The sequence below is a fragment of the Curcuma longa genome, chromosome 7, assembly GCF_044706935.1.
Source record: "Curcuma longa cultivar G26 ecotype Majalengka, Jawa Barat chromosome 7, ITB_CL_G26_1.1, whole genome shotgun sequence".
Lineage (NCBI taxonomy): Eukaryota > Viridiplantae > Streptophyta > Magnoliopsida > Zingiberales > Zingiberaceae > Curcuma > Curcuma longa.
Genome location: NC_133867.1, coordinates 9385247 through 9523306, shown reverse-complemented (window position 1 = coordinate 9523306; position 138060 = coordinate 9385247). Strand labels below are relative to the sequence as shown.

The following is a 138060-nucleotide window of genomic DNA, read 5'->3' as shown; positions in this document are numbered from 1 at the left end:
TAAACCCTCATTTCAATTATTGCATTAGCATCATGCTAATGAAGAAATGAACATAATTAGATCCAATTTGGACTTTTCCTTTTGTTGGTAACATGATAAGTTTATAAAACAGGAAAATTTTACCTCTCAACTACTTACAGAAATTGGTTTACTTGTATTTTGCTCAAACATTTGTAAGTATCTTGGTTTTAGATGATATTAATATATGACAAAATGATGTAAATAAAGAAATGAAGCATGTGAATCCTTTAATAAAATGGAAAAAAAATTGCTTACTTGGGACTGGATTTATTATTTCCTTCTTCTTTGCTGTTTGAGATCTGCACACTCGTTTTCCCGCTGCCATCGTTGTGTTTTACCGAATTGTTGGCTGAACCCTTGAAGTTTTCTCTGTTTCCCCTAAAATTCTCCTTGCCTTTGCTAGTAGAAGGGCAAGATGTTGGTGTCATGATTGGTTGGGAAGAACTATTTGAACAAATTCCGGATTTCTTCTCTGAACTTTTGCTGCCCGGAAATCTAGCAGGCGCATCAGATATGCTGGCAAGAGCACAACATTCATTCGCTGTTAAATTGTCGACCGACATACTCTTAGATTCTTCCATTTTGTATTCATGTTCATCATTATGATCAACTTTGACCTCTGCCAGTTCCCGAAACCTCTCGTCTTCATGCTTTGAGCATTCATCTTCGAGAGCATCACGATCTAGCATTCCGGAACTGAGTTCTCGATCATCCTTTTCAGATGAGGAATCATGAAACTGGCCACCAGTACATAATTTGGCATCAGGATTAGCAATCAAATTGTTCATTTCAGACAAAAGACAACTACTTTGAGCAAGATCGGGTGAATCATAAACTAACTTCTCCTTAGTGAGTCCATAACCCTGAGACAAATTGGTCCAAATCGATTCCACAGAACTGACTCGATGTCGCTTCACATAATGCCTGAGCTCATTTCGGAGTTTATAGAATGGCTAGAAAGGAAAAAAAAAAAAGAGATTTTTTTTAGATAAAAAGTTCAAATTTTCTAGGCTTTCAAGTGAAGATCATGAAAAATTCGACAAACCTGGGCATGGCATTCTAGTGCAAGGTTGAAGAAGGCCGCAGCCACGAAATGCTTTCCTGTGGATTCAGCCAATCTTATCTGCCGGAGCCAGTATGTTGAAGACTCGAGCTCGTCGAGCCTGCACTTGCTGCAGTTCTGAGCGGTAAGGTAAGGCGTGCCCGACGCAGCAGCAGGCTTGATCGATGCCGTCGGGGTGCGGACCATCTCTTCGGGCTCATCGTCTTCGCCTCCTTCAGCTACTGCCTTCTTCGGTTCTCGTAAAGCGACTTGGGGTTTCTTCTTACCAACAACTGCCGCTGCATTTGTCGTCGTCGCCGCCGCAGGATCTGGATTCGAAGTCTTCTTCGCTGCAGCTGGAACTTTCCGCGTCTTGGAAATCAAGAGAGGTTTTTCGACCGGAACGTTCGTGCTTCTGGGGACGCCAAAAGCACGCTTCGGCCTGAGAGGAAAAAAAATGTATAACATCGAAGAATTGCGAGATTACCATCACATCACGATCAAGATGATCTTTTTCCTACTTGATTTGAGGTTGAGCGGCAGTGACGCTCTGCCATGGGGGTTTATTTGTCGGCATGGCGCCCTCGCCATTTTTCCCCGAGGACTTCGTCCCCGTCCTGCGTTTGCCTGCCAAATTAGCGGCATCGCAAAATGAATGCGAAACCGATAGCCATTAACTCGATCAGTGTGAGTCGAATAGCGACAGGATCTGGCGAGAGAGAAGGCGAGATTACCTGCGAAGCGGGTGGGAAGAGCATCCATGGCGAAGGAGACAGCGAATTAGGGTTTCGAATTTGGGGGAAGGTACGGTAACGGGCGGAATATTTGAAATCGGTTTGAACGAGAGAGAAAGAAGTCTCTGCGAAAATTTTATTTACAACCCCCCCCCAAGTTTTATACATTATTTCAAAACGTCCTTAATGTATTGAAATTGTCAAAATGCAGCTCATAATATAAAGTTTAGATAACATTAAAACGGTGCCTCTTATTTTCGTTATCAACTTATTAAAAAAATATTAAAAGGATATTTATCCTATTTTTATTTCAAAAGTATTCTTATTGCAGTAGTATCATAATAATTTTAATTGAAATTACAATAATATAAAATACAAATTATTACGAGAATTGTTATATCAAAATATTTTATTCCAACATAGCAAACAGAGATCAAAATTACATCACCACTATTATCAAGGGTGTCAATTCGAATGAATTTAAAATTTTAAGATCAAATTAAAATAAAATATTATTAAAAAATTTCAATTCAAATTCAAATTCAATCTTAAATTCTACATTCGAACCTGTATAACTCATCAATCCCAAAAACTCCAAAAATCTAAGAATTTATTATTATTATTATTATTACTATTATTATTTATATAATTCTTTATTTTTATTTTAATATTTTAATATTATCATATTAATATTGCATGAAATATTTTAATTTTTAAAATAAGATTTAATTTAATCTAAAAAAATCTCTTAAAATTTAAATTTGACTCAATCTGGATAATCCAAACTTGACTCATATCCAATCTAAATTTAATCCAATCTAAAATCTTCAATCCAACCTTGAAAACTCTCAAACCCAATCTATTTTTTCAAATTGGATCGGATTAATGAGTTTGATCCATTTTTGACACCCCTAACTATTATAGAGATTGTGATTAAAATTATTATAAAATATGAGTTTTGATTAAAAATATTACACGTCATAGTAAATAGGTCGAGAAACCCTTTTAACAATTTTTTAAAACATAAGATACCCTTTGAATGAGAAGGAAAATAAGGAACTTATTTTTTTTTTGCCTTAAAAGTGAAGTTAAATGATAAAAAAATTTAATTATGAGGATCATTTTGATGATTTTAAAACTCTAAGAACATTTTAAAACATTATGTAAATCTTGAGGGGTGAATTGAATTATTTTCCAAAGTCTTTTGAAAGCAAAGTTAGTTAAAAAAAACATGTTTACTAGAGGGGAGGGGAGGAGGCATGGAGAGTTGATTCAATTCCAAATTAATCCACCAAGTCCATCAATTAAAAAACATGGATACTTCCTCAAATATTATAAATAAAATATGATACGGGATAAGAGATCAATTTTCGATGGCCGCATGCCCTTGAAGAAAAAAATCTCTCATTCCTTAACTATTTGATAGTCGACTATAAACTAACCTCGTGATTTATCTTCCTTCACATAATCTAAAGGCGACCTGTGACGGACGTCTAAAATGCACTACACTCGTAGGGATTAGACAGGTTTACTTATTCTCTTCTTTGAAGTGGGTAGAATTCATTCTCGCAAACATTAGTCCCCTCCTCGCGGGCAAAACCCCTCTTGCCTAGCCTAACCCATGGACCCGATTGAACTGAGCTCGATACTAAATAATTTATTTTTTCGCGGGTTGCATCGGGCACAATCTAAATCAAGCCAGATCTTGGGCAGCCACAATCTAGATTTACATTTCTACTGAAAGGGGAAGAACCTAAAAAGAAGAAAGGTGTGCCCTTTTGTTTGTTTGTTCCAAAAGAACTATATACACATACATTGGTCACCAACCACACTGCCCTCAATTGTGCCTTTAAGTGTCTCTAAGCTACTTAAGATGCAAAGTAATCCTCTGTTTCGAGTGGCAACAATATCGTTAAATCGTTCGATATAATAGTCAGAGGTGTCAAAACAAGTCGATAACAACGATACCGATAATAACAACATCCTTCGAGTAGACAATCCTAATCAACCTACACCAAAAAAACTCATACACAAGTATCAAAGAATAAGGTTCCATCTCAATGGCTTCTTCTTCATCACTACAAAGCCGGAGGATGAGGATCGAAGGAGCATCGGTAAGATTGCTCCGGTTAAATTGGGGGTTGAGTGTGAGCTAGAATGGAGTTAAACTAGGAGAATGCTAGAATAGGGCATCAAGAGAGTTAAACACTGAGACTGCTCCGAGCCACCGATATGGAAGACCGAGAGGCTTTTGTTGTCATCACAAAACATCTTCACACACTAACATGGCAAGTAGACAACAACTAAGACAAAAGGACCACTTTGACTCAAGAACAAAAGAATAAGGTTCCATCTCAATGGCTTCTTCTTCATCACTACAAAGCCAGAGGATGAGGATCGAAGGAGCATCGGTAAGATTGTTCCGGTTAAATTGGGGTTTGAGTGTGAGCTAGAAGGGAGAGTTAAACTAGGAGAATGCTAGAATAGGGCATCAAGAGCCCCCTCCCATGCCATTTGAAACACTGAGACTGCTCCGAGCCACCGATATGGAAGACCGAGAGGCTTTCGTGTTGTCGTCACAAAACATCTTCACACACTAACATGACAAGTAGACAACAACTAAGACAAAAGGACCACTTTGGCTCAAGAACAAAAGAACTAACTAATAAAACAGAGGGAATTCACAAGAACACCACATAGCTCTCACCTCCTACACACCTATCACTATCCTCAGTCACTATATACCTAATTACTCATCATTCATGAATCAAAAACATATTTTAATTTGATTGTCACTATCAGAACATGAAAGTTAAGCTCATTCTATGATCATAATTGTTATGGAGATGCCTAAACTCATGTGTTAATGGAAACAATTGATTCAGAACAAATAGGTTATTGCATGTGTAATATATACTGAAATTGGTGAATTATGTAGAGATTTCGTACCCATTTATCAGAGCCTAAGGCTCGTTGCCGGTGCCGGTGCCGGTGCCGCCACCGCCGCCTCTCAGTGTGCTCCTCAAAGAGGAGGAAGAAGATGATGAGTACATGGATAGGTTCAGCCCCATGGCGTTGTAGTCGGAGACGCTGTCCTGGAGACTGAGAAGCAACTGTTGATTGGTGCTGAAGCTCATTGATGGCTTCGACGCCGGCACGAAGGGGGGATCGGCCTCGCCGTTGAGCATTTGCACCACATTCCTCATGGCGGGCCTCGTCATGGAGTCCGGGTTCGAGCAGGCTAAGCCGACGAGTAGCAGTCTCCTCATCTCCCCCTCGTCGAATTCGCCTTCCAGTCGGGGATCCACTGCTTCCAGTATCCTCCCGTCGCCGTGCAAACCCCACACCCATTCCACCAGATTGCTGCACCTCCTGATGCTGCTGCCGGCGCCGCCTATTATGGGTGTTGTTGTCGCCGTCGATGGGGCGACGGCCGCAGGCCACTTCGAGGACAACGGCGCCGAAGCTGAAGACGTCGGTCTTCTCGGTTGCACAGCCTGTGAGGAGGTACTCCGGTGCGAGGTAGCCCATCGTTCCGGCCGTCACGGTGGCGTCGGGCGACTTGTCGTGCTCGACTTGGCGGGCAAGGCCGAAGTCGCCGAGCCGAGCGTGGTAGCCCTCGTCGAGCATCACGTTGCTGGACTTGACGTCGCGGTGGATCACCTGACGGTCGCACTCGCGGTGGAGGTAGGCGAGCGCGGAGGCCACGCCGGTTAGTATCTTTCTGCCGGTGCCGCCACCCCAGAGGGGCCGCCTTTGGATCGAACAAAGCCTTGTCGAGACTCCCATGGATCATGTAGTCGTAGACCAGGAGGATTTCGCCCTTCTCGTGGCACCAACCTTGAAGGCGGACCAAATTCCGGTGCCGGAGGTCGGCGATGATGGAAAGCTCCGAGAGGAATTCTTCTCTCGCCTGCTGGTCGCTAGTGCTGCTGCCGTTTTGGATGCATCTTTTGACGGCCACCATTGCGCCAGTCTCTGCGATTATCCCTTTGTAGACGGTGCCGAAGGCCCCGTGGCCGATGATGCGATCTGGATCGAAGTTCCGAGTTGCAGCGAGGAGCATTCTGTAGCTGAACTCCCTCGGATTGTTCACGATTTCGGAAGTCCCAGCCAAGCTCTCCCATCTCTTAGGGGACTTGGACCTCCGGGTGAATACCCAGAATCCAACGCCGGCGACAGCCGCTGCGACGACGAACACGCCGGCCGTAGCCACGCCGGCGACAGCAGCGGGGCCCTGACGACACAATCCGTTGTTCTGGCACGGCGAGCTTGACGATGGCCGCACTGTGCCAATGCTCGGTCCGTGGGCAACGATAGGCACAGGGGCGGAAGCTGCCAGGGAGGGCGGCGGCGGGGAAACCGAGAAGGGAAATATGGGTGCGGCAGGCGGCGGCAGCGGCAGAGAGGGCGGCGTTGAAGGCGGAGCAGCATCGATCGAGGGCGAGGAGAAGCTCCACCACTCGACACTGTGGATCTCAGTGCTCCCTTGAGTGGATCCGGAGAAGCCGACGAAAGCAAATTCGTTCACATACTTTCCGAGATCCACCTCGAAGGAGAGTACGGGAACGACGGGGCGAGGCGTAGAGTAGGAGACGAAGACCTCGAGCAGCCCTCCCGCGGAGGCGCCGCCGTACTCGATCCACGCGTTGATGAGGTCTCCACTCTTGAGGTCAATCGAGGTCGAGTCCAGGTCTGCGGCCCGCGCCGACACCAAACTTCCGAGGTCCACCCCGACGTGGTTCGCATTGATGTCCTCGAACTCAACGTCCATGTTGGTGTCGAACTCGACCGCGAAGACGGAGGCCGGGGAGCCGCCGGGAGTCGCGTTGAAGAGGCCAAGGAACCCGCCGGCGTCGCCGACGGAGTCGTCGTCGGGGGCGAGGAGGAACGCGAGGCCGCCTCCGTCGGAGGAGGGGTTGAGATCCACCACGGAGAAAGAGAAAAACGTGGAGAACGGGAGCGCCAGTCGAGTGGCGGGGTGGCGGACGCGCACGGGCTCGGCGTAGAGGGCGCGGCCGGCGCCGGAGTTGGGGACGGGGAGGTCACGGGAGAGGCGGATGCTGTTGTTCTTCAGGTGCGCGTCGCCGATCAGCTTGAGGCTCCCCAATGTGAGCGACCGGAAGTTGAACTCCACCGCCTCGCCGCATCTAACCGTCCACGCCGCCACCAGAAGCACGACGACCGGCAGCAAAGCGACCAGCCTCGGGAGCAGCATTGTCGGCGGCTACTCGTCGGCGCGTAGCTTCATCGGAAGACGAGAGAAGCAGAAGAAGAAGCTCGCAGAAAGGGAAAGCCTTGCGGGAAAGGTAAAGTGGTGGAAGCGGAGAGATAACACAGGAAAAAAAGTAGAGAGCGTGGCAGGCAGGGGACACGGTACAAGTTGGCGCAAGTGCCGACAAGTGTCCCACGAGCAACGGTAAAGGCGGCTGATGCTTAGGGCATCCACAGTGCATCGGGATATTTCATCCAAATATTTGTGGTCCCCATGTCCACATCATCAATCAAATATCCCCTTCCTCAAATATCTCAACTTTCACAATCAAATATCACACAAACTAAATATTTATGGGTCCCACCTATTACCATTATCTATTTTCTCAATAATAAATACTATCCCAACCACCCACCTAATACCTTTCTTTTATTTAATTTAAACTATTAAAATTATTTATTTTATTAATTTTTATTTAAAAAAAAAGGGGAAATCACCGGGCAAAGAGTTTTGCCCGGTGATTTCAAATCACCCCCCTCCAATAGGGGATATTTGGTGCATGGGGGTATTTCTCCAAATATCCCCTCCAAATATCGGCGGTGGATGCCCTTAATGACTATAGACTCATTAAAAAAAAACGTGACGTAGGACGTGTGGGGGCCATTGATTGCGACCTTGGAAATTGCGACACGGAAATGGAGACGTTCGGTTCGAACTCCGATGGCGACCGGTTCGAGTTCGACCCGTGACCATCAAATTCCGGCCGCGGTTTTACTCGATCGACCGTTGTCTGGCTTCCGCTCACATCGATGTCAATTATTGAACACACGTAGTACAGGTGTCATAAATATCGTCATGTTAAAATATAAAAAACTTAAAATTTCAATTTATATCCTCACGTATAAATAAACAAAATATACATTTTACTTTAGTGTGTGATTGTGTATGTAGTTTCAAGAATATAATTGTGTTGATTATGATAGAATAAAATTATTAAAGTATATAAGGGTCAAATTTTAATAAAGTTGAGGTAATATTCTTCTTTGTCGTAATTAACTATAGTTTCTTAATTTATCTCTTCACATATCGTTGTAGAATCGATCGTGTGAAATTGTTGGAGTGACAAATTTCATCTTATACTAAAGAGAAACTAAGCAAGTTTGATGACTTTTGTGTGTGAATATTTTGTTGGACAATCTTTACTGGAGAGATTAATTCTTTGCTTAATTAAATTACAAGACAATTCAACTTATCTTGTAGAGATGACTTGAACTGATAATTTTAAGTTGTCAGCAGAGGCTGGTGTTTTCTCGATCAACGGTGCTGAGTCAATCGAATGGTCAAGTCATCGATTATCGAGAGGGGCGAGTGGTTGAGACGTCTTGTGTCGACTAAATGAATTGCATTTATGATTTTGTCCTGACCGATCCGATATTTGACATGCACAGGTTGCACTTGCACACGAGTCGCTCTTGATTCAGTACAATCCAGGCCCTGAATTTGCACCCACGTGCACCCATGCGTGAGAGAGTCTCTCCCTATGCATTTGTTCATAATATCAATGTCTGTGACACAATATAAACCAACAACTATGCCTTGAAACTTCCAATGTAAAACTATATTCTCATTCACAAAGGAACTTCCTTCTTCTACCACCTTTTATTTCCATTTAAATTTCTAACATATTTTTTATCTGAAAAACTCATTGTCTCACATCTTAAGATTTGATATTATATCATCGTAGTTGTGAAAAATAATTATTCAAGTCTGATTTAATTTTTTTTTCCAAATTTAATTTAAGTTTAATTTGTTTAAATATTATCAAATTTTTATATTTTTGAATTTGTTCGATTAGTTAATGGTTTGACAATACATATTTTGAGAATTTATTTATCTATTTATAAATTTAATAAGAATTTTAGTCTCCGTCACCGTTACCGTGACCGTCGCTTCTCCTTCCTCGTATAAAATAGCAATCCATCCCCTATCCGTTCCCTCGCTCTCCCGGATCTATCCCTTTTTCCCTCCTCGATTTCATCCGCCACTTCGCTTCCTTCCTCTCCGTCCCAGATCCGATCGAATCATCAGCTCTTCCTTCCCCGGTACGGATCTCGTCGGCCGCCGATCGACAACGAACTCGCCAATCCGAGAGCCCACTTGGATCCGGAGCCTTGAGCCCTCTCCTCGCATGCCAGCGTAGATCCGGATGAGGAGAAGCAGCAGCGGCGGCGGGGAAGACGACCCGGAGGCCGCCAAGATGAGCGCGAGGGCGGTGTCGGTGCCGCCCTCGCCGGCCAACGGAAGGTTCTTCACCCTCGGGCTCGTCACCGCCTGGTACGCCTCCAACATCGGGGTGCTCCTCCTCAACAAGTACCTGCTCAGCAACTACGGGTTCAAGTACCCGATCTTCCTCACCTTGTGCCACATGATGGCATGCTCCCTTCTCAGCTACGTCGCCATTGCCTGGCTCAAGATCGTGCCGATGCAGTCCATACGGTCGCGCATCCAGTTCCTCAAGATCAGCGCTCTCAGCCTCGTCTTCTGTGGCTCGGTGGTCAGCGGCAATATCTCCCTCCGCTACCTTCCTGTCTCTTTCAACCAGGCCGTTGGTGCCACTACTCCCTTCTTCACGGCTGTGTTTGCTTACCTCATGACGCTCCGGAAAGAATCGTGGCTCACGTACATTACCCTCGTGCCCGTCGTTGCCGGTGTTATTATCGCTAGTGGGGTGAGTGCTCTGCTTTGCTGTTTATTTGGTTGCATTAGCTTTTGCTCGAAATTTAACTACACTCTACAGTTGCTGTAATTCGTTCTATCTATACTCTCTAAGCATGTAAATTTAGAAGAAGAAAAAAGTGTTTTTGACAAGGCCCATTCATATATGCGGTTCATCTGAGAGATGCCCCCGGTTCCCAAGAATGCTCGGGTCATCTATATATTATATTATTTATCTACCAGCAGATACATGGATGACGCAAATCAACGAGGAGAAAAAAAACGAAGTCAGTTGCGTGATTTTGATCTTCGAATCTGATGGAGAATCCACCTCCTTGTTATTGTGATAAGTTTCTAGTGCAAAGTAGCTGAATACGCTTGTATTGATGATCAGTCATCTCCTCGCATCTCCTTTTGGTTCCTCTTAAAACAATTGCTTACGAAGAGGTTTTCTGAATGGTTATCAATTGGTTTCTAGCTTGGAGATTCCTTGGCATACCCAGCTGAATTCCCAGCCATTCCACTTTGCCTGCTTTTCGCTGTTCCTAATTGTCATTCTTTCTATTTGTGCACGTCTCACAGATTCAGCAAATTGTATAACTGCTTCTGTTGTTTGCATTTACCCGTGTTTGGAAATAACATGAAACAAATAGATTAGCCTTAGTTGAGATGGAAGGAAGTTAGCAGCATAATTGAGTCAAGTAGCCATGGGTTTGTTAGGCTCTGATTCTCTGTTGGTGCTCTGTTCTAATTTGATAGTATTCTGTTCACCATTCATGTATTTTATGTTCAAGCAAATGGTTTCCTAAACATATGGACTCCATATTCTCTGCAGTCTTCTTTTGAAAGAAAAATTAGTATACAAGATGTGAATATTTACAGTTTGGTCTGTTCAACTTTATAGGGGGAGCCAAGCTTTCATTTGTTTGGTTTTATTATGTGCATTGGTGCCACTGCTGCTAGGGCACTTAAGTCAGTGTTGCAAGGAATATTGATGTCCTCTGAAGGGTGAGTTATAGTCACTTGTAAATTTATTAAAAATGATATTCTATCTTCTTATCAGCTCTTAATGTTCAGGGAGAAGTTGAACTCTATGAATCTGCTTTTATATATGGCTCCAATAGCAGTTGTTTTTCTACTTCCCGCAACTATTATAATGGAGGAAAATGTGGTTGGCATTACATTGGCACTTGCTAGAAAAGACTTCAATATTATATGGTATCTGCTGATCAATTCTTCATTGGCCTATTTTGTGAACTTGACCAATTTCCTGGTCACCAAGCATACCAGTGCTTTGACACTCCAGGTATACTTTGTTGAAAGTTGAAACATTGCTCGCGCTGCTTTATTTCTTACTTATTTCATGGAAGTGCATATTATTTTTTTGAAAGATGCATAACTTTTAAGCTGTTATAGATTTCTTACAGTTAGTTATTGAAATAAGTTTTTAAAATTTTATTTTCAAAGACATTGGAAATTTTGAATGTCTACTAATCTGCTCAATTGAGCAAACTCCCTTGCCAACTGTCAACCAATTCAGCAACTAGGGAATAAGCTCTACCAGAGGAACCAAGGTTCAATTGTAACAATCTGACTAACCAGATTGGCATGTAAGACAGTTTTTCAAAAGCAAATTTTAACTGAACTTTTAATTTCCTAGGAAAAAAAAATCAGTTCATGTTTACTCCAGTAGTTGCTTCTTGATATGTTATGCTTTCTTGATATGAATCTAATCCTGTGAATGCAAAAATCAAGTTCACAGACTTAAGTATGCACACAAAATTCTTCCATCCTTATTTCTCGATTTTTATCAAGCCTTGATGACATGCTCCATGAGTTACGTAACATTCCTGGCTCATGGTTTCCTTGTAGGTTCTAGGAAATGCAAAAGGAGCTGTGGCAGTAGTCATCTCAATCTTAATATTCAAGAACCCAGTCTCCTTTACAGGAATGGCAGGCTACACACTTACGGTCATTGGAGTAATCCTCTACAGTGAATCCAAGAAGCGCAACAAGGGAAGTTAGTTCAAGGAGCCAGTAAGCTCTTCTTCTCGTCTAATCATTATTTCTTCATCAAAAAACCCAATAATTTTACAGAATCACATAGATGCACTCCCTCTCTTTCATTTGTATGCTGAATAGTTCTGTAGATGGAGCTATCTCTTGTACCGTGTATTAATTTCATTAGTTAGCATTCGTTCTGGGCCTTACTCATGTCACTGGTTGTAGACAAATAGGTTCAGTAGAGAATTCATTCTTTGGAAATCTTTATTCCATTTGTAACGTCCGACAGTGAACATTTTGTTGATACAAATGAACATTTCCTTTTATTTGATCGAGTTGTTTCATAATAGATACAGTTCATGATTGTTATGCAAAGTTCATGCTTTTGCTTTAGACAATAGTTACCAATGATTATTATTATGGAAGATTTACAATAATGATAGAAGTGTATCAATCTCTACGTATCAATCTCTACGAGTTCGATTGAGTTGCACTTTAGCTTAAAAACATAGATGTTTTTACAAGTTTTCTATAAGTGCCTTTAAACAGTAGAAAGATAGATATGTGAGAAAAAATAATTATCAAAATACCTTTAAAATAAAAAAAATACAAGTTTTCGAGAAATACCTCCTCAAATTTCATATTTGTTACAAAACATCCAAATTATGCATATTAGGTTCGTAAGCAAAAACTGGTTGCCCAATTTTGATAAATTGATAAATTTATTATTAATTACCACATTTAATTCATTAAATAAATTGATAAATTAATTATTAATTACTAGTTATCTACAATTCATAATTATCGCTCGAGCCCACGCTGCCCTCCTCCACCGTCAGATCCACGGCAGGTCCATCCCTACCGTCAACGCATCTTCTTCCTCCCTTTCCCTTCCCCCTCCCTCACCTCTCCCGGTACTATAAATACATGCGGAGGGTGAATCGAATCCAATCGAAATCGAAAAGGGTTTCCCTCAGTTTCTTCTTCTTCTTCTTCCGAATCGGAGATGGATGGAGCTCCCACGAACGATTTCCCAATCTCAGCGGCTCACGATGGACGACACTTGTAGTATAACATCTTCAGCAACGTGTTCGAGGTCACGATGAAGTACCAGCCTCCGATCATACCCATCGGCAGGAGCGCCCACGGGATCGAGTGGTAGTCAGTCGATCAAGTACCAAATTGATCGATGCTGAGTTTTGGGGATGATTCGGGGCTCCCGCTTCGTCCTCCTCCGTCTCATCCATCAATGTCTGTTTCTTTAACTCAAATGATCTGTTTTCTTTGTTTTTGGTATTTCTTTTTGTATCAAATGATCAAATCCTTCGGGGATTGAAGTATATACAGTCGGCCAATGTGATCCACAGAGATCGATCTGAAACCAAGCAAACTGCTGCTGAACGTGATTTGAGATCTCAAAGATCTGCGATTGAGGTGGTACCGGCCGGGCGTCAGAGCTGCTGCTGAAACTCAAAGGATTACGCTGCAGCCATCGATTTATGGTTGGTAGGGTGCATTTTTATGGAGTTGATGAACAGGCAGCCGCTCTCCCCAGGGAGGGGCCATATGCACCAGATGCGTCTAATAACAGAGGTAATGATCAAGATAAGGGATTTTGTACAATTTTTATGCAACCCAACTTTTATATGGTAACAAGTTTCACTTTGTTATCAACAACACATAGTTTTGACAACCTAGAACTTGTTAAGATGGAAGTAGAAACTAAGGCTGCTATTTGAGTAGTGTTGTGAAGCCATTGATCTATCTGTTTTCAGCTTATTGGCACTCCCACAGAAGCTGAGCTTGGCTTCCTCTGCCTGAAGAAGCACCTGCCTCAGTTTCCTCCCAAGTCATTTGCTAGTATGTATCCACATATCAATCCGGTCGCCATAGATCTCATTGAGAAGCAACAAGAGGATTGCAGGTATCTGTTCTTTCAAGATTCTGCATTGTTGAATTTCAAATAGGATGAATATTCTAAAAGAAAAAAAAATACACAAGTATTTTTCAACTCAAAATAATTATTACTATGTATGAGCAAATAATGAAAGAAAGATCAAAAACTATAGAAATGTTTTGAAAATAACTAACATATTATATAATTAGGCAAATTGATCTTAATAAATTGAAGATATAAGGTTTGAGAAAAAATAATTTTTTAATCTAATTTATATGTATAATTTTTCATAGCTATTTCTATGTTAGTTTACAGGAACGCAAATGTCTTGGTCCTTTGATTGATTTGCATTTAAATAGGAGACTGGGGCTTCTTCTTCTTCTTCATCATTGGATTGAATAATGATGCCCCTTTCCACTCTCCATGAATTGAATTAGGAGGTTAAAGTCTGCTCATTGGATCCTTGATTTTTACAGGTATTGAATCTCCTTTTTTCTTGTTCCAATCTGTTTTTTTTTCTTTTTTGTTTTTTTTTCGCGCGAAAAGTTTCATAATCATCCATTCATTCAATCCTTTCCAGTTTTTCTAGAAAAAAAAAAAGAAATTTTTTGCAAGAAAAATGATATATTCCTCTGTTCTTGTTCAAAATTGATTGGGGATGTGGATGATTTAAGGGAGAGGATCCAGAGCGGCACAATTCCACCCTCCATCTGTTTCGATTCTTTTCTCGGCGTTGTAAAGCATTCAATCAGGGGCATCAAAATCCATGATCGTTACGCAAAAATTCGGTGAAGAAATCACGAGGCGACAACATGGAACCGCCGGTCCGGCAGCCGAGCTTTCGCCGGAAAAAGATGACGAAGCAGCTCACCGGAAAGAGGGACGACACCCCCCTGCACACCGCCGCCAGGTCCGGAAATTTGCCGGCGGTGAAGGAGCTCATTTCCAACGCGAAGGACGAAGAATTACAGGCTTTGTTAGGCAAGCAGAACCAAGCAGGGGAGACTGCTCTGTTCGTCGCGGCCGAGTACGGCTACGTCGACGTGGTGAAGGAGATGATCGAACATCATGACGTCACCATGGCCGGCGTCAAGGCCAAGAATGGCTTCGACGCCCTCCACATCGCCGCCAAGCAAGGGGACGTAGGTATCGCGTTCTAACCCGATGGATCGCAGATTTCCACAAAAGATCCCTTTTTTTATCGTCATCCTGTACAATTCGATCGAGCAGAGGTGGTGAAGGTGCTGCTGGACGCGTTGCCGGAACTCTCCTTGACGGTGGACTTGACGAACACCACCGCGCTCCACACGGCGGCGGCGCAGGGCCACATCGAGGTGGTGAACCTTCTGCTGACGGCCGACAACAGCCTCGCGCTGATCGCGAGGAGCAACGGGAAGACGGCGCTGCACTCGGCGTCGAGGAACGGGCACTTGGAGGTGGCGAAGGCTCTGCTGAGGAAAACGCCTGCGATCGCGACGAGGACGGATAACAAAGGGCAGACCGCGCTCCACATGGCCGCCAAGGGGACGAGCCCAGAGATGGTGGAGGCGCTCCTCGCCGCCGAGCCGGCTCTGCTTAATACCGTCGACAAGAAGTGGGACACGCCGTTGCATATCGCGGCCAGGAAATGCCGAGCTCCGGTGAGTTAATTAAAGTAGTTTGTCGCGAACGATGCTGAAGGAATATTAAGTGATCTTTGTGTTGCAGATAATAAAGATATTGATGGAGGCGGTGGCGGAGGCGGTGGAGAAGAAGGCGATCAACAAGACAGGGGAGACGGCGCTGGACGTGGCAGAGAAAATCGGGGATGAAAAGATCACCGGAATGCTGGTGGCTGGCGGGGTGCCGACGGCGCTGGCGGTTCGACCGCCGCCTGCAGCCGCGGGGAACCAAGCGAGGGAACTGAAGCAGACGGTGAGCGACATAAAGCACGAGGTGCAGTCGCAGATGGAGCACACGCGGCAGACGCGGCGGCGGGTGCAGGGGATCGCGCGGCGGCTTGACAAGCTGCACGAGGAGGGGCTGAACAACGCGATCAACTCGACGACGGTGGTGGCGGTGCTGATCGCGTCGGTGACGTTCGCGGCGATCTTCACGGTGCCGGGGGAGTACGTGGACTCCGAGGGTATGGCGCCGGGGCTGACGCTGGGGGAGGCCAACGTAGCGCACCAGCTGCCGTTCATGGTCTTCTTCGTGTTCGACGCGGTGGCGCTTTTCATCTCGCTGGCGGTGGTGGTGGTGCAGACGTCGGTGGTGGTCATCGAGCGGGGTGCCAAGCGGAGGATGATGGCGGTGATCAACAAACTGATGTGGGCCGCCTGCGTGCTGCTGAGCGTGTCGTTCCTGGCGCTGTGCTTCATCGTAGTGGGGGCGGAGGGACGGTCGCTAGCGGTGGCGGTGACGGTGATGGGCACGGTGATCATGGCGGCGACTCTGGGGACCATGCTCTACTGGGTGATCGCGCACCGGATGGAGGAGAGGAAGCTGAGGAGCATACGGCGGTCGTCCATCAGTAGGTCGCGCTCGTGGTCGGCGTCCGGCGACGCCTCCGACGCCGACCTGTACGATAGGGAGTACAAGATGTACGCAATTTAACGGAAAAAACTTTTCATATCACCCCGTAACTTTATAATATTTACTTTTTTCCAAAATGCCACTGAGAGTGGGAACATTATTTAATTAATAATATTAAGGCTAAAATGATAATTTTAAAAGTTGTCAAAATGATAAATTTAATACTTTAGGCACCGAGGAGCATAAATAAATAAATTAACGCCGTTAAGGACTAACGGAGTTGATTGAACCATTTGAGCCGTTTGATTTTCCGTGGTCGTCACGTTGACTTCCGTAAACGACACGATAGACAGCGGAGCGTCCGATAAGCCTGCTTTCCTCCTCTCCTCCTTCGTCATCCTCCAGCCCGATCTGCCGATCTCGATCCGGTCGGCGACTTCTCCGCCCGTCCCCTTTCCACGCCGTCGCCTGTTCTCCATCAGCACCATGTTCGGCCGCCTCGCTCCCTTTCTGCTCATCCCGCTCCTCTTCTCCCTCTTCTCCCCTTCCGGCGCCGAGATCAAAACCCTAAAGATCACCTCCGACTCCCGCGCCATCATCCTCTTCGAGGAGTTCGGCTTCACCGTCTCCGGAGAAGTCTCCGTCACCGTCTCCAATGTCTCCTTCCCCTCCTCTTCGTCCGATGAACTCTTCGGCTTCTTCCTCGTCTCCGACGCCAGGATGCTCCAGTTGGTCCACGACTCAGAGCAGCCTAACCAGAGCCCCGCTCCCCTTCCCAGCTGCGCCCTCCAGAGCACTTACGTCGAACAGCTCTTCACCTTCCACGAGGTCGTCGCCACCCCCTCCCACAACTTCACCAAACTCTTCGCGGTCGGCCGTGACGGCCATCCGGCCCATCCCGACGAGTACGGTCTCTACTTTGCCAACTGCGCTCCCGACGCCTTCGTATCCATGACGGTCCGAACCGAGATGTACAACGTCCGGCCGGACGGCACCCGCGACTACCTCTCCGTCGGCCAGTCCGCCGTTCCCTCCATCTACGCCTTCTTCTCCGTTGCTTACTTTGCTGGCCTCATCACCTGGGCCTATATCTGCTTCCGTAACCGGCTCGATGCTCACAGGATTCACCTCCTTATGGCTGCCCTCTTGCTTGCTAAAGCCCTCGATCTCCTCTTCGCTGCTGAGGACCTTCACTACACCCGCTCTACGGGCACGCCCCATGGTTGGGACATCCTCTTCTACGTTTTCAAGTTCGTGAAAGGTGTCCTCTTGTTCACTGTCATCGTCCTCATCGGCACCGGGTGGTCTTTCCTCAAGCCCTTCCTCCAGGAGCGCGAGAAGAAGGTGCTCGCGATCGTAATTCCACTTCAGGTCATTGCAAACATTGCGTCGGCGGTGATCGGCGAGACTGGACCCTTCTTAAAGGGTTGGGTGAAATGGAAACAGATCTTCCTTCTCATCGACGTTGCGTGCTGCTGTGCCGTCTTGTTCCCGATCATTTGGTCAATAAGAACTCTGAAGGAGACTTCGAAAACGGATGGGAAGGCAGCTCGGACTCTCGCAAAGCTCACTCTTTTCCGGAAGTTTTACATTGCTGTCATTGGGTACTTGTACTTCACCAGGATCGTGGTGTATGCATTGAAAACAATTACATCCTACAAGTACCGATGGGCAAGTGTGATGGCTGAGGAGACTGTGACTTTTGCCTTTTACGTCTTCATGTTTTATATGTTCAGGCCAAAGGAGAGGAATGAGTACTTTGTGCTCGATGATGATGAAGAGGAGGCAGCCGAAGCTGCACTAAGGGAGGAGGAGTTTGAGCTTTAAATCTGGTAATGCTTTCTTTACAAGCTTGAAAACCTGGTTTACGAGGACCTTGTTAATGTTCCTCTATTGCCCTGTTCTCATTATTGTATCTTGATTTTCTCCTATTTGTGTTTCTTGTATGTCAGTGACTTCTCACTTATTTCTCTTTGTCAAAGTAAACATTTTGTTTCTATATGAAATACTAGTTAGGCCCAATGTTATTAGCAATACTGATTATAGATCTGGTGAGTTTTCATCTTTAATTGCTCTTAGTTATATTATTATTTTTGATATTATGCTAGCATGAGGGAATTTCACATAATATTGCATCCACATCTCACTATGTTGTGATGACCTGTGAATTGATTAACTTATTAAACTAATAATCTTAGTTAGGAGTTTCCAATCTATGAGAATTATGGGGAAAAAAAGCTTCTTTATTTTAGAAACTCATGTGCTCTTCTTCTAGCTAGAAAAACTAAGCTAGTTCATGGACCTTAGCCACTTATACTCTAGCCTACTGTCTCTTGTAAAAGCAAGTTGATGAACAACATGTCTGCTAATGTAATTACTAGTGTTACCATGATTTTGCTGTTAAATGATATTCTTAAATGGATGGACAGGTAGTTCTTGAAAGTGAGAACTTTTAGATGTATCCAGTTTATTATTCAACTATAAGGAGATATTGGTGAATAGCATAAAGAACTTGGTGAGGGAAATTGCACATTTTCACCCACTTGGCCTATGATTGCTGTAAAAGGTTTTTTGGATTGATGACAAATGGCCTTTTTCTACCAAATCCCAAGTGTTTCTACCTTCATAAGCAAAGACTTCATGCAAGTGACCTCCTCTTGTGTTCCTTGATCTTATGTTTAGTAATATGATTATAACATAGGCATATTTATTTGGCTACATGAAGAGCTTGGTAAATGTAGGTACTTTAAATTAGCATGCACGCAAACTAACACAATTAGGATTTTAAATCTTATTTAAATTATTGTTGGAAAATTAAACTTGTCTAAGTTGCCAAAATTTGAGAGTTTGTTGTATTTGTTAGGAAGTAGTGGAAGAATTTTTTAAAGGTTATTTAGTTGTTAGTTTTTATTAGGATAAATTGAGTCTTCATTTTATGAATAGTAAGTTTTATTATCAATATATAAAACATGGCAAAATCGGTCCCAAGTCCGATTGAAAAAGGGTGAGTGTTGTGTATTAGGTTGTCAGTCAGCATGGACTTACATGTAAATATTCAATGAATGGATCTATTAAATTATTGTGCTAATGCTAGAATGTTCCTTGTAAGGAATGCGTTATTGGATTCGACTGTCATATTTTGACAAGGACCACTACATCTCCATGAGAACTCAGGTGTAGTATTAAATATACAAGAGTTTTCACATCATAAGTTGGGTAAAAATAAATATTATAGAAAATCTAATTGTTTAAGATTTGAAATATGAAATCTAGGAACACTCACTGATAAAACAATGGAAGTAGTAGATACAATGATTATGAGAAGAATTAATATTTTATGTGTATAATAGACAAAATGGGTAGGAGAGAAAACAAATATGATAAAAAATTCATGTTTTAAGTTAGGATAAGTAGGTATTGTTGTTGATAATTCGCTAAAGGATAAAATAGTAGTTAGAAAGGGGATCTATATTTTATGATGTATTAACATAGATGAGGTATTACAAAATATTTCGTTAATCGAAATGATTTTAATAGAAGGAAAGGAACACGCATGAGTGAAAAATGAGAAATATAATAGAAGGGGATTATGAGTTTGAAATAAGAAATGAAGAAGGAAAAGTTATATCAAACTTTGCGATAGCATATGACAATATATTTTTTAAGGAAAGAATAACACGTGGTCACATTCAAAAGTGGAAATATTAAATTGCAAATTAATTTTCTTATAGTTGGGAAGAAAGATAGAAAAATTTATAAAGATTGCAAGATCATTCCTGAAATACAATATTAATAGAGAAAAATATGCACAACTCTTAGAATTAAGTGGTGAAGGTTAAACGATGAAAACCAAACATATTTAAGGAGAGAATAGGGGTATAAGTATTAGGAAAAATATGCGACAATTCGAATACGACATTGGATAAAATAATATCAAATTTGAAAATAATAGGCAAGAGTGTATTCGGTGAGTTAAAGAGACGTGCACCACTAAGTAAAAAATTTTGGTGATAGAATAAGAAGTAAAAAAAAAGTGAAAGAAAAACAAAGAATCTATAAAATATTATATACTTGTAAGAACGAGAAATTTATATATATATATATCAAGAAAATAGTGAATGAAGTTAACAATAAAATTTTTAGACATTTATATCAAAAATTTAATACAAAATAAGCGAAAAAAGACGTTTACAAAATAACTAAAATGATAGAGAGCAAGATAAGAAATTTTATTCAAATAAAATGTATTAAAGATGAATGCAATAAAATATTAGTAAATGATGATGAAATAAAAGAACAATGGAACAGATATTTTTATCAACTTTTTAATGAATGTTTAGTTGATCGACTTAATTTAGATAATTTAAGTAGGCCCAATAAATATAGAAATTAAAATTTTTATTGTAGCATTTAAATTTTAGAAATAGAACAAGTTTTAAATGAGATACAAAATGAAAAAAAAATTGGACTAGATGATGTTTCAATAGAGGTATGGAAGTGTTTAGGGAAATAATGAATGATTTATAAAATTGTTCAATCTGATTTTAAAACTAAAATAATGTCTGATCAGTGGAGGGTAAGCATTTTAATTCCTTATATAAGAACAAAGGAGATATACAAAATTGTGCAAACTATATGAGCATTAAACTAATAAGTCATACCATGAAATTTTGAAAAAAAAATAATAGAAAAAAGATTAAGAAAGAAGATCACGATGATCAAAAATTAATTTAGATTTATGTTTGGAACGTCGACAATAGAAGTTATACGAGAACAGAAATAAGACTTACATATGGTATTCGTCGATATAGAAAAATGTTTATGATAAAATCTCAAGAAAAATTATATGGAGAATTCTAAAAAAGAGATGTGTTAACCTAATATATATTAAATTAATTAAGAATATGCATGAGAATGTAATGACAAGAGTGAGGATTTTAGACGAATTAATCTAACGTTCCTCATAAAGATAGAGTTACATCAAAGATCGATTCTAAGTCTTTATCTTTTTATACTAATCAAGGACAAACTCACTAGACAGATTCAAGATATGGTATCATAATACATGTCATTTACAAATCATATTATTTTGATAGATGAGACACATGAAAGAGTAAATGTTGAATTCAAATCTTGACGGGAAACACTAAAAGTGAAAGATTTTAGAATTAGTAGAATAAAAACATAATATATGGATTTAAATTTAGTAATATTAGATGTAATGAGATAATTGTTAAAATATAAAATGATGAGTTATTTATAACTGAAAGTTTTAAATATTTATGATCATTTTTTAAAAAGATAAAGGGATTGACAAAGATGTCTTATATAAATAGAAGAGATTGAAATGAAGGAGAGCATCAGGTATTCTTTGTGATCATAAAATACTTTTAAGATTTAAAGGAACAATTTACAAAATGTTAGTTAGATCTGTTATGTTATATGAAGTTGAATGTGAACTATGATTCGAATACATGAAAAGTTAAAAGATGAGAATGTTAAGATAGATGTGAAAATATACAAGGATGATTAAGATAAAAAATAAAAATATTAAAAAGAAAATCAGAATTATACCTATTAAAGAAAAACTCAAAGAGACACATCTAAAATGGTATGGATATATATATATAGACGACTAATAAATGTTCCAGTTAGACAATTTAAAATTATGACAATTGTGTATGTCAAACGAGAAAGAAAGAGATAAAAAAAAGACTTAATTAATAGTAATAAAGTAAAATAAAATTTAAGCTAATAGAGGATAAAATCCAATAAAAAAATTCATATAGTTGATCTCATCTAATGGGATAATGATTGATCATTCTTATTGTTATTATCAATATATGAAAAAGGTTTAAGATCTCATGCATTAGAGACATTAGACAATCTTTTGAATTGATATAATTTTCTTTTGATTCTTTTGGTGATAGTTTCTTTTCGGTGAGGGAGTTTTTTTCTCTGGGTAAGCTTTTACTTTCTCTAAGATATTTATCCTTTCAGCTTCATCAATTTTGTCAAGTTCCTAGGTGGTTTGAGGGGTTAATTTGTGTTGCGTTACAATCGCCCATATCTGCTAGAAAATATATTTTTTAGTCATTTTGCTGATTAAATTCTTCAGTTGAGCTTCTTATTTTGTTGTAAGTAAACATTCTTTTGTTATCATAAATTAGGTTGTGTTTTCCCCAAAAATTAAATTGATTTGTATATTCATACTGTTGTTAGTCCTGCATAGATTGTAACGGAGGAAAGAAATCAAATATAGCCAACCCAAATAGTTGGGATTTTTACAGCTTATACATGCATGCTGATCAGGCTGTGCCTAGTATTATAGCTTCAGTAGATGTTTAAATTAGAGAAAATGGGTTAACTTAACAGATAGGTTATACACTGTTAACAAAGCTCAATTAGGAGACTGGAGAAAATTGTGTACATAAGGTTATTAAAAGATCAAGATACTACCAACTTCATACAAAATCTTTGCATGAGTTCAGAAACAACAGGATAAAATTTATCTGAATAGTTCATCCTCGTGATGTTACAATTCTTAGTGATTGTTGTTATTTTTTTTTAAAAGATAAGTATCTTTTCTGAGTAAACCCCATTCATGAATAGTTCTTCTTCTCTTGTTGACTCTAAAATATCGAGATTGCTATGTTGCGCGACAAATCTCGTGCACGACTCCCTGATCCACCGCCACTGTTGTTGTCCTGTCCAACTATCGCCGGCCGCCACCTCGATCGCGATCGACACACCACTCTCCGGCACTCCTTCCGGCAGCAGATGTGGTCGGAATCTGATGAATTTGACCGAAACAGCTGTCCTTCACTGCACAGCCATTATCAATGGCGATCAGGTCAGATTTCGATCGAAGCGCAGCCAGAAACCGGTCGAGGAAGGACCGGCCAAAATCCAGCCATGATTTGGCCGGAAACAGCACTGCCACTGCCGACCCTATTTCCGGTTGAATTTTGGCCACTATCCGGGCGGCAGTCGGCAGTGGTCGGACAGCACGGTGCAGTGGCAGCGGTGGTGGGTCGGCACAGTGTCGTGCAACGGTGAGTCACAAGTGTCGCGCACAGGTTGCATAGCGGAGCATTTCTTCTAAAATATATATGCACTCTAGACGAGTAGAGAGATTCCAGACACAATGTTAATCGTTGCAATTCCCAATTTTGAAACTTTTGTCGTGATTGCGGGACTGATTTCTAAATGGCAGAGAAGCCTAACCGCCGAAACCATAGAGAGTCCTGCCCTGCCTCTTCAGAGCGTAGACGACGTCCATGGCGGTGACGGTCTTCCTCTGGGCGTGGTGCTCGGTGTAGGTGACGGCGTCATGGATGACGTTCTCGAGGAAGATCTTGAGGACGCCGCGGGTCACTGGTGCGCTTTACGCCGCCCCGCCTTGCCAGGCGGCGTATCGTCGGCTTAGTGATGTCCTGGATGTTGTCGCGGAGGACCTTGCGGTGCCGCTTCGCCCCCGCCTGCCCTTGCCGACCTTCCCTGTTCCGGACACGGCCACGCCGAATTCCGAAGCAATTCGAGGCGAAATCAGATCATTCGACTGAGAATTTCTTCGATAACTCAGAGAAAGAGGGATCGGGTCAAGAAATTAGGGATGGATTCCTCACCTCAGACAGCAAGAATTTGCGAAGCCGGCGCGCGATGGAAAATTTGTAAGGATGAGGGGTGGGAAATCTCGGAGGACCCGTTAGGAATATATCTACCGTTGATATTTCTCAAATGAACGGATGAGATGCGTAAAATCGATTTGCCATGGATCGCTGAGGTGGCAGGTAAATTGGGTGGCAGGTAAAGGACAGGCAAATCTTTGGGCCCACTGAACTAGGATATGGGCTCCACAAGATGAATTGTATAAATTAAAGTCATCGTTTTCGTCCATTGGAACCAAGTCTCAAAACTTATTTCTTAAGATATCAAATAATAGTCCTGCTCACGAAATGTTTAATTCATTTTGACAACTTATTTATTTCTATTTTGTTGATTTTTTAGACATATTTATTATTTTATTTTATTTTTTAAAATGGGCTTGGGTCCAATCGACCATGGTTGAATCAAAGTTAATCCCTAGTTGACCGGGGTAAGGTTGAACCAGGGCGAGGCCTAGCTTGATTAGCCTGGGCACGACTAAATGGCAAATAATGAAATTACTCGAGAAACACTCTCATTCCTTTTGCAAAAAGTGGAATATGTCACCCTCGGGGCTCCATAATTATCTATGAAAAGGTAAATCAAGAATCTGCACGACCACGACGAAGGAGAATATTGTCTCAACGAAATGGTTCTATGACTATCTATAAGGAAGTAAATCAAGAAGTTGCAGTTGACCACGATGAAAGAGGGTATTGTCTCGATTTTGTCCAGATTCAAATCTTTGTCCTTTCTGTAAATCTGTTCCATCATAACCAACTCAATTATGTCGAGACACTCTCATCCCAGTTCTATCTTTGTTCATTCATTAACAATGTAATTTCTTGAACCAAACAAAAAGAAGATACAAAAGAATGCGTCAAATACTGATTTAATTTGTTACTTTACCATCGGAACGAAGTCCCAAAACTTCGCCACAACACTTGAACACTATGCTTCTATCTCCTTTAATTTAATTACAAGTGACTAAAAATCAAAAGTAAGTTTATGTATGGCCTTCTTTAGTTCTTCCATTAAAAAGAAGAATACAAAAGAAAAGGAAAAAAAAAAAAATCAAAGTTCTAGACCGAGTTCATCTTCAATGTCATCGTCCTCTTCGAAGAGCTTCAGAAAGCGTGCCTGCTCCTGCTCCCTCTTTCTCTTTCTCCACCATCTGTACACCATCACCGCAGCAGCACCCGTTACGGCAGAAGCCAATGTGCATGCCACTACGATCATGGTTATTTTCCTTCTCGTTTGGCCGGAAGCCTCATTCTTCGACTCGGTGACATCGCTGGTACCTGTGGACACCCACCCAAATACGCCCTTGTTAATGGGAATGACTAAAATGTGCCCTAGTATTCACTTTCTTCCCAAAAATTGCAGATGTTGTAGGAAAAAAAGTTCCAAGGAATTGTTTTACTGCCTGCAAACCATCTTCTGTAATAATATTCACTATAAACCAACCATAATGCTTGAGTTATTTAATGTTCAGGTCACTTACCATCAGATGAAGTAGTGCACTCAGGGCATATGAATGATGCGTTGAATTGACCGTCTTTGGAGTGCAAATATTTTCCATCGACGAAATTTCCAGCACACAGCTCCCACTCATCGTATACATCATCAGATTTAAATGTGTCCTCTTCGTAAACGCCACACCTTTTACATTTCTTCTCTGGAAGTTCTGTAAGGGGCTGCCAAAGAACACACGATGGATGATGACAAGTTGGTTTGGATAAGCAAAGTAAGTTTCAGATGTCCTATAAAAATCAACTGCAGTAGAAGTGTGAATAATAGAAATGATCAAATGATGTGAGACAGTATTAACGTGAAGATGAAAACAATTATACGAGAGAAGTTACAAATTTTATAAGAGGGAAGACTTTCCAGTCTTAATCCAAAAGGTAGGAGACAAGTAGGGCTAGCAAAATTTGGCACACTAAGATTACCCGATACAAATGCCTCACAAGAAGGTGTTCTGCCCCACAAGAAGGTGTTCATAGACATGAGCAAGCATGACGTATTTATGATATATGACACATTGAAATCCAAGTCACATTACACTGGGTGTTGAGCAGCATGACTAGGTAATTACATCCATAGTAATTAAGCTTGTGATGTAAATATCCTTATCATATCACATTGTCAACTCTATTCTTTTCTTTCTTTTATTGTAGTTATGAGTACTATCTGTTAGTCATCAACTTCGTACTGTGTCGATCATCTTCTATTTTTGTTACATAATTGCATTAAGTGGATTGATGAACATGATCCCCTATGAAATAGGAATAGTTGCATTCTGAGTTTCTTTGTTTGTACAATTATCACTTTGCTTTTAAGTAATCATGTCATTATCTTATTTTATCTGTGTCAATGAAAGTGTTAAGCAAGAAAATCATGCCTTGTTACTTGTTCATAAACAGATCCATTATGTAGGTCATGTTCTGTTTAGAAAGAGACACTGATTCATGCACACAAATTTTAGGACATAAATGCAAAGAAAAATAACAGTTTCCATTTGTTTTTATCGAATTTCAGTTCTACATCAATGTAACGAAGTACATGAAACCAAAAGGACATGTAGAGAAAGCCAGATAGTTGAGACTAACACGGTTTGTCATATTCAAATTAAATGAATGATGGCATAGATTCTTAAGGAAGATATAGATGGGAATATTTGGATAATGCGTATAGCAATAACTAACTAAAGCAATCAAATATACCTATCATATCTCTTCAATATGAAGACATTAAGAAGGTCTTGTAAACAAGGAAAGGGCAGCAAAACATATTTAATATATGAAACACAATCAAAGGGTTTATTTCCCAAATGATGGGCAAATCTAAGAAGGAATTTATGTATCTAGATCTGGCTATAGTTAAGTATAGACCAAATTCATATGTTAAAAGGACAATATAGTGGTACTGCAAGCTAATATAGATTAAGTACACAGGTATACATAGACAAACAAGCATAAAAGATGCACATATGACACTGACACAATTTTTTGGAGAAAATTATTTGATCTACTTCAACCTCTACTACCATTATAAACTGAAACCAAAACATAAGATACTGCAGATGAAATTTGAAATACTGACCAAATATACGCAAGAAACAAAAATAGAACATAAATGAAAACAATCTCATTTTACCACAAACCTGCCAAGATTCATCCCCATTGAAAGTGTACAAAATGTCATTTTTCTTTACATCAGGCAAGTAGGTCTTATTTTCTCCTTGACAGCGAAAGTAGACAATTGGTTTGGTAGGAAACCACTCATGAGTAGTGAATATCTCAATCGAACTTAAGCTCACAATCCTTGACGAAAAAATTCCTGGAAAAATGAGAGCAAAGTCCAATCAAACAATTTTACAAGCAAGATTTTAGAAACTTCATGGTTCTATGTCTCCTTGTGGAACCACTCGAGTTCAACAAGGATGATAAAGTGTTTTATTACTCAACCTAAGAATCCCAAGTTGCAGAAGCACATTACAAGAACATTGGATTAAACATTTAACACCGGAAAATATAAGAACAACTATTTTTAATGTCCTAACCAAACACGTTCCTAATCGTCCCTTCCCAATAACTCCCCACCTTCTCCGCCAAAAACAATTAACATGAACAGAAGGTAACGAATCTGATTCCGTGGTTTAACGTCAAATACTACCAAACAACAACGAGTTGTTTATTTAATATAAAATCATAATAAACAGAATTGAAGTCCACAGGCCAACTGCGAAGAAGGAAGAAAATTGATAAATAATCAAATTAAAACAAAAAAAAGAAAGAAATATCAAAGCGGAAATAGAGAGAACAAGGAGAAGAGCGGCCGGCGACTTGTTACCGGGAATTGAGCAAACCAAGACGTGCAAGACAAGGAAAAGGCGAGCAACTGAGATCGACGAGCTCGGAGGCCGTCGAGTTCTCCGCATAACGATCGGAGCTTAACAGATCGCGAGAGATCGAGAGAAAGACGATCGATCGAGCGAAGGTAGAGGAAGACTTGATCGAGATGTAAACGATGATGGTTTTTGCTTGCTGGGCCCACCCCATCGGCCCATGGGTCCCATCCATATAACATTACCCTGTCACGTGCGGCGGGTTCAGAGAGAGCAAAGAACTCTAGCCACACGTGCCGGCCCAGACCGGACCTGAACTAGCTTAACACCAATGGATCAACAAATAAGATGATTAGTTTGTAGTTTTTCTCAATGATTTTCAAATATATTGTTTGAAAAAATAAAAAAAAAATCACGTCTAATTTATAAAATTATCAAATGTGAATGCCTATTATACATGTATATATAAATTATTAATTTAAAAAATATGTGAAACTATTTTTCTTTTTCCGAATTGCCTAATAAAGTCCCGTACTAATTGGGGCGCTCGGATGTATCGATTAATCCAATCGGATATTTGCTTCAAGTCCGGGGACCGCTTCTGCAAACTAGGAGCTCAACGATCACTACCGTCCATATTGTCTTACCAAGAACAAAATCCGACGTTCCATAACTTGAACACCTCATCCATCCGAACCGAACTGGAGTCTACCAATCACCGCCATCTACTCTCGTCTTTATAAACCGCCCCAACCCAACACCTTTTTCCCCATCTCGATCAAGTCGTCAGCTTGCCCAATCTTTCTTCTTCGGATCCCTCGATCGCGATCTCTCCATGGCGCCCAAGGCCGAGAAGAAGCCCGCGGAGAAGAAGCCCGCCTCCTCCGATAAACCGGCGGAGGAGAAGGAGAAGAAGGCTGCCGCCGAGAAGGCCCCCGCAGAGAAAAAGCCAAAGGCCGGGAAGCGCCTGCCTTCCAAGGACGGTGCGGCCGCCGGCGGCGATAAGAAAAAAAAGAAGGTGAAGAAGGGCACTGAGACCTATAAGATCTACATATTCAAGGTGCTTAAGCAGGTCCATCCGGACATTGGGATCTCCAGCAAGGCCATGTCCATCATGAACTCCTTCATCAACGACATCTTCGAGAAGCTCGCCCAGGAGTCCTCTCGTCTTGCCCGCTACAACAAAAAGCCCACCATCACGTCTCGCGAGATCCAGACTTCGGTGCGCCTGGTCCTGCCCGGTGAGCTCGCGAAGCATGCCGTCTCCGAGGGCACGAAGGCTGTTACCAAATTCACAAGCTCTTGAAGCAATGGTGCTTGTTAGGGTTTCAAAAGCCTTTGAATCTTTGAGGCGTGTTGGATTCAAGGGCTTCTCTAGTCAATGTTTTCTTTACGTACTTTTATTGCCGTTCCCAGGTGGATCGATGCTCATGTAATATAGTATTTGCCGATGTCAAAGCCGTGGAAGCTTGATCTCTTTTAACAGATGAGCGGCTTTGCCGGTCGTACTTGATACGCAGTCTTACATTCTAAGCCATGGTATTGGGAAAGCATCATTATTCCAGAATCTAAAAATAGATCATTACGTCAATAAGTTGTGAATGGTTATACAACAAACCAAGATCTAACAGATAAGGGAACACAGGATTACTATTCCCTGATAATAGTACAATCTTACGACTCACAGGCTCAGCAACGAGAAAAAGCACTGCCATGCGTGAGCATTTCCTATCTCTCAGGTGCTTTTGGGTTTTCTGAAACTCTCCCAACTGGAAGCGAGGACTCCTATGAAGTAGTATACAACCGTCTTGATGCATGTCATGATAAAATTCCAACAAGAGAAAGGCCAGTACCAAGGATACAGCAATCGAAAGAAGAGGCTTATGACATGACGAGGATATCGCCCCACCTGAAACAACCAGAATGATTGAGATGTTGGCAAATGCACATTTCGCATAGCAGTCACTTAACATAAATAGATACAAATAATCCTTAAATGGTCTCTATGTTTGTGATCAAGGATAAAGTCTCATGTAACATGAATTTTCTCCATTTGAGACTGCAAAAACAGAGCAAACAAATGAGCATTACGTTCATCTAAATCTATGTTGATGTCCATTTTTTTGAAGATTGAATGCTCCTTGGCTTGTGGATGTTCTCTGCAGTTTCTTAGAAGATTTGATTCAGTTAAAAAAAATAATAGAGCGAGAGATTACTAACTGGAAAGAGAAGATCCAATGTATCCCAGGCCGCGTGTCGTGCAACTCTCGTCGGATACATAGGCCCTCCAGGAGAAGTGAAGCTGTAGAGACACGCCTTTAGTCTTGTACTTGTCGTCATTCTCAGCTCTAGACCTATAAAGTTCTCCATGATATTAAAGATTGAATTTACCAAGAAGATAATTGCTTTCGGTTGGAAGTTTGGAACATTGTACAAGAAAATTGAACTGCCTGGACACAAGTCAAACCTCGAATAGCAGTCATACGGGCCAGATAATGTACAAGAACAGGTTCCACCTTTAACTTTTGAAGCTGAAAGTAATTGCAGCAGTATGTTTGTGATGCCTAGTATTGTCTATTTGTAAGCAAATGAAGGCTGGTAAAAGAATGACAAACCTGATCAGTAAGTTCGATCACAAATATATCTGCGGGGCCTCCAATCAAGAAAGCATTTGGGAAAGTGGGAAAATTTTTCAGAAAAATTTCAAGAGAGTCATCTGATAGTAGCAAAGTTAAGAAATCAAATGAGAGAACATAATAAGGTTGGAAGTGGTGTTAGAAGTAGAGAAAAAACACACCAGCATCGTAGAAGAATAAGAACCTGGAAAGGAGAAGGTAGAGATCACGACGGGCCTAGAAAAGAAAATCAATGCCAACAAGATTGCAGAAATTAAAACTTTGATACTTAGGGGTCAGGATCCATGGTTTGCTAGGTTGAACAAAACAAAATTGTCATGTACAGTTGAGAAATTAGAAAGCAAAACCTGCAGAGATATCTTAACGCTTCGCTCCGGTACAAGAGCAACCTCCTTTAGAAGATACTGAAAAGAAAATAAGATAAAATATTGTTGACATTTGAGCTAAAACACTAATTGGATTGTTTGAAAGGAACCAGAAGGCTTGACCTACAGTGAACAGTGATAAAAATCTCCTCCTATTCGTTTGGATGTCAATCCTGAAAAAGCAAAAAAACAAAAACAAAAACAAAACAAGGGCTGTCAGAAATATATTGAAACCCAAAAATGAGACAAACATAACTTATACTCTGATTTATTTCACAAAGTTCTCATGGTACACAAGCCAAGTAATCTTTTTTTTTAATTTCAGCAAATATGTTTCAGAAAATAATTCAGACGAATCAATATCCAAGATATACTAAACTCTTAACGAACTTGAAAGCTAGATTTACCAATATCATAAATTAAGGGTAGAGTGAGAGATTCAATAATATGTAGAGGAGCTGTATTTGCATAACTCGAGTAATTCTTAATTAAACTCGCCAATATTATACTAAAGGACCAACCAATCAACACCATGGATATCTATCTATCCAATATAAGACCAGGAAATGCAGGTAGACTAAAGTGTAACTGACAATAAGGATACGAAACTGATCCTATTGTACTATAGTAACAGGGGCTAGGATATTACTTCTTACAAGATAGCCTGTTCATACTTTTTTTTTTTGCACCATATAATTTCTTTAATTTTCTAAATAAATTGATAAGTAGGCAGCTTTCTGATTAGCTTTGCAGGAATCCAACACAAAAGCAACTAGGATATTCATGAATATGTAAAGACATTGATGTCAGCAAGTTATTACATACAACGAGGGAACTAAAATAAGGTATTTGCTATTTTTCATTCATATATATATAACATCTTACCAGAAAACATTGCCTGCACCTTGAACAAGGGCGGATCCATAACGTAGCAGTGCTTCAGTATTTTCAACAGAAACTTCAAATAACTGAAATTTCAGAACAAGTAGCCAGACGATCATGAGATATGAGGTGAAAAAAAAGGAATGAAGTTGACATTAAAAATCACGTTTATCTTCTCTAGTGTAAACATAAATCTAAGTTTTTGCTACAATATCTATTGAATTGAGCATGTTAATGGTACAGTGATGGGATATGTTTTGTTTTAAGATGATTTATTCACATTTCGGGAAATAATACATTAATTGAATAGCAAAAGATGAATTTTTATGCTATTTTTCTATAGTAAAGTTCCAATATCAGTAAAGACCATAATGTAATTTTGGCACCCAGGTTATTAATCATACGAACTATCCATGTTGTATAAGATATAACATGGTTGGACAATGACAATGCCACTAATTAACTTCACTTTATATATGGAATCTTTTGGGTGCCATCTAGTTTGTTACACAATTAAGAAATAAAGATAAACATACTAGTGTTGATAAACATTGTATTAGGGGGTGGCAAAAGATGGCACAAGTCATTTACAAGACATGAATTGACCCAGAAATTTGTGGCTACAGGTCAGTTAAACGAGCTGGGTCATAAACATGATGTGTTAAGGTTTAATGACTTGACTCACTTTGACCCATTTAAACGTGATTCATTTTGACCTGCTAAAATAAGATCCATAACTCGTTTCAACATCTATTCACTATCTAAAAATCATGTTTCGAAATTTTGAGGCTACCTAACATTTTTTTCCCAAACCAGTCTACAGGTGTCAATGAACGATTATATTGTGCTAGTGATATTGCATTGCATAGAGCTTGAAGAGAGCTTCATGAATGGATTAAATTCACGTAGCTGGTCTCAAATAATTGAGACAAACATAGCTTGATGATCATGATGAAGATGATGATGTTGAATGTCAGTGCAAGTTTATCACATGCATTTGATATTTTTGGAGGTACTTGTGTCAACTTTTGACCAATTCTATGGAGGTTTATTTTTCTTAATACTTAGAAATCTAGCTTCCAGGTATGAAAAACAAGTAATTCCAATAAAAGAACTAGTGAGAATTTCGCAATCTACACAAAGAACTTGTGAGAATTCTGCAATCTACACAATCTATCAGAAAGTTCAAGAAATGCATCTTGAACAACTGATACAGGAAAAAAAACACAAGCCTATTTTATGTGATATGAAGTAATTATCAATAAACTCAATCAGAAGGGCAAAGTTAAAAGCATGAATAAGTACTTATTGAATGGGGAAAAAACATACCCATTCGTGAAAAAGGAGGGCAAATATATGTGACACAAAAGATTGGCTCCATAACTGGACAATTAAATCAAGTACGCACTTTCCTTTTTCAGGTGCTTCAACATAATAATCAGCGAGTACATCATAGAAACAAAGGCTAGTATCAATTCCATAATTTGCAGTGGCAATTTGATCTTCATCCTTGCTAAAAATTATATCTGCAGGGGTATCATAGGAAATTAGTCCTCATTTTATACTTTATTTTCATCACAAAACAATATTATTACAATTTTTTTTAACAAAGAAAAACAAACACGCTACCAATTCCTAGTGTATAATAAGCGTGCAGATAAAAGATGTAGATAGTATGCGAAAAGTAACAATATATGCTGTCTAATTAGTAGAATCAATAGCTTACGGGATTCATTTTAAGTCTCAGGTAGTCTGTTAATGACTTGAGAGTAGAAGTATAATGAGACAAACTGCTCTTTGCTAATGAATTGCAAGCGAAGCTAAACGAAGTATAAACTGTGTTTAGCTACAATTACATGTTTATTTCTCTCATTCTTTTTCAGTTGAGAAGCATACATATTTATTTCTTATTTTGAATTTTCAGTAAATATATATCACAATCTTGACAGTCGGTTCTTAGACCTCATATTTCATACTATAACCGTTCTGTATTTGAAATTCAAAGACCTTTAAAGTTTATTTACAATACCATCAAATTTGACAAAAGGTTCTTAAATCTCACATCACCTATGACCGACAATACATTTTTGAAGACCTACAAATCAAAGTATTGTAGTTTCTATTATCAACGTGAAAAAACATATCATTTTATTCGTAGTTTTAAATTCCTGAGATTACATTAAAAAACACCAGGGAATACAACATTACCAAAAGCTCGGTCATCGATTCCCAAAGCTACATCAGCAAACAACTGCTGAAGCAAATCAGGTCTCTTCCCTGGCGAGCTCAAAGCCTGCAGGAAAACAAGATCACCAACAAAATAATGAGCATCGATTCAACATCCCTAAAGATGAGTACAGAACGCAGTCGAAGAAACGTTACTCGATCCGACCCCCAAGTAAAAAAAAAAACAGAACTAATCAAGAACAAACAACCCCAATCCTACCCAAGGACCAGAACCCTCACCTTCCGGAGCTTCCTCTCGATCTCCAGAGTGAGCGCGTCCAGGTAAGTCGATCTCCGATCCGACGAGGCAGGCTGCATCGTCCCGGCCACCCAAAACGCAAAAGCATTTGAAGATAAACGCGGTAGAACCCTAACCCTCCTTCAGCCTCAAGACCACCGCACCCTAACCCTCCTGCAACCGCGATCCGATCGAAATCCCACAAGAATTCGTCAATTGAGGGCTCCAACAACGCAATAACTCGAACCCCTAGCAAAAGCCAACAAAAAAAAAAAAAAAAAAAAAAAAAAATCGGCGAACGATGCGAGGGCCAGCAACCGTTCTCCTCGCACGAAGTCAAAACACGACCAGACCCACCTTCGCCGTTTGACTCTCTCTGAATCCCTTACCTCGCCGTTTACCCGGCCTTATATAGCAAGGGACGCGGATGATGACGTGTCTGCTCTTATCGAAGAGGTGTCAGGAAGCGCGGTCCAGAACCATTCGAAAAAAGTAAAAAAGCTTCAATGAAAACACCTGATTTTCGTCTTTTTGTTACTTTTTTTGTACAGCCCGTATTCGATAAATTTTGGGTGATTATCAATTATAAAAAAACATATCCACATATTAACCAATGCAAAATCGACTAATTTTACAGCACACATAAAATAAATATTGATACAAAATTAACATAATCAATTTAGCAAAGATAAGCCAATAATTATATTAATGTACAATGGCTGAGGATATTTGCTGTACAATTGACTATTTACATAGGGGTGGTAAAGAAAATCTGAAACATGAAAGCTTCACTACATTAGTTAGGTTACTGCTTACCAGCCCATTAAAGTTCTTCTCACCCTGTCAACAATATGATTCCTAGCATGTGGACTTGACAAAGGCAATTCCTTGCTATCAACCAAGAGGAACCTGTAGACCTCCCATTCCCTATCAAATGATGAGTGTCTGCCAATTTCAGCCTGCAAATGATATATATATCGAGGTTGAATACTCGCAGTATTGGTACCAAAAGGTGTTTAGAGATTGTAGCTTACTTACAGAGAAAATGCAAATCCCTAGCAATTTAAGAGCAAGAGTGGAATCATAAAAGACACGAGGCCTTCCTTTTCCGGACAGCTCAACGGGATTGGCAACGAGGAGCTCGGTCTCTGGCCCACGATTAACGATCATAACTCTCAATGGATGAAGCATTTCTGATCTCAAACAAGAGAATAGGAATTCCTGCTTTTCTGGATCCGTAATCTTCTTTCCATCTGTTTGCTGGATGAATAGATCAATCTCTCGGGAGCCTTTCGTATGTGACATGAATCGCCCGTAAACTATCTGAATCATGGGGAACAACATCATTATCAGTCATTATGCATCTTCAATGTGCATTTGCAATGACCTGGCAAACTGGGATTATGAGTACAGTCGAATCTTTGTAAAGGTAACAAGAGCTACAGAGCTAGATATAATATGCTAGCAGTTTGTATATATTTATATTGGATAATAAATAAAGATGAGATTTTAATCCTGATGACTGGAGGATGTTGTTAGATCTAGTTTTGTGAAGATGTGAAAAATTCAGCTTCTTCATGAAATAGGAACTCATGTCAGGGATAGATGTTGTTAATCATCACTTTGCTGCGGTTCTCTTCTTTCCTAGTGTGAGAGACAGGATTACACAAGAATCAATAACCAATAATCAACTAACTAATATGCTAAATAATTCATTTTTAACAGCTACAAGTGATATCTTGCTTAAGTTAAATAGAAAAAGTCAGAGGAGAAAGGGAACCTGAATATTGCAATCCTTCAATGTCCTCAAAATGTCATAGAGGAGTCCCTTTTGATCAACACAATGAATTTGAAGCAAAGTCGAGGTATGGCTTAATGTATTATCAAATTTGAGATCGGATTTCGTCAGCTTTTTCATGTCTGGAATGACAGAATGTAAACACAGTTCATTGTCTACTAGCTCCAGGCTGAAGAGATTTTCAGCAACTTGTGGTGGAAAACTGGAGAAACCATGTTGAAAACCATTAGCTGGCAAAATCTCAAAGCTATAAAGTGACTCCCCTAGGATTGTACTCAGTTGTTCATGCGTCTCATCCTGTCTCCTTTGTGTGTGCAAGAGCTCCCTGCCAAAACAGCAAAGTAGAAGGTAGAAATTTCCATCTTATATAAACAGGGCACAGCATTCTGTCAAGGTAAAAGTCATTAAACCATATGCTAGTTTATGCACAGAAGCATGCCAAAAAAAATTTGCACCTATTGCATTAGTTGCTAGAACTTGATTGCATTACATACTTGATGCAAAATTCCAAGGGAAAATTAGCATGATCATAGGAATTCGAACAAACACAAGATGCAAGAGAACAAGCTGAAACAAAATTGGTAGATCCACTTACATGCCATCAGTAATAAAGAAAAGGTTCATGCTCTTGCCATCTGGGGTTGTTGAGACTTTCACTCTGTGAATCAAAAGTTCAAGCTCACAAAGAACCCGTGTGACATCTACAACAAATACGGCAGTGATTAAGAAATGCAACTTCCAACATAAGATCAACTCAGAGGTAAAATATGAATTACCATGCAAGAGTCCTTTTCGATCAGTAGAAAACAACTTCATGAGGTAAACCTGAGAATTCACTGGCTGATTCGATGAATCAATGTAAAATGGAAGAGACCAAGATGGGCAAATAGATATTAGTCGGTTCTTCAAACTCGTCCAATGGATGTTACTGGAGGCTGAGCACGGGATGACCCATAATACCAAATAGCACCATTGCCCATCAGTCGACAAATCTTCAATCAAAAAAAAAATAATATTACAGACAAATTCCATGTAAATTTGAACTCATTGGTGATATCAATGAAAAGGTAACATCTAACGCGTCATTCAAAAACTGCAGCAGCATTTCCAACAGTCAAAAAAATCAAAACAAACAAAACAGATGACATGTGAACAACAGTGAGGAGATAACTATCAAGAAAAGCATTCGCAAACTAGAGATAATTAGTTCAATTTTTAGACAGGAAGAAGCAATTTGATTAAGAAGAACACACGATTTCTCGAATCGGGAAAAAGAACACTGCATCGTCAAACAGTATATTGGAGATGAGAAAATAAGAGTATCAGCAATTACTTGTCAATAAACCTATAATGTCATTAAAAGCAATAATAAGAACACCAGGAGCTGTACAAGGTATCGAAAGAGGACCACAAAAGCAAGAACAATGACATCAGGATTCGCCCAAGCAAGAATAAAACTAACAGAATTGTAATGATAATAATAAATAACGAAGGCAATTACGCTATCACCTGCTCTGGCGATGCGAAGGCCGAACTCGAGGATCGTGCGGCAGAGGTCGCATCCGAGGCCCGTCTGATCGGGACAATTGATGGTGATGACGCTGAGCTCCCCGGCCATCTTGGCGACCTGGATAGCTACCGCGTCGTCGCTCGCCATCCCAATCCACCACCGCCCCCCGATCGTACCCAGCCGACGAATCCGCTGCCCACACGGAATATTCCACGAAGATTCCGGCGTGTTCTCCCCCTTCCGCTCTCTCGTTCTTTCTCCCCCCTGCTTTTTTACGCGCCACACAAAGTTAACAGAACTTGTCGGCGAGGAGGGTTTAATAGTCTGCCATCAATGTAGCTGAGCTGTCTCACCAGAAACAGGAAACACGTTCATTCCGTGATCTTATCTCCATCTAAGAAGCAAGCTTAAGAATAGAGCCTCGTCAGCAGATTTCTCATGACGTCATCTCGCCGATATCCGGAAACGCGTTCCGTGAGTTGCTCGCGACAGCTGATGGCCAGGTCAATCGCTGCTGAAGAAAGGCAAAAGCGACGCGGACTGGCCTTCGAAGGGATCACAGCCGTCAGTCTATGACTGGACGGTTCCCAGTGTGCGTTGCGTGGCGGAGTCCATCGCAGCCGTAGGATAAGCGGGAAGTGGAGCTGAGGTGTCCTTTCAGGTTTCCAGAAGCAGTGGGCCCAGCACACCTGTGAACCATGAGGCTCAGGCAGTCCTCTGTCTTTTAAATTTTAAAACAAAATAAATAAAATAAATCAAAACAATATTGTAGTCTAATATTCAAAAAAAAAATCACATACCAAATTATTCCTTTATAATTGGATTAAATGAAATTACATTCCATCCAATTACTTCACAAGTTGTTGGAACGAAGCAATTGGATTGAATGAAATTTTTAGATCCGCATAAAATTGTTTTCTACACAATGGTTTATTTTATTATACAATATCTTAAGACAACAAAATTCAAGTATAAAAATATTGGATAAATTTTAATCATTAGGAAGAAAACTTGTCTTCCATTAAGTAAATTTTAAGGAATGGTGAGGCCAAACGACATAATGGATAATGTTTCTTTGTCCTTAAAATAGTTAGTTTGATCATATTAACATTTTTAAAATTAGATGAATCATTAAATCTTTGGGAATGCTGACCATTTCAGTGGCGGAGCTACAGGGGGGGGCGCCTGGGGGCGCTCGCCCCCCCTGGCCCCTGTGTAAAATACCGAGAGGGAGTAAGGGACTAATGGGTTATAAGGCTTAATGGGCTTCAAATCGGACCCGATCCGTTAAGGAATATTAAAGGTCGATCGGCACTACCTCTCCTCTGGTTTCCTTCGCGCGCCTGCCTCCCGACCTTTCGCCTTCGCTGTGTTTCTGCTCTTCCTTAGCCGCCGACGCTGCAAGGTGGAGTTGCCGACGGCCGACGCGGTTCTGAAGCTGAGGAGCGCCGGAGACCGGAGTTGAGCAGTGGGAGATTGGTCTTCGCCGCCGCCGGAAAAGGGACTCGGATCGTAGCGTGGGGGTATGATGAGAGTCATAATTTTTCTGCAATTTCTGCAGTTTATATCTTTAAGAATTAACTTTATTCCTTTTTCATACTTTGGATTGCTTGATAATGGGTCATATCTTTTATAAATACCATTTGCTAGCTGTTTTGAACTTATAACTATTATAATTACTGTTAATCATTTTTGGAGTCATCATCGTGCTTTCAATTGTTTATTCTCACATTAGGTATTCAATTATAGGGTATTGTGTTTGAGTCTTGCATTTGTATAGTGTGATAGTTTTTCTTTAACACAAGAAAATATTTTATCCCTTTTAACTTCACATTCAGACTGGGATCTTCTTGTAGGATTGTTTTTTCTTCCTTAATCCCAGTATGGAGAGGTTGTGAGTTTCACATGATGGTGTGGCTTCCCATTCCTCCATCACTACCAAAAAACCATATTACTTCTCTATCATACACTTTTTCTCTCCTTAGACATTGACATGTGTAAAGAAATAGATAAAACAGGGTAGCAAGTTTTGAAAAGGAGGCAGTTAGATCAAATGAAGACTAATATTGGGAGAGCAAATGAGTAAAGTTCAACGTCAGTCCCTTGTTTCAAGAGTAGATGCTAGAACCTTTATCTATCTATTCAATCTGTAATCTCGCACAAGTTGCCATTTTACCCTCACAAATTTCAAAATCTTGCTGTATCTTCTGTTTGAGGGGAATTTAAGGAAGAAGATTATATCAAATTGTTTGAAGATTGTCACTAACTTCATCTTTTGGAGAGAGATCTCTTGAAGATTGTGGTGAACTACAATTCAGCTTTCATTTCAGAGCATTGGTTGTCAAGCTTCAAAATCTTGTCGTATCTTCAGTTTGAGGGGAATTTAAGGATAAAGATTATATCAAGTAGTTTGAAGATTGTTCAGTAACTTCATCTTTTGAATATCTCTCTCTTGAATATTGTTGTGAACTACAATTCAACCTTTATTTCAGAGAATTGGTTGTCAAGCTTCTCAACCACTATACTATTGTCGTGTCAACATCTTTATCATAGTCGAGTGTCTTTACTCTAATATTTTATTGAACTTTTATTATTTTTTAATTTATAGGGACGTGATGAGCAATAGAAAGATTGATTCTTATTTCAAAAAAAGAAATCTTGATGGGGAGACAAATATTAATTCTTCTACACATGTTGATGGTAATCCGGTGATGGCTGATAAAGGTGGTGAACTGTTGAATAATCAAGATGACCAAGTTAATCAATCTGATTCTCCTCCAAAGAAGTGTCCGAGGGTAGATAATGCATCACTTGATGATTCTCAAATTGAAAGAGATCCTGGTAAACGTCAAATGATATGGAAATATCCAATGGAAAAAAGAGATGAAATTCGACGATTATATTTGAGAGCTGGTCCTTATCAAGTTGCTCCTCCTGTATTCAAGGGTAAAGGTAGAAAGTTTTTAACTTCTTGGTATGAATCATTTAAGGATTGGCTAGAATATTCTCCTACAGAAAATGCAGCATTTTGTCTTCCGTGCTTCCTTTTTTCCAACCCAGATTCGACAAGTACATTTGTTGTCGGTGGATTCAAGTCTTGGAAAAAAGTAAATGCTGGAAATGATTGTGCTTTTTTGTCTCATGTGGGAAAGACACCTAACTCTTTGCACAGGGTGGCTGTTGGCAAATGTCATGATTTGATGAATTCATTGCAGCATATAGATATGAATATGGATCGGCAGTCTCAAGAGTTAGTTGTGAAGAATCGATTAAGGCTTAAAGTTTCAATTGAAGTTGCCAAATTATGTGCATTTCAAGGTATTGCATTCAGAGGTCATGATGAGAGTATTGATTCATATAATAGAGGTAACTTTTTGGAGATTATAAAGCATACGGCTGCCTTTAATGATGATGTTGCTTCTGTTGTTCTTGAAAATGCTCCTCAAAATGCAACTTATACTTCTCCTGCAATTCAGAAAGAGATATTGTCCCTCTATGAAAGCAAAATTCAAAGATTTATACGTTCTGAGATTGGTGATGAAAAATACTGTCTCATTGTGGATGAATCTCGAGATGAATCTGCTAGGGAACAAATGTGCATTATTTTGAGATTTGTTGACAGAGAGGGTTTTGTTCGGAAAAGATTTTTTGACATTATTCATGTAAAGGATACTAAAGCTTTGACATTGAAGAAAGAAATATGTAAGGTTCTTGCTCATCATAATCTTAGTACACAGAATATTCGAGGACAAGGATATGATGGTGCTAGTAACATGCGTGGGGAGTGGAATGGTTTGCAAGCTTTGTTTTTGGAGGAATGTCATTATGCATATTATATTCATTGTTTTGCTCATAGGCTGCAATTAGTTTTGGTGGCAACAGCTAAAAGTCTCATACCTATTGAGAACTTCTTTTCCTATGTTACTTTGATTATTAATTTAGTTTCTTCTTCGAAACGTCATGATCAATTGCAAGTTGCTAGAGCATTTCAAATTGAGGAATTGATTGTTAGTGGTGAGCTTGAAACAGGAAGGGGAAAGAATCAGATTGGAAGTATTCAACGTCCAGGTGACACACGTTGGAGTTCTCATTTAAAATCTCTACACAGTCTATTTGAAATGTTTGATCCAGTTCTTCAGGTGTTGGAAGACATAGGAGAAGAAAAATGTTATGTATCATCAAGATCATCAGCTAGAGGAGCTTGTGAGGTAATGATGTCTTTTGAGTTTATATTCATCTTGCATTTTATGATAGAATTATTGGGAAGAGCAGACGAGCTATGCAGATTGCTACAGCAGAAATCTCAAGATATCTTGAATGCTACTGAGTTAGTAGCAAATACCAAAGAAAACCTTGAAAATTTTCGAGAAAAAGGTTGGAATGAGTTGTTAGAAAATGTGAAGAAATTCTGTGAGAAGCATGATGTGAATGTCCCTGACATGAATGATCGACGATTGTCGAGTAAAGGTCGTCCACGAAAGGCTGATTCAGTTACATCAGAGCATTATTATCGGGTTGAAATTTTTATTGGCACAATAGACTGTATATTACAAGAGATGAAGATCCGATTCAATGAAGAGATGATGGAATTACTCAAGCTCAGTTCAGCACTTCATCCGAAAAATGGCTATGAATCATTCGATATTCATGAAATTTGCCGATTAGCTGAAAAGTTCTATCCAGAAGATTTTACAAATCAAGAAAGAACGCGTTTGAGATATCAATTGGAGCTTTTTGAAATAGAAATCCAGAAAAATATGAACTTTAAGGATATCTCAACTATTTCTGAATTATGCCAGGTATGTTTTTTTATATAAAAAATAATATTTTTTTATTGAAGGTTAGTCATTGCTAACTAATATGCACATAATTTTGTATCAGGTCTTATCGAAGACAGGAAAATCAGAAAGTTATTCTCTTCTTGACAAATTGATTCGACTTATTTTGACTCTACCAGTTTCTACTGCAACATCAGAGCGTGCATTTTCTGCAATGAAAATTGTGAAGAATAGGTTGCGGAACAAAATGGAAGATGATTTCTTATCAAGTTCTTTGATAATGTATATTGAGAAAGATATTGCTCGCAGTTTTGATGTCAATTCTGTCATAGATGAATTTGAGTCTATGAAAAAGCGAAGAGCGCAACTTAGATTGCGTTGAATGTAACTTATTTCTTAGTTAATTCAAAATTTATTTTATTAGTGTGACAATGCGATGTTAAAAAATGGCCCCCCCTCGGTAAAAATCCTGGCTCCGCCCCTGTAAAGAACACATGTTTTTCCACAAAAAAAAGGTGAATTATAATATCAAGAGATAAGCTTGGGGCTTGTGCGGCTAACCTCACAAGATGACTAGTCTAAGATTGAAAATGGGTGAATTACAATATTAGCAAAAAAATGAGATTGCAGTCTGACACTACAAATAGTTAAACAAAATAGAAGAGTATTGGGAAGTGCAAGAAGACACCTTTAGCCAATCATACAACGTTCTGGATCTCTTGAGAATAGATATAACAATCTTAACTATCACAGACACACATACACATATTTATATATATATATAAATGATAATTCCAGTAGCCACATCTCTGGGGGTGGTCGGCCCGGTCCCACGGAAGTTTCCCACCGACCACCAGGGTAAATCGGGAAGCGCATACGGCGGCCAATCCAGATGCCCAGCATCCTTTGATTGCGTTCCCCATTTGGAGGAAAATTCCTGCAAATACGCCGTAGCTGGGGATCGAACCGCGGGTCCTTGAGTTACAATCCGGATGTCCTACCGTTGCACCATTGCCCCGGGGACATATATATATATATATATATATATATATAGAGAGAGAGAGAGAGAGAGAGAGAGAGAGAGATATATATTTAAAACAAGATATCATACAAGTTCCAGATGTGCATTAGAGCAAATAGCACGTACATCTCGTCATTTAACAAGCCAAAACTTTCAGAATAAATGTGATGACCATCAGGATAATAGCAATATGCCAGTAGATTACCTTGCTCGACGCTAGATATTCCAACTTTCAACCCATTGAAAGCTGACATCACTGTAAAATATAAAAAAGAAGTATTGTAAAACAAATGAATGATGGAAAGAATTTATGTTACTAGTCATGCGAAGTAACTCCTGATTCGTTCTTATACATTATATGGAATGATAGCGCTATGGATTCAAGGAAAATAATCACACAACCTGACATTGCTGGGGTGACAACACCATCAGCAATCACCATCGAAGTACCAAACAGAACCAAAACTAACAGCATCTTTTTTAAAATTATTGACTTTTCAAGATGCTCCTTGATTTTCAAAGACCTTTCTAGCTCTGGTGATGGCACCTTTAGCCTGAAACTTGATATATGAGCATCAGAAGGCAACTGATTTGGAAGAAGACTAGCCTTCGCATTCCTGCAAATCAAAGAATATAATGCAAATGTTCCTCCTGCAAAAGACCAGCATAATGAGAAGGCACTCAAATAATATATAATGAAAGACACTGGCAAACCAAGCATATATAACTCTTTGCATACCTTCACCATCATCGTTAGCCCAAAGGACAACTAAGATATATTTCACAAGCGACACCAAAATCAAAGTATATAAAACAAGAGAGAGTGCTCCTAGAACATCTTCCTTCTGAACAAGAGGATACTTATTGAACATGACATCAAAAGTGTACAATGGGCTTGTCCCCACATCTCCAAATACAACTCCAAGTGTCTTAAGAGCAAGCACTATGTGTCTTCCCAGACTAGCATCCTATTCAATAGAGAACAACACATTCAGAAAGCTATTACGTGCAAAGCAAATACACAGTCCAAAAAACGGTTTTTTTGAAACTGTTCTAATATAACCCCATGATTCCATACATCAATTGCTTGGTTAGTCAGAGAATCTACTTTAAACCCACAAACGATTTTGGCAATAAAAGTTTCAATATTGACATCAACGATACTAAGCATTCACCTGTAGGATATTTACCAAGCAAGTCAGTGTCATAATTTAGAGAAAGATAGCATTTTGGATACCAGTACGCACCTCAAAGTTGTTTCTATGAGCTCCATGGATCTCGAGAGCTTCAACGTCGAAGGAATCGATCCGAGGGCCGGTCCGGATCAGCCTCTGTTCCACATTTTCCTCGTCCTCATCCGACTCGGAGCTCGTCCTGTGCGACGAATCATCATCTTCCTCGTTCGAGTCATCCTCCTCGTCGCGGGCGACCCACCGCGACTCGGTGGAGTCCATCTTGCCCAGGTGCCCGTTCCCACCCTCCGCCATCGACCTCCTCACCAGCGAACCCAAACAACGGCCAAGGCCGATTCCTAACTCATCGCAAATCCTAGAAAGGCCGTCAAGAGCAGATCAAAGCAGATCGAGCAACGGCGCAGAGGAAGAAGAGAGCGAGCGGGAGAGCAAAGACAGGGAAGCGATCGAGACACCGAGGGGCCTGGGGAGAAGAACCGGAGTGGAAATTTTTGTCGTAAAATTTTTCATTTTTGCCACCGGATAATTATGAATTATCTATTTTTAAAATATTATTTTTTTAAAACGATTTTTATTATTTAAAATGAGTTTTTATTTTTAATTTAAGTTTATTTTTTCATTCTAAAATAAATATTTTTCAAAAAATCAACTGGACAACTTGATACATATCTCTCCCTAACCCGTTGCGTTATCGGGCAGAAAGGGACCCACACGGAAGCGAAGGTATTGGCCTCCGTGTAGCTCAGGTCGCTCGTCATCTCGCTCAACCGCAGCTCGTCCTGCTCCGTAGCCACCTACGGAGCCTCCGAGGAACTGCTTCAGCCTATTGGCCTCCACCTAGTCAAGGACGGATCCAGTATTTCATATTTGGGGGGCCATATAATGAAAATGATATACTCATGTGAACAAAAGAATTGCCCAAAGATACATATCAAGGACCACCCAAGCCCTGGAAAGTGGAAACCAAAAAAGAACTCAAATCACAGTCCGAAAACCCCTGAGATCAAACTATTCGACTGAAACTCACCCGATTTACTTCTTCTCTTCGACTCTTCCGGTCTGCCCTTCACGCCACTGCCGCCGCCGATTGACCCTGTACCCGGCACTGCCCAATCCACCCTTCACTCACCGGCGTCCTCAGCCACCTTGCAGATCGCCGGCGATCCAAGCTGAAGTTGTTGCCACCGCGCCCGACGAAGACACGAAGAAGACGGAGGCGCGATCGGGACCCAACGAAGGCAGACTCGCGATTTCTAGGTTTCCTTATCGACTTATCGGGTTGGTTTAGGATCCAATAGATCAACAACCCATTAACCCTAAAACCTATTAACCAGTAACCCTAAGGGTTTAATCTAAACACATTAAAGGTTCAACTTGGGCTGGGGGGCCATGCCCCCCCCCCGGGCCCACTAATACATCCGCCCCTGCACCTAGCCCTGTCGCTCATTGTCTTATAATAGAGGATATTTATAGATACAATGGTATGTATCTTTTCATGAAACAGGAAGAATTATATCTCTTCATTGTGCATCATTTCATTATGCGCTCTTTCCATGAAATGTAAAGAGTTGCATCTATTCATTATGCACTCCGTTAAATAATAATATTTATTTATTCACTTATACTTGCTAAAATCTTACTATTAATTTAAAATTTTCTTGCTATGTGATAGTTGAGTAAACACATGCTCTCAAATAAGTAACATAAAGTCTAACCATAATAGCAACAATGACCCAAACAATCATTACAATCGAAGAGCATGGAGAAGGGAGTAAAAATTCTGGTTACACTGGTCCCAGTCGACTGGCACTGGTCAGTCGACTGGCACTATAGCCAGTCGACTGCACAGTCTGCTACCATGGCTTCTGTTCAAGGCCAGTCGACTGACTAGTCGACTGGACTCGACTGCGCATGGCTTCGACCCAGTCGACTGACTAGTCGACTGGACGCATGGCTTCGAGGCCAGTCGACTGACCAGTCGACTGGAACTCGACTGCACGCCTTCTGTTCGCTCCCAGTCGACTGACCAGTCGACTGGTCTGAAATCCGAATTTTCTCGTGCCAGTCGACTGAAATCTGTCTCAGTCGAATGGGGTTCCGTGAAATCCAAATTTTCAGATTTCAGAAACGTGCCAAGTCCATTCTACTTCGTACCAAAATCACAATAAACTGGTAATCAAGTATAGTTAAGCCTTTACCACAGGTATTAAGATGAGTCACGCATTGTAAAGTACGCAGGATATTAAATCCCTATATATATGATAAACGAGTTTCTGAATAAATATGTTGGTGAATCTTTTAACGAATACATTCATGAACCTCTAAATAAATATGTTCGTAAATTTATGAATCAAATATTATTAAGCTTGAACTTGATTGATAATATTTTTGAGCTTATAATCAAATTTAATCTTGATTCATTAACTTTAATTGAACGACTCGAATGAATTTTTTTCAAATCGAAATCAAATACTTAACGGACAAATTGCAGTCGTTTACACCAAAGAGTTTGGAGTTGTGTTGAGCTTGAGGAGGGTAAGGAACTGGGTAAATCATTGGAGTACGCTAAGTTCATTGATGTGTGATAGCAGCGAAGGATAAGAGGCGGCCGGCCGAGGAAGCTGCCGGACGGCGGCCGCTCGCGCCGCTCCTCCTTCGCCTCTGCCATGCCCTTCGGCTCCCTGCTGACCCTCCTGATGGCTTTGTCGACTTCGACGACTACGTGGATGATGACGAGGAGGCGGAGGAGGATCCCGATCGGAAGAGGGTGAGGCGGAAGATGAATCATTTTACTCCTCCTGTTCCAACCACCGCTGGAAGGGTGGATGGCCAGGAGGAGGAGGATAAGAGAAGGCATCGTAGTAGGATTCCCACCATCTTCTTCCTCTCATGTCGATGACAATGAGGAAGGTTAGGGCGAAGTGGATGAGGAAGAGGAACCGATCTATCCTCCAAAAAGCGCATCTTTCTTCTAAACGAGAGGTATAGTGTTATGTTCTATCTTTCATTCGCAAGCTGTTTCTTTGTTCCGGCTACACTTCATTTTCTCGATCAAAATTGATGACGTGAAGTACTTGTTGATGGGAAATTGGACATCTTGCAGATTGAAAATGTCCTCTGGAGGTTGAAAAGGCCTGTTTCAGGTAGATTCTGCATGTCTCTTCCATCAGTATCATTACATTTTACTGATGTCCGAGGATTTTACTGTGTTACCAGTTGATGGTGTAAATTTATTTACTCAGGGATATTCAACAATGCAATTTTGATCTTCTCTTTATAAAGCTATTTGATGTTATTGACTCGAACGGTTTGGGTGGTGGCAAAAAGGATACTTGTGGGGTTTTGTGCAACCAGTGGATATCGAAGAGGTTCGTCACTGTTATGACAGAAGAACTTTGAAAGAAGAAGCTGATTGGCTTCCTTAAACTTACTGTAATGTTGATCCTCTTTCAGCTTCCTGATTACTTTGATATGATCGAACATCCAATGGACTTTGGGACCATGCGGAAGAAATTGGCAAGGAATTCCTATCACTCTTTTAAACAATTTGAGGTAATCCTTACACAGAGATTACTAGCACGAGTCACGTTTTGTTTCACATGTCTGGATGTATATCTAAACTACAAAGAACTTTGTGAATTGCTGAAGAAACCATCTTTCATAGTAGAAGCTGCTAAAAACTCTAATGATAAGGTTTTATGCATTCATTGTCGAAAAAAGTTTTAGCAAACAAGCTTATATGGCATGGTTAATGAGATATTTGAGAACATCTTAATGTTGGATAAGTTGTTTTATTATTTCCAAGTATGTTCTAATATTTTCTTCTTCTCCATTAAGATTTAGAAGGTAATGTTCCACAATTCAACTTTTACCTTTAACCGTATGATAACTTTTATGAGGGCGTGCTTGGCTCAAAAAGGATTCAGGAAACATGGAGATGCATGCATGTCCTATATTACACATAATATCGATTCTGGCAAATCCTTAGAAAATGGATCCTTTGCTCTTTTTGGAACCCAATATTCATAGCTTTAATAGAATCTTTTCATAACATGTCCAAAGGAAGTTAAATGAAAGTTGAAAATGTGAGCGATAAAGGAAGACCGAATAAACTATTTTTAGCATAGTTAAACAAGATATATATTAACTGGATGTCACTAACCTTGTATTAACTGTAGATTAGTGATTACTGACCGGTCTTCTTGATCTGCAGCAATGCTATGCGGTATAATGCACCAGACACAATATACTTTAGAGAGGAATTAGGAGATCCTTCTGTATTTCTGAAAAAAAAAATCAATTTTAAAAAAATGACCCTTGGGCACTAAGTGGTGGTGACGATCATTGCCTTGGTGCCTTCCAGATTAATGGACTAACCAATTAAAATGGTTAACCAGTCAAACATTTCAAAGAGTTCTGATTCCTCTAAAGCTTCTCCATCAGCTGTTCCATCAACCTGCAGAATCTACCAGATTATGTTGCCGCTCAAACATGGATAGTGGTCGGATCTTCGTATCAATTTAAATGGATCTGTTTCTATGGTTTCCTTTGACTGTTGGATGACACTGATGAATTCATTGTTCAGGATCTCTGATGATTCGAATATGGACTCCATGCCTCAAATCCTTGTGACAAAGGAATGGTTATCTTCCCTCAACTAGTTGCAAACGATACACCAAGATTTTGGAACCAGAGTCCGCAGCAAGGTCCAGTTCCACGAACTGCAAACAAACATAATAAGAATTTATTTCCTCCGGATCTTAATATTAGTTTCCAGCCTCCACCCCCTGGATCACCTGCTCAGCTGCTCTCCACTCTCCTGGGATTCTTAAGAACTCTCAGTGGCCAGACTTAGCTTTGCAATTCTGACATATCTTTTTGTTTGATTCTGTAATATTCTCCGTGCAGGAAGTTGTTCTTGTCATGTGATGCAGAAGGAATGTTAAAATTATTAATATGAAGATATCCGATAAAGCTTCTTTATGCTTGGGATCAGTAAGGTATTGGAAGAGAGAACTCATCCGAACAGAAATTGCTTAATCACCTGATCTTTGCTTGATCAACACACCTTTGGTTGGAAATCTATTCTTGAGCTATAGTCATGACTCAGGATATATCGAGATGAACTGCGCATGTTAGCTGTTGGTTCTTGGTGATATTGTAAGTTTTCTTCCTTCATCATGGAAAAATTGTCAAATATATCTTTTGGAGCCAACTACGGTACGAAAGTTTACTTGGCAAGTCATTTGATCTAGTTTTGCTTTAAGTGTTCCTCTTTATATAATAGTCAGTCTTTAACTATTAAGAGTAAGCTACATGAATCTTGTCACTTTATTGAACTCCATGCAATACTATATAATTATTTATATTCAAATTAATTGAATATTTCTTATTAGATTGACTTTTATTTTTTTTCCTTTAGCCACATGATTGACTTTAACAAATTTAACTCTTCTAATTATAGAATTTATTTGTCTATCTTTGAATACCTTTATACTATCTCATTCTATTTTCTTTCATTTTATCAGCAATTGAAGATATACATAATTTTTAGAAATTTCACACATTCATTTTAGTATTTTTATCTTTCCTATAAGCTTTGCTTTCATTGTTGGGTTTTTTTTTTAAGTTGATTTCAAAAAGAGAGATTAATGGAAAAGACTTGGAATATCTTTAAAAAAATTTTGATAATCCAGGCGTTTAGGCTTCATCCAATCTTGGAGGTAGACCGTCTTCCTCTCAGTTTGCCTATCAGGTAAATTCGGTGCACAACTTATACATACTTAAAGGTCGACACTATGATCCTCTTATTTGTTTCCCCTTAAGTGTTTTACCACTACACTACACCTATGGGGACAAAATTAAAATATCTTTAAGCCCATAAAAGGGAGAGGAGAGGAGAGAGAGGAGAGAAGGGGGGAAAATGCATATTTTGAGATCCTCTCCTCCTACATTAACTTCCCCAAATAGAGAGGAAGAAGCTCCTTAGTCTTTATGTAAAAAGATGTTGTAGATAAATTATATCTATTGATTCAGGCTATTCTTTGCTAAATCATTGAGAAAAATCCCTTTTCCTTTCATCTCCACGGAGATGTGAGCTCGGTAGTGCGTAAAGGAGGTTGATAATGGCTTAGGTGTGGGCAGGAGCGATTGACGAGGGCTTGAATGAGGTTGGCAAGGGTTCAAGCGACAAGCAAGAGAGATCAACGAGTTTATGGGCACGAGTGGGAAGATTGATGAAGATTTGAGCAAAGTCGACAAGGGTTTGAGTTGCGACCAAGGAAAGTCGACAAGGGCTTGAGGGAGGCCAACAAGGGCTCAAACTCGTGCAAAGGGGTGGTCGACAAAGGCTTCAATGGTAGGTGTTGGAAGGAGGGCAAGGGGGGTTTCATGGTGATGTGTGCAGGAGAAACGAATGAGGAAGACGATGGTATTTTTGGGATTTTAGCTTTGCCCACCTCTTTCTTTCTTCTTCTTTCTTTAAACTAGATAAACAACTCTAACAAATTACATCTTTTTCTCCTTTCCTCTTCTCTCTTTTCTTCTCTTGTCCTCCCCCTAAACAAAACCTTAATGAACCTTAATGTATATATATGTAAACTCATTCCTGATTTAATTAAATCAACATCATGATCAATTAAAAAAGCATCCCAATACACAAAGCTCCCACCAATGCAAGGTCCCGAGGAAGGGTCAGATTACATTGGGTCTATTATACGTAGTCTTACCCTGCATTGTAAGAGGTTGTTTCCGTGATTCAAACCCGTAACCACAAGATCACATGGCAACAACCTTATCATTGCGTCAAGGCTCCCCTTCAATATCATGATCAATTGATTTAGTTACATGTAATTTAGATTTAAATTGGATCCATTTAGTTTTGAATAATAGATGATTCAATTAGTGCTTAGTTGGATCTCCATTAAGTTGATTTCAAGTTCAAGTTTTAGTGTGCTTTGAATTGAAATGATGTTAGTGGATTGAATCGACTCAATAGGAAGATGATTCAATTTGGTAACTCCCTATTTAAGCAATGTGATTATGGATCTAGATTTGAATCTCCTAACACCAATTGCCTTTGCCCTCCAATCTCATCATTGCGTGCTTATACGATTGATGGCCATGCCGGCAATTGGCCAAGGCATATGTTGTTGCTAGGAGAGTCACTAACAAGATTAGGATGTTAATGCGGCGACAATGAACAAAACTTAGGTGCAAGTTTATGTCATGTGCATGCATTTACTTTGTATTTTATCATTGTTTATATGATTTGTATCTCATTTCTTACATGCATTTATTTTCCGTTTTGCATTCATGGTGCATTTGTCGTGCAACCTTCAAAGAAATAAAATTGTAGGAAAGGGATATTTCTCGTGGTTAGAGCACTAATTGAGTTTACTTGTTGGCATTTGGTGGTTGATCAACAGACTTCAAGGTGAAAGAGGCGACCATTGAAGGCCCCTTAGGCGTCATAATAGAAGGTTATGCTGTAATAGGTAACTCCATCTCTCATTTTCTACGAATGCGGAACCTCATTTCATTATATTCCAATCGCCAAACACATATTTTAGATGTTGTTAGAGACGACTTATTCTGTTTTCTGAGATGGATAAACATTTCGATTGTATAATATGTAACTAAGATATTGATGATGCAGATCCAACTTGTTTGCAGAGATGGACAACATTCCAAATATCTAGCCTTTTTCTAAAAGATTAAAAAAAACAATTACCTGGGATTTGAGTGATCATAATGGAGAGATATTGACGCGGCTCAATCCAACCACATGGCTTTCTGCTCATCTTGCAAGCCATGCCTTCAGATTGAGGCGAGTCAATACCTCTCTCGATCATCTAGGATCGGCTATACAAGTCTTCCTTTTTGACCTTGGTTCGCGACTATCTCCTGTAGATTTCCAGAACCATTAAAAGAACTCGACATAGTTCGACACCTGCTGAAGGTCTCAGATTCCTCTTCGAAGATGAGGAAGAAACAGAGAGGAGGAGAAATGTATGGTCACATATGAGTTTATTATTGTGAAGGTGATGGGTATGGTGATTTATATTGGTGGGAAGGGAGTTACTTGCCAAGTTGTCATGTTTATTTGCTGCATGGGACATGCAAGTAAATGTTAGATTCTCAAGTGTGCATAAATTATGCTCCGAATTTATTCGATAAACGAAGATTTACCTTATATATAGAATTGAATGAACAAATAACAGTGAGATGGATGCCTATGTATTGATCTAGTTTAATTGATATGAAAGTTAGTAAGTGTGCTTTTTAGTCTTGATCATGAGATGAGATGTTCACTTTCTTCTTCGAAATATTTTTAGAATTTTAAGATCGTCGGAATGAGATCTGTTGTAGTTTGAAGAGTCTTGGCATTTTTTATCTCCTCATTTATTAGTATTGCTAAATTACTCAATAGTTTTAAGGTGTTGATGACTAGAGAGTAAAATGCCAAATTTTTTGAGGCAAGATATGAGACAAATTGTGCAAGTTGTGCTAGAGCAATTAATGAAAGTACTTGTAAATCCAATAGAGCACATTTTTAACTAACTTGGTTCTACCAAGCAAAACTTACCATATAACATTCGGTTCAATCTTTGCACACAAGGCTACACGCGAACGATAGCAACGTGTAGCCCATGGCCACATACAAGTGAATTCGAAACAAAGAATGTCGGTCACATGGGAGGAATCAGTGTCATTCATGCATAGCAATTAAAGGTTTGTGTATGTTCCATCATAACTAGGTTATTTGTTCGAGCAGTGGCTTAAATTACTAGGACATACACTTGGGAGACAGCTTGTCATTTTATTGAAGTGATTTGGAGAAAAGTAAATACCAAGCTCAAAGCTCTCTCAAAAGAGGTGTTAGAGTGCATTTATTCCCCCTTTTTCTTCAATTTTCGTCTATCTCTTCTTCAATATCAAGTGAATTCTCTTGCACAAATCCCTGAAACAAACAAAACACAAATGAAAGTGATTAAGCACAAAAACACAACACAAGTTGCTAAAACTAAAAATGAAAATAAAGAAGGAATAGAGAGAGAAGGGGAAAAGACATGAGGAAATAGAGTGCTGTTATATGTGTGTTTAACATTGGCAAGATAGATCTGTGTGGGAAAAAAATGGACACACATCCATAATGAATACTCTGGGTTGGTTGTAATGAGTTGGGGTGGTGCATTAATTTTCTGAAGGACCAACCATCATCTCTCTGTCCCTCTGTGAAGCTCCACCTCATGACCATATGCGTCCAAGCCACAGAGGGCATTTAATCCCTACAGGGAGGATTCCTTTTTCTTGCTGCTGCTCATCGCCAAACGCAGCTGATGAGCTCAGACATGGTCTCCATCAATGCTCTCCTTGTTTTCTATCGAGCATTTTTTCCAAAACAAAACAAAATACTTCATGATAATTATATCTACCAAAATGCATCCCTATCTATCTCTCTAGTTTTTTTTTAAAAAAAATGTTATCAAAGGGCACCATGCATCTATTATTTATCAATCATACCTTTGGCTGTGATGTTTGCCTCCACAATTGTTGTAGATACAGCATGCAGCTCTCGTTTAACTTTGAGACAGACCAAGTTAACCATTTCAAACTTCTAAACTAGCTTGAGAAAATCACAAATTCGTCTTCTATGCTACTTTTCTCACAACACAAACTAATTTACAAATCAGTTACAAGTTGAACACAAAATTTCCAATCATCAAGTCCTAAATGTATCACACATTCTATAATATTCTGTCATTTTTCATATATAAGATTTCACCTTCTATGCCACTCTGTCATTTTTCACAGCCCAAGCTAATTTATCTCGTGTGGTTGTGAAACACTATTTCAAACTTCCAAATATCCAAAAATTATAGCGTTGGTGCTTAAATCTTGCCAGTCACAATGTGATTTATAAATCAGTTGCAACTGCTTCTGGAGGAAAAAAAAAACTCATGGTCAGGGATATTAGGAGGAAAAATAAATTTGAAGCGCCTTTTATTTTTTTTTTAAAAAATACACTATAGGACACATTTTGATATGCACTAATTATGAAGGGTGCCTCTGGTAAAATGCTCCTTTTTTTTGTTTATCTTCCTGCTCTTTTAACAATTGGAGTGAATTCAGTTGCAGCAGAATAAAAGGGAATATTGTACTGTACCCTTTGTGAACTTTATGCTCTCATCCTAATCAGTGTCCTTTACCACCACTGTTAAATTATTTGACGAGATTCTACTGATAAATACTTGAGTTCAGTTATGACACATGAATGAAGCTCTGAAGATTGTCGTGTAAGCTTTATGGAGCTACATATTTTCATCTTAGTGACCAAAATAACAAGGGTAGGAAAGAAGATCATTAGTTAATCTCAAATCAACTAATAAAGCTCAGTTCATTTCTAAACTTATTAATTAGAGTCCCAGCCGCCAAACTCTTTGATCATGTTCATTTAAGAAAATAGGTTGTGAACAAGTAAATCTCAACCAATGTTCAAATTTTCTTATCTAGAAAAAGGTTGCACTTGAGTTTTCAATTTAAAGAAATAATCAAAAGACAAAAAAAAATGGCCGAGCCACCTTGTTCCAACCTAGCTCAAACTTGACTCAAGTGTTGATTTACATGCACATGAAAAGCCTAATTCATCGATTAAACTGTCAGTAATAAGTCTATTCTTATAATTCATGTTTTCAAGTGAATGTTTGACCAAACTTACATATGTGATATTTACTGTATGTGGGACGATAGATACAATTGATCAATACCTAAAAAGAGATTTTGAGAGTGGTGTATTCAGGCATTGTCCACAAACACTTCATGATCCTTTTCACAATTTTCAGTGTGTATAAAGACAGGCAGTTCTAAATTTTTTTACAGTAAACTGGGTTTACCTGAAATCTTCTCTTGTAGAACTAGGTCTTTTCACTGGACCTGCTTTGCTGACAAAATGTATCACAGGCAGAGCAGCTCAAATGTAAGAATTGAAACACAAATCAGGAATAAGAAATCAAGAAAGCAACAAAGTGCCATGACTGCCATAACCTGATTGATTGCCGCCAGGCTGGTACAAGGGAAACATTTAATGGCATCACGCAAGGTGTTATCTACTCCAGTGCTGACGCAGCGCATTTCAGTAGGATGTTAATTGCAGGGTGAGGCTTGTGTCAACTTTAGCAGATAATTGTACCTGATGCTCGGTGAAACTGGCAAGGTCAATCACTATACAAGCTGAACATGTTATAGTTTGCCTCCAGAATCCACCCTTGATCTATATATACTTGCGCTTGCAAGATGCATTCTCCACAAGAATAATAGATGAACAAGTAAGAATTTGGTAATATTTGAATGTGCCTATGTGCCAACCTGTGTCATGGACACTGTGGAAGTGAAATTGCCATCTCATGATTGCATATTTGTCTTCCTCCTCATCCCCTGCACATGCATTATGAAATCTCGCTTTCGGTAAATGAAAGAACAAAAGGATCACACATAAGGTGTTAAACTAAAACCCTCAACAGCAAGGCATACCAATGAATTTCGGAAGGTAGAAGTCTGATGGTTAAATGAATTGTGATAAGTAACAACAGTAAATAATCACAATAATGTCTTTCCCCTAAAACAGGAAATGCGCAAAATGGGCAGAGGATGAACACAATCAAAGATTGGTATTTCTGATCAGGGTTTGTCCTACACAACATGGGGAATGGCTCTACTTAGACCAAGCTAAGGCCTAAACATAAAAGAACGATAATTTGGAAAACATGGTTTATCCTCCATGCTTTGATATTAGCAGCTCCTTGAGCTTCATCTTGAAGCTCTCCTCTGACTGTCCCTTCGTTGTCATGATGTGGAGGGTACAACAGAGGACCAGGACTTCAAAATCATGTAGCTCCCTTAGAATAAGTGGATCTCGATCATAGTCCTGAACAGATGAGAGTCAAATTGTGAGGGTGGTATCGAGGAATGAAAATAGAAGGTAACAAAACTGCACAAAATTGTCTCAATTATCTGTGTAAAAGTTATTGGTACACTCTGAAAAATGATCTCCTAGAATGGAAGTAAACCAAAATTACAAGTATACCTTTTCAGTCACCACTACAATAATTTTTTCTTTGAATCTACTCTCGAGCTCCTCTAGTCTCTCTTTGATCAACTTGATATCCTTGGATGGAGATCCAACAAATTTTCAGGTAAACTAGATGAAATCAAACAACTGACAAATAAAACCAATGTTTCTTTAAAATATATATATATATATATATAGCAAAAAAACTGATTATAATTATAGAAAATTTAAAAAAGATTATGAGATAAGTCTTCTCAGTTCTGCTATGAGTTTTGATAACACAAATTGGGAAAGTGAGCCCATTTTACAACGTCCTCACTTCTGCTACTTGCTAGGCAAATGTTCTATCCTAGGGGAAAAAATTAGTAGCAAATTTAGTCAAACAACTTGTCGCCAGCTTTCTCCACCAGAACAGATAGAAAGAGCATGAAACACTTTAAGGAATGCATAATAGATCATACAAGCAATGGCAATCAGTCATGTTTTTTTCCATACCTTGCCCGCCCAACTTGCTTAAAGTGTGTTTAGATACATATTAGTCTCCACAATAGTCAGTAAATACCGGTATCAAATTCAGACCAGGTATATATTTGGTTAAATTCTTGAGTACCTAAGATATAAGCACAAAGTACATGGATTTGAATCAGGTGCCCATGGGATCGTGTATCCATTAATCCTGCTTGAAGTTAAATTCAGATATGCAAGTGGATAATTGACCTTGTATATGATGTAAAGGAAGTTTGTGACATAACTTGTATCCTCTTACTGCATGATATCTAAAGTAGCAAAAACAACTTATTTTATACAATCCATTGCTTGTCAAATACTGCACAAATAATCAATATTGTTGTCTGTCAGCTAATTTATTTGTATTTGTTAAAAGCTAGCTGGTGATGCTCAACTTGAGTGTTAATACGTCAAGTCCAATATATATATATATATATATATATATATATTTATATATATTCTTTGGACAAGTATGGACTTTTGCTAGTTTAGTTAATACAATTCATATTGATAAAAACAATTTATTGAACCCTCCATGATATAGTTACCCAATTTTTTATATGTATGATTTCTTTTGCAAGTTCTTCAAGGCAGGTAATATATGCTATATGCATTGCATATCAATAACTGCATGTATATGTCCTCCACAAAGAAATATAAATGCCTAAGAGTTCTCCAATATCAAGTTCCTCAACAAAATATATTTCTTTATAAGGGATTGAACAAAGGGATACATGATTGTGGAAACCGTGGGGAGTAGAGATGCACTCACATGAAATTGGATGGAGTGATGATCATCAAAGTCTAATCTATCAACATATGATGGCCCGATCTGAAAAATCCAGCATGCAAAATTAAACAAATCAATTATTTACAGAAACCCAGAATGGTTTAGCCAATCAGTCTAAAAGAAATCTGACACCAAAAAAATAGATGACAAAAAGCTTACAACATAGTGTCAAAAGATATACATTTTTTATTTCAGAAAACAAATTGACATACCATAGTAAAACCAAGAGTGCCGAACAAGAATTTTTATTGCAAACATATCAGAAACTAAAGAGGACACTAACTGCACAGTTGAAAACAACAGTCATCATTTTTTTTCCTTTTATTTCAATTTAACATTCACAAGTGCAGTGAAACTGAGGATGACACATGTTGGCAAGACATCATATCAGTGACCTCCAATAATTGATATCTAGGGATAGAATTTGTAAACTCCCCTTGGAAGATAAAAGTATCAAGCATGGATTGTTGTATGCATGGACTTAATAGATATCTTTAATATATGACATCTTACATTATTGTGCTCTACTCAAGAAAGTTCTTTCATAAATTAAAGGTATGGGTAGCATATCCCTAAGAGGCAGAATATTATAGAATTATGACAAAGTAACCAACTGCATAGGCTCATCTACAAATGCCCATCTTAGATATTGCTGAAATAACATTTCATAGCGGAGATGAGCATAAGACAAAACTAACTACACAATAGAGTTGTGGTGGCTACTTTTCAATACCCATAGGAAGTCTAATGAAAACAATGATTGTCTGATGCAGTAGGGATAATAGCAGAAGCAAACACAGAAATATAAATGTCGGTTCTTCCTAGGAATCAAATAAAAACAAGTTCATGAAAACAATCAAAGGTTTTGCAGGATGGCTGCAGCTATTGCAGAAGAGTTAACAAGAATGAAACATGTAGTTCTCAAGCTTAAACTATCTTGATCTTGAAATACACACACACACACACACACAGGTAACACGTTTCCTCATCACGATAAACATCATAGAAGAACTGGCTGAAATTTGACATCCCCTATTGCAATGAGCTATGGCTGGAACTTAAGATATTCGACTTCCTCTTGCAAGGAAAAGCAGAATACGAAGTTAATAATGGAAAAGGAACAAACACACACCTTACCAACTGTTTGGGCAAAAGCATAAGGGGAACCAATTCCAGAAACGCATAACACAGTCCTGTTAAGCACCAGACCTAACGGCAATATAGAATGTTGATTCTTCACTTCAAAAAAGTGAGATGGTGCCAATCTACTAAAGAATATGGTAGAACATGGATCGATGATCCGAATCTTTGTCTCTATCATTTTGCGCTTCCCTTCAGATAACTATAAATAATGAACTAGTAAATGCAACAAAAAATGGAACTTGATTAGCTATTAATACACACACAACTAATAACTTAGTTCATGCTTGATATTAACAATAGAAATAGACTAAAATACAAAAGCAGAAAATCAGATTATTCATGAATTCTGGTTGTCAAGGAAAAGATACATAGTCCAAAATTAATTATGGGAGTTGTTAGGGAAGACATACAAAGTAGAGAATGTAAACTTGAAGAAATTCATAGTTGAGAGATTTGTGGACCAAAATATAGACCCACCAACTGAGGAAGATAGGCTTATTCTATCTACGTGATACTTGAAACAAATGTGAGGGATGCCCCAATAAAGTGGTGGATCAATATTGGATCCACTTAACACATTTGTGTAAATGAGGAGATGTTCTCCTTGTACACTTTATCTCTGGACATAATCTCTTCATGAGCAACTCATCAATATCCAAGATCATAGGCCTTGACAAACTAGTGTTGAAGATAAACTTAGGAAAAGAGCTAATGCTCATTGATGTTCTGCATTCCTGATATTTGGAAGATCATACTAATACTTGAAATCGTTGTTAGTCAAGACCAACATCAAGCTCATATTCAAGGCCGACAAGATGATACTTATGAATATTAAAACTTTGTGGATAAGGAATAACTAGCGAGATGGTTATTCAAATTGAATATAACCTTTATTAAAGTAAAAAAAAAATTGAGAAATAAGCTATAGGACAGAATGAATAGTCTGAATTATAGCATGACCGACTAGGACATGCCAACTTCAATACATGCAAATTAGTAAAATTGAAACTATTGTCACATGTTGAGGTCAATTCAGGACACAAGCGTGATAATTGTGTGGAGGCTAGACTAGCCAAGTTTCCCTTCCCTTCAGTGGAAAGAAGCATAACACCTCTAACACTAATTCCCAGTGATATTTGTGATCTAAATTCATTCAAATAAGAGATGAGAAGTACTTCATCACTTTTATTAATTATGATAGTAGATATTGTTACGTATACATGCTAAGGAGTATGGAAGAGGCTCTTAAAGTGCTTAAACACTACAAGAATAAGTTGGGAATGACTTTAGAAAAACAATCAAGATCATCCAAAGTGATAAGGACAATAGTGGGCTCTGTTCAAGGAATTTTCTGTTTTCATTGAATGACAACTTCTACTCTTTTCAATTTAATGGTGTTAATGAACACAAGAACCATACACTAAAAGAGATGATGATATGTGAGTAACAAATACACATATCACTTTCTGATTCACAAATTAGTATAAACATACATGAAAGTACAATTATTGAATCGAGAAATGTGATAGTTGTCGAAGATGTCTTTCCACACAAAAGTGAGAGAGGTAAGTTCTAATAAAAGAATTTATTGGTAATCATCCAATTGATGAAGAAATAAGATGCAACAAGAGGTCCAAAGTAGATAACAATTGTCAGACCTAATTTTCTAACTTATATATTAGAAAATGAATCGAGGCAGAAGCTCCATCTTGACAAAAGGCTATAAATATTGAGCTAAAATCCATAATGTAAAATCATACCTAAGAATTAGTAGACCTCCCACAAGGTAATAAGTCGTTGGGCTATAAATGGGTTCTAAAAAGAAAGTACAAGGTTGATGAATGAATTGATCAATAAGTACACAGCCCAACTTGTAACCAAGGGCAATTAATAAAAGGAAGGTTTTGACCATCTTAATACCTACTTATCTGATGAGGATAACATCCATTCAAGTGTTGACCGTCGTAACAGTGATACACGATCTCAAGATTCAAAGAATGGACTTAGGACAACAAGCCTAGAACTGCTAGACAAAGGTGAGCAGCAGAAATGCAATGACACTTTGGCCAGGAAAATTCCATTTTTCAGAATCATTTCATCTTGGGCAAGAGTGACTGAGATAAGTTGAGATGTTGACAACTTTGAGCCCATGGTCACTTTGCTGATTAAAAGTGGGCCATTGTTCACTAGGGGATCCACCCCCAGTACAACACACTTCCGTATCTTCCTTCTCTTCTTTTACATGCTGTATTGGTATAACATCGGCTGCTTTTCACTGCTACTATAACCTATTACATTGCTATATGAATATAAGCTATTAGTGGGACCTCACCCACTAAATAATCGAAACAAGAAAATCAACCTGGTTTAGCTTTTAGCCAAAGAGAAAAACACTAGTAAGCCTATAGGTGCATATGAACGTAAGCCTCCAAGGCTCATGCTTGAACCATTCTTTATTCCCGACAGGTAAACCTCAAACAAAAGAAGTACAATGGTATATACCATACCAAATCTGCATGGTGAATCACAGTGATGTCTGCTCTACAAAGTGCATCCAATGGTTCTCTCAGGGATCCGCGAGGAAGCAGATGGTTGTTTCCCCATGGTATCAAGCCATTTATCATTACAATTTCCACATCACGCAACAAGCTCCAATGCTGCATATTAAAAGAATAAGAAAAAGACAATAAGTTTAAATCACTCAGGTTTTTCTAGCATATTCTAATCAGAAGATTTTTTTTCTAGCATAATCAGATAAGAACCATATAAAATCAGACGCTACAAAGGATATAAACTTGTTGACACAAATACTTTGGACACATGGCTTGCTTTTGTGTTTATCAATTAGGAACTAATACATTGTAGTTGAAGCCTTTATTACTCCATCAAGGAGTGAGGAGAAATTGAAAATTAGATGTTTTGTTCATTTTATAAATATTAAATTTAAAACAGTTTGAGAAGGACAATTAACCATTGTAACTTTGAACTGGACAATCTACTCAAATGTAGATAATTAATTGAATAATATGAAGCTTGATGGCTCATGATTGGAAGCCTATATCACAATTCCAGTCTTGATATTAACAAACAAAAGGTATCTAACTAGTGATGTTTTGAGCTGTGTAGCTATAACATCACGAAAACCACAATATATCAAGAAGCTAAAAGCATTAATTCAATCTGAAAAAATGTGGGACGTGCTTTAGAAGACTGGAAGCATGTATGGGATTATGAAGATTTCAAGAAGAACTAGAAGGATGAGGTAGTGTCAGGCTCAAATTTAAATTTTATTAGATTTGTTCTAAAATGCATTGAGCACACATCCAAACCTTCCCAAACCTCTATAACTATCCTAGAAAAGATTAGAAACATCCTCGAACCTTCTAGACAATGATTAAAACTGACTGAGCCAACGAATAGTAGAATACGTTAGCCATACTGAAAATCTAGCATATTTTTGTGCATTTTAGTCATTTGGTCGGTATTATAACATTAAAACTGGTTGATCGATCTACCTATTATAAGGTTGATGGTTATAATTTAGTCGTTGAAATAGAACAATGCTAAATTGGCATGCCTTGTTATATAAAGGTTGATGGCCTACATAAGCATACCACCAACTGCATACTTGCTTGATGCTTCTACTAAGTTTTGAGCACCAGTAATTCATCAATATCTGCTCAATAACTAATTGAAAATGAGCAATTCATTACTCTTATATCGTCTTTGATTCCCAAATCCTAAGATGCATATTCATTTCAATCAAAGCACATTATGGGAAACTGAAGTGGGTATAAAATGAGCTTTCCAAACTCTCTTCCTGTTGGTTTGTTTTTGTATTTTTTTCTGTTGCTCTTCTGATATTGGCCAATGACTTCATGCATGACATCATCTTGCCTGCAAGTAAGCACTATTAAGAATACCTAAGAGCTTGAATTGCAAGGCAAGTTCGCCTTGAGAGTGTCGACGTCATCATAAGAAATCTCCTATCAACTTCATTAGGTTAAGTAGAGTTTCCCTAAGACTGCATGATATTGATTGCATTGGATGAGCATAAAGACCAAGTAGAACTTCAGTATGAAATTAGTAAATATCTACCTTATTGAATAATTAGGGTGGCACAAGTAGGAGGAATTTAATATAAGGTCAGAACTAGATGACATCTCAATATTGACTTGCATTTGATAAATCACTGCACATTATGGTGGAATGGTTTGGGATGAAATCTCAGGGTAGGAAGAGCACCTAGATAGAGAATTCACTCAATTGAGGAACACCTCGAAACCATTGTATTAGCTTTGATACTTTTCGCTTTAATTGTGCAAAATTTTGCTTGCTTTGATGTACTAATTGCTTGGTGTGATTGTTTCTATTCTATTAAGTTATCAAAGTTGCATTTTAGTAGGCGTGCACTCAGTATTTTCAGTGAGGCATAACATTAGTGTTGTTGAGATTGAATTGATTATGTCAATTCTTGATACTTAATTTAGCAAGCTTACTGATGTACTTGGTGGACTCACACTTGTCAGGTTAGAAAAGCCTAGCTTGCCCTTAGTTACATGTGAGATTTTAGTTTTGATTATTTGTTTGCACACCATTTGCCTCCCTATGTCATATCAATGGCTTAAAGAGTAACTAAGAAAAAAAGACAACTAATTTGGAATTTTTTTAGTAAATACCCACATATAAAAATTTGTAAGCGTCAAATAAAACCTGCATTCCATCATCCAAAATTGCAACAGCCACTTTGTCATTTCCAGATGTAAGTCTCAAATGCTGAGTACTTGACAGTTTTCCTGCAAACAATGTGCTATGGAACTTCATGTAACCATGTTGTCTGAATATAGAAGCTGCAGTTGCACTCCTATTAGCACCTACACCGATCCTAGTAGGTGTCCCTGAAAGGTGTCTCTGAATCATTTTAACTTCATCACCTCCTGCATAGCCCTGCAAGAATGGGAGTAATTTCATCAGAAAAGAAGACATATCAACTTTGTCATGTTAGAATAAGATATACAACTTTTACATTAAATTGATTCTAATAATTTGGCCCAACAGAACGACATCTTCCATGTTAATAATCTGTATTGAATTAATAAATGTATGGAAGCCTTGGTGTCACAACTGTTTGGGTCAGACACAACATTTCAGTCATTTAGTTCTCGTGAAGACAACCTTTATTTACTTGTAGAAAAAATGGATACAGAAAGGGAGATATTGAAGCAAGACCCAAGTATTTGGACCTACTCAATGGTAAAGAAAGTTGAACTGAAATTGTTGTCCAAAAATTATAGCTTATACAATCAATCAACAGTTTCTAAGAAATTCCATAGGCACATCTGCTCAATCAATCATGCCACTATGCCTTTCATGCGCAACTAAGCTACCTGAATGCACTTGCTACCTGGCATCAGCAGAGAGATTTAAGGTAAGTACTCACCTGTGCAATTTAAATTAACGTATCCAAACGTAACACTAAGATAATGGCTGATAATTTGCTGAGTAACTTATCAGCAATTAAAGCCCAACAACACATGTCTTTGTCCAATAACTGATTTGTTTCTCTACGGCTGGTGTCAGCTTCTACAAGAAAGAGCTAAGAGAGACTTCCTCAACCTTGCTATGGTATAGGAAAACATTAATCAAAGTAAACTAGACTCCTTCCGAACCGAGAAGTGAGAAGGAAAAGAGAGAGAGAAGAAAAATGCCACCGAAATGTTAGATGATTCCCATTCGACACGGGAGTGAATCATGAGGTTACCCTGGTTAGGATGAGCGGCGATATTCCGGCTTCCAGAAAGATCCGGGCAATGAATTCCACCATAGGAGTCTTCCCGTTGCCGCCCCACGTCAGATTGCCAACGCTGATCACCGGCACCGGCAACCTGCAATATGGAATAAATAAGAACATCACCGATCTCACAAGATCACCAACGAGAGAGAGAGATATAGTCAAACGCGAAAATGGCCACTGTAGGACAATGCCTTTGCCGGGAGAGGAGTCCGAGAGCGTAAACGCGGCGACGGAGGGCGAGGGAAAGGCGGTAGAGGGAGGAGGTGAGGGAGAGGAGAGGGCGCAGAAGGGAACGGTGGAGGAGCGGGAGCTCCCGGAGGCGGCCGTCCGGGGTGGCGGCGATTTGGGCGACCGCCCTCTTCAACCGCTCCATTCAATTTCCTTCGAGAGAGTTCGAAAGACATCTTATTTCGTTTTGCGAAATAATTAAAACGCTTGTTTTTTTTATTCAATTTAGAAATGTGATAATTCGACAAGTAAATTAAAAAATATATATATATATTTTTCTTATTCATTTTAGGAACGTAGTCATGTATAATAATTTTGATCCAAATTGAAAATACTTCGATTTTGAAATATGAGAATTTTTAAAATAAAAAATAGAGCAGAATGTCTTCTTTTTTAAATATACCCCCATACTTACAAATTTGTCATTTTACTCCCCCAAAGTTCAAACCCTTCCACAAAATAACTCTTCCTCCATTAAATAACGGAATTGCTTCCTCCTGAGCGCCCGTTAACTTTGAAAAAATCACGCCTTTTTTCGAACCTCCGCCGCTTCCTGCCGCCCGTTCAGTTTAAGACCTTCAAAAAAAATAAAAATAGAGTTTTTGGCCACTTCGATGATGTGCGCCGTCGAGTTGCGGTTCAACGGATCCGGTCCGGCGGCCGGCGGTGGTCGGACGAATGAACAGCATATTTAATTTTTTTTTCTTTGAGAATGGCAACACCTCTAAAAAACTTTTTATAATAATAAAAAAAATCAGTTCTAATGAACAGGAATTAGAACAAACACATCATGTGCAAGAGACTCGCCCCACAAACACCCTTCTTCTTCCCAGCAGTTCATCTCCCCACGAATTCAACATTCCCATAAACACAATCCAATCGAACAACATCGATCTCACAATGCACATCCAAAATCCTGAAGAAGAACTCCAAAATTTAGCAGAAAAGCTTCAGGAGCTCGAATGGTCCCTTGAAGTCCAGTACTTCTCGATCTCCTCGGCTGTTCTTCCCGGAATCCTCCCGGCGATCAGCTTCCACCTGCACGCCACTCGACCACAGACCAAACAAGAATCAGTAAACGAAACAGGAAACGGAGCTGCTGGAGCTGTGCTCGATCAGCCAGCAAACCTCTCTCCGACCAAACTATACATCCTGGCGATCAGGTCCTCCTCGTCCTCTGAGAACTCCGCCATGGAAATGGAATCCTGACTGTTGCTCTCTGAAAAAAGAAGCACAGGGCTCAGAGTCAGTGGAACAGAGAGGAGGAGCTTCGAAGAACTAGTGTAATGGCAGAATCCAGCAAGCTAAGTGCCTACCTTTTGAATCAGAGGAAAGAGCATCATCCGATGATTGATCCATGTCTCTCGTGAATAGGCAGACACTGATGCGATGATGATTGGCAGAGTTAAATTCCTATGGATATATATATATATATATAGATAGATAGATATATACATGCAAAAGGAGGTTGGGGAAGAAGAATGGATGGTAGGAACCGACAAGGAAGGGAAGACTGGTAGTTGGCAAAAGAAAGACCTGAGGTTTGATAGGTTGGTGAGAACTGAGAACCTTTTTTTTTCTTTGTTTTTTTTTTTTTGGCAAAAATCAAAAAGACCCCCTAAATTATGTGAATCTGCAAAAGGATATTTTTATTAAAAAATAAACAAAAAAAATATCCCACCATATATTTTATATCAAAATATATTTTATTCATGTTGTTGCTGCTGCCCTGTAAATTATAATATAAAAAATTATTATTTTATTTTAATCAAAATTATTATATTATTATATTAAAATATTCTTTATCGATTGAATTAAAAATATTCTTTATTAATTTAATAAAAAAATATTTAAATTTTATCAAAATTATTCGATGCCAAGATAGTATTATATTAATTGTTATAATATTATAATAGTTAGTGCCTGCTATCATAATATTAAAAGTAAGAATATTTTTTGAGTTTAATAAAGGTTTATTTTGTTTTTTTTGTTGTAAGGGCATCTACAACGTCACGTTCAAAGAGCGTTAATAACTTTTTCTTTAACCTCTCTGAATATGATGTGGAGGAGTGAGTGTGGACGTGGAGGAGAGATAGAAGAGCAAAGGTTTGAACGCGTTCAAAGGTATGAACGCGTTAATAGGGCAGAGGTGGGTCCCACAGATTTTTTTAATATTTTTTTATGTGTTATTAACAAAGAGCATTGCAGATGCTCTAAAGAGATACCATTTTAATGATTTTACATAATTTAAAGTGCTTTTTTTATTTATATCATAAAAAAAAGCATTCTTTTTTTTAATTATCAAAAAAAACTCTACTCTCTCTTTAAATTATTCTATATCTAAAATATTTCTTTATTCTTAATTAGTCTAATTTTATTTTTTTTAATTTAAATATTTAATTCTTATGATACGAATATTTTTGGAGGTGAACGGTCTAATTCGACACAGTCATCCTCTTGATAATCTGTGATGAAGTAAATCAAGAAATTATGCAATTTTGATTACAAATTGTTCATTCATAGTGATATTTTAGATATCATAATAAAGATTCATTATTATTATTATTTTAAAAAATATAATTCCATCGTAAAGTTTGTATTCTTTTTTGAAATTTCCTATCCATGTATTCATATAGAGTTTTCAAACTCTCAGGAACGCACTCCATGACTATAATCACTTTCAGATTTTAGCTTTATCTTTCAGCTGTGACTTGAGTCTCGTCGTGTAGTCGGATCATTATTTTCAGCCCTATCATGAACTTGAGGATTAAGGGGTGAATAATAAGAATTTGAGGATGTGAAGAGAAAATTTTGACAAATTTGAAGCTTTTACAATGAGGAGCATTTTGAATTAAAAAAATAGAGTTTGGGGTAAAATGAAAAATGCTGATTTGTAGAGGGGTATGTAGCATTATTTGGAAGGATGAGATATTTCCAAGTATGGAAAGGGATTGAAGACCACAGTTGAATTTGATAGGAGAGATGTCCCAAAGTGGATAATCACTTATTTTTGGCTATAATTTAGGTGTTTCAATTTCATTGGACTAACCTTCCACAATCACTGATTTTGACTGGTATATAAATGGATGGCCCCCACTGAGATAGAGCAAGGATAAAGACATAAATGCCCCTCGAATATAATGCAACTATAAGATACTCAACAGATTTATTAAGTATTCACAATTTAAATTTTATTTATGATGTATTATAGGATATTTTCTTCCCGTGAGATAAAAAATCTAGAACGTTAATTATTAGATAAAGAATTATTTATGCTTTTAAATTTATTCGATGGATAAAATAAGAGGACAGACCCTCATCTCCAAAATTAATTGGTTTGTATGAATCTGGACATTTGAATTATTAAAAAATAATAATAAAAATATAAATATCTATAAATTATATAAAAAATAAATTTAAAAGTAACCTAAATTATTTTTTTAATGAAATAAAAATATATGTAACTTTAAATAAAAATATTTCTTTTTTAAAAAAAGATTAAAATATAAATAAAAATATGATGATTATTTTAAAATGCTTATATTATTATATGGTATATTCTTAGTTGAATTTTGAATATAAGATCTGTACTTTCAAATAACTTGTTGGCAATTAGCAGTTGTCTTGGAATTCTTATTAGACCCGGCACAAGCCACTTTCGTTAAGGGAAGGTCTATTGGTGACAACATCTACTTGACTTAAGAGTTGTTTCGTAAGTATGCAAGGAAGCGGGTTTCTCCTCGGTGCATGATTAAAGTGGATTTAAAAAGAAGCATTTGATATAGTTATTGGGAATTCCTTACTTTCAGCACTTATTGGTTTTGATTTTCCTCGATCATTTTGTAATTGGATTAAGGAATGCATTACTACGATTTTCTACTCTATATCTTTAAATGGTGGGGTGTATAGGTTTTTTAGTGGAAGGCGTGGCCTTCGGCAAGGGGATCCACTTTCTCCTTTATTATTTGGTTGTTAGTGTCAGTCCTTAGTGCCAATCATGAGATGATTGTTTAGGGAACACATGTATCATATTCATTAATAAAGGCAAAAGTTTGCTTATTATATTTATTTTTTATTCGTACTATATGAATAAATATAATAGTGTCCTTGAGTAGTAGGTTCTTGTCTACAACATATCAATTGGTTGAATTGATAGTGAGAGTCTGTAGACATATATAGAACACTATTTTTAACTATTCCTAGTCAAGCATTAATATGCAAGGACAATATTAATGTGTTGAGACTAGCATGTAGGTCAATTGATGACTTAATCTCACAAGTCATGGATATGTGATATCACGTTGACACATGGGTACATGTTAGAGACTATATACTGAATTAACCCGCCATGAGAATGTTTCATGGATCGTTATATGAGTGTCATAAACATTCTCATGTGACTATTGATATGAATAGTCCTTAGACCTGAAGTCACTACGGTTCCCTACATAATGAGTTGTATACTTTGGCTTCGTCAAATGACACCTGTAATAGGGTGACTATAAAGGCGATCACTGGGTATGCAATAAGTTATGCGGAGGGATATAAGTGATGTAGATGGGATCTATCCCTTCCATATGACGGAAGTGATATCTATGGACCCCTTGATAGAGTAGGACTACAAAAATGCATGATCATGCTCGAATAAATCAATATGAGATATTGAGCTTATTTGATTGAGTAGTCTACTTTAGAGATCAAGAAATACATGATTGATAAGAGGATCATACGGTCTATCCCTGTTGGTGCCCCGGTTAGTTTTGATGTGATCAACCAAGTTAAGTTAGGTCCTGTGTTGTTCTAATCCCTCTGCTAAGTGTGCAGGAACTTAGGTACGGAGGAAGTCGAGCGTAAGACGTAGCAAACGAGAAGGGTTGCACGGGGAAGTGAGCCGACGGGCTCGGTGCAATCCGAGGGACGCGGAAGCTACGGAAGAGTACGTCGGTGGAGCGAGAAGGACGTGCGCGACGTCCGAGGGACGAGAAGCCGGGAGGAAGCACACTCGAGGGGCAAAAGGCCGGAGTCGGGTTCGGGTGAGCCTAACTCTGGTTGGCCAGAAATCACCCAACCGAAGATTCTATAAAAAAAGTCAACAAAAGTCAAACTCATTGACTTTGACCGTTGACTTTTTGACCATTGACTTTGACCAGAGTAAACTTTAGACTTGGACCTTTTGAACGTGGCTTTTGAAAAAAAAGAGAAGAAGAAAAAATAATAAGATTTATCTTTTATCATATAAAAGATAAATACTTAATTTTTATTAAGGATAATTCTCTTTATCTTTTATTAAAGATAAAGTTTATCCTTATTTAATCAACGGCTACGATCAAAGCCTATCTCTGATCAATGGTTAGGATCGCATCAACGGATCAACGACCAAGAGAAAGTTCATCTACGATCAACGATCTAGATCTATTCTCTTGGGCTATAAATAAGACTTAGAGTTTTAGAAGTAAATCATCAATTACTTTTGTAATCTTCTCTCTAAGTCTCTGTGCTACAATTGTAAAGGCTTCTCCGCCTAAAGGAGTTTTTGATTGAGCGTTAACTGCCTTGGAAGCAACGATCCAGTTGCAACCAAGTTTTTCTTAAAGACGAGTGCTAATTCTCTTAACCGTCTATTCACCCCCTCTAGCCGGTCCAACCCGATCCTACAAGTGGTATCAGAGCGAGTTCGCCGCAGAAGGACTAACCGCCAACTGCAGCACCGTCAACCAAAATGGTCGGACCCGTCATCTACCCGCCAAAATTCGAGGGGGAGTTCGCCGAATGGAAGCGCAAGATGGAGGTATTCTTCACGACTGAATTTGAATTATTTATAATAATGCAGTCTGGTTTTGCAGCTCCCGTAGAAAAGGATTTAACCAAATGGAGCAAGAAGGACCAATCTGATTTTGTGGCGAATGGAAAAGCAGTTTACCATCTGCTTTCTGTACTCCCGGCACAAGAGGTCAACCGAATCGGTACATATGCATCCGCGAAAGAACTCTGGGAAAAATTCCTAGAGTTACACGAAGGGACTTCAGAGGCCAAACTCGCCAAAAGGGACCTTCTCCGCAACCAACTGACCAACCTCCGGATGGAAGAAGGTGAAACGGTAGCGCATCTGCACTCGAAGATAAAAGGTTTAATAACTGAACTAACGAATCTCGGAGAAAAGGTAAGTAACCGAGATTCGCTAAGGTACGCTTTAAACTCTTTTCCAAGAAATTCTGATTGGTCTTCCTTTGTCGATTCATTTTTTATTGCTAAGGATCTCGAGACAACTACACTCGAGAATTTATTTTCCACGTTTGAACTTCACGAATCCAGACTTGCAGGAAATAAAAAGGGGAACAATATAGCTTTGAACGTGAACACATCAGAACCAGAATCTTATCCTCGGATGATGAAGAAGAAGGAAAAGCGTACTTGGTAAGGAAATTTAAAAAGTTTGTTAAAACTAACAAGTTTTCGAAGATGCAGACAAAAAGGCGATCTCCGAAAAGACGGACAGTCAAGTGCTACAACTGTGACGAAGAAGGTCACATAAAAGACAACTGTCCTCAACTCAAGAAAAAGAAGGATTACCAACTTAAGAAGAAGAAAACACTGAAAGCAACGTGGGATGACACGTCTTCCGACGATTCAGAACACGAAGAGTATGCTGGACTTGCTCTAATGACAAGTCATCAAGAGGAGGACGACGAAGAAAGCACATCGGAGATGAGCATCGATCAAGGGGGAGAGTCATCCGATGAAAGCAGCAGCGACGATGAACCACTAAGCGATAGGTATGACGACATGGTAAGTGAGGTATGTAAACTATCTCCTGACGAATTATTTTTTGCTATAAAATCTCTTTTTAATAATTTATGCAAAAATAGGAGAAAACTTTTGAATTTGAAAAAGCAATTATCTACATCATGTCCATTAAGCATGTTTGATAATTTAAAAAATAGAAATAAAAATTTAGAAAATTTAGTTGCGAAATTAGAAATTGATATTACATGTCTGCGACAGAAAAAGAATTATTATCCTGAAGGTTTGAATTGGTACATTAAAAATCACAAAGGCCAACTTAGAAAAATACCTAGAAATTATGTGCCTCCAAAATTTTTAACTAACCCGGTAGATAGGAACTTATTTTGGTTGACTGCCTCCATTATGTTGTTGCTAGCAAATACCGCTGTTTTTCGTTTTGGATCTTCCAAATCATTCCCGCAGTAGATCCGGGCCGATTTTTTTCTGATCCTTCGATAAAAAGATTCATTCTCATTGATAGAGTGAATAGATCTGCCATTTCTTGAAATCTCTCTTCTGATTCAAAATCGTGGTGTAACGTGTATCCCCTTTTGTTCCGGTCATGGAATAGATGAAATAAATCAAAAAATGGATTTTTGTTCAAGAATGAAATAGGATGAATTGAGACGGTATTTTGTAAATACGTAATTATCTTGAATATATCAACCATTTCCTTATTTTCCGCTCGCCTGGAAGGGACAAAAGAAACATCTTGTTTTTTCTTCAAAAATTTCTGATCTCTGGTGGACCTCTCAATAGGATTCGAACCCAGATGAAGTTCTGACCATCTGTCAGAGAAAAAAGAACGAATTGATCTTGTAGGATTCCCAAGAAATTCTTCGATTTCTTCCGGAAGCAGATGATTATTCATCTGCTTCTCACGTTCCGTGAATAGCCGGGACATTGAGGAAGATCCAAAAAGGCATTTCGGGAATTGATCTGATTCTATCTCTGTTCGTTCCGTTTGAAGAAAGGAAGGATCCCAAAGAATCGATCTTTCTTTTAGTTGCTGAATCTCTGTTTGATCGATCAATGTGGGATATTCTGAATCCTCATTTCTAATGGAATCGAAATGATCTATGGATTGATCAGAAGATCCTTTCAATTGGCTAGAATCCCTTACTTGAACGAAAATAGATCTTGATCTTGTGGAATCATATTGAATATTTGACAATACATTCCGTACCTTGCTAAAAAACCGATCCTTGTTTACCAACCACACATTGTCTAACCAAATCAAATTCTCTCTCGATACGTTCCTCAAAAAATCCGATTCGTGCTCATTCTTCCCCCAACTAACGAAGAGATCTTGGCGGAATTGCACATTTTGAAGAAATGTCGTATTGGGCTAGACTCGATGGGCTTGGATGTGGGCTGGTAAAAGTACATAAAGGAGGTGCAAAAGGAGGGAGCAAGGATCGAACCTTGGACCTCCCACCTGCACTAACCCTTGCTTAACCCATTTGCCCTAATGCAGGTGTTGGGCACGCCCGTGCCAAATGGCACGGGCAGGGCGTGCCAAGCACTGGGCGAAACCTGCGTGAGGCTGGGAACGACACGGGCGTGTCAATTGGCACGGCCCGGGCGTGTCCGGCTCTGGAAAGGCAATGGACTAGGCGTGCTGGTGTTGGGCACGCCCGTGCCAATTGGCACGGGCAGGGCGTGCCAAGCACTGGCGGAGTCCTGCGTTGCGGCTGGGAACGACACGGGCGTGCCAATTGGCACGGCCCGGGCGTGTCAGACTCTGGAAGGGCGTTGACGAGGCGTGCGGGCTGATTGGCACGGGCGTGTCATTTGGCACGGCCAGGGCGTGTCAAGCAGCGAAGAGACATGTCTCTCCAAGCCCTAGTATAAATAGGAGTGGAAGGAAGGAGAAAGGGAAAAAGACTTTCATTCTCGCCTCCTCTTTCCCCTCCACCGAAACCCTAGAAGGCTCTCCTCCCATTTTCGAAAAACAAACCCTAGGGTTCTAGCCTAGGACTTGAGAGGAAGAAGGCTCTCCCAAGGATACCACCCTCTACTAGGACCAAGAGTTCGGGAGGAATCCAAGCGAAGGAATCTACGCTTGCTCTTCGGATTGAGGGCACCCTACGATTAGAGAAGACGGATTCCAGCGGAAGGATGTAAGTATCCTCTCGCCTGCAGCATAATCGCTATCGTATGTCTTCTTGAATGATTCTTTTGGAAACTCTAACTTCTCTACCTATGATTTTCGACCAAAGCATGGAAGATTAAGGTTTAGGTTTCATGACCATCCCGTTGTGTAATCTATGTTTAATATGTTGATTAACATGTGGTATGATATGCATGCAAGGTGTTTGTGTGAATGCTTGACTACAAAACGCATGCAAGGTGTTTGTGTGAATGCTTGACTACAAAACCTTAAATCCCCTGCTTACCATTTTCGGCCAACCCTAGACTTAGGATTTGGAAGAATGATATTAACCTAGGGAGCATGCTACCACTTACATGATATGACTATATTAGGTGGCTGAACGTGACGTATGATTGAGCATGTCTAATAGCCCATGGGGCACCCTTATGATGTGAATGTGATGTGTATGATAACATGTTTGAAAGGATGCTCCATTATGAATGGGATCAAGAGCACCCCTTGTGTGGTGTGTCCCTAGGGGATCATGAGCACCCTTGAAGAGTGGTGTGTCCCTTGAGAGTGGAATAGGAGCACTCCTTAGCATTGATATATATATATATACAAGCATGTTAAGTACTTTACTTTGAAAGTTGTGTACCCGACTCGGAAGGGGGTCGTTAAATAAATCCTGTGTACATGGTAACTAAGGACATGGCACGAGGTAGGACGGAAGAGTCCTGCTCTAATGAGTTGGTGGCTCGCTACCCCAATTCATTAGGGAACGCGCTATATGAGGTACAACAACTGGGCCCAATGAGATGGATGTATTTTAAGTATTATCCGTTATGGAACTCATTTTGAAAAGCATCCTTACTTATGTGATGATTATGCATGAGCTGTTCTATAATGATACTTAGAAATACTTGATGATAGTGATGCTTGATGCTTATGATGCTACGATGTTTATGTTGCTTATCTTGGTTATTGTGTACATGATGTATATTACTTTGATGGATTTTGCGAGTAGGACGGGATCCTTACTAAGCGTTTGCTTATTAGTTTTATTGTATCTTATGCTGCAGATAGCGGTAAGAAACATATAAACTGAAGGAAGAGGCAGAAGGGCTGATGTGTGGGGATGGTGGCTCGGGAAAGAGAAAAGATTCTCATATCTACTTATTTTGTTTAGAATCTTCGTTGTTTCCGCTTCACAAGTTTTTAATGTACTCTGATGGCATGTTTATGACTATGAATACGCTACTACTGTCATGTTAGATGTTTTGATGGAATTATCTCTATACTTGAGGATGTTTAGAATTGAACTGATACATGTGAATACATATAGAAAGATACTATCATCTAACTCCTGTCGTACACATGCTAGTTATAATGCTTTAGACTTCCTATTTCAATTGCTTATGAATACTCCTTCAATGCTATGTCTAAACTATTAAATTGGAGTACTTGCAGTATGTTATGTCCCTGATCATGCCATGCTTCTATCATGTTCAAACCATGCTTAGATTAGTAAATCATGCTGTTAGATAATTGACATGTTAGATTGTAAACACCACTTGGTGGTTGTTTTCCTTCAAGCATGGTTAGTCTTGCATGTTTAGTTTTATTTTGTTGCAAATTTTATGCAAATGATTATGGATGAATGAGTACGTAACCCCGCCCCGAGTGTAGATATAAGGGCGGGCGTTACATTCTTGCACGAACTCCAATACTTGTCTTTCATATTCCTCTTCCTCTAAACTGTACTACACATCTTGTGAAGGGAAGAGATTGATTTGTAAGGGTTTCTTCGCCTTCAAAGTGCTCTTTGAAAAGGAGAAGTTTCATAGTGGAAAGGTGCTCGCGGTGTGTGGATCCTTGGATTAGTCAGCTCGTTGAGGTGGATACCAAGTAAATCGAATGGGTTAGCGATTGTTCTTTCTTTTGTATATTGTATTTTGCTTCCGCTAACTATCTTGCAGAGAAAGATCGAGAAATCGTTATTCACCCCCCTCTAGCAAACGCCTCAATCCCAACAAATTCTTCCAAAGATCTCTAAGAATTCTTCCTGAGGATTTCCAGAGGCTACAGTTGGGACCTAGAGGAGGAATTGGTTTTGGTCTCCCGATGGGTTTAAGCTTCTCATGCTCTTCACCGAACACACAACTTACCGAGAGTTATTATTGCACAATCTCCCATATTATAATACGGACTTCTTCTTACTATAAGTACATTAGTCTCCCTGTGTTTAAGATATCGTATGTCCGTCAATTAAATGAGTTACTGACAACTCGAATTTAATTAACTTCTAATTCCAAGAGTAGTACCACTCAACCTTTGTTATCATGCGGAACTAAGTCCACCTGCAGGGTTTACATGATAATCCTTTATAAGCTCCTCAAGGGGACATCATCAGCCTAGATTATAGGACACAGTTTCCTTCTATAATCAATAACACACCATGTACATACATACTACTTCCCAACTCATCGGGTCTTTTGATCTATCGCTCTAAATCTCACCCTTTGATGAATCAAAGAAGTACATACTAAATACATGTGTTTGTTATTATATTGGGATTAAGAGCATGTACATCGATAGTAACAGAGGTTTAGTTCAATTATATAGTCAGTATAAATCGAACAATCCTCAGATGATCCTGCTCAATACACACTAAGTGTACTAGTGTAATTCTATAGTCAAGACAGACTAAGACCAAATTACACTACAACCAGTCCAATGGTTTGTCCAATCCATCTTGGTTGTGAACACTGTTTATAATCTATAAGGAACTGATAACATGGTCTTCTGTGTGTGACTCCGCACACCATGTTTATTTACAATATAGATTAAATGGACACTTGCATAAAAACTAAATGCAAACATTGACCAAAAGTAATTCTCATTTCAGAATGTTTATTTACATAGATAGCTAGGATTCTTGTATACATCCCAACAAGGTCTTCCAAGAATAACATTGTACGAGGATGGAGCATCTACTACTGTAAAAATAATACTTCGAGTTCGAATTAAAGGCTCTTGCCCCAGGGAAAGAGATAGGCTGACCTGTCCCAATGGTTGTACTTCGTGTCCAGTGAATCCAAATAAAACAGTAGACATGGATTTCAGTTCAGATTTCTCTATTTGCATCTGACTGAATGCCTCTTGGTATAGTATGTTGACAGAACTGCCTGTATCGACGAAGACCCGGGCTACCTCATAGTTGGCTATTATGGCATGGATGACTAAAGCATCATCGTGAGGTGTGGATTACTTTTTCAAATGGGTGGAAACTGAGCCACTGGCCAAGATCATTGAAGACGTTGTTTTAAAGTTCATGTGGAAGAACATTATTTGCTGGTACGGGATTCCTCGCAAGATAGTAGTATCATATAATGGATGACAGTTTCAGGGACGCAAGATACAAGATTGGTGTCAAGAATTAGGGATCATCCAAGCCTTCACTTCCGTGGCCTACCCACAAAGCAATGGACAAGCGGAAGTAATTAATAGGGAGCTCGTCAAAGGCCTCAAAATAAAACTGGATTAAGTATAAGGAAATTGGGTAGATGAGCTGCCCGACATTCTATGGGCTTACAGAACTACTCCAAGAGACAGTACCCAGATGACCCCATTCCACTTAGTCTACAAAGGAGAAGTAGTGATACCTGTAGAGTTCGGAGAGGAATTAAGCCGAATCCTAGCTTATGGGAGCGACAACAATGATAAACGACGTACAGAGTTGGATCTCATCACGGAGACCAGAGAACTTGTAGGTTGGCGGCATATCGACGGAAGATGTGCCAGACTTACAACAAGAAGATTATACCTCGCTCTTTTCAAGTCAGAGACTTCATCTGGAAGAAGATTAAACCAGTAGGTGATGTCGAAAAACTGGAACCTTAATGGGAAGGACCTTATAAAGTTATTCGGTGGCTTAGCAGTGGATCTTATTACCTGGAAGATGCCAAGGGAAGAGAGCTTAGCAAGCCTTGGAATGCCACACATCTTCGTCCTTATCGTATTTAAGCTTGTATAGATTTTTTTATCATTTTTTGTAAAAATATTTTGTGGTTATTTAATATAAGTTTTTTTCTTCCAAGCCGAGCCCCGAACTCGACGACTTTGCCTTACGACAGGCCGGAACTCCGAGCCCCGAGCTCGATGACTTTGCCTTACGACAGGCCGGAACTCCGAGCCCCAAGCTCGATGACTTTGTCTTACGACAGGCCGGAACTTTGAGCCCCGAACTCGATGACTTTGCCTTACAACAGGCTGAAACTCTGAACCCCGAGCTCGATGACTTTGCCTTACGACAGGCCAAAACTTCGAGCCCCAAGCTCGACGACTTTGCCTTACGACAGGCCGAAACTCCGAGCCCTGAGCTCGACGACTTTGCCTTACAACAGACCAGAACTCCGAGCCCCGAGCTCGATGACTTTGCCTTACGACAGGTCTCGAGCCCCGAGCTCACAACTTGGCCTTACGACATGCCCCCGAGCTCGCGACTTTGCCTTATGACAGGCCCGGAACTCCGAGCCCCGAGCTTGATGACTTTGCCTTACGACAGGCCGGAACTCCGAGCCCCGAGCTCGACGACTTTGCCTTACGACAGGTCCGGAACTCCGAGCCCCGAGCTCGATGACTTTGTCTTATGACAGGCTGGAACTTCGAGCCCCGAGCTCGATGACTTTGTCAGGCCAGAGCACCGAGCCCCGAGCTCGTGACTTGACCTTACGACAGGCTCGGAGCATCGAGTCCCAAGTTCGCGACTTTACCTTACGACCGGCCCGGAGTACCGAGCCTCGAGCTCGCGACTTTGCCTTATGACATCTCATCAAGGTATCCCAATAACAACTCAGCACAGTCCAGTCAGTCGGACTACGCCTCCTTCGACTAGACTAATTGGGGATGCTTGTGATACGACGGGACAATAACACCTCATCAAGGATAAAGTCATAAGACCGGTTCATTTTTAAGATTAAAAAATCCTAAAACTCGGTTCACCCAAAGAATAAACAAAATATCTCAAAATATTTTTTAAACAAATATTTTAGAATCTTCCTAAAAAAATTAGAATGGATATTTTAGAATATTTCCTAAACAGATGTTAATATTTCGAAGATCAATTACTATAAAAAGGTAACTCATGCCCATGGGTATAGGTATGCACACATCTACCCTAATTTTTCCAAGTCATTAAACTCCTTCCTCACGCCGAATCCTAACTTGAGCATCAGAGTAGGTTGCCGGGATCCACCCTGGTGTCATTCTAACCTTTTTTTTTTAGTATTTTTCAGATCCTCTCATCTCTCCGGTGTGATTCTCTTTGAGGAGCATGTACGTCGGCAATTCTGAATCGATGTCTGAACCATCCACGATGTACTAGTCAGAACAGGTTCAATTCTTTTCCTTTCGCTACTGCAATCAGGCTTGTGATCATGAGACAGCTCAATTGCCTTTCCTCGGCTACAAAGGACAGCACAGCAATCTCCGGCATTTGCAACCACCAAAGAACTGTAGCACATAGACGCAAACATCATCCTTATAGGAATAACAAGCAAGCCCAAAAGTGCAGCCTGAGTCAATGAGAATCATGTTCAAGCACATAAATATTATAGACATGAAAAACACAAATGCTTGGTAGAAGAAATGACTGCATACACTAATACATCATTTGAACTCGACAAATCACACTGTAGATAATTCAAGAAACTACCCTCAAAACATAATAAGCATGTAAATGATATAGATATGAAAAACATGAATGTTTGGACTCATGTGGACATTCGAACTCAACAATCACACTATGGATCATTCAAGAACCTCAAAAACATAGCAAGCACTTGTAAATTGCTGGTGCATTTTTCTGTTTAGAAAAAAAAATAGTGCAGGTGATTACTCTTTAAGAGGGGAACTGTATAAGTAGCACATGAAGATACAAAGAATTTTTGGCTCACTGCCAGCTGAAAGATAAAATGAAGAAATAATGCAACTTATCTTTCCTGAATATGTATATACTTAAGCTTATTCCACCATGACAGATCTTGTGTGTATAATTTTGCTAAGAAATATTTCATGGTCCTTATGCTTGATCCAACTCCTGATAAGTATATATTTGAGAAGAATGAACAAGATAAGTATATATTTCATGGAGGTAACCCATACATTTGCAGATTGATAGCTACCTCCATGTCGAAGAAGAAAATCAACATGAGAAAATATATTTGAAAATGAACATAATCACATGATTGGACTAACTCTTGATAAAGTATATATATCAAGTGCAAAAGATATAGAAAAACGTAGCAAAAAATAATATAACCCAAATGTCTGCAAGAATGCAGGAGCAACCCTACTAAACAATCAAATGTTAAAGTAAAAGAAAATTTGAGTTTTCGAACCGGCAAAGCAGAGAAGGCTTAGGGCAACAATTCCAGCGGCGTGGCTCAGCTGGCTTCCGGCGACGTCTTCCCGCGGCGAATGGACGTCGACGACGGAGTGGAACAGACTCGTAGCCTCGTAGAGCTCGGGCGGCGGCAACATCTTCCCGCGGCAAATGGACGGCGACGGCGGAGTGGACTAGACCAAGGCGATGGCGGCAACTCGTAGCCTCGCAGAGTTCGAGCACCGGCGTCTTGTTATCTCGCAGAGCAGAGATTGGGCACTTGGAGTGACCTCTTCGCTTGCCGGTGGCGTGGAGCGGATGACGACGAGGGCAACTCGAATTGGCGGTTCTAACCTCGCATCGCGATGGGTTTAGGGTTTACATAGAGGAGAGGTATGATGGGTTTAGGGTTTACGGAGAGGAGAGGTGCGATTTTGGGATAGGATTTACGGAGAGAATCGGAGCGACGGAGAGAATCGGAGCCACGTTGTCACGCACGCAAAGCAGATGTGCGCGCCACGTCAGCAGGCGCGCACAAGCCTATGCGAGGCTACGAGTCGCCGCCGTCGCCTTTGTCCGGTCCACTCCGCCATTGCATTCCATTCGCCGTGGGAAGACGTTGCCGTCGCCCAAGCTCTGCGAGGCTACGAGTCTAGTCCACTTCGCATAGCATATATATATATATATATATATATATATATATATATATATATATATATATATATATATAAAAGAGTTTGATATCCTGTGCGAACGAAAAAATGCGCCCCGTGCGCACGCGATCCCGGCCGTTCATCGCGAAAAATTCAGGTCGTTTATAAAAAAAATCACTATAGCTTCTCTACGTCGTCGGCGTTCTCGCCGCTGCCGCTCCCCCATCCGGCCACCGCCGACCACCGGACCGGCGGCGATGGATGCGCAACTCACCGGCGCCGGACTGGTGGCCGGATTCCGGCCGAATTCGATCGGAATCTGGCCGAATTTCGACCGGAATCGACCAACAGCTACTGTTGGCCGATTCCGGCCGAAATCGGCCAACAGCGTCTGTTGATTCCGGCCGAAATCGGCCAACAGCGTCTGTTGGCCAATTCCGGCCAAAATCGACCGGATTCCGACGCGTCGACCGCGGCCGGTCTCCGGCCGCGATTCGGCCGGAATCCGGCTGATTTCCGGCCGACAGTGGCCATTGGGCACTGTCCTGTTTCCGGCCGGATTCCGGCCGTAATCCGATGCCGGAATGTGCGCCGGCGAGTTGCGCATCCAACGGTCCGGGTCCGGTGGCCGGTGGTGATCGGACGGCGGCGCGACGGCGGCGCAACGGCGGCGGAAGTGGGCAGGGGTCGGCGGTCGCGCACAGATCGCGTATGGATGAGTCGCGCGGATATTTAAATATAGTAATTAATAAAATTTTACAATTTTGAATTATTTATTTGTATTTTAAAAGTAAAAAATTAATATAACTTATGGATTAGATAAATATTTTATTAAAGTTATAAGGACAATAATATTATTATTTGAGCTTTATACACTACAAAAATTACACGGATTAGCGACGGAAATATTCTGTCGCTAATCCGTCGTTAACTCGTTTTAACGACGGATTAGCGACGGAATTATTCCGTCGTTAAAATTTCGGTCGTTGACGTCATCATAGCGACCGATTTTAATTTCCGTCGCTAATTAGCGACGGTGTTAAATTTCCGTCGCTAATTAGCGACGGATTTTTTATTCCGTCTCTAAAATTTAGCGACAGATTTTTTATTCCGTCTCTAAAATTTAGCGACGGAAAATTAAAATTCCGTCGCTAAATAGCGACGGAATTATAAATTTCCGTCGCTAATGGAAATTAATTTAAAAAAATAATACAGAAAATTAGCGACGGAAATTTAAATTTCCGTCGCTAATGAAAATAAAATTTTAAAAATAATAAAGAAAATTAGCGACGGAAATTTAAATTTCCGTCGCTAATTTTCTGTATTTTTAAAATAATTTTTTTATTTATTTCAATTCCCTGTTTTACATAAACAATATAAAAGAATTAAACAATCCAATTCAACAATTAATTACCACAATACTATATACTTCCACAATCACAAATAATTATCAATCACAATACAACTTTGAAACAAAGTTCAGAATTGGAACAGTAAGCCAAAAGTAAACCCAAAGTATTTAATAAGCAAAAGTTAGAATTTACAACTTTGAAACAAAGTTCAGAAGCTGCACTAAATGATAGAATCACTGGAATGTCACGTCACATACAAACGTAAGCCAGTGAATAGTTCAAAACAACATTGTCACATGCTATACAATTGTCAACATAAGTTCAAAATCTAAATAGGAAGCAGGAGAAGCATCGCAGGAAGTAGATCATCAGCAATTGTGCCACAGATTAGAGTCCAAAGATAGTGTCTGTCCTTGCAAAAAAAATTACAAAGAAAAAAGGGTCAGATTAGAGGATCCAGGTAAATATTGCATACTATTCTAAAAGGAAAAAATGCATAGCATTCAATAGGAGGCCGACAAGGAAAGTAGTAAAAATAGAGCATTCAAAACAGTAAAAAGAGACAAATAAAAACATTATTCATAAAAAACTCTAACCTGTTCCAATTTCTTTGTACATATCCTCAAGCTGGCTAAGAACCATAAATGCAAGATACACAAACATGTAGACAGATTTAAATTTACTTAAAAAATTCTACTTACCTCGCAGGCAGCTACTGATCAGGGGCATTAGGGTCCTGAGGCTCATCGTTAAGGAAGTCTGCGAACGATTGAGTACAACCAGGTGGGAGTGGCGGGACACTCATATTCTGTATCAATGCCCTCATCTCCGCTAGTTGTTGATCGTGTGCCCTCTGCTGCGCCTCTAATGCGGATAGACGATTCTTTAAATCTTGATTTTCTTCTCTTAGCGATGTCACATCAGAAGAGGATCCACTGGGACGACCTCTGGCTCTGGGAGCCATCTCACGATCATACACCACTTTTGCCTGGGACCCTAACCCGTAGAGGGTGGAACTCTTTTTCTTCCCTCCGACCACATCATAGTAAATCTGATTTATTTGGTCGTTTGTGAGAGTCTGTCTCTCACCTCCCTCAACAGTAGGCTGAGACGCCTGCTCAAATCTGGCATTCAATTCAGCCTGTTATAAATAAGATAACATAACAATTAGTATTACGAAATTAATTATTATAATGTAATGTTATATAAAGTTAAAATTACAAATCTTATACCTCAAATGCCTCCGCGCGTTTATCGACAAATGTGCCATCCTTGGACTTATGTGTTTTTGAAAATATCTCCCAACAAGTAGGAGGCCGCTGTAACTCATTCTCCTGCGTAAAAAAAATACAAATAAATTCAAAATCAAATAATTACTAATACAAATGCATCTTTATTATAAACTTACCATGTCCAATGTGTGCTCTACAATAGATCGGGATCCAGCTGTATGCTTTGAGGATCCTGTGCTAGGGCCAGCTAGCTCGGTATTTCTATTGGCTCGAGCTATATGGGCATTTGATTGCCATTTTTCTGCAGCCCAGATGGCACGCCATGAATTCCAGATATCCTCTGGGATGAACCAAGGTCTGGTTCCCTTTCTCCTGCATTTATACAGGAGGTCTTTATATCTTGTGGCACATACATCATTCCATGTTTCCTTGAATTCTTGCTCGTGCCCTTCCTCCCAAGTATATTTTTTCTGCGAAGGGATTATATTCAATTAGTGGCACAAACACTAATATAAGTTAAATAAACTGATCCTCAAACTTCAGCTTTGAGTTCATAACATTTATGAAAATGAAGATCAATAATTACAATGAGCAACAACAGTGCATTAATTAAAATGACTTACTATGAATTCATCATAATAAAAGTCTCGCATTTCCTTGGAGACATGCCTCCAAGTATGGCCTGATGCACAAACTCTTTCTTTAAACTTAGCAGTAATATAATTTGATACTGAATGGCCATCCGGAGTGAAACTGTAATAGAAAACATATAAATGTTAGACATGTGTAAAAGAAAATTATATGAATGAAGAAAAAGGAATAACATAAATACTTACCACCCTGCCACTACGCGCAAGACAGTCCGGCGACCGGGTGCTGATGACTGACTAGACATATTTATATCTACAAAACAACATTACAACACATACAGATTTTGATATAAATACACATATGCATATGCATAAGAGGAACAAACAACCCATATGTAGGTGATCAGTTTTATTAGTTGAATCAGAGTAGATATGATGAGACACCGTTGAAAATGCATGATTCATTGTGTGACGGCCGGCGCCATTGGACCTACCATGCCAACGCTTCGAGTAGAGAATTTATTAGCCACATGATAGAATTTATTAGCCATTGTAGTGAGATTCCTTTTACCCGGTTTGAGTTATACAACGAGATGTTCTAGAAACAATTGCTATAACAAAGTTCAGTCAAGAAATGAAGCAATAAGCATTAAGCAAATAGAATACAAGGTTTGTCCAACAGATTGTTTCCAAAGTGGTTAGTGAATACAAGGTTTGTCCAAAGGCAAGAGCAATTCAAATGAAAATGACAAGGCATGAGAACTTAACATGGGTTTGTTATACCAATGCATCCATGCACCGACACCACTTACAACTTTCCAACAATCAGTTTTAGAGTTTTGCAACAACTGATCGTTTGGTCTAAGAAATGGCCTTACGTGGATAAATGACAGCATGCAACGGCAATTAGTGTGCCACACAGTGAACAAGCCCTAAATTAGTCTTAGTTATATCTAAAGAAATACAAATTTGGAACCCTAAAATCAACTTTTAGAAGCTGCCGGAGGAGACTGTGCCCCCGGAGCAAAAATGGCCGGATCGGAGGGGTTACCTTTGGGGAGAATCTGCCAGAGGGGAGACTGTGCCGGAGCAAAAATGGCGGAGATTTCGCCAGAGGAGACTTTGCCGCGAGGATCTGCCGGAGCAACCAAGAGAGCGCGCGGAGGGAGAGGCAGAAGGAGAGCGCCGGAGGGAGCGGCAGAGGGAGAGCGCCGGACGGAGAGGCACAGAGAGAGCGCCGGAGGGAGAGGCTGAGAACGTCGGAGGGAGCGGCAGAGGGAGAGCGCCGGACGGAGAGGCAGATGGAGAGTGCCGGAGGGAGAGGCAGAGAACGCCGAAGGGAGCGGCAGAGGGAGCTACAGCTATAGCCGTCAAGTTGGGTTAGGCCCGCCGGGTTGGCCCGCCCCGCCAAGAAATTTAGGTGGGTTGGGTTGAAATTTTATCAACCCATTTTAAGATGGGTTGAGGTGGGTTGGCCCGCCTAGGCCCGCGACCCGCGTGGGTTGGCCCGCGGCGGGCTTGGGTTGGCCCGCGGATTGAGAAAGTTTATATATTTATTATAAATTTTAAAATTAAAATATAAAACTTAATGAATTAGTAGGTTTCATCTATTTAAAATACAATTTAAACTTAAAAATTATAATTCAAACTTAAAACTTTCAACTTGATCAATTTAAATTATACTTTAAACTTAAAATTTTAAATATTTTAAATATTTTTTTATTTTTTAACAGGTCCGCGGGTTGGCCCGCCTAATCCGCGGCCCGCCTTGAGTTGGGTTAGGTTGGAGATTTCCCAACCCGCCAAATTGGTGGGTTAGCCCGCCCCGCCCCGCCATATGATGGGCCCGTCATGGGTTAGCCTGCCCCGTCATGGGTTGGTCCGTTTGACAGCTCTAGCTACAGCGCCGGACGGAGAGGCAGAGGGAGAGCGCCGGAGGAAGAGGCAGAGAACGCCGGACGGAGATCGCAGAGAACGCCGGACGGAGATCGCAGAGAACGCCGGACGGAGATCAGAGAAAGAATGCGGAGAAGAAAAAAATCGGGACTCCCGAACCCTAAATTGCAATTATAGCGACGGAATTTAATTCCGTCGCTAATTTAAAGAAAACAAAATTTAAAAAAAATCATTTTTAGCGACGGAATTTTAATTCCGTCGCTAATTTAAAAAAAAAAATTTTTTTAATCATTTTTAGCGACGAAATTTTAATTCCGTCGCTAATTAGCGACGGAATTAAATTCTCGGTCGCTAATTAGCGACGGATAATTCATTCCGTCGCTAATTATATCATTAGCGACGCAATAAAATATTTCGTCGCTAATTATAGCGATGGAATTAAATTCCGTCGCTATTTCATGATTTTTTTTGTGGTGATAAACAATTCAAACTTTTTAATAATCAAGTTGGTTGATTTAGTGAAATAAAGTGAAGTTTAATTATGGAAATTAAGTAAATCCAACCATTTGTTTTTTACTATATTAGTTTGATGTAAAAGTTAAAATATCTTTCTTTTGTTATAAAAAAAACAAAAAAACACGCGCCAGGTAGGGGTCGAACCTACGACTTTCTGCTTAGGAAACAGACGCTCTATCCACTGAGCTACAGGCGCGGTACATCAATTTATTCCCATATAAAGTAACTGAATAAATTAACCTCTTCTTTTCTCAATATAAAAATATAAAATTTACAATAATTTTTTTTTTTATAGAAACAGTACAGCTTTTATCAAGAAACCTCAGTTTCTACTCGAATTTATTTCAAAGATAAATTAATTTCTTCAACCACGTAAGAAAATAGTCCCAATCAATTTGACTGCCTGTAACTTTTTATCTACGATGCAAAATTTAATTATCTTACTAAATTTAATAAAATTCTTTATGACAAAAATTATTAGTATAGAAAAAAATAAAATTCAATTGTCATGTATTTAATGATGTGATATTTTAATTATTGAAGGATGTGAAAACATGAATCTAAGTGTATAAATAGGAATCTTGTAGGATGATCAAAATATATACATCAATATGGCTTGGACGAGCTCCCTCCAAGTGTCAAGTTAACCAAAGATAATTACAGAATATGGAGTATACAAATGGAGGCTCTATTAAGATCCCTTGATGTATGAGGCCTTGTGGCCGAGACCGACTATACTATAGCCTAAACAAACGATGGGACCGGCTATACTATAGCCGAAACAAGCGATGGGAATAAACAAGCTCTTAAGGCAATGGCAATGAAGAAAAGAGAGAAGAATGTCTTATTCAGTATCTATCAAGGAGTAGATGAAGCCGCTTTTGAGTTGATTGCTTTAGCAACAATATCACAAGAGGCTTGGGAGATATTGAAGACAACATATGATGAAGTAGATAAAGTAAAAAAAATTCACCTACAAGCCCTTCAAACTCAATTTGAAGCACTATAACAAGAGAATTCAAAAATAATTTTTGATTATTTCTCCCGAGTTATATCCATTGTTCATCAAATGAGACAAAATGGCGAAGAGCTAAAAGATGTTCAAGTCATAGAAAAAATCTTATAAGGTCTTTAAATTCGAAGTTTGATTTCGTAGCTATGGTGATTGAGAAATCAAAAGATTTAGAGATGATGGCTGTGGAAGAACTTATGGGATCCCTTCAAGAATATGAACAAAGAATAGTAAGTCAAACTATCATTCAAGAAGAATGAATCATATAGAAGAGGTCCTCAACAAGGAAGGACTTCTACATGAAGAGGAAGAGGTGGTCATACTTCTAACTCCAATGAGCACACTCAAAATCTGAATGATGGAAATAAAAATAATATAAAAAGGGCATCGACATCGAAGAGGTCATGGTGGAAGCTAAGGTCAAGGTCGTGGATGAGGTAGAAACACTGGATGGAGGTATGATAAAACTAAATTTCAATGTCGCATTTGTAAGAAATATGGTCATCACTATAATGAATGTTAGTATAACACTAACAATGGAGAAGAAATAGTGAACCTTGTTAATAAGGAGGTGGATAATGAAGAACCAGTATTGTTGATGGCATGTGATGGGCCAGAATTTATCCAGTCTATTACATGGTTCCTAGACACAAGAGCATCAAACTACATGTATGGGAGGAAAGAGCTTTTCACAAAGCTTGATGAGAGGCAAATAGGCAATATCACATTTGAAGATCTCTCACAAAGGCCAATTAAAGGAAAATGTGATATTATGTTTGAATTGCAAAATGGAAAGAAGTTATGCATCTCAGATGTTTATTATGTTCCCGATATCAAAAATAATCTTTTGAGCATTGGCCAATTATTAGAGAAAGAATATGATATACAAATAAAGGACTTGGCTCTTAGTGTTCGTGATAAGAGTAATAATCTTATTACTCATGTCACAATGGCCAAGAACAGAATGTTCCCACTAAAATTGAGCATCAATGAAGGGAATTTCTTCAAGGCAAGTACTATTAATAGTTCCATTCTTTAGCATCTTAGATATGGGACATTTGAATTTTGAGGCATTAAAGCTACTTTCAAAAAATGACATGGTATTTGGATTGCCAAAGATTAAAAGTTTCAACCATCTATGTGAAATATGTGTTGTAGGAAAGCAATTGAGGAAGCCATTCAAAAAATACAACATGAGACGAGCATCTTCACAATTTGAACTTGTACATTTTGATGTTTGTAGACTCATCAAACCTATCTTTACTGGTGGAAACAGGTATTTCTTAACTTTCACTGATGATTATAGTGGAAAAACTTGGGTATATATGTTGAAAGAGAAGAAATAAATTTTCACCAAATTTAAGCAATTTAAAATTTTAGTTGAAAAACAAAGTGGATATTAGATAAAATATCAGTGAATTGATCGAGGAGGTGAATACACTCATTGGTGGATTTCTGCAAGGAAAATGATATTATTCACCAACTCATAATGCCCCAAACACCATAACAAAATGGTATTTCAGAAAGAAAAAAAATCAAACTATTCTAAATATGGTTCGATGTATGTTGAAAGAGAAAAATATCCTAAAAGAATTTTTGAGGAGATGTTGTTGCTTGTACTGTATATTTATTGAATAGGTTTCCCACTAAAAGAATTGGAGACATCACCCCAAAAGAAGCTTGGAGTTTACACAAACCAAGAGTGGATCATCTTCGTATTTTTGGGAGTGTAGCATTTGCAAAAGTATGAGAAGAGAAGCAGACAAAACTTGAAGATAAAAGTTAGAAGTGTATTCTCTTGGTCTATTGTGAGAATGCTAGCGGGTACAAATTCTACAATCCCATAACTCAAAAGCTCATGGTATCAAGAGATGTGGAATTTGATGAAGAACAAATATGGAATTGGAACAATAATAATAATGACGATATGAAGCAAATCTCATTTGAAGAAGATTTTAAAGAGAAGAAAGACAAGCAAGGAGAGAGTGAAGAAAGATCATCACTCCAACAAGTTGATACTCAATCAAAAAGTGATGATCCAAACAGTCTGATTGTGAAAAGGATGAAGAACATCCAAGACATATATGACTCCAGCCGAGTGATTGATACTGATGTTGATTTTAATAACTTATGTCTATTTGCAGGATATAATCCTATAACTTATGAAGAAGCCTCCAAAGATGCAAAATGGAGAAAAGCAATGGAAGAAGAGATTCATACTATAAAGAAATAATTATAATCCATATTAAGATTAGCATAAGTTTTCTATTTTAAATATTTATTTTTATATTTATTGTTCAATTAAGTTTATAAGAGAAGTCGAATATTTTAATTATCTTTGAATTAATATAATTTTCAATTTTATTTTTTTTTCTAGGTGAGATTATTTCCTTCTTTGTTTCATTAATTTAATTTCATTTCAAGTTTCTGGGTGGTTCAAAGTTAGAAATGGAGCTGCATCAACAACTTAACAAATCAAATTTCCTATTAGACCACGCCATGACACTTTCTTCAGATATATATCATTGCCACAACTCTAATGCATCCCAGTCCAGTACTTACCTATGGAATAATGCAAGGAAGCATCTTTACAGCCCACCTTGTTGATGCAGATAAAGTTCCTGAACAGTTGGTGAACAGAACAAATGTGCAAAAAAATTAGAAAAAAGTAAGATGTCATGCATCAGGTCTTAATCAAAGCTCAAAACTTGATACAGCTTGCACAAAAGGTTTCAGCATCTTGCCAAAAGGAAATGGAGTTTGATGTCATCTACCTGACAAAAGTATGAGCATTTGCTGTTTTCTATTGGCTTGATTCTTATTTTTTGCCTTTTGTTTAGCAAATTGTGGGATCTGTGCTGTGGCACTTGCTCATAGTTGCAGCCATGGCATCAATGCTGTTTCAGCAATAGCAACAGTGTTGTTTTGGAGGAAAAGAAATATCATACTGAGTCTAGCTAATTGAGACAAGTTATAGATGCTCATTCAATCCTTATTCCAGATGACAATTTATGAACAGGATCTATTCTCTCTATAGCAATCTTTAAGGCCAAAAATTCATTCACCAGAATTTTCACATTCATCGAAAATGAGTTAACAATGTAAATGAAAAGAACATTCAAGTTATGGTAGTGTAGCATCATAGAAGGCAACTCTTAACTATCTCATACTGTGGAAACAGTTTGTTCTGTTGGTCAGAGTTTAGCTTTATACGAGAATACCTGTAACGATTGAAGAATAAAACCGCCAAAAAAAGAAGAGAGGAACGAGATGCCAAGCTAGTGGAATGGAGGCTCAGATCCAACTATAGTGAAAGTGGCCAGAGTGGCAATGGGACACAGGCAAGATATCAGTTTGGAAAAAATAAATCTAGTCTAAGTGGCGAAACTGGCCCATAAACAAAGTTGCCATGTAAGAAAATGCCTAGTGACTCATCCCCATAACCCTTATCGTTGATTGCAAGAACGAATTAGCAACAATATAAGTGAACTTACCTTTTGTGGTTCTCTGTTTGTCGTCCATCTGTTCACTTTCATCCTATTTTAATAGTAGGAAAAATTGTTTCCTGAAGACCTGCAGTCACAACAAACAACAGAATCATACTCATCTCAGACGGGGAACTAGAGTGAACAAAAACAGGATCAAGTTTAAGATTATGGATACATATCATACATGCTCATGCCTAATTTGGTAAATGGAAGCTGGAAATAGAGGTACAATGGAACATTGCATTTGTCCTCCCATTAAGGCACCAGTTTTGAGCCGATTCAGCTCTTGGCCTGTACCAGAAGTCACTTTAGTGCATCAACTCATTAGTGCTTTTGGCCTTAGCAAACTGCCACGGTGATCAGATTACTTTTGGACATCAAATTAGAAAAAAGTGTGCTTCTTGTACACATATCTTATAGTATCGAAGTACATAAGAGAAAGAACACAGGCTAGTGCCTTGCTGAGATACAACTTTATTTATGTACTGTATAGTGGTATAATATAAATCATGAGGAAGAAGAAGAATACAGGGAAGAAGAAAACCACGAATTCTCCCTAGATCATGGGGAAATCTAATCATTCATTCGCAGTAGGTTCGATCCTCACATATAGATAATCTCAACCATGAAGGTGATGATGACTTCTAGATGCTGTGAACCACAACACCATGAAGAATGCGAATCCTAGATGCATGAGCTTATATCTTCATCTCATAAGGTTGCTGCTCCATGATGGGTTTGCATGAACTGACTTCCTTTAATTAATGAACTTAGAACACCAGTTGCTTCATCAGGCCAATCTGAATGGTTAGATGAGTAGGAACCTGGCAATGAGACTAACTGGGTGGTGAGAGCAGATGATTGAGATGGGGAAGGAGGCCTATTATCTGGCAAATTGGCAGTAGTAATGTCATGTATGCTGGATCTCCTCTTGTCTTTGCCACCCGAATTTAGTCTGATGAAGTATTTTTGGGCATGACTAGCAACTTGAGTAGGGGTCCTAGTAATCACAAAGTTCCTAGAAATATTTCTCCAATCCCCTTTACCATACTTTTTAAGTCCAAGTAGGAATCGCCTGTAAAAGCAACAAATTGAGTATTTAGTTAACATGTTAAAGATTGATTAAGTAGCCATTAGGAAGAAGCCAAATAGAGATTTATGGTTTACCATCCTCATCCTATTTCAGAATCAAGTTGGATTAAACTTGAGCCATGGACAGTAATGAAATGGTTCAAACAAAAAGGCTTGTAAGAAAGATTAACAAAAGAATAATAGTAGATGAGCAGGGCTCAAAGTCATTCGATGATATCATAGTAAAGCTTCAACTGAATGAAAAACTTCTGCTATTACTACTTAAATCTAAAGCAGACCCATTTAGATTTATCATTTAGAACACAAGAAATCGCAACATTTCAGAACCAAGCTGATTCAGTTCAAGCACCAGCAACCATAAACTACATAAGTTACAAGGTAAACCAAACAGATTTATGTAAGCTAAACACCAACTTCATAGATGACAATATGATAGTGAATCAAAGCTTATGAAACTGAATGAACATAGTATCTAAGTGACTTACTTGTGCTCTTCTTCAGTCCATGGGACTCCTTTTTTTCTTTCTTGATCTGATGCACACGCCCCTGACCTCTTCCTACCGATGCAATAAGGTTGCTTCACAGCTTCATAGCCGTAATCGCTATCCCACTCCATACTAAAAGACGAAGAATCATAGCCAGGACATGGGAACCGTCCAGCTTCTATCTTGCTCACATCCTCCAACAAATTACGGTAATGGCTCTCGACGTCCCTCGCGGTCTTGCCCGGGATGTAAGCCGCCACCTTCTCCCAGCGGTCAGGGGTGTCCCTGTCGAACTCAGCCAGAGCATTCTCAAACAGCTTGTTCTCTTCCCGGGTCCAGTTTCCAGCCACGAACCCGCCGCCCCAGTTCCTTTTCTCGCCAAGGAACCAACTTGATCTGGGGAAGCACTGTATCGACGCAGGAGGAAGAAATCTCGCCATCATCTCCTAGACTCCTCTCTTGAACACAAAATCCGCAGAAAGAATCAAAACGCGATAAAATCACCGATCGAACATACACTCACCGAGTGCACCAAAGCATCAATTTGATCGCTCCAAACTAAGATCTGTTAGAATTTCGAAAAAAAAAAAACAGACCTGGAGACTACGGAAAGCAGCCAGCCACCAGAAGTGTCAAGGAGCCAACTTCGTCTTCTCCTCTGACCTTGGTTGCGATGATTGAGAATCAAAAGGGATTTAATCACCGATCGAGATACACTCACCAAGTGCCTCAAAGCATCAATTTTGCTCGCTCCCAATCAAGATCTGTGAAAAGTTCGAAGAAATCGGAGCTGGAGACTACGGAAAGGAGCCAGCGACCAGGAGTCGCAATAAGCCAGCTTCGCCTTCTCCTCCGACCTTGGTTTGCATGGATTGGAGGAGGAGGAGTGAGGAAGGAGTGGATCTAAATGGCCATGGATGGACGAAGCGTAGCTTCCACTGATTGAATTGGTGGCCTTTTCCTTTTTGAGTGCGTTCTTTGAGATCGGAAACTGAAAGGCACGAGGAGAAAAAGGGCAAAAAGGTGCTGGGTGGGTTATTGGCTCTTGGTGGCGTTGGGGGCCACTTAAGGACCATCTCAATAAGGAAATATTAAACTGCAATTAACAAAACTAGTCCTCGTAGTTTCCATAATTGCCTTAAGCGTTTGTTTGACCGCCTTACTTTTACTGTTTTATTTGATGTCAAAATATTTTTGGACTAAAAGAAAAAAATGCTCAGCATCTCTTATTATCATTTTAGATGCATGTATAGCAACTTTATTTAAAATTATTATAATATAAAATAATTGGATCAAAAGTATTTATATCAACTTTGGTTAAAAATATTAGGACAAATATCAAAAGACGCCTCAAATTACACGAATCTGGACGTCTCTTTTTCACAAAAAAAAAAAAAAAAATCAAAAATCACCCCATCAGATATTTTATCCCCATTATACTCCTTATCCGTAGCAAACTATTACAATATAATTCCTTACTTCCAACACTATTATAGTAGTTACAATTAACTACAACATATAAAAATTACTAAGTGATTATTATAAATATTTTAAAATAATTTTGATTAATTTAAAATAATTTTAATCAAGTTTAAATAATTTTGATAAGTTGATAAAGAGTATTTTAATATAATAATATTTAAAATTTAGAATTTAAAGTTTAAGTTTTTCATATTTAAGGTTTAGCTACAACTATGTAGTAAGTAGTAACTACGCGATAACTGTTATGAAATATGAAACTATTCAATAATTGCTACAAAGAAAAAATTAACTATTTTACTTTAATCAAAATTATTAGGCTCAAATCATTATTAATCAAAATATTCTCTACCAACTTAATCAAAATTATCTAAACTTTATCAAAATTATTTTAAATTAGTCAAAATTACTTTAAAATAATTATAGCTAATCTTATATCTTAAACCATAAATACTAAAATTTACATCCTAAATCATAAAATAGTCTTTACTAACTTAGCTAAAATTATTTAATCTTCATTAAAATTATTTTAAATTGATTAAAATCACTTAAAAATAATTGTAGTAGTTATAAACTAGCTAGTAGCTACTACAACGTGTAGAAGCTACTAAGTAACTAGCTACTACAATACTACAAAAGTATTATATTAAATATTTTATATTATAATAACTATTAAGTAACTTTTATATGTTATATCAGCTTATGACTAATTGCTATAATATTACTACAAAGAAGGATATTCTCAAAATAAAATATTGGATGGAATACCCTTTTGATTTTTTTAAAAAAAGGGACACTCTTTTAATAATTTGTATAATTTGAGATGTCCTTTTGATTTTTATCCAAAAAATATTTTAGAGATTATTTTTTAAATATTTAAAAATTATACTTCTTCAAATAAAGGTGAAATTCGTCATTCTAGTGGTTTCATACAATCGATCTCATGACTATGTATGAGAAGATAAAATAAAAAATTATAATTGATCACGATAGAAAAAAAAATCAAAAATGTCCTCTATATATTATTAAAGAATCTTCTCTTGCCTTAATTTAATGTGAAGGTCTTATTTGTCGTTTGTGTTTTCTACCATGCCTAACTTTGCTTGACTTATTGATTCCAACTCAAGCACATCAATAGCATATTGAATATGAAAAACTATTTAAAACATCAATAGCATATTGAATATGACTTATTTGTCGTTTGTTTAATGTGACATTTAAACATATTGAATATGACGAAAAACTATATGAAATAAATGACATTTCATAGTTCGCTTTTATTTTTTCTTTCTCGATTCTTTAGAAAATTGTGTTTTCTAATTAAGCCATCATTTTAAAGATTAAAAAAAATGAAAATTTAACGTGTTCGTTGCTATGCTGTCTGGAAACGGCAGATCAACGTCCGTCCCCGTTTCCGAAACGGTGGGAAACGTTTCCAACCGTGGAAACTTACCAGAAACGGCTGTTCGCGCGCAGAGGGAGGGATCGGGAGGAGGAGATGCAGAGAAGCCTGCGCAGGCGGTCGGCGGCATCGGAGGCGGAGGAGGCGGCCGACTCGTCGGAGGCGATGCGGGCGGCGGCGGGCGTGAGGCACACCACGGGCTGAGAGGTGGAGGGGTCGTAGATGAGGGAGAAGACGCGGGGGAAGGCACGGACGAAGTAAGCGGCGCCGCGGGAGAGGCGTAGGCAAGGCGCGGCGGAGGAAAGAAGGGGAAGGGGGAGGGACGCGGTGGGGGACGCGAGGATCAGGTCCTGGACGGCCACCACCTTCAGGAGGTGCTTGTAGTCGTCCATCAGCTTCTCGAAGGCCGTCCATCAGCTTCTCGAAGGTCGGATCGAGGTGTCGAGCCGCCATGTGCTGAGCGGAGGTGGTCTTGAAGCGGCGGAAGAGCGTGCGGAGGCGGGCAGCAGCGGCGAAGGCGCCACCCACCATCGCTGCTGAGGAAGTGAACGGGCGAACTGTGGCGGCGTTGCCGAGCCCATATCGCGTGAATATGAACCGTTAATTGAACCGGACAGTTGAATGCAACTCCAAAATTGAACCAGACCTACAAATAAAGCAAAGCCCGGCTAATTAAACCAATGACATGAACTTAATCTCAGGCAACTCTAAATCCAGCCAATGCCTGTGCTCTAATGGCCATTGTAAGAAGCATAATTTGATATTATGGTAGGAACAACGATTACGAAGATAGTTAGGATATAACAAAGCACATGAATGCTAGCATTAGGAAGCGCGGTCGGAAGCCTAAATACAGCTCGTTCACAGTATTTGATGAGGTCTTCGCCGTTTCCAAAATCTGGAAACTTCAACTATTGCCGTTTCCCATTTCCGTTTCCGCGTTTCCTGTTTCTCATCTCCAAGTTTCCAGACAGCATAGGTTCGTTGGCTAAATATAAAGTATTTTAAACTTTATCTCATTTTTTCCATAAAATATAAATATTTGTTAATTAATTAATTTAGTTAAACTATTATTTTTAATTGATCCGTATATAATTCACCTAATTGCCGACACGGAAACGCTCAGACCAAACACGCTTCCTTAGTCCACTAGTTTGGTGCCTTTCCAGTCTCTGTCCTTCTCCGCTGCCGTCGTTTCTTCAGTCTGTTCTTCCCAATCGATGAAGCGGAAGTAGGGCGAAACTTGACTACAAGTAGCAGAAGAGGGCGACTGCTGTGGGCTGTAGCTGCAGTTGCAAGGAAGAGATGGCCAAGGGGTTCAGGAACCCCAACCTGAATCGCTCAAGGCCGCAAGGTTACTGGATCGGCTTGGCTGCTGTGTTCATCCTGGTCTGCTTCAGCTACCTCACGATGTCGAGGACTAATTCCATGCGCATTCCTGTCGGTAAGTAGTCGGTTTTCCTTTTTCACCTTGATTTTCATATGCCGTCGTCGATTGCTAAGTTCTCAAAGTTTACTGGTCTAGCTGCGACCTTGTTTCCATGCGCACCGTCCTAACTCAGATCTTTGAAAGAAACTTAAAATTTAGAGGCACGAAGGTGCAGATCTTCTGGGACGTTTCCAACTGGAAAAGAAAAACATAAAGCCCGCCCAGATCTGAGCGTAAAAGGATAATCTTTTTTCTCAGACATGAAAAAAAGAGGGTTATTTGACTTGATTTATTGAAATTTCTTTAGCTGTTTTGTTTCTTGAATAGGAGGGGTTGATCATTGTTCTTCAGTGCTGTTTTACTTGATTCTTTCACAAAATTTGAAATGGGATATTTTTCTAGCCTCCGGAAGTAGTGGCCATGGAATTAAATGTGAAGCTCCTTCTCTTTTCCTACTTAAGAAGAAAAGGGAAAGGGTTATTAGCTAGTTTAGCTCTTGCTTGCTCAAGTCCCCATGTCTTCTTCATGGGGGTTGTCACAAAGAGCAATAAAATACCAGAAATTAGATCTTGTTAAGTTACTTCATATTTGATCTTCTCACATTTTGTTTGATAGTTTAACATCAAAATGCCGACTTTGAGTTTCAACCTCTAAATCAAATTTCAAATGTAATGTAAAGGTGGACCTAGTGAGTTTGTGAAGCATGTGGAGAGGAAGCCTATATGTGATCTCTCAAACAACAAATCTGATATCTGTGAAGCCAATGGTGATGTCAAGATCATTGGCAAAGACATCAGGATGGTGTTTGTTGCCCCTCAATCTATTGACATCAAAGAAAATGATTCATGGACGATCAAGCCTTATGCTCGGAAGTGGGATGAAGGATCTGGTGCTCGAGTTCGACCAGTGACATTGAAACTAGTCCATGGTCACCCAGAAGACGCACCCTGTTCGATCAACCACACTGTCCCTGCAATGGTATTTGCAATTGGTGGCTGGTCTGGGGCCAATTACTTCCATGATTTCGTTGATGTGCTGGTTCCTCTATTTGAGACTGCTCATCCTTTTGGGGGAGAGGTTCAGTTCCTCATAGTTAACATGGACCCTCACTTTATGAACAAGTACAAGTTGTTCTTCAAGAAGCTTTCAAGGTATGATTTCATTGGGTATGACAATGATGATAGAATCCACTGCTTCCAGCACGTCACCCTTGGGCTTAGATGCACCAGCACGGATGACTTCCAAATGGAGCCCTCCAAATCCCCCCATGGCTACACAATGTTCCACTTTGCAAACTTCATGAGGAGCGTATTCTCTCTTGAGAGAGAGTATCCTGTGAATCTCAAGGATGCAGGCCAATTGAAGAAACCAAAGCTCATGATCATAACCAGAGCCAACACAAGAAAGTTCATGAATGTGGAGGAAATTCTAAATCTAGCCCAAGAGGTTGGCTATGAGGTAGTGATCACTGAAGGGGACTCTGATCTCTCTAAATTTTCACGCATTGTCAACTCCTGTGATGTGCTTATGGGTGTTCATGGTTCAGCACTCACCAACATGGTGTTCCTCCCTACCAATGGTGTGGTGATTCAAGTAGTGCCTTGGGGAAGTTTGGATTGGATTGCTGGACATTACTTCCGGGAGCCTGCAAAACAGATGAAGCTAAACTATTTGGAGTACAGTATCAATGAGGAGGAAACAACACTGACCGAGCTGTATCCAAGAGACCATGCAGTTTTCAAGGATCCAATGTCACTTCATCCTCAGAATGCAAACTGGGAGACATTCTCCAGGATCTTCCTGAAAGAACAGAATGTGAGGCTTGACGTGAAAAGGTTTAAGCCCTTCCTGGAACATGCACTCCAAATTCTCGGTGAACAACCATGAGTATTTCATTGTTTTTTCCCCCAGTTAATATTTATTTTTAGGAATTTGTGGTGTACACTGAATTGCAGCTACTCTGGACAGCTAATATTACTATTAGAAATTCATTCAAGTTGCTACAACTAAAATTGAATTCCCAATTTACTTGAACACCAAATGCTATTTCTTCAGTTGTGCTTGCATGTAGATTCTTGGCACAACATTAATGATATGCTCATTTCTTTTACCTCTTTTCTTGATTTTCTTTTACTTAAGTAATGATTGACATAAGTCTGCTATGAAACATCTGGCACAATTTGTTAGCTAAATTTCTATTTGTTCAAATAAAGTTTGTAATGTTTGTCTTTTAGTCAAGCAAACAAGACTACCTTTTGGTATGAGTTCCATTTCTACTAGTGAATCTTTTGAATTAATACATTGTGATATTTGGGGACCTTTTCAAACTACTTCCCATTCAGGAGCTCAGTATTTTTTAACCATTGTCGATGATTTTTTTATGTATACATGGATTTTTTGTATGCGTTATATATCTAAGACGCAATCTTTGCTAAAATCATTTTTTGTGTTTGTTGAAACTCAATTTAATAGAAAGGTTAAAAGATTTTGAGTAAATAGAGAGGATGAGTTTTATTCAATGTGAAATTTTTTTGATCACCATGGGGCAATGTATGAAACTATTGTTAGTTTTACACCTCAACAAAATGGTGTCATTGAATGAAAACATCGTCATATTTTGAGCGTAGCTAGAGCCTTGAGATTTCAGTCTCACTTACCACTAACCTTGGGGGAAAATGTGTTTATTTTTGTTTACCTTATCAATCGCATATCTACACCTCTACTCTATAAGAAAACACTATATGAGGTTCTCAATAAATCACCCATTTATCATCATTTACGAGTATTTGGATGCTTGTGTTTTGCCATCAATGTTAAACCAAATCATAAATTTGATCAATGAGCTCGAAGATGTATTTTTGTTGAGTATTTTATTGGTCAAAAGGCATATAAAGTCTATGATACGGAGACTAAATAAATTTTTGTAAGTTGAGATATTATTTTTTATGAACACATATTTCCTTTTTACTCTACGAAAAATGATAAAGATAATTCTTTGCTGCTACCATTATCAATTGATGATCATGATACTTCATTTGAAAAAATCACATCTCGTATTCCGGAACACTTAAAAAATTTAAATAGTGATTACATTGTTGATGAACCTTCTACTATATCACCTTTCATAATTTAATCCAATGAACCTACATAGTGAACATCGTATTCACCAACCATCAATTTGGTTACGTGATTTCTATTGTGTCCAAACCAAGGTTTTTTCCCCAAACTCATCATCATCTTCAATGACAAAATTAGATAAAGGTACTTGTTACCCTTTAGCAAATTTCATATGTTATAAAAATTTATCTTCTTCTCATCGTGCATTTGCTACTTGTATCTCTACTCTTGTTGAACCTAACACATGTGCCCAAGATGAGAAAGATCCTAAGTGGAAAGAAGCCATGAGTTTGAAAATTCAAGCATTGGAAGAAAATGGTACATGGACTCTTACTTCTTTACCTAAAGGAAAGAAGTCAATCGATTGCAAGTGGGTGTACAAAATCAAGTACAAAGTCAATCGATTGAGCGTTACAAGGTGAGACTCGTCGCTAAAGGTTGTACACAAGTTGAAGGATTGGATTATAATGAAACTTTTGCATCAATTGTCAAGTTAGTCACCGCCCGTTGTCTACTAGCTATAGCTGCTACGAGTGGTTGGTCTCTTCATCAACTTGATGTTTAAAATGCTTTTCTCCATGGTGATATATATGAAGAAGTATACATGCTTTCACCACCTAGTTATAATCGATAGGGGGAGAACATCGTTTGTCGACTAAATAAGTCATTTTATGGATTAAAATAAGCTTCTCGCAATTAGTATTCAAAATTCTCTATAGCTATTCAAAAGGCAAGTTTTAAGCAGTACATGGCAGATTACTCATTGTTCACACGAGCATACAGAGACTCATTCATGATTATATTGATTTATATTAATAACATGATAATCACGAAAATGATCCTGACGCCATGACTCTTAAAAGCTTTACACGAGCACTTTCGAATAAAGGACCTTAGAAAGTTAAAATACTTTTTGGGAATAGAAGTGACTACATCGAAACAAGGGATTTTCATATCACAACAAAAGTACACATTAGATATACTTGATGAGATGGATCTTCTTGGAGCGGCACTAATCAGTTGTTCTATGGAACAAAATTTTAAACTCACACCAACAAATGGAGAAATACTTAAAGATCCTTCAAGATATAGAAGACTTATTGAAAAACTTATTTACTTACAATTACTGTTTAGATATCAATTATTCAATGCATCTTCTTAGTCAATTCATGCATAATCCACGTAAACCACATCTTGATTCAACTATTTAAGTCCTAAGCTATTTAAAGAGAACACCTGAACAAGGTATTTTTCTTTCAAGCAAAAATGGTCTTAATTTAATTGGCTATTGTGATGCTAATTAGGGAAGTTGTCCTATTACAAGATGATTAGTGTCTGGATATTGTATTTTCCTTGGTTCCTCTCTTATCTCTTGGAAGACAAAAAAACAAACAACGGTTTCTCGTTCTTTTGCAGAGGCGGAGTATAAAGTGATAACAGTAATTACATGTGAGTCAACTTGGTTGAGATACCTTTTACAAGACTTACAAATTAATAATTTATGTCCTATCATATTACATTGTGATAACAAAGAAGCACTATATATATATTGTGGCAAATCCTATTTTTCATGAACAAAAAAATATATATTGAAATGGATTGTCACGTGATTAGGGAAAGAATTCGATTGAGTCAAATTTCTACAACATTTACGCCGTCAAATACTTAAATTGCGGATATCTTTATTGGACGATATGTTCTTCTGCAGAGGCGGAGTATATAGTGATAACAGTAATTACATGTGAGTCAACTTGGTTGAGATACCTTTTACAAGACTTACAAATTAATAATATAGGTCCTATCATATTGCATTGTGATAACAAAGTAGCACTACATATTGTGGCAAATCCTATTTTTCATGAGCAAATAAAATATATTGACATGGATTGTCACGTGATTAGGGAAAGAATTCGATTGGGTCAAATTTCTACTACATTTACGCCGTCAAATACTTAAATTGCGGATATCTTTATTGGACAATATGTTCTTCTGTAGAGGCAGAGTATAGAGTGATAACAGTAATTACATGTATATATATACAGATATGATATACTGCGCAACTCATTTGCGCGAGCCGTCCGCGACATCTGACGTGGCGAGAAGTTTCACTGTGCATCTCCGTCGACAGCGTGGCGCTAGCAATAAACAAACTTTCATCCCGCGTTTTCCAAAATCCCAAAATCCAAAATCGCGCGGCTGAATCTTCATTTGCTCCACGGCGTCGGGCGAAAATCGCTATTGGATCCCTAGCTTCCCTAGCCGGTACCAGACGCCACGAGAAGACGCCGCCGCCACACAATCTCGGCGAGCCGTCGGCGTCCATTTGGGGCGAGAAAAAGCCGCCCCCCTGGATTCGTCAACAGACTCATCTTCGAAGGTCCCTACCTTCCCTAGCCCGTACTAGACGCTGCGCCGCCGCCACACAATCTCTGGGAGCCGTCGGCGTCCATTCCCCGCGAGAAAAAGGCGCCCCCCGTGCCTTCGTCGGCCGACTCTTCTTCGTAGTTCCATTCTCTTGTTCTATTTATGTTTGGACAGAAATACTTCTGTTCCAATCTTATGTTCCATGTCTTCCTTCTTCGATTTCTTTCAATTTCTGGTAAATAATGTCAATTGTCAATTTTTCTTTAAAAGGTAAACCGGCTGGCTGGGAAACGGTACTCAAAAGCAGACTATCAACCTCCACTCGCCCTCCCTTATTCAAATGGTGGAAGCCCTCATCTGAGTTCGGCATTCCATTGGTCATACAGGAGAAGCTCAACATTATCCACACTACGCTGTATGCTTTCTTGATTCTCTATAATTATCTTATCATTCTTTATAATTTTTTGCTATGGTTGATGTAGGCATGGTGCACTTTTATGGCTTAATTATTACCTTAAATTAGCAGATAAGATTAATAAAATGCATAAAACAGCAAGATTAAGAGAATTTGAAATGCATAATAAAATTAGTATGTTCTGTTTCTATAGAAAATAGAGTGAAAATAATTTAAATGTTTTGTCATCTTATCTTGTTTATGTATATTTGACTTAAAATATTATTATTACTATATGGTAATATGCAGAGGGTCAGTTAATCTGAATCTGACATTTCCCAACAATGGAAGGAAATCAGGGTAATGATGATCTATATACTCCTGAAGTAGCAGATGATCGAAAGCCAAAATTTGGGATGGAATTCACATCAATAGAGGAGGCATTTGCTTTTTACAACCAATATGCAAGAGAAGCCGGATTTAGTGCAAGGATGAATAATAGCAAGAAAGATAAGGTGACTAATGAAGTAGTTTGGAAAGCATTTGTATGCTATAAACAAGGACATACTGATGATCAACGGAATAAACAGACAAAAGGTGAAGGTGATCAACAAAGAAAGGAAAGACAACGTGGCGAAGTTAGAACTGGATGTAAGTCAATGATTTCAATTGTAAAGAACCAAACTGGATGTAATTGGAGGGTCGCTAAGTTTGTGGAAAGTCATAATCATCCACTCTCAACTCCCTCAAAGGTCCATTTATTACGCTCACATCGTAGTGTTTCAGCAGCAAAAAAGAAATTGACACAACAGTTTTCAGAGGCCAATGTGCCAACTTGTCAACAAATGCGAATATTGGAGATAGAGTATGGAGGGCCTGAGTTAGTTGGTTGCACAGAAAGAGATATTAGAAACTATGAGCAGGAGCTAAGAGAAGCAGAAAAAGGTATTGATGCCGAAACACTAATTGAGCTATTTGCAAGTGAAAAAGAGAAGAATTCTGGGTTTTTCTATGAATATGAGACTGATTCAGATAAAAGATTTAATAGATGTTTTTGGGCAGACCATGTCTCAAGAAGGGCATATAGTGTATTTGGTGATGTAGTTGTATTTGATACAACATATAACACAAATAAATATGGTTTGATATTTGCACCATTTGTAGGAGTTAATCATCATCATCAAACAATTATATTTGGTTGCGGGTTTTTAAGCGATGAGAGAGCTGATTCTTTTGTTTGGCTACTTAAAACCTTCATTGAAGCCATGCCTAATGGTGCACCTAAAGTTATCATCACAGATCAAGATCCTGCTATGACAAAGGCCATTGCACAAGTTTTTCCTCAGACAATCCATCGATATTGTTTGTGGCACATACTGAATAAATTCCCAGAGAAATTAGGCGCTTTGAATTGCCGTGACAACTACCAGAGCATAAAGAATGCAATAAACAATTCCACAACACCTGATGAATTTGAGAATTCATGGAAAGAAGTTCTCAAGGTTCCTCACCTGGAGAAAAATGAGTGGTTGTCTTTGATGTACGAATTGCGACACAAGTGGGTGCCTGCATATTTCAAACATGTATTTTGTGCTGGAATGTCAAGTAGTCAAAGATCTGAAAGCGCACATTCATTTTTCAAAACGTATATCTCAAATAAGAACTCATTGATGGATTTTATCACCCGTTTCAATAGAGCCCTAAGACATCAAAGACACAATGAGTTAATTGCTGACCATGTTGATATCAATGAGCATCCAAGGACTAAGACACCCTATCCAATGGAAATTCAAATGGCTAGAGTGTATACAAAAAATAAATGGATGGAGTTTCAAAGTGAAATGAGTGAGTGTCATACTTATTATGTGCAACCGATATCTACAGCAGTTGGTTTGACAGTTTACAATGTGATGAAATTTGAAACTTCTTCTTCCTCCAAACCAAGGCTCCTCACGCATGACATCCAGGAAGACTACATATCTTGTAGTTGTAAGAAATTCGAATTTGATGGCAGGAACTCGTGATATTATTGACCCATCTTCAGTAAGAACAAAAGGATGCGGGAAAAGATTGAAATCATCAAAAGAAAAGTCAATCCCCAAGTCCCGATTATGCCATGGATATGGCCATCGAGGTGTGTCACATGACAAGCGAAACTGCCCAGTTTTACACGCATACTAAGCAGCAATTAAACAAGTATAAGGCATGGTAGGAAATTAAAATTTTTTGAATAATAATTATTCTACGTGCACAAATAAAATTTACCGAATAAAATTATTCTAAACGTGTACCTCGCGATGACGATGTTAAGCCATGTTAAATCAACAAGCGATCCTCGTCCGAGTCCCGCTTCTACTAGTGATCCACGCCAAGCTCCCGTCTGGACGCCATCGGAAGCCACGAGTCGCGTTATCGTCTTCGGTACTAGCCGATGATCGATGATGATCGAATCGAGAGAAGCCTTATTCCGAGAACTACACAACAATGTGTGTCGCGATCGTTTCGGGGCTTTCTAACTATCACCGAAAATTAAATTCTCGGTGTAGTTGATGGTGGTCAACCATTGACCGCCGATTTAGGACAAACAGTCAGAACGTATCCGACATGGTTGGAATAGTCTTCAAAAACTTTTCTCATCCTCTCTCATACACTCACAACCGAAACAGGATACACACAAAACAATCCCATAGCCGGGAAAAAAAACCATCACAATAGGAAAATCAAAGCTGCATATTCTCTGCCGCTTGTGGGTCTCGATTGGCATGCACGGGAGACCTTGGCCGGCGGCGTGAAGGATGACCGGTGAAGGATGGCTGCGGCTAGTGCCGCGCATAGGAGGCTGGTGCCGCGCAGGAGGGGCCTATGCCGCGCTCCGTGAAGAAGAGGAAGCCTACGCCGCGACCACCAAGCTGTGACCGCCGGAATACCACTCTGTGCCCGCCGAAAACTGCGCCACGCCCGCTGGAAGCCACCTCATGCCCGCCAGAAGCCACCTCCGGCTACTGTTCTCTGCTCTTCTCACTGGCAGAGGAGATCAATGCCGAGCAGAGGAGAAGGCAGTCGCGCAGGGGAGAAGGTTCTGCTGTGTTTCTCCTTTCGTGATTTTTCCACCGTGTCTTGCTTCTCCGGCCGACCATCAACAGAGACGGTGGGAGGAGGTTCTTCAAGAGGGACGGCGTCCGCCCTCCGGTGAAGCACCGTGCTCCGATGAAGAAAATCAATAGCGGCACAGCGCCGGAAGGAAGAAGAGAAAAGGGGTGCGCGATCCTTCGTTCAGGAGGAGCACTGTTCGGATGGGTTTTAATTAAACCCTAAACTTCGATTTGGCTGAATCGGATAAAATAAGGTTTAGGGTTGAACCGGATTTAAGATTAAACCAACCATCAAAAAGCCTAAACCCTAATTCTGATTAAACCAAATCAGATCACTGTAGCGAACCAAACCGGACCGGATTCAAGACTAATTCACTTGGTTCACTAACCAAATGAATTCTGATTTGACCCAAATCAGTTTCGTTCATTTCGTCTTCCCAAGATGAACCTTCTCATCATATCCACTCTGCCAAAATCTCTTCCATCATGCACCAAACCAAGTTGGTTCGATTCGGTTCAAAACCGAATCATTTGATTCACTAACCAAACGACCTCTGATTTGAACGAAATCAATTTCATTCATTTCGTCTTCGCAAGATGAGTTCCATCATTTTGTCCTTTGTCTGGTCTGACCAGATTTTATTTCTCTCATTCTGAGAATCTAATTCTCAAACTCGTTTTAAGTCCTTCGGAGAACTTGTTGTGCGTGTGACCCAATAGGTTCCCGGCTATGTTGGCCGTCTGTAATTAACCATTAATTACGGAACGATCATGAGTGACACCTAGTAGTATATTATGATCCCCAATTGATCAAAAAATCAACGATTGATTTCAGAACAGTTCTAAACCCTTCAGCAGCTACACTGAATCGTGCCTCGTTCCTTTCACTGTCTTATACCCGCTTGGTTCAGGACATGGTCTATGTGTCGGTCCCCACTAGGCTGACTACGTCACACCTAGCCCAAGCTGCTTTCTTGTCCTATGGATTCAAGTTACTTGTACACGTATCCAAGAGTACCATACTCTTAACATGTAATGCTTTGGCCAAAGACTTTTAGTAACAATCCTGACAAGCGGTCGTAGGGTATACGTCTCCTTTTCCAAGGAGCGGTGAATCCTCTGTGGGCTATTCAAACACCTTCGGACACTTCGACTTATACCCAATCATCTCGGGTCCACACCTCCTTAGAGATGCTTACTTAAGATGTCAAAGTATAAGTCTCCATGGCCAAGGTGACTTGAATACCGCAAGTCAAAGGAAACTCGCACTTAAGCTGCATTGAGATCTTCATTGACATATGATATCGAACCATATGAAGTCTCAAGACAGGTCACTCCAATGAACTGGTTACCTTTAACCAGCATCCACGTTTAACTCTCAACATCTAATGTCAACAGCAGTGAGATCAGCTGCTTGGCTAACCAAGGAGTTCAAAACGTGCTAGTCTCGACAGAATCGATGACGTCCGTGCTCATCAATTCCTCGACTAGGGATAATTCCAATACATTCATAATTACACATGTAGAGATGCTCACTAGTTGTGATCCAATCACAAATTCTCTCACGCTATGAATCGTATTGCGGACATTCAGTATTTGAGTTTAAGATCCAATCAAACACATATGGAATGTGCACTCAAATAATGAATTGTTATTTATCCAATAAATAGTATAACCATAATGACGATTGCCTTAGGACACCTCTCAAATTAACACTAGTTAGAGGTTAGGCAGAGGAAGTCCTGATTTGGAGGATTAGGTAGAGAAGGTCCTAATATGGAGGATTATGCAGGAAAAACTTGGTGAATCAAGTGCACCAGGTAGAAGTCTAGGCAGGTCAGTGGACCAGATGTCTAATAGTGAAAATCCTGGAAGTCGAGGATCAAGGCTAAGAGAAAGTCTAAATTGGATGTTTGACCGGTGAGAAATCTACCTAGGGAAGTGACTAGTCCTACTTGAGTCTAGGCAAGGAAAAGTCCAAACTGGATGTTTAGCAGGTGGAAAGTCTACCTAAGAAAGTGACTAGTACTAACTGGAGGTTAGGCAAGGAAAAGTCCAAACTAGTGTTTGACAGGTGGGAAGTCTACCTATAAAAGTGACTAGTCTTAATGGGGAATTAGGCACAGGTAAGCCAGTAGGTTAGACCTACAAGGTAAGGCTTAGGTAAGCCTAGTAGGTCAGACAGATTACAGGTAGGCTTAGGTTGTTTGTGTGTTTGTATGCTTATCTTGCAGAAATCAAGAGTTAGAAACAAGACGAAGGAAGCATAGAAGAACACACAGAAGCAGTCAAACCAAGCCGGAATCAACTCAGGTCAAACCCGAGTTGACTGAATTCAAGCGCCTTAATGTTGTTTTAGGCGTTTGGATGGTCCAGTGCCCTTATCTGTTCCAGGCGCTCGAATCCAAAAGAATCAGCCAGGATAGAGTTTGAAGAGATCGGATCGAATCAGATTTTATCTAGGCATCCGAAAGACTCTATATAAGGAGGTTGAATGTGCACCACAAGGACACAATCTCTCTACGCCATTCTCTTCATCTTATGGTGCTGTTGAATGCAAACAGGGTCAGGCTCGTGCAACCGGAGAAGTTCCAGGAGGAGTGTGCGGCGCTTAGGACTTCCTGATCATCTACTACACGTGTTTGGTTGATTCTTTTCTTAAGTCTTACACTGTATTTTATTTATATATTTTTTGGACTGTAAGATAGGTTTCTCCACCTCCGAACAAGATTCGAAAAGGAGACCACTAGTGGACAGGTACTTCCCATATATAGGCCTTGGACGTACTGACCCTGGGGGGTTAGGAATCAAATAAAATCCGCGAGTCCTTGTCTATTGATCTAATTCCGCTGTTAAGTCTCTGTGCTAGAATGAACGAATGAACGGTGAATGCACTATTCACCCTCCCCTCTAGCACACCCCACCGATCCTATATTTTCTTTGTCTAACCTCCAATTAGGACTAATCAATTCTATAGGTAGACTTCTCACCTGACAAATCTCTGGTCACCCTTGACCAACTTAGACTTTCCCTTGCCTAACTTCCAGTTAGGAATTTCTTGCCCCACTTCACTCACCAGGACTTCCTGCCCAACTTCATTCACCAGGTCTTCCTTGCCTAGTCCTCCAAACCAAGTCTTCCTTACCCAATCCTCTAGATCAGGACTTTCTTTGTCAAGCTGCAACTAGGACTTATCCTCTCTAGCCTCAACTAGGACTTCTCCTTGCTCGATCTAACCGACTAGGACTTCTTGTCCGGTCCAACTGACTAGGACTTCTCACAAGTCTTCTAGTTAAACTGACCTGATTAAAACTTCACTCACATCTAAATATTAGATCATGTTTGGAGCAATCCTTGATCAAACTGAACAGATCTAGGTGTATTGTCAAACATCAAAATTTTGGGAACAGACTAGTGCTCCTTGCATCAACATTAACCCATCTTATATAATATGCTACAGTTAATGGGATAAAACCCTAACTAGTCGAACCTTTCCTACACCACGAGACACCTCCTTTAATTGGGCGCATGAGAAAAATGGGAGCTACAGGGATTGTGATTTCCCTAGCTCATGATTAAAAGGGGGTCTTCTGCTAGGGTTGCCGAGCATGGAGAAGAGAGGTCAGATCATGATTTCTCTCGAGCGCGCGCGCCTATCGCCGATCGCTGGAGAAAGGAGCTCTTGTTGCTTTCTTCCAATCGCGATCTCCTCTTCTCCTCTCGAGACACAGTGATCTTTTCGACTGAGCGTGATGGTCGTTCTCGAGCGCTGCCCCTTCCTTCCTGATCGCGTGAGCATCGGCCTTCCTTCCCGATCACGCGAGCACCACCTTGCTTTCCTGGTTGCATGGCTACCTCCCCAATCGCACAGTTGTTCTTCTCCTCCCCTAATCATGATTTTCCCTCATGAGGATCAAGATTTCTCCACGTGCGCTCGCCACTTCTTTTGGTTTTCTCCTGATTGAAAAAACCCTAATGAAGTCGACCTCCTCCCATCAAACTTTTCCTGAGCTTGTGGGTTGTTGTTGAGTTCGAGTGGCCAACCATTGGGGAGTAGGGAGCACCAGTCGGTGTGGGACGTTGGCAGCCTGGTGGTCCCTGTGGACAGCAACTACTGGAGAAGAAATCACCGATTGGAGCTCTTATGAAGAGTCGGCTGATTGCCGCGAACCACCGGAGTGTTCTCCGTCACTGGAAACCATTTCCAACCATAGGAGAAGTTATCTCCCTGTTACCGGAGGTTTAGTTTGCCAGTAGGTTGTCGTCGGTGTTTTACCACCAAAAACTTGTGAAGTTATCCGAGTTCATGATCAATTAGGTTTATTGTAAACAATTACCATGAGAAGTAGGCTTAGCAAGACATCAAAAAAAATATGATAAATAAGTTGGAACAAGGTAGAAAATCAAGATTGTAGTAATACAAGGAAGTGTCTCAATGTAAACCTTTTTCATAGCACAAGGCAAATCACAAATCTTTTATAATCTCATAATGTCTCACCCCCATAAGTTAAATGGACCCCCTAGACTTCAATACCAGAAGTCACAATGTCAAACCTCAGTTCGAGGATATGGACCTCAATTTTAATGAGAAGCAACTAACATGGGATAAACACACCACTCTAATTAACTCATACAATAGAAATTCAATGTTTGTCCCACTATAACATTCCTTTTAAATTGATGATCCATTGTACTATCCAATGTCGGAGGATCCTATAGCCCGTTTGAAGCAAACATGATGCTCCGATCACATGGCCGGCAAGATTTAATTGAGTGAATATAAATTTCAAAAACTATAAATAAAATTAAATAATACAACAAAAAAATCAGGGCAGCGCGCCATGAAAACAATGGTAACAGGGAGAAAGGCTAACTCAGACCGCCATTTTGACGATATATAACGATTAAACTCAACAAAAGAAACCTCCCTCTTGGTCCAACTATGATCTGCTAGTTCAGCACTAACATTTCCAAATAAAAAAAAAGCACTAAACGTACTCCTGTGGACTCTGATCCAAATTACAGACATTTGAATGATGTTAAGGTGACCAGTGGGACATGTGCTGATACAACAATTACTGCAACGCAGACCGCATCAATGCCGGTAGATAGCGGCAGAGGCTAGTGGGTACAGGTAGAGATGGACCTTCTTCCCTTTTTTATTTTTATTTTTTTGGGTCTGTGCACTGTAACTTTTACAGCGCTCTGAATAGCGTGTTAAACAAAGCACGTGCTTACTGTTCCTATCTTCTGCAACCTTATCCACCCTTCCTCATTAACCCTTCATATCGAATAAAATTGCATAAAGACCCAAGAATTTAATAATTTATCCATGTGTGGGACCATTGCGGTGAGGGCAGCTTCGTTGGCGAAAGCCTATAAATCATTACCGATGTAGATGTGGCAGTCACAGCCTCTGTTACACGGGTCCAAAGCAGAGCAAAGCAGTATGGCTGCTCTGTGGCATTGCTTCTCTTCCTTAGCCGTGTTCCTTTTCATCGTCACCTCCGCGTCAAGAGCCGCCGCTGCACGCTGCCCGGCGTCGGACCGCAACGCGCTTCTGGCCTTACGATCCTCGCTATCGGAGCCGTATCTGGGCATCTTCTCGTCGTGGACGGGCGACGACTGCTGCTCGATGTGGTACGGCGTCAGCTGCGATCCCACCACGGGGCGTGTGGCCGACATCAGCCTACGCGGAGAGTCGGAGGACCCCATCCTCGCACGAGCCGGCCGCACGAGCGGACTCATGATAGGGGTTATCTCGCCGGAGATCTGCCGGCTTGAGCGGTTGACGACGCTGATCCTTGCTGACTGGAAGCAGATCGGTGGGCCGATTCCCCCTTGCGTCACCTCCCTTCCCTTCCTGCGCATCTTCGACCTCGTCGGTAACCGCATCTCCGGCCCCATTCCCGGAGACATAGGCCGCCTCACCCGCCTCACCGTCCTCAACGTGGCTGATAACCAGATCTCCGGGCGCATCCCTGCCTCCATCACGGAGCTTTCCTCCCTGATGCACCTCGACCTCAGCAACAACCAAATCTCCGGACCCATCCCGGGCGACTTGGGAAGGCTGCGGATGCTCAGCCGCGCGCTGCTCGCCCGCAACCGCATCTCCGGCGGCATCCCTGAGTCCGTCGGATCCATGCCCCGGCTGGCCGACCTGGACCTGGCTAATAACCACATCTCCGGGGAGTTGCCCACCAACCTGGGATCGATGCCGGTGCTGTCGTCGCTGTACCTGGACTCGAATAGGCTGACGGGGCCCATCCCCGTGACGCTGCTAGCGAGCCGAGGGCTGGGAATCCTGAACCTGAGCCGGAATGCCATCGAAGGGGAGATCCCGGACGTGTTCACCACCCGATCGTACTATACGGCGATGGACCTGTCGCACAACATGCTGAGGGGGAAGGTGCCGAAGACGCTTGTGACGGCGGCGTACGTGGGGCACCTGGACCTCAGCCACAACCACCTCTGCGGCTCCATCCCTGTGGGCTCCCCGTTCGACCATCTCGAGGCCGCCTCCTTCGCCTACAACGACTGCCTCTGCGGCTGGCCGCTCCCTGCTTGCCAGCCGTAGTCCGATGGATCGACTAGCTAGATCGGACGCATGTAGTGACTATTCCACTCTACCTACGCTACGTACCGACTGTCAAACCAATTTCGTGTGCTATACGATACGACTGTACATGTGCGCCAAAAAGCGTTTTATGTGCCCGATATATGCCAGTTAATTAAATCAATTCTGGATCTTGAACAGTGACGAAGGACACTGTTCACCATGACCATGCCATCTGCTTCGGTTCCGCGATTAATTATTAAAAGCGTAAAGTTAGGCCCTTTATTTTATATGAATGTAACTGTAGATAGTGCATGCATGCATGATCAAGTATAATTATAGAATTGATCATGTGATCTTTGGGATAATAATGTCACGGTAAGACGTCCAAGCCCATGTATCTACGATTGGATTCCTAACTACGACGTATTTACAGGAATTTTTTTCAAATGAAGAGCGCAATCAAAGGATACTGGACGTTTGGATTGGCCGTTGTGTGCACTTCCCGATTTACCTTGATGGTTGATAAAAATTTTTCATGGGATCCTCAATTACGATATATTTGTAAGAATTTTTTTTTCAAATAGAGAGCGCAATCAAAAGATGCTGGACGTTTGAACTAATCACTACGTGTACTTCCCGATTTATCTTGGTGGTCGGTGAAAAATTTTTATAGGGCTGGATTGATCATATCAGGGATAGTCAATGAGGCTAATTGGGATTTATGATTTTTTCCTAGAATCGATAATATGAAATCGTTGAAATGATAAATTTTATTTTTTATAAAAAAATAAATTAATATTAAATTAACTAATATGTTTAATTTACTAAAGTAACTTTTTGATAATTGATACAATAGTCTACCAAACTAAACCCATTTTGATTAAATTTAAATATTTTCTACTAAATAATTTTAAAAATTAATATAAAAATATTTTATATATATTTTTAATTAAATTGAATGGATTTATTATAAAATATTATGATAGTTATTAATTAGTTATTACAATAACAATGAAATAAAGATATTTTTATATGAAAAATATATTGAAGGTTTTTTTTAAAACTTTTTATAATGTCTTTTAAAATTTACCCTTATCTATATATTTAAAAAAAATGATGTTAGTCCCCGGGCAATGGTGCTACGATAGGACATTCAGGTTGTCACCCAGGTACCTGTGGTTCGATCCCCAACTACGCCGTATTTGCAGGAATTTTCTTTCAAATGGAGAGCGCAATCAAAGGATGTTGGGCGTCTAGATTGGCCGCTGCGTGCACTTTCCGATTTACTCTGGTGGTCGATGGGAAATTTCCATGGAATTGAGTCTTGGCTGCTGTGTGCACTTCCCGATTTACTCTGGTGGCCGATAGAAAATTTTTATGAAACTGAACCGATCAACATTGGAGATAGTCAATAAGACGATTTATCATTTTTTTATTTACTAAACATCAGGCAAAGAGTAGCAACAAAAAAAACGTCATTTTCTTTATATCGGTGAATCCGTTACGCTCAAATCCCACCCACCGTTTTATTCAATCGTCGCAGTGGCCCCACGTCTCGTCGTGTCGCTTCTCGATTGGCCCGTAGCCCAACCCGAGCAATAGCGGCACCCAACGCTCATCTCTGCACCACCCCGCACCAATCTTACTATGCGATCTCTTCGCAACTTCGACAGAGAAAACCCAACGGCTGATACGCTGTATCGCGTAGACTCCTTTATGTCACCGCATCCACTCCCTTTCTTAATTCCCACACGCATCATCACCGCCTTTACTTTTATTATTTATTTTATTGCAAGCGCTCTATCGCCTGCTGGTTTTGCTCCCACCGCGGCTGCTGACGGCAATTTCTCCCCAAATCTCTCGTCCGATACCCGCGCCGTCGCCGACGATATTGTCCCCCACCAAAAGCGAAGGAGAATCTTAAGACGAGCAGAAGAGTAGTGTCATCGCAATTGCCGCTGGTTTTCTCGCCAACGGCATCGGAAATCGAGGGATTTGTGAGGGGAGACTCGTAGGTCGCTGGCAGATCTGGGCGTCGGCTAGATCACTCTTTTCAAACTCGAGATCAGCGTGTGAAAGGACTAGCTTTGGCGCAAGAGGTCGCCGTGATCAGGTGATTGTTTATGCTCTCGTTATCTGGTCGTGTTCTTGAGCATCCTTTATAGACCTGCCAGTGAGTTTGCTACTGCTGTTAGTCTTAATTTTAACCATCCATATGTTAATAGATTTAAGAGCCGATTCAGATCTGCGGTCAAAGCTGCTTCTGAGTCCATTTCTTGTTTCTTTTTTCTTATATAAAATCTTCAGCGAATTCATTAGTCGGCTGAAATTACTGGAGATCTCAATGTTTCAGGCCTTTGATCCATGTAGAATGTAGTCCATTTTCTTTGTAACCGGGATCGATGAGATGAGTGGTCAATTTTTCCATTATTTATTTTCAGCTAACTGCTATTTTATGAACAACTAAAGGTGTGCCAAATTATCCGAGGAGTGACAAAAAAATAAGATTAATGTGACAAAATGATCATCTAAGAGTACACAGTGGGGTTTTCCCTTGTCGTGTTGTAATGCTGTATAGGTTTTGTACATTATTGCATCCTGAACTTACACAACACATTTGAGCATAAGTATTGGATCTAGTACCTTGATTTGTCTTCTACCGACAAGTTGCAAGCTCTTTCTCACTACAGAGAATCTTCTCGATTAACTCGATTTGGTTGTTTTTTGGACATTTTGGTTCTTGATTTATTGAAAGGAAAATGGATTCTACTTTTCAGTTTACATTGGTCTGAACAAGTCCATGACATTATTTCATCCTGCAAATTGCCTCAAACTTTTCTCGCCTTATTGAATGATGAACATTATTATCTGTGTATATCAGACATTTTTATCAACAGTAAGTTGTATCTTCTTGTGACTCTTGTTTGAGCAAATTCAGTGAGTATTATGCTTCTTGTGCTTGACACTGATAAAATTCTCCAGGCAATACATTGCTAAAAGGATATAAAGAAGCACCCATACAAGTTAGCAGAAAGTCTACAGGAAGGGAAGAAATGGCACCTAGCATTAGAAAGGCTCTGGGAACAGTGAAGGACCAGACTAGCATTGGCCTGGCCAAGGTTTCAAGCAACATGGCTCCTGAACTTGATGTGGCTATTGTCAAGGCAACCAGTCATGACGATGAACCTGCTAATGAGAAGTACCTATGTGAGATTCTGAACCTTACATCCCACTCTAGGGGTTATGTTAGTGCTTGCGTCCTTACTGTTTCAAGGAGGCTCAGTAAGACTCATGACTGGGTCGTGGCTCTCAAAGCCCTGATTCTTGTTCATCGTCTTATGGTCGATGGGGATCCTGCATTCCAACATGAGATTCTCTATGCCACCAGGAGAGGAACCCGTCTCTTAAACATGTCTGATTTCCGCGATGAGGCACATTCCAATTCCTGGGATCACTCTGCTTTTGTTCGCACTTATGCTCTCTATTTGGATCAGCGGTTAGAGTGCATAATGTATGAAAGGAAACAAGGTGGTGGTAGCAAACACCCAAATGAATCTAGAACCAACCGCTGGAAATCCCCACAACGAAATGGATCTGATTTTGGTGACCATGATCCTTACGCACATGGGAATTATGGAAGGTCCTCGTATTCATCCCCTCAAAGTAATGGAAGAGATGGGTATTATGAAGAACGTCAGAATGGGGAAGAGAAGAAGCCACCGACACCACTGAGTGACATGAAGCTAGAGAGGGTGTTGGGCAGGATGCACCATTTGCAACAGCTTCTCGACCGCTTCCTTGCTTGTCGTCCCACGGGCAATGCAAAACATTGTAGGATGATTCTCATTGCTCTTTACCCTCTTGTCCAAGAGAGCTTTCAGCTTTACGCGGATACATGTGAGATACTAGCTGTTCTTCTAGACCGCTTCTTTGACATGGAGTATCCTGACTGTGTCAAATCATTCGAGGCATATGCTAGTGCTGCAAAGCAGATTGATGAGCTGTGTGCTTTCTATGGCTGGTGCAAGGATACAGGAGTGGCAAGGTCTTCAGAGTACCCAGAGGTGCAACGCATTACTGACAAGCTTCTTGAGACACTCGAGGAGTTTATGAGGGATAGAGGGAGGAGCGCAAAGAGCCCTCTAAAAGAGACAATCCCTGCACCTGCAGAGGACAAAGAACCAGAGCAGGATATGAACAGCATCAAAGCTCTTCCTGCACCTTCTGACTACAAGGAAGAGGAGCCAGAGCCAGCAAAGGTGACAGTGGAACCAATCAAGCAGCAGCCACCGGCACCACAACCTGACCTGGTGGATCTTAGAGAGGATGGTTTGACTGTCGACGACCACTCTAATAAGCTTGCATTAGCCCTTTTCCAGGGGCCGGCAGCAGCCAATGGTGCAAATGGTTCATGGGAAGCATTTCCTTCATCTAACGGGGACTCTGGAGTCAGTTCTGCATGGCAAAATCCTGCAGCAGAACCTGGAAAAGCAGACTGGGAGCTTGCCCTCGTGGAGACTGCCAGCAATCTCTCAAAGCAGAAGGCTGCAATGGGCGGGGGATTGGATCCATTACTACTGAATGGCATGTATGATCAAGGCACAGTGAGGCAGCAGATTAGTGCCCAGGCGAGTGCAGGGAGTGCGAGTAGCGTGGCCTTGCCGGTGCCTGGACGAGGTGCTGTGCCTGTGCTTGCCCTTCCTGCGCCTGATGGCACAGTTCAGACAATCGGGCAGGACCCTTTCATTGCATCCCTCAGTATCCCAGCACCTTCATATGTTCAGATGGCGGAGATAGAGAAGAAACAGCAGTTGTTAGTCCAAGAGCAGCTCGTCTGGCAGCAGTACTCCAAGGATGGTATGCAGGGCCAATCCAGCTTGGCCAGGATCAACAACACCTTCATGCCCAACCCCACAATGCCCTACGGAATGCCGGCCGCCTACAACACTGCCGGCGGATACTACTATCCGACCTATTGAATCTTATTCCTTCTCAATTCTGTGTTTTGCTTCACCTCAGTTTTCCTTAGTGTTCATCACCCTCCCTTACATATGTATTAACTATTGTTTGTTCCATGTATTATGTTGAGCTGAGAGACTCTCTTACGGTGGCATATCTTGTGCGAGCCTCTTGATCGAGTGCTCTCTCTCCGAACTATTCTTTGTTTCATAAGACTCTGCAACCTATTCTTTGTTTCATTAAACTGTGCAAGAGCACTTATCGTTGTTCTTTCTGAAGATCTAAACACTCCTCCCCATTTTTCCACTTGAAATATTTCTTTGTTCAATTGATTCGAAAAGATTGAGACGTCCACGTTGAGATGGCCACTGAAATGGAAGTTGAATATTGACTTGACTTGTTACTTTCCTTGAGAATGCATAATATTTAAATTTATTTATTGTTTAATAAATTATTTAAATTTATTCATTATGTACTTTTAACAAATACTTTAAATCTTAATGCCGAATTTTTAACGACTTTTTGATTCAATTATACAGGTATCAATTTAAATGTTAAAATAAAAAATAGCATTTACTTTAAATTAAAGATAAACTATCACTTTTTTCTGAAAAAGAAACAAAAAATCATCTGCTAAAGTTTGTTGGCACTGAATTCTCTTACGGACGCCACGTCCTTTCGATGCAATATTTGTAGCTCTCATGTCCTTTCATTAACCATTCATTCAACAGGGACCATCTGGGCTTTTCTGGCATCTTTCAGTGTTTTTTTTTTAATTTTTTTCAGAAAATAAATATGACACTGCTGCTCATCAACTCAATGAGTCTTGGTGACCGACAAGACGTCCATCATGATACCACAATAGGACATCCAAATGGTCACTCCAACTACGATGTATCCGTACGGATCTCCAAATGAAGATCGCAATCAAAGGATGCTGGACATCTGGGTTGGCCATTAAATGCGCTTTTTATCCTTGACCGATTAAACTTTCGTATTGTTATCTACGACTAATTGAGATTATCATTTTTTTTTTGAACAAGACCCAATTGGATTGGTCACATGATCCGTTTATTTTGGATCCGCATCCGCTTACCTTTGTTTGTTATCTGGCATAAATTAAATGATCGTTTTTTATTTTGCATATTAAAAAATATTAGAAAGATACTCCTTCCGACATAATCATTCAAATGTTAAAACACTCAAACCAAAATTACTTAAAATAACATAAATTTAGAATAAACACTTTTAATTATCCAATTATTAAAACAGCACTCCACTTATAATTTTCTAAAATACCTTTTTAACCTAAAATTTAATCAAAATTACTCTAAAGACACTTAGATAATTAGGAATATATTTTTTGTTAATTTTCTGTTAAAAATTTAAATTTATTTTAATATTTTATCATTTTGATAATTTTTTAATATGAGGCGTATTTTTTGCCTTTTTATTTTAAATATTTTTTAAAATGTCTTTAGTATTTAATAATTTTTAAATTGTGCTTAAATATTTGTTAAAAGAGACTATCTCTAGTTAATCTTAGAATGAGATATTTTTATATAGTAAAATAAAAAAACAGAAATATTTTGATAATTTAATGATATTTTAAAATGCATTTAAGATTTTATTAATATCAAAAAGGTCCTACTGCATTTATTTTGCCTTCCATAAGCCCTAATAATAATTTTAAGAATATTTTAAAATTAACGAAACTTTACGGGTCATTTTAAAAAATATTAAACCTTAAATCTTTATTACGTTAATTATTACCTTCTCGTCTTCTCCTGCTCCCTTTACTGGACCAATATCCCCGTCCGGCTCTCCTCCATCCTCCGATTCCCGCCATCTCCCGTCTGCCGGCGAGAAGCAACGGGATATCCTTTTCTCAGCTTCAGGAGGTATCAGTGTTCTGGATGGGACAGAGACTGAGCTGCGCCGGCGCCAGCCGAGACCACGACTTCTTCGCCGCAGTCCAAGGTGGCGACTTGGGCGCCGTGGAGTCAACCCTCACTGCCAACCCTTACATTCTCTCACGGACCACCATCTACGACAGCCTTTCGGCTCTCCACATCGCCGCCGCCAATGGGCGCGTCGAGGTGCGCCTCGCCCTCTCACTGACCACCTCCCGGTCCCGTCCCCTTCCGTGGCTCCCTCTTTTGGTGATTTTTTGATTGGATCTCGATTTATGACTATTTGCAGGTGTTGTCGGCTATCTTGGATCGATCTGTCAATCCTGATGTCGTGAATCGGTCTAAGCAGGTGAGGTAGTTCAAAATTGCAATGTTTGATTTTTTTTTTTTTTGGCGATTTCCCCCATTTACTTCTTCTTGGTTTTGATAAGCAAAGACTCCGTTGATGTTGGCTGCAATGCACGGGAAGCTCGCCTGCGTGCAGAAGCTCCTCGAAGCCGAGGCAAACGTGAGCCAAATTGATGTTTTCAGTTTGACATTTCTGAACTGCGATGCCCAAATTGATGCGTTGTTCTTTCTATCTGCTAGATCTTAATGTTTGATTCGTTAAATCGAAGGACTTGCTTGCATCATGCTGCTTATTATGGTCGCTCCGATTGTCTCCGAGTGATTCTCTCAGCGGCCCAAACCGCACCTATTTCTGATTCATGGTGAATGCTTGTAAAAATTCATCTTTTTGTCGGTTGAATTGGATCGAGCTCTCCATAAATCGCATTCTTGTGGAAGTTAACTGATTCCTTATTTTCTCTTTAAATTTCTTATGAGTTAAAGGGGATTTGCTCGGTTTGTAAATGTGAGAGACGGCAATGGAGCCACCCCTTTGCATCTGGCAGCAAGGCAGAAACAACCAGATTGTGTGCGCATTTTGTTAGACAATGGTGCTCTTGTCTCCTCCATTGCTGGTGGATATGGGTGAGTTAGAGTTTTCATTAATTCCACATGATCCACAGGTATTCGTAAGATTAGTTAGTACTATGAGATTTCATCAGATGCTTCCAGAGAGACATAATACTATGTGATTACAAGATTTAACACTGCAGCTACCTTGGGAGCAGCCCTTTGCACTTAGCAGCTAGGAATGGAAGCTTGGACTGTATTCGTGAGTTGCTTGCATGGGGAGCTGATAGGCTTCAGAGAGATTCATCAGGGTCCGTAAGCATCGCACACTGTTTATGCAAGTGTAGTTAGGGTCTTATGAGCTTTATATGCAGCAATGTAGTAAGTTATATACGGCTTGATGGTTACAATGTTAACAAGTTTTCTAATGGTGTACATTCCATAACTATGGTAACTACAGAAGAATACCTTATCTTGTCGCACTCAAGCGAGGCCATCAAGCATGTGCAGCTCTGTTGAACCCATCAGCAGCTGAACCTCTTGTATGGCCAGCACCATTAAAGTTCATCAGGGAGCTTGACCCAGATGCAAAGGCTCTGTTAGAGGCAGCTCTAATGGAGGCTAACAGGGAAAGGGAAATGAAATTATTGAAGGCAACGGCATGTTCCTTGCCATCTCCCGCACATTCTGATGCAGATACTGATGAGAACACTACTGAGGTACTCTAAACTTCCTGGTTAGGATTTCAGTTTCAATGAAACAAATGCATCCCTTTGTTATATCTATATATGAAAACTATGCAGCTGAACTAATGGATATTAGAATTGGATCATGAAAACTTTTATCCTTCTGTGATGTCATGAAACTAAGCATAATTCACTTTCAAGTTCAATGATTATCTTTCTGATGTGTCAATAATCATAACCAATATTGTTTCTTATTAGTTGCCAACACTAATGGTGAAAAAAGTTAGTTGTTGAAGAAGCATTGTTCTAACTTCCTAAGCTGTCAAATTACAGAAAGACATACAATTTCGCTGTTGGATCAACTATAATATCTCATCCTTCATGTTCATGTAAGCGTATACAAGTCCACACCCAGCTAGTCTTATCTCATCATGATTGTTCTATCTATGTTTTTCTTTTTCTAGATCAGTTCCCCATGACTTCTCATGGTCTTAATGAACATCTTATTGGCAGATATTCTTTCTTGTGCTGATTATAGTAATCACGAGTCTCCACTTTTGTAAAGCTAGCTTCATATATGAAATCCTTGCAGGAGAGTGATATCGAACTCTGTGATATCTGCTTTGATCAAGTGTGTACTATTGAGGTCCAAGAATGTGGCCATCACATGTGTGCTCATTGCATGCTCGCACTCTGCTGCCACAACAATAAGCAGAACCCCATGAATCTATGTATATCATCACCAACCTGCCCTTTCTGCCGGAGCAGCATCATACGTCTGGTAGTTGCAAAAACTAAAGCCAAAGACAAGGAAGATAAAGATACCATCTCCAAGCTTAGCAGATCAAAGAGGCATAGAAACTTAAGTGAGGGAAGTAGTAGCTATAAAGGCTTGTCCTCAGCTATCGAGTCGAGTGCAAAGACGAGTTGTGCTGCAGGATGCCTCCCTGATAGCAATGTCAATGTGGATAAACCCTTAGACACACAGCTATGACTTCCTTTCGTGGAATTCTACATCTGCAATGGTATATAATTGTTAAATCGAATTGCAAACTCTCTGATGCTGAACGTATTGCTGGTTAGATCTTGTGAAGATTAAAGCCAGTGGTTCATCTTTAAGACATGCTGCTTACGCTTCTGAGGTAAGTGCAGATGGATTCACTTGAATGTATCATAAGCTACTCCAACCCTGTTAATGTTCTTATTAGGAAGAAGTATGAAGGTATGGCTATCTACATTGAATTATGATGCTTTCTTATTAATAAAATTATTGATTCATAAGTCTAAATACTTCATGATGAAACTCCATTGCTCGTCTCATCTCTGTGCCATGCATTCTGAGTTCTCTGGTAATCAAATCTGCAAATGGAATAATAATAATAATAATAATAATAATAATGTATAGAATCACTGCACAAAGAGTTGGTGAATAGATCTGAGATCCATAAAGCTGTGTCCTTTTCTTTATTTGGTAGTGTCTTTACTCCTTGCATCTATCTCTCTTGATTGGAACAGGCACAGGCTTTGAGAAAAATCTATCTTAACAACAGACACAATGATGATGTTAGCTTGTTTGTGAGTTTTCTGCAAACTGTTGGAAGATTTCTTTTTTCCCCTTTGAAATGAAATGCATTTTTGTTGGGATCAAACTTTAATTGATCAGGCAGTGGTCCAACAAAGTTTTGACAGTTAGCTGGTTGAGACTTTAAAAGGGTATTTCTGAACAGTAGGTTGGAAGGTGGTCTAATTTGATAAGGTTACACTTCTTCTAACATTACCATGTAATTTGCCTCTGGATTCAACACAATTTCATGGTGCCTTTTCAGAAACTTGCACTGGTAAATTCTCAGTTCAGAATCTTGTTTATAATGCTTAGCTGCTGTAATGAAAAGTAAAACCTGATTAGGTATTTTGGAATATAAAGGTCTGAACTTACAATTGTCAACCAGCAATGGCCTTTTATGCAAGTATGGAAGCAATAAGTAAGCCTTATTGTGCTGGATGTTGTCCAGCCCGTGACACACACAGAGCACTGCAAGCAGTGCAGAGATGATTCCTTCCAGGCCAATAGTCTCAATATTGAATGACAGCAATCAAATGCAAGTCTTGTGAGTTGAAAAAATTAAATAAAGACTTATTATGAAATCATTGGACATTATAGGTTAAGTTTTATGGGGGAGAGAACAAGAAAGGGAAGTGAATGAGATTATCTTATATGGATTTTGATAAGTTGGGCACCATCCCTGAGCACTACTGTGAGCATTAAGTGTAAAAATTATTTTTTTTTAAAATTTAGGTCGTAAGATTTAGGATTTAGTATTTAGGATAAAAATAAAATAATTTTTTTATACTTGGTACTATACGGTGGTGCTCTCAGATGATGTCCAACCTAACATTTTTTTCTTTTACTTTTTTTTTTTTGAAAAATGGTTTATATTATATAGATAAAATAAGAGAGGTTAGACCTCTCAAATGTACAATCAAAAGACCAGCATCATAGCCCAGACAGTACTAACCGTTGAGCATACACATATGACCCATCACACAAGAAACTACATCAAATTCATGACACCACCAACACCAAGACACCATAGCCCCACATGTCCACACATCACAACACTTACATGCTCATCTACGGGCTATACAAAGCACTACATACCACAAAACCAATCTCATCTCAGGAACAGAGCCACCGGCAACTTGGATGCTACCGTGACTTGAGATCTACAAACCGATACACATGGACCTGTACCTTGCGAAAAATCCAATCAAAATCCGGGATAATGCCTTCGATTTCGTGTCTTCCATATATAGTATATCAAGCTAGAGATGCCGAGGTAACACGCCTTGGTTTTCCATTGCTCATTCTTGTAATGCTGGCCAAGAACCTGCTGCATCTCCTCAAAAGAAGTTAAATTTTATCCAATACCAAGTCAATGCTTGACCTTGCCTCATACCTCACAAACCTTGGGACATTCAAAAAACAAGTGATGGTTGGTTTCTTCATAAAGTTAGTATAACTCACACAACTTGTTAGACTCATATTCCACGCGATCTTTGGTCCTTAAGTGCCCATTTGCCAACATCCAGAAGACAAACCGATGTTTAGGCATAACTTCCGGCCTCCACACCACCGGACTCTAAGCTACCTCCAAACCCCGTGGCATGAAAAAATGATAAGCATTAGAAATCCCTTTTTTCCCATCAACAAACCAATCTATCATAGCCATATGAGCCCTCCCCACACCATTCGAGCTATGGACAATCTTGTCTCGGATTTCAGTAAGTCTTTTAATTAGAGAAGAATCCGAAAGCTTTGCATTCCATGTCCAAAAATCTGCATTCTTAACATAATGATGATGCACCCAATTCACCCATAGAGAATTCTTCCGAGATTGTATATCCCAAAGTATCTTACTTAGCAAAGCTTCATTCCATGTGTGGAGATCCCGAAGACCATAGCCTCGATCCTTCTTTGATAGACAAATTTTAGACCAAGAGATAGGAGGTCACTTAGAAGACCACACAAAACTTCCACAAATAGTCTTGATTTTTTCAATTATCTCACTTGGAATTGGTAGCATAGATAACCAACAACATACCATACCTTGAAGAACCGTGCCCACCAATTCCAATCTACCGGCATAAGATAATGTGTGCTTGGGCCACACATTAATCCTTCGAGTGATAACATCCAAAAGTAGCCAATAATTGACAATATAAAGCTTCTCCGCCCCTAAGGGAATGCCCAAGTACCTAAAGGGAAAGGAGCTTTCATGAAAGCCCATAATTTGAAGTAATTGAGTCTTGATAGTAGCCTCTATATCGGCCATGAAAATCTATGATTTTTGCGGATTAGCTTGTAAACCCGATACCTCCCCAAAGAAATCCAAGCAATCCTTCAAATGTTGCATAGAAGACTCATCCGATAAAATAACATGAGATCATCCGCATATACAAGATGTGTAAGACCAATCTCCTTGCACATCGGATGAAAATGGAAAGTAGTCAAATGGAAAGTTTTTTTCTTTTACTTATTTGTATTGATGGTAGTTACATCATTTTGCTTTTTTTTTTTAAATTGTCCTTATGTATTTTTTTTCTTTATTTTTCTTTTACCACCTTCTCATGAAAAATAAAGTTAAATGAATCAAATCAAAATTGAAATTTAGGCCATTTATGTAACTTATTTATCATTCCCTCCCACCTTATTCCTTAATTGCATATGAGTTTCTTAATAAAACTAATCTAAAACTAGATTTCTTAATTTTAAATATCTTTAAAAAATAACTCTCAACTTGGAGGCATAATTAAATAATCCTTATTGCATTACTTATTTTCTATCCCATAAAATGATTTCTAGTGATAAAGATGAGACAACCATAATATGAACACCTTACCTCATAAATGCTTATTAAACAACTTACTTCATAAATAATCCTTCCTATCATAAATGCTTATTAATTAATCACCATACTTCATTAAATAAAAAAAATTGAAGAGAAAATTGATTCATTGAGTATACGAAGATTCTCCATCCATTCCTGAAAATCATCACTATTTTTGAGAAAATAATTATCACAAAAAAATAAAAAAAATTAAGTTTAATTATGATTTAAGGTTTTTTAAATTCTAATTGATTATGTTTTGGAATACCGGCTTTGTCGGCGGCCCAATAGAAGACTTCTTGGGCAAGATACTGGGCCGGATCGCGGTCTGGATTCGTTGCGAGGAGCATTTCAAGTTGGGCGACCACTTCCTTGTTGGTGAAGTACTGGTAGAGGCCGTCGGAGGAGAGGATGAGGTACTTGTCCTTGGGCCCCACTTTGTGGTAGCAGAGGAAGTGATTGCAAGTGATGTACGGCGAGTAGCCCTTGTAGTCGATCCTCCAGCAGCGCATTGTTCCATTTTGGCTGGGTAAATTAATATATATATTTATTTATATATATTGAAAAAAAATATTAAAAGATTATATCTTAAATTTTCTTCTCCAACGTTAGAGTAATTCTTATTATAATAATATAAAAATAGTTTGCTAAAAATATATATTTTAAGAATATTTTTTTTTATTATAATAAAAATAACAGAAGATCTTTTAATTTTTGTGGAAATTAAAAAAACAACCTGTTCGTCAACGATCCCTTCCCTCTGCCTCGTTGGAGGCGCTTTGATCCGAGGTGAGCTGCAGCGCCACCAGCTCCTCGTCGTCGTAGGACTCGAGATACTTCAACGTCTCCTCCCTCAGCTCCTGCAACCAAGCTCCAGAGGTCGGGGTCCGCCCGCCGGGCGAGCACGGCGCGGCTGTCGCCGACGTTCATCAGGTACACGCCCTCGCCCTTCATCAGCATCACCAGCGCGCAGGAGCCCATCAGTGCCAGCTCTGGGCTGGTTGCCACTTTCTTGTCGGCCATATGCAGGAACCCCTCTTCCGTCCTCCTCAGCCCCCGCGACAGCGCCTTCAGCACCGCCCTGTGGTCCACCGCGCCACCGCGGGAGGCGGACTTGTTGTTTGGGTGCGAAATATCTGGGTCGGGCATTTCGTCGAGCACCTGGTGGCCGCTTCCGGTTTGGGGTTTGTCGTCCCTGAGCAGCCCCTTGAGCTCCTTCTGGATGGTTCTGTAGAGGTTGGCGAGGAGGTATTCGGTGGCGTCGGGGCCGTTGAAGCCGTCGTAGATGCCGACGAACACCCACCCGTGCTGCTCCGACACGATCACGTGCGTCCGGTCCTCGCCGGCCTTCCCCTGCGCTCAATGCGCGTGGGCGTTCGCGCCGTCGTACGAGTCGGATTCGTCGCAATGGATTCGAAGTTAATGTGCTCGTTGCCGCTGCTGTGGATGGTGGTCGAATTGCTGCTGGGTTCGGTGGAGGAGTCCGGATAGGCGGCTCCTTTGACAGCGATCGTGGCCCGAGGTGTTTCCTTCGAGGGACTGGAACCGGGATTGGCTTCGGGCGTTTGTGCGATGCAAATGAACTTGGAGGCCGCGCGGGCTATGCGTTTGGTGATGCGGCGGAGGAGATTGCGCCGCTGGAGGTCGGCGACGCGCTGGGACAGAGTGCGATAATTGTGGCCAGAGGAGGAGGAGGAGGAGGTGGAGGGACGGCGATCGAGGTGGCAGAGTGGAAGTCGCGATCGAGGGGGCCGGAGTTGAAGTTGTGGATAGCACCGGAGAACGATCCCGACAACTGGCTGCAGGGGAATCGAGGCGAACGAGGAGGAGCTCTCGAAGGAAGCGGAGGAGGGGCAAGCGAGGTCGTCGCGTTGGAAGAGCGGCGTGGCCACGTTGGCGCTGACCGCTGCGCCGGATATCAACCGGAAGGCAGCGCTGCCCCCGCCATGGTCGTTGTGGTTGATTCAGAAGGAGTCGGAGACTGACCGGGTAAGGTGGGGGCACGTCGGAACCAGTCTCGGCGCTCACTTAGTATCGTGCCGATCTTATTTCAGTCTCGAGTCTCAAACTCGAGTTCCGACCTTGGTGCTTATTCGGCATCTCATCTCGACTCCATCTTGGCCTTACTCTCAACCTCAAGTTACAAACTCGGCACCTACTCGACATCACGCGCTGATCCCATCTCAATCTCGAGTTCTGGACTCGGCATTCACTCGGCATCACACGCTGACCCCATCTCGACCTCGAGTCTCGATCTCAAAGTCTATTTAATCTTAAGAGTCGATCGGCTTGCGCAATTAGGGGAGCCTAAGACTGTTTCTTTCGAAAAAATAGAAAAATATCCCCAAAAGATATAGACGATCAGAATCTTTCTAAAACTAGAACGGATATTTTAGAATATTTCCTAAACGAACGTTAATATTTCATAGATCAACTCTATAAAAGGTTGTTCATACCTATAGGCATAAATATGCACACATCAATTCTAATTTTTTCAAATCATTAAACTTCTTCCTCAGGTAAAACTTAACTTGAGTGTAAGAGTGGTTTGTCGGGATTTACCTCTCGTGTAATTTTAATTTTCTTTTTAAGTACTTTTCAAGTCTCTATATCTTTTCGGACGATTATCTTCAAGGAGTGTGCCTTATGCATGAGCAAGAAAGCGGTCTGTTTGATTTTAGGCGTACGAGTTCTCCCCGTTGTTGCTTGTAATCGACCGGAGGGATGATCTAGTTACACTCCTGCTGAACCAATGGACACATCAAGCTTAACAAGAACCAAGTACAAGATTCTGTCAATGTCCTTGTTATCAAGATAAGTTATTTTGATTACTCATGACAGGCAATGGTTCATGTACTGATTGGCATTGAAGATAATAAAGTAGACTTGAGGAACATTGGCAAAGTCTCCAAAGATCAGCAGGTTGCTTGGTCTATCTTCGTATATATATTTTTCTCTTTTAGTTTTAACAATAATATGCTACTAGACTATTAGCATACCTGTTAGTAATTTTTCTCATGGTTGGCTTGACACAAGAGGTGGTGCTCTCATCAGAACAAGATAACTTGTTCAAAGCTAACATGTGTGAGAATTTTGGGGGCCTTGGAATGAATATTAAGACAACACATAAAGGGAAAAAAATCTACAAGACCTTGTGAGATCAAACGCTCATGAAATAAGAAAAAAGAAAAAGATTAAATATCTTTATCACTCAATTCTTATTTCGTCGGTCCAACGCGAAGAGATTGCCACAATGGCGAAGTCATATATATATATATTGATCCTTTTGGTTGACCTAATCCATAGAGCGAAAGTGATGGTTGAAAAGGGAAAGTGATGGTTGAAAAGGGTTTGAATCCTGGCAAAGCGAGATAATATCCTCCTGCGTTGTGATCAATTGTAGTTTTTCGATTTACCTTCTCACAAATGGTCGTGGGATCGATCGTGTGGGGCCGTTGGCAGATTCCACCTTTTTATAGAAGAAAGTGATGATTGAAGGATTGTTAGGGCAACACTTCTATTCGACAATGTCATTGTCATAGACGTCGCTTGAAATATAATGGGCCAACGGCCCATCATGGAGGCCTACCCACTTACGAGACATTTTGAATGGGCCGGCACACTAGTCGGGTGCGACGTAAAAGGACTCCATCGAATTCCGGTTTTGATGATCTCGTCCAGTGGGCTCCGCTGATTCCTCAAAATCAGTTACTAGAAATTCTCGACCCGGGATTTGTACCGAGTCAGATCTCAAGATTCGTGCCGATGCGCTGATCGGATCGGTCGTCGACAGAAAAATGAGGGGGCAAAATCGTAATTTAGTCACTCGGTTTTGCCGTTTATATATCGTGATTCGATTCGAGCTCGAGAGACGAAGATCTCGTTTAGGTTTCGTCGTCAAAGCTTCTGGTTGCGGACAATGGCCCGGAAGTTCTTCGTCGGCGGCAACTGGAAATGCGTAATCCTCCGAATTTTCATGCTCTTTTGTCCTTATAGTTGATGGATCGGGATCGAATCCTTCCCGCACTTGTATCTCAGTTTTGATTTTGGCTAATGCCTAATAGTTTCTGAGTCCCGAAGCGTGGTACGATTTTTATGGCCCTTATCGATCTCCATGCCCTTCTCGGCGGAAACTAGAAATGCGTAATCGCTCCTTGTTATTATTTTTTATAGATCGGGATCGTATCTTTGCTGAACTTGTATCTCTGTTTTGATTTTGGCTAATAGTTTGTGAATTTTGTGTACGATTTGTATGATCCTTATCAATCTCCATGTTCTTCGTTGCAGAAACTGGAAATGCAAAATCTCAGAATTTTGCCGCTCCTTGTTCTTATTTTTGATAGGTCGGGATCATATCTTTGCTGCACTGGTATCTCAGTTTTGATTTTGGCTAATAGTTTTGGGTTCGGTGCGTGGTCGAAAATTTGTGTTTCTTACCAATCTCCTTATATAATCTGTTTGGTTTCTTGACTGGTTGATTTTGTTTGAATCTGTCTCGATTTTAGTTAGTTTTGTCTCTCGGTATTCACAAATTGTCAGTCCTGGATGAATTCATTGCGATCCTCTACTACCATGTGCTCTTTACTGCGCGATTTGAAAAAAAAAAAATCACCTTTTTTTATGGGATAATGTGAAAATTTGTGTTGTTTGTTGACCTTTGTGTCTGCAGAATGGGACGGTTGAGGAGGTGACGAAAATTGTCACCACACTGAATGATGGAAAAGTTACATCATCTGATGCTGTTGGTATGATTATGAATCTTTCTGTCGATCATAGAGTTTGTTTGGAAACAACACCATACTTGCTTTCTATTTGGATGGTAATGGAGTGTAAGCCTTTCCGTTTTGATTGACCATAGAGTTTGTCGATCATAGAGAGGCTGTCTTGTCAACAATTGAATTTGACCAGTATAACCATAGATTGGACCTATTTCTTGGTTGTGGTTGTATTGACAATGAAAATTGAGTGTGCGATTAGTCTGTAAGCAACATTGCCTGTATAATTCATTGTAGTTCCCCTAAGTTTACACGTGATTACAATCTTTATCTTCAATTGACTGTATATTCTGAAGCCCAAGCATCACCATTCTTAGACAAATATAATGACTTGGTGGTGTTGTAGCATGTTAGTCTTGATGCTTTCTATAAGTTAGTAATTATTTTGTAAGTGAATATAGCATACAGACAACCTTTATAAATATATTAATCCTTGTATTTTTATCATGTATGCAGAGGTTGTGGTCAGCCCACCATTTGTATTTCTTCCTCTTGTGAAAAGTTCATTGCGATCTGATTTTCACGTTGCGGCACAAAATTGTTGGATGAAGAAAGGTGGTGCTTACACTGGTGAGATCAGGTAAGATTCTGTTTTTCTTGGTTGAGTACAATTGTTAATCTCACTGTTTGAAGGAAGAGATAAACTGTTGTTTGTTATTTATGATCTACGAATGGAAAAAATAAAACAAGGTTCCTTATTTTGTGAGACAAGTCCTTTCTGATTTCTTTTTCTATTTGTTTGGATTTCCTTGTGCAGTGCTGAGATGCTTGTAAATCTTGGCATTCCTTGGGTCATTCTTGGACATTCTGAACGAAGGGCTTTGTTGGGTGAATCAAATGAGGTAATTTTCCTTTGGAGAGTGGACTAGCAGAGGGTATCTATATCATAAAAAGGCTGTGAAATACTCCAAATTCTGAATTAAATTTTATTTGTAAGTTCAATTTATGACTTACGAATTGGTTTTCTTGACATCAACATATAGAGACATTCGGCTGAATACTGTTGAAGATTTTGATTTGCAATCTTTTACTTATTACTATCACTTAGATGCAACTGGTTCAAGTCTTAGAAAGTCTATAAATTTGCTACAGTAGTTTTCTTCTAATGTATATATATATTCATTGTTTTCTTGGCTTAGTTTGTTGGAGACAAGGTTGCATACGCACTCTCTAAAGGTTTAAAGGTCATCGCTTGTGTTGGTGAGACACTTGAGCAGCGTGAGTCGGGAGCCACCATGGAGGTTGTTGCTGCACAAACGAAAGCTATTGCAGGTACTCTGCATGATTTATAGTGCTGTTATTCAGATTTGTTGGTTGTGTTTTTAGCAAATGTCCAAACTAAGATTTGTTTTTTTATTGCTTAGTTGTTCTCATTGTGTAGCGTGATTTATCCATTAGCGATTTTAAAATAAGTTTCCATATTTTCTCTGAGGTGATCAGTCACCAGTTTTGTGACACTACTTGACAAAGATTAGACAGACATAGGTTCAAAAGCTCCTTGCCCTTTCTGTACATTTTTTCTTTACAACATGTTTGATCAGTTCAAGCTCAACAAGCCTGATGAGCCCTATCAGGAATAGGATATGCCAAGTTTATTTGAAACATGATTTGTGTGAGGTCTTGTTTACTTTCAAGTATGACTCTTATTGATTATACATGGAGCAGAAAGGTCTTCAATTAAGTTATGGGCATGCACCAAGACCATAAAAGGATTATAGAACTGCAGAATATAATCTATGTGATTCAAATGATAAATTATAGCATCAGCTCTAATCAAGACAATGAGCACCCTTTGATTATAATGCACTAAAAGTTGTAGTTATCTAATCTGAATCTCATGAATTAGCAATCTGTGTTCTTCTTTGATGTGGAGCATAGTGAGTTTCTCATCCTCGTTTAATTTTTTTAAAAAAGTTGAAAACTAAGGTAAGACGTCCTGTGTACAGGAAAATTCAGGTATACAGTGAACCTTTCTACTCTTAATTGCAGCTACAGATGCTTATATAGTACATATGTTTGATTGAAGAAAATTAAGATTGTTCTCCAAAATTGAAAATGTCATATACCTAGGAAACCAAGCTTCATTCCCAAGTGATGCGTAACAAATTCCTTTAGTTGTGATCTCAGAAAAAAAAAGGAAAAAAAAAGAGAATCCTTTTATTGTTGTTGCTTTAACTACTAGTGAAGTATGGACTACCCATACAGAATGCACTTCTATTTCTAAGTTACTTCTATTGCTCGCAATTTTACAGAACGGATTTCTGACTGGACCAATGTAGTCGTGGCATATGAGCCAGTTTGGGCAATCGGAACTGGAAAGGTTGCTACTCCAGCTCAGGCTCAGGAGGTAATTTCTGCAGCCATGTTAATAAGTTTCCTGTTAAGTTCTCTAGATAACAGATTACCAGCCAAAAGCTTGTGTACTATTTGTACTCTGCAAATGTTGGATGCCTAAATGTCTCACCGATGATAATTTTTCCCCTGCCAAGCTATGTTCTTTTTTTTTTTAATTTGGTTTCTAAATAGATCATTTGTATAATGAGCTCCCTTGATTCTTAGGTCCACTCTGAATTACGAAAGTGGCTTCAGAAAAACGTAAGCACCGAAGTTGCAGAATCAACTAGAATCATTTATGGAGGTAAACAACACATTCTTAACATGATTTCCCTGTTTCTTGCCACCAAAATTTTTATGCTTTGCATTCATCACAGTGAATTAAAACCATTCCCATCATTTTCTTCCTTTTTTGCTTCTGTCTTTGGTCCAATCATTGTTTCAATTAGCTTTCCTACCCTTGTCTGCGTTCTATGTGTCAGATTGATAGCACACATGAAATCCCGCAGGTTCTGTAAATGGAGCAAATTCCAAGGAACTTGCAGCACAGCCTGATGTTGATGGGTTTCTCGTTGGAGGGGCTTCTTTGAAGGTTTGTATCTTTCTTTGATTGTTAGCATCCACCTATGGTTTAAGCTTTAGTTTCAGTAAATAGTCATATGGCTTTTGCAATAGTTAACCAGTAATAGTATCGGTTACAAGTTAGCTCACTAACTAAATCCATACAGCTATCTATATACACTAGATGTGGGTGCAGTTTGGCTTACTGGTTTGATAAGAAAAATCTACACCAAATCAAAATATTTGGTTTGAAAAATTCAAATCGAAACCATTTTGGTTTGGTTTTGATGTTCTTCTGTTTGCAACCGTAAATTGCAAAATAAATGCATACTAACCAATCAAAAACTACTTTCAAGAACGATTTCTTTTGAGAATAACAATATTAATATTATGGTAATTTAATGATTATATTGATTACTGAATATACCAAATAATAACAAACTGTACTAATTAACATACTAATACTAATTCATCTATATATTGGTATACATATTATAAAAGCCTTTGATTTTACAATTTGTATAACCTTAAATCAAAACCAAACCGAAACCCATAATTAGCTAGTTGTTAAATTGAAACCAAACCAATAAACCATCAAATTGAAATTTTCATATTGGTTTGGTTTATGGACTTTGGATTGCAGATGCTCACCCTCAATATGCAGCCAAACACTGGACGTAACCCATTGCTGTGTAAAGTTGATAAACCCTGTGTTTGTCCTCATAATAATCTGTCTTTCTAATAAGTAACAACCCTGTGAATGCTGTTGATTTGGATGGATTAGCATTCATGCTCTAAAGCGAAGCTGAAATTTGCTGCTTGTTTCTGTTAAATCCGATCATTTTCTTCTGCTTTTTCACAGCCGGAGTTTGTGGACATCATCAATGCCGCTACCGTCAAGTCCTCTGCTTGAGAAGTATGCCTCTTTTTCCAAGTCGAAGTCTTGTGACATTCAAATTTTGGATCGTAAGCTCTTTCAGTCGAGAAGTTCTAAGCCTTTCTTGTGACTGGGACAAGCTAACAACAATATGAATAAACCTTGATTTAGAAGTTTTGGATTATGCGAATTTTGAAGACTTTATTTGCTCTACCCACCCGATGGTTTTCATTTTAAGAAATAATGGTGATTATCACTTGTATTTACTCCAGAATACTTCAGCATCTCTTATAGGTAACTCCATTAATTCATCCTCCACCACTGTTTCGTCCTCGGAGGCATCCTTGCTCATGTTGTCATTGTCTTCAAAACCTCGAACAAACTTATCGTAGTTCGTTGGTTCGACTGACTTGAATGGGTGCAGCTACGCAATCTGGGCAACCTGATCCTTTGTGTTCCTCGATCAATTCCACCACCTTTGCATTTGCTTTCGATAGAGATCTTGCCCAAGAATACCTGAAAGCAAGCAAATTACCGTGAGTTTTCTTATCGACAAACACTAACCGATGATATTGCAAAGAACATGCAGTGTCTAGAGTTAGACTTTTTTTATGGTGCCTTTGCAAAGCCTAATGCAGTGGATCATAACAGTATGTCGATAATAATATAAACTATAGACAACCTCTGGTTGTACAAATCCTTGTGTTGTAGAATCTAATATCTTGTGTTCTTTAGTCACTAAAACTAGTCTAGAAATTAGTAAGGATGTAATTATGGCAAGTTATCGCCATACCGAATTACATTACCAAGAAAAATGACATATTAGCATTTGGGAAAAGCATATAGAACATCGAATCACCATGGCAGAATCTAATTATTGGTTAACAAGAGGTTTTCATTTGGCACATATTGAGGAAATCCCTGTGCTGCCGGCCGTTCGGCGGGGAACTATTGTAACTTTGAGTAAAGGTTCTGCGTGCTTCAAGAACGCAACCATCCTGCAATGGCATGGCCATGATAAGCAGCAGTTCGCCGTTCCAGCTTGCTAATTACCTGACAAGAATAGGAGCCAGATCAAAATCGAAACAAGAATAACACCCTGTACGATGTTTTCTATCATGTTAAGGAAGATTTTTCAAGCTACTGCAGATAATTTCAACTTCAAGTATATGAAGTTTTTTTTCCAGTTCTACATAATTGTAGCAAAGCTAGCAAAAAAAGTGGACACTTTGACTCAAAAAATTGAACAAATGACACATTAGCTTATAAACACAATTGGCAACAAAATGTAATAACAACCATGGTTCGCAAGTGGAGACCCAAATTCACCTATTTGGTTTGTGGATAATTTAATCTGAAAAATATAAGAAAATAAAAATAATTTTTGTTTATTGTTATGGGTGTTATAGCCCCCCATCTAGGATTAAGCCCACTCGGCCCATTCGGTGTTCAGCCCACTCGGAAGCCCAAGTCCCCCCTTTAGTTCGGCAGTCCAACTCTGCCATTCGGCTCGGCAGGCCACTTCAGCTCAGTCCGGCTCGGCAGTCAGTTCGGCTCGGCTCGGCAGCCCTCCATTCAGGCCATTCGGCTCGGCAGCCCAGCAATGCCATTCGGCTCGGCTCGGCAGCCCACTTCAGCTCAGTTCGGTTCAGCAGTCCAGCACTCCTATTCGGCAGCTCAGCACTGCCATTCAGCCCACTCAGCAGTCAGCTCAGTTCTGCCAGTTCCACTCGGCACAGCCCAGCCTCCAATCGGCTCGGTGGCTCAATTCTGTCAGGTCATATCATATCAAGAAAGGTCTTATTGAGATCTTCTCAAGAACCATGCCTTGTCAGAAGGATGTGACTTTTTAGAAATGGTATTATCTCTCTATTAAACTTTGTCAAGTATTAATGGAAGATGTGACTTGTCAGAACAGGCTCTCTCTCTCAAAGGGATAACCTGGTCACATATTAAATGAAGATATGATGGATCATCTTCCCAAGGCCATACGTTATCAGGAATGGTCATGCTTTTAAAGGGGCATAATTAATGGTGACTAGCATTAATTTAATTTAGGGGTCTTCTCAAGGCATATGGAATCATGAAAGAGGAGCTGCTGAGGTATAAAAAGGGAGGAAGGAGGAAAACTCAAGGAGGAGGCTCCGGGCTCTCTCTTATCTCTCTCTCTCTCACTCTTCTTATCTTTTTTGGGCTGAGCATTTCGTTACAGTATTTTTATTTTACTATACTTCTTCTTCCTCCTGACTGGGCTGACTTGAGCGTCGGAGTGGCCGTCCGGGGACTCCCTGGCGCCAGGATGACCTTTGTTCTCCTGTGATGTTTCAGGGCCTTCCGGTGGTTGATCCTCTCTCCTCCCTCGGTGTGGAGGCCCTCTCCGGCGGTTGCACCCCCCTCTCTTCCCCTGCATGCTGACTGGTCCGGCGACGCGTCCGGAAGCCGATCTCAACAGGAACAAATTTGGCGCCGTCTGTGGGAACACAAAAAACCTGTTTTGAGACGTGCTGATAGACAACCTCACCGGACTTGCTCACATCACTTTAATTCAAGAGGAGTAACACCACCTGGTGGCTGCCGCCGTCGTTGCCTTGCAAAATCAACCCTTCGCTCCAGCCCGACCCTTCATAGGATTCGCCTCGTCTGAGCTCCTCAGCGTTTCGGTGGATCTCCTCCTTGTCGTTGAGCTCCTCAGCGTCTCAACTGGCCTCTCAGCTGCTCGGCCTACAACTCGCCAGTCTTTTCAGCCCGGCGGCTTCATCAATGTCGAAGGGAGCGATCCTGGTACACATAGCCACATCGTATTCTGACCCTGATGCATATGCTTTTGCAGGGCATTTTTCTACCGCAATCTCAACCTCCCCTCCTAGTCAAGGTCGAGCTCAATTCTGGTGGTCTCGGACCACTAGCTCCATCAGCAAATGTCCTTTTCAGGGCTCAACCTCCCCTCTTAGTCAGGGTCGAGCTCAATTCTGGTGGTCTCGGACCACTAGCTCCATCAGCAAATGTCCTTTTCAGGGCTCAACCTCCCCTCCTGATCAGGGTCGAGCTCAATTCTAGTGATCTCGGATCACTAGCTCCATCGGCCACACTCCCTTCGGCTCGGACATAGCCAAGGTTGAGCACAACTCTGGTGATCTCGGATCACTAGCTCCATTGGCAATACTCCCTTCAGCTCGGACATAGCCAAGGTTGAGCACAATTCTGGTGATCTCAGATCACTAGCTCCATCGGCCACACTCCCTTCGGCTTGGACATAGCCAAGGTTGAGCACAATTCTGGTGATCTCGGATCACTAGCTCCATCGGCAATACTCCCTTCGACTCGGACATAGCCAAGGTTGAGCACAACTCTGGTGATCTCGGATCACTAGCTCCATCGACAATACTCCCTTCGGCTCGGACATAGCCAAGGTTGAGCACAATTCTGGTGATCTCGGATCACTAGCTCCATCGGTAATACTCCCTTCGGCTCGGACATAGCCAAGGTTGAGCATAACTTTGGTGGTCTCGGACCACTAGCTCCATCGGCAAATGTCCTTTTCAGGGTTCAACCTCCCCCGCGCTCTTGCAGCCGGGGTCGAGCTCCCTTCGACAACAGAACCTTACTGTAGCTCACTCTTAATATGAGCATTCAGCGCTCTCTCTCTGATTCAGTCAGCTCAGCCAACAGAACTCTCACTGATTCCTTCAACTCCGTCAGCTCAGTCAGAACTCTCTCTGACTCGTTCGACTCAGCCAGCAGAACTCTCACTGACTCCTTCAACTCCGTCAGCTCAGTCAGAACTCTCTCTGACTCGTTCGACTCAGTCAGCACTCTCACTAACTCTACTCTTCACGCACTTTGACAGCTCAGTATCAGTTAGTCTGTTCAGCAGCTCTCAGTTTTTCACGAATTTTAACAGCTCGGAATCAGTTAGTCTGATCAGTAGCTCTCGATTTTTTGCGCCCTTTACAGCTCAGAGTCTCAAGCAGTCAGTTGAGTCAATTTTGGCTTCTCAGCCCCCCCTTCTTTGTGCAGTAGATCAGCTAGAGTCTTGGCTAACTCCAAAGCGACATACATCGGCCCGTGGCACCCAGTCTACTGACTTCAAAACCAAGAATTTACCGACCTAGCACCAACCGACTGCATTGCTTATACGAAACTTCCTCATTACCTTAGATCAGCCATTCTTCCACATTCATTTATATTAAATCAATCACTTCAATTACATCATTATTTGGGACATCCATTCCCTTTCACTCCACTCCCTTTCACTCCACTAGACTTCAATTACATCATTATTTGGGACATCCATTCCCTTTCACTCCACTCCCTTTCACTCCACTAGTAGTGGCTTAAAGTCAAATATGGGCCCCACTGGTAGCAAGACTCTCATTCCCTCATTTTCCAAAAAACATTTATCAACACCTAGAGGCCAATCAGTGGTCAGCACCGAAT

The 138060-nt window shown here is 39.8% G+C and overlaps 21 protein-coding genes, 1 long non-coding RNA gene, 1 other non-coding gene and 1 pseudogene across 24 annotated transcripts in view; 12 read left to right on the top strand and 12 right to left on the bottom strand.

Annotated features, from left to right (window-relative positions):
* LOC141831364 (uncharacterized) overlaps positions 1-1825 on the bottom strand; it is a 2458-nt gene extending 633 nt beyond the window's left edge. The window contains exons 1-4 of the mRNA XM_074718720.1: positions 1798-1825; positions 1585-1690; positions 1067-1505; positions 277-974 (exon numbers count right to left, since the gene is read on the bottom strand). Of these exons, the coding sequence (XP_074574821.1) occupies positions 277-974; positions 1067-1505; positions 1585-1690; positions 1798-1825 (1271 nt within the window). The remainder of the gene's footprint in view (positions 1-276; positions 975-1066; positions 1506-1584; positions 1691-1797) is intronic.
* Positions 1826-4649: 2824 nt separating this feature from the next.
* Positions 4650-7015, bottom strand: LOC141832059 (L-type lectin-domain containing receptor kinase VIII.1-like). The gene is given in 3 exon segments (XM_074719530.1): positions 4650-5196; positions 5198-5523; positions 5525-7015. Coding segments are annotated over 3 exon segments (2253 nt in total). The 3' UTR covers positions 4650-4760.
* A 2008-nt stretch (positions 7016-9023) lies between these two features.
* Positions 9024-12057, top strand: LOC141832060 (putative sugar phosphate/phosphate translocator At3g11320). The gene is made up of 4 exons (XM_074719531.1): positions 9024-9740; positions 10632-10735; positions 10805-11033; positions 11600-12057. The coding sequence occupies exons 1-4, from the start codon at positions 9219-9221 to the stop codon at positions 11750-11752; spliced, it is 1008 nt and encodes a 335-aa protein (XP_074575632.1). The 5' UTR covers positions 9024-9218; the 3' UTR covers positions 11753-12057.
* A 1976-nt stretch (positions 12058-14033) lies between these two features.
* On the top strand, positions 14034-16239 carry LOC141832265 (ankyrin repeat-containing protein At5g02620-like). Its single transcript, XM_074719761.1, has 4 exons — positions 14034-14104; positions 14303-14774; positions 14859-15268; positions 15336-16239. Exons 2-4 carry the CDS (start codon positions 14441-14443, stop codon positions 16221-16223), a joined length of 1632 nt encoding a protein of 543 aa, XP_074575862.1. The 5' UTR covers positions 14034-14104; positions 14303-14440; the 3' UTR covers positions 16224-16239.
* A 226-nt stretch (positions 16240-16465) lies between these two features.
* On the top strand, positions 16466-18164 carry LOC141832222 (protein CANDIDATE G-PROTEIN COUPLED RECEPTOR 7-like). Its single transcript, XM_074719712.1, has one exon. The coding sequence runs from the start codon at positions 16629-16631 to the stop codon at positions 17967-17969; it is 1341 nt and encodes a 446-aa protein (XP_074575813.1). The 5' UTR covers positions 16466-16628; the 3' UTR covers positions 17970-18164.
* A 6510-nt stretch (positions 18165-24674) lies between these two features.
* Positions 24675-27820, bottom strand: LOC141832228 (uncharacterized). The gene is made up of 4 exons (XM_074719720.1): positions 27645-27820; positions 26956-27131; positions 25294-25486; positions 24675-25090 (listed from the first exon to the last, which is right to left on the bottom strand). The coding sequence occupies exons 1-4, from the start codon at positions 27730-27732 to the stop codon at positions 24864-24866; spliced, it is 684 nt and encodes a 227-aa protein (XP_074575821.1). The 5' UTR covers positions 27733-27820; the 3' UTR covers positions 24675-24863.
* Positions 27821-28414: 594 nt separating this feature from the next.
* Positions 28415-29152, top strand: LOC141832350 (histone H2B-like). Its single transcript, XM_074719854.1, has one exon. It carries the CDS (start codon positions 28475-28477, stop codon positions 28943-28945), a length of 471 nt encoding a protein of 156 aa, XP_074575955.1. The 5' UTR covers positions 28415-28474; the 3' UTR covers positions 28946-29152.
* A 43-nt stretch (positions 29153-29195) lies between these two features.
* LOC141832348 (uncharacterized) lies at positions 29196-34545 on the bottom strand. The gene is made up of 12 exons (XM_074719852.1): positions 33989-34545; positions 33731-33815; positions 32852-33048; positions 31526-31608; positions 30768-30813; positions 30623-30679; positions 30437-30491; positions 30255-30355; positions 30107-30170; positions 29860-29993; positions 29493-29548; positions 29196-29424 (listed from the first exon to the last, which is right to left on the bottom strand). The coding sequence occupies exons 1-12, from the start codon at positions 34064-34066 to the stop codon at positions 29208-29210; spliced, it is 1173 nt and encodes a 390-aa protein (XP_074575953.1). The 5' UTR covers positions 34067-34545; the 3' UTR covers positions 29196-29207.
* A 95-nt stretch (positions 34546-34640) lies between these two features.
* On the bottom strand, positions 34641-37567 carry LOC141832349 (ACT domain-containing protein ACR9-like). The gene is made up of 6 exons (XM_074719853.1): positions 37294-37567; positions 36561-36776; positions 36380-36485; positions 35767-36109; positions 35025-35309; positions 34641-34945 (listed from the first exon to the last, which is right to left on the bottom strand). Exons 1-6 carry the CDS (start codon positions 37439-37441, stop codon positions 34799-34801), a joined length of 1245 nt encoding a protein of 414 aa, XP_074575954.1. The 5' UTR covers positions 37442-37567; the 3' UTR covers positions 34641-34798.
* Positions 37568-40005: 2438 nt separating this feature from the next.
* Positions 40006-41611, top strand: LOC141832605 (uncharacterized). Its single transcript, XM_074720082.1, has 3 exons — positions 40006-41086; positions 41426-41502; positions 41549-41611. Exons 1-3 carry the CDS (start codon positions 40006-40008, stop codon positions 41609-41611), a joined length of 1221 nt encoding a protein of 406 aa, XP_074576183.1.
* Positions 41612-43164: 1553 nt separating this feature from the next.
* LOC141832604 (potassium transporter 7-like) lies at positions 43165-44674 on the bottom strand. The gene is made up of 4 exons (XM_074720081.1): positions 44341-44674; positions 43833-44061; positions 43496-43744; positions 43165-43349 (listed from the first exon to the last, which is right to left on the bottom strand). The coding sequence occupies exons 1-4, from the start codon at positions 44578-44580 to the stop codon at positions 43165-43167; spliced, it is 903 nt and encodes a 300-aa protein (XP_074576182.1). The 5' UTR covers positions 44581-44674.
* Positions 44675-46948: 2274 nt separating this feature from the next.
* LOC141832086 (uncharacterized) lies at positions 46949-52506 on the top strand. Of its 2 annotated transcripts, XR_012602094.1 has the most exons (6): positions 46949-47268; positions 47390-47429; positions 47529-47654; positions 47740-47838; positions 51714-51782; positions 51944-52506. It is a non-coding gene; the product is annotated as an uncharacterized LOC141832086 (long non-coding RNA). The 2 variants fall into 2 exon arrangements; XR_012602093.1 differs by having other exon boundaries at positions 51714-52506.
* Positions 52507-55827: 3321 nt separating this feature from the next.
* On the bottom strand, positions 55828-64967 carry LOC141832207 (putative tetraacyldisaccharide 4'-kinase, mitochondrial). Its single transcript, XM_074719695.1, has 8 exons — positions 64782-64967; positions 64558-64681; positions 63510-63743; positions 61304-61453; positions 58786-58995; positions 57636-57695; positions 56372-56452; positions 55828-56212 (listed from the first exon to the last, which is right to left on the bottom strand). Exons 1-8 carry the CDS (start codon positions 64961-64963, stop codon positions 56057-56059), a joined length of 1197 nt encoding a protein of 398 aa, XP_074575796.1. The 5' UTR covers positions 64964-64967; the 3' UTR covers positions 55828-56056.
* Positions 64968-65541: 574 nt separating this feature from the next.
* LOC141832018 (MYB-like transcription factor ETC1) lies at positions 65542-115197 on the bottom strand. The gene is made up of 4 exons (XM_074719478.1): positions 115194-115197; positions 66135-66190; positions 65947-66037; positions 65542-65856 (listed from the first exon to the last, which is right to left on the bottom strand). Exons 2-4 carry the CDS (start codon positions 66175-66177, stop codon positions 65769-65771), a joined length of 222 nt encoding a protein of 73 aa, XP_074575579.1. The 5' UTR covers positions 66178-66190; positions 115194-115197; the 3' UTR covers positions 65542-65768.
* LOC141832603 (uncharacterized) lies at positions 82303-84213 on the bottom strand. Its single transcript, XM_074720080.1, has 5 exons — positions 84155-84213; positions 83942-84071; positions 83495-83788; positions 83319-83420; positions 82303-83227 (listed from the first exon to the last, which is right to left on the bottom strand). The coding sequence occupies exons 1-5, from the start codon at positions 84211-84213 to the stop codon at positions 82799-82801; spliced, it is 1014 nt and encodes a 337-aa protein (XP_074576181.1). The 3' UTR covers positions 82303-82798.
* TRNAR-CCU (transfer RNA arginine (anticodon CCU)) lies at positions 86444-86516 on the bottom strand. The gene has a single exon. It is a non-coding gene; the product is annotated as a tRNA-Arg (tRNA).
* Positions 91203-93413, bottom strand: LOC141831799 (transcription factor DIVARICATA-like). Its single transcript, XM_074719199.1, has 3 exons — positions 92994-93413; positions 92398-92855; positions 91203-91895 (listed from the first exon to the last, which is right to left on the bottom strand). The coding sequence occupies exons 2-3, from the start codon at positions 92838-92840 to the stop codon at positions 91532-91534; spliced, it is 807 nt and encodes a 268-aa protein (XP_074575300.1). The 5' UTR covers positions 92841-92855; positions 92994-93413; the 3' UTR covers positions 91203-91531.
* On the top strand, positions 96453-98731 carry LOC141831361 (alpha-1,3-arabinosyltransferase XAT2-like). The gene is made up of 2 exons (XM_074718714.1): positions 96453-96722; positions 97387-98731. The coding sequence occupies exons 1-2, from the start codon at positions 96584-96586 to the stop codon at positions 98592-98594; spliced, it is 1347 nt and encodes a 448-aa protein (XP_074574815.1). The 5' UTR covers positions 96453-96583; the 3' UTR covers positions 98595-98731.
* Positions 102927-105388, top strand: LOC141832602 (protein FAR1-RELATED SEQUENCE 5-like). The gene is made up of 2 exons (XM_074720079.1): positions 102927-104187; positions 105249-105388. The coding sequence occupies exons 1-2, from the start codon at positions 102927-102929 to the stop codon at positions 105386-105388; spliced, it is 1401 nt and encodes a 466-aa protein (XP_074576180.1).
* LOC141831936 (uncharacterized) lies at positions 111099-112410 on the top strand. Its single transcript, XM_074719367.1, has one exon. It carries the CDS (start codon positions 111124-111126, stop codon positions 112249-112251), a length of 1128 nt encoding a protein of 375 aa, XP_074575468.1. The 5' UTR covers positions 111099-111123; the 3' UTR covers positions 112252-112410.
* On the top strand, positions 114048-117461 carry LOC141832017 (putative clathrin assembly protein At4g32285). The gene is made up of 2 exons (XM_074719477.1): positions 114048-114346; positions 115216-117461. Exon 2 carries the CDS (start codon positions 115287-115289, stop codon positions 117210-117212), a length of 1926 nt encoding a protein of 641 aa, XP_074575578.1. The 5' UTR covers positions 114048-114346; positions 115216-115286; the 3' UTR covers positions 117213-117461.
* A 1647-nt stretch (positions 117462-119108) lies between these two features.
* On the top strand, positions 119109-121682 carry LOC141832601 (E3 ubiquitin-protein ligase XB3-like). Its single transcript, XM_074720078.1, has 8 exons — positions 119109-119291; positions 119395-119454; positions 119542-119613; positions 119694-119815; positions 119937-120077; positions 120206-120313; positions 120463-120721; positions 121281-121682. The coding sequence occupies exons 1-8, from the start codon at positions 119109-119111 to the stop codon at positions 121680-121682; spliced, it is 1347 nt and encodes a 448-aa protein (XP_074576179.1).
* Positions 121683-125303: 3621 nt separating this feature from the next.
* Positions 125304-127040, bottom strand: LOC141832600 (putative protein phosphatase 2C 4; annotated as a pseudogene).
* Positions 127041-128955: 1915 nt separating this feature from the next.
* On the top strand, positions 128956-133889 carry LOC141831515 (triosephosphate isomerase, cytosolic). Its single transcript, XM_074718884.1, has 9 exons — positions 128956-129034; positions 129746-129821; positions 130308-130431; positions 130609-130693; positions 130991-131123; positions 132104-132198; positions 132411-132489; positions 132695-132777; positions 133609-133889. Exons 1-9 carry the CDS (start codon positions 128996-128998, stop codon positions 133657-133659), a joined length of 765 nt encoding a protein of 254 aa, XP_074574985.1. The 5' UTR covers positions 128956-128995; the 3' UTR covers positions 133660-133889.
* Positions 133890-138060: the final 4171 nt, after the last annotated feature.

What these genes read in the sequence shown, in the direction of transcription:
- LOC141831361 (XM_074718714.1), top strand. Translation starts at nt 96,584, where the DNA reads ATGGCCAAGGGGTTCAGGAACCCCAACCTGAATCGCTCAAGGCCGCAA. An exon ending in TTCCATGCGCATTCCTGTCG is followed by an intron (nt 96,723 to 97,386) that starts GTAAGTAGTCGG and finishes TGTAATGTAAAG; the next exon opens with GTGGACCTAGTGAGTTTGTG.
- LOC141832348 (XM_074719852.1), bottom strand. Translation starts at nt 34,066, where the DNA reads ATGCAGCCTGCCTCGTCGGATCGGAGATCGACTTACCTGGACGCGCTC. An exon ending in AATCGATGACCGAGCTTTTG is followed by an intron (nt 33,049 to 33,730) that starts GTAATGTTGTAT and finishes ATACCCCTGCAG; the next exon opens with ATATAATTTTTAGCAAGGAT. An exon ending in GATTTTTATCACTGTTCACT is followed by an intron (nt 30,680 to 30,767) that starts GTAGGTCAAGCC and finishes TTTTCTTTTCAG; the next exon opens with TATCTTCTAAAGGAGGTTGC.
- LOC141832605 (XM_074720082.1), top strand. Translation starts at nt 40,006, where the DNA reads ATGGCTGATAAAGGTGGTGAACTGTTGAATAATCAAGATGACCAAGTT. An exon ending in CATGCGTGGGGAGTGGAATG is followed by an intron (nt 41,087 to 41,425) that starts GTTTGCAAGCTT and finishes TGTTTGATCCAG; the next exon opens with TTCTTCAGGTGTTGGAAGAC. An exon ending in CAGCTAGAGGAGCTTGTGAG is followed by an intron (nt 41,503 to 41,548) that starts GTAATGATGTCT and finishes ATTTTATGATAG; the next exon opens with AATTATTGGGAAGAGCAGAC.
- LOC141832228 (XM_074719720.1), bottom strand. Translation starts at nt 27,732, where the DNA reads ATGCGGAGAACTCGACGGCCTCCGAGCTCGTCGATCTCAGTTGCTCGC. An exon ending in ATGGGGATGAATCTTGGCAG is followed by an intron (nt 25,487 to 26,955) that starts GTTTGTGGTAAA and finishes GTTCTTTGGCAG; the next exon opens with CCCCTTACAGAACTTCCAGA. An exon ending in GTGCACTACTTCATCTGATG is followed by an intron (nt 25,091 to 25,293) that starts GTAAGTGACCTG and finishes GGGTGTCCACAG; the next exon opens with GTACCAGCGATGTCACCGAG.
- LOC141832603 (XM_074720080.1), bottom strand. Translation starts at nt 84,213, where the DNA reads ATGTCTAGTCAGTCATCAGCACCCGGTCGCCGGACTGTCTTGCGCGTA. An exon ending in TTTATTATGATGAATTCATA is followed by an intron (nt 83,789 to 83,941) that starts GTAAGTCATTTT and finishes ATCCCTTCGCAG; the next exon opens with AAAAAATATACTTGGGAGGA. An exon ending in AACGCGCGGAGGCATTTGAG is followed by an intron (nt 83,228 to 83,318) that starts GTATAAGATTTG and finishes TATTTATAACAG; the next exon opens with GCTGAATTGAATGCCAGATT.
- LOC141832060 (XM_074719531.1), top strand. Translation starts at nt 9,219, where the DNA reads ATGAGGAGAAGCAGCAGCGGCGGCGGGGAAGACGACCCGGAGGCCGCC. An exon ending in GTGTTATTATCGCTAGTGGG is followed by an intron (nt 9,741 to 10,631) that starts GTGAGTGCTCTG and finishes TCAACTTTATAG; the next exon opens with GGGGAGCCAAGCTTTCATTT. An exon ending in CCAGTGCTTTGACACTCCAG is followed by an intron (nt 11,034 to 11,599) that starts GTATACTTTGTT and finishes GTTTCCTTGTAG; the next exon opens with GTTCTAGGAAATGCAAAAGG.
- LOC141832601 (XM_074720078.1), top strand. Translation starts at nt 119,109, where the DNA reads ATGGGACAGAGACTGAGCTGCGCCGGCGCCAGCCGAGACCACGACTTC. An exon ending in TCCATTGCTGGTGGATATGG is followed by an intron (nt 120,078 to 120,205) that starts GTGAGTTAGAGT and finishes TTAACACTGCAG; the next exon opens with CTACCTTGGGAGCAGCCCTT. An exon ending in CTGATGAGAACACTACTGAG is followed by an intron (nt 120,722 to 121,280) that starts GTACTCTAAACT and finishes AAATCCTTGCAG; the next exon opens with GAGAGTGATATCGAACTCTG.
- LOC141832265 (XM_074719761.1), top strand. Translation starts at nt 14,441, where the DNA reads ATGGAACCGCCGGTCCGGCAGCCGAGCTTTCGCCGGAAAAAGATGACG. An exon ending in CGCCAAGCAAGGGGACGTAG is followed by an intron (nt 14,775 to 14,858) that starts GTATCGCGTTCT and finishes TCGATCGAGCAG; the next exon opens with AGGTGGTGAAGGTGCTGCTG. An exon ending in CCAGGAAATGCCGAGCTCCG is followed by an intron (nt 15,269 to 15,335) that starts GTGAGTTAATTA and finishes TTTGTGTTGCAG; the next exon opens with ATAATAAAGATATTGATGGA.
- LOC141832018 (XM_074719478.1), bottom strand. Translation starts at nt 66,177, where the DNA reads ATGGATCAATCATCGGATGATGCTCTTTCCTCTGATTCAAAAG. An exon ending in TCTTTCCTCTGATTCAAAAG is followed by an intron (nt 66,038 to 66,134) that starts GTAGGCACTTAG and finishes TTCTTTTTTCAG; the next exon opens with AGAGCAACAGTCAGGATTCC. An exon ending in TATAGTTTGGTCGGAGAGAG is followed by an intron (nt 65,857 to 65,946) that starts GTTTGCTGGCTG and finishes AGTGGCGTGCAG; the next exon opens with GTGGAAGCTGATCGCCGGGA.
- LOC141832017 (XM_074719477.1), top strand. Translation starts at nt 115,287, where the DNA reads ATGGCACCTAGCATTAGAAAGGCTCTGGGAACAGTGAAGGACCAGACT.
- LOC141831799 (XM_074719199.1), bottom strand. Translation starts at nt 92,840, where the DNA reads ATGATGGCGAGATTTCTTCCTCCTGCGTCGATACAGTGCTTCCCCAGA. An exon ending in TGGACTGAAGAAGAGCACAA is followed by an intron (nt 91,896 to 92,397) that starts GTAAGTCACTTA and finishes TTGCTTTTACAG; the next exon opens with GCGATTCCTACTTGGACTTA.
- LOC141832349 (XM_074719853.1), bottom strand. Translation starts at nt 37,441, where the DNA reads ATGGCGAGCGACGACGCGGTAGCTATCCAGGTCGCCAAGATGGCCGGG. An exon ending in CCTTCGCATCGCCAGAGCAG is followed by an intron (nt 36,777 to 37,293) that starts GTGATAGCGTAA and finishes TTTTGATTGAAG; the next exon opens with ATTTGTCGACTGATGGGCAA. An exon ending in TAGGGATTTGCATTTTCTCT is followed by an intron (nt 34,946 to 35,024) that starts GTAAGTAAGCTA and finishes TATCATTTGCAG; the next exon opens with GCTGAAATTGGCAGACACTC.
- LOC141832602 (XM_074720079.1), top strand. Translation starts at nt 102,927, where the DNA reads ATGGAAGGAAATCAGGGTAATGATGATCTATATACTCCTGAAGTAGCA. An exon ending in ATTTTGTGCTGGAATGTCAA is followed by an intron (nt 104,188 to 105,248) that starts GTAGTCAAAGAT and finishes CAACCGAAACAG; the next exon opens with GATACACACAAAACAATCCC.
- LOC141831515 (XM_074718884.1), top strand. Translation starts at nt 128,996, where the DNA reads ATGGCCCGGAAGTTCTTCGTCGGCGGCAACTGGAAATGC. An exon ending in GCTTACACTGGTGAGATCAG is followed by an intron (nt 130,432 to 130,608) that starts GTAAGATTCTGT and finishes TTCCTTGTGCAG; the next exon opens with TGCTGAGATGCTTGTAAATC. An exon ending in ACAAACGAAAGCTATTGCAG is followed by an intron (nt 131,124 to 132,103) that starts GTACTCTGCATG and finishes GCAATTTTACAG; the next exon opens with AACGGATTTCTGACTGGACC.
- LOC141832604 (XM_074720081.1), bottom strand. Translation starts at nt 44,580, where the DNA reads ATGGCGGAGGGTGGGAACGGGCACCTGGGCAAGATGGACTCCACCGAG. An exon ending in GGCTAACGATGATGGTGAAG is followed by an intron (nt 43,745 to 43,832) that starts GTATGCAAAGAG and finishes GGTCTTTTGCAG; the next exon opens with GAGGAACATTTGCATTATAT. An exon ending in TGTCACCCCAGCAATGTCAG is followed by an intron (nt 43,350 to 43,495) that starts GTTGTGTGATTA and finishes TATATTTTACAG; the next exon opens with TGATGTCAGCTTTCAATGGG.
- LOC141831936 (XM_074719367.1), top strand. Translation starts at nt 111,124, where the DNA reads ATGGCTGCTCTGTGGCATTGCTTCTCTTCCTTAGCCGTGTTCCTTTTC.
- LOC141832207 (XM_074719695.1), bottom strand. Translation starts at nt 64,963, where the DNA reads ATGGAGCGGTTGAAGAGGGCGGTCGCCCAAATCGCCGCCACCCCGGAC. An exon ending in GGACTCCTCTCCCGGCAAAG is followed by an intron (nt 64,682 to 64,781) that starts GCATTGTCCTAC and finishes TCCATATTGCAG; the next exon opens with GTTGCCGGTGCCGGTGATCA. An exon ending in TTGCCCAAACAGTTGGTAAG is followed by an intron (nt 57,696 to 58,785) that starts GTGTGTGTTTGT and finishes TGGATTTTTCAG; the next exon opens with ATCGGGCCATCATATGTTGA.
- LOC141832350 (XM_074719854.1), top strand. Translation starts at nt 28,475, where the DNA reads ATGGCGCCCAAGGCCGAGAAGAAGCCCGCGGAGAAGAAGCCCGCCTCC.
- LOC141832222 (XM_074719712.1), top strand. Translation starts at nt 16,629, where the DNA reads ATGTTCGGCCGCCTCGCTCCCTTTCTGCTCATCCCGCTCCTCTTCTCC.